At 43.2% G+C, this 118,923-nt stretch overlaps 3 protein-coding genes, 1 long non-coding RNA gene and 1 other non-coding gene across 11 annotated transcripts in view; 3 read left to right on the plus strand and 2 right to left on the minus strand.

Annotated features, from left to right (window-relative positions):
* The window catches only part of Map2k1 (mitogen-activated protein kinase kinase 1), a 66,468-nt gene extending 30,542 nt beyond the window's left edge, over positions 1-35,926 (minus strand). Inside the window, exon 1 of one of the 2 annotated variants that reach the window (XM_005075560.4) lies at positions 35,505-35,926. In XM_005075560.4, the coding sequence (XP_005075617.1) occupies positions 35,505-35,584 (80 nt within the window). In that variant the 5' untranslated portion in view covers positions 35,585-35,926. Of the gene's footprint in view, positions 1-24,219; positions 24,249-35,504 lie in introns of those variants that run through there. The other variant, XM_040739429.1, reaches the window with a different exon arrangement.
* Positions 35,927-50,940: 15,014 nt separating this feature from the next.
* Tipin (TIMELESS interacting protein) lies at positions 50,941-71,229 on the plus strand. Of its 4 annotated transcripts, none has more exons than XM_040739682.1 (8): positions 50,941-51,065; positions 54,818-54,947; positions 55,750-55,828; positions 56,053-56,128; positions 58,081-58,203; positions 58,421-58,484; positions 65,519-65,725; positions 69,303-71,229. In XM_040739682.1, the coding sequence occupies exons 2-8, from the start codon at positions 54,818-54,820 to the stop codon at positions 69,488-69,490; spliced, it is 867 nt and encodes a 288-aa protein (XP_040595616.1). In that variant the 5' UTR covers positions 50,941-51,065; the 3' UTR covers positions 69,491-71,229. The 4 variants fall into 4 exon arrangements, with proteins under 4 accessions (XP_040595616.1, XP_040595617.1, XP_040595619.1 ...); XM_040739683.1 differs by having other exon boundaries at positions 50,957-51,065; positions 54,812-54,947; XM_040739685.1 differs by lacking the exon at positions 50,941-51,065 and adding an exon at positions 51,220-51,367.
* On the plus strand, positions 60,304-60,439 carry LOC121137695. Its single transcript, XR_005875006.1, has one exon.
* A 495-nt stretch (positions 71,230-71,724) lies between the features above and the next one.
* On the minus strand, positions 71,725-112,767 carry Dis3l (DIS3 like exosome 3'-5' exoribonuclease). 3 transcript variants are annotated; one of them, XM_005075558.4, is made up of 17 exons: positions 112,296-112,767; positions 110,505-110,658; positions 97,554-97,682; positions 96,142-96,277; positions 92,695-92,871; positions 91,496-91,574; positions 88,866-89,045; positions 85,894-86,063; positions 84,090-84,251; positions 81,170-81,417; positions 80,579-80,671; positions 76,806-77,339; positions 74,644-74,798; positions 74,363-74,541; positions 73,037-73,182; positions 72,152-72,326; positions 71,725-72,069 (listed from the first exon to the last, which is right to left on the minus strand). In XM_005075558.4, the coding sequence occupies exons 1-17, from the start codon at positions 112,432-112,434 to the stop codon at positions 71,761-71,763; spliced, it is 3,165 nt and encodes a 1,054-aa protein (XP_005075615.1). In that variant the 5' UTR covers positions 112,435-112,767; the 3' UTR covers positions 71,725-71,760. The 3 variants fall into 3 exon arrangements, with proteins under 3 accessions (XP_005075615.1, XP_012972907.1, XP_012972908.1); XM_013117453.3 differs by lacking the exon at positions 112,296-112,767 and adding an exon at positions 111,607-111,626; XM_013117454.3 differs by lacking the exon at positions 112,296-112,767 and adding an exon at positions 111,545-111,561.
* On the plus strand, positions 111,680-112,978 carry LOC121137472. The gene is made up of 2 exons (XR_005874705.1): positions 111,680-111,967; positions 112,054-112,978. It is a non-coding gene; the product is annotated as an uncharacterized LOC121137472 (long non-coding RNA).
* The last annotated feature ends 5,945 nt before the right edge of the window (positions 112,979-118,923 follow it).

Below are 118,923 nucleotides of genomic sequence, written 5' to 3' on the forward strand. Positions count from 1 at the left end.
CAGAGATCCTCCGGCTTCCACTTCCCACCTCACTGCAGAAGCACGGGGATCACACGCGTGCACTAAAGAACCAGCTTCATGTAGGTTCTGGGGTTCAGTCTTTGAGCTTATGTGGTAAACACTGAGCCATCTAGTCTGCCCCTCACTTATTCTTTAAAGCAAGGTAAGCCCCCTGAGAAAGGATGTGAAACAGAATACGAAATACCCCTATGATTTCCAAGTCCTGATTCTGTGAGAGAAGGTGAAAATGTAGACACATGAATAACAAGTCCAGTCTACAATTTCAGACTTTCCCATTTCCCCAGTTACTGCTCATCTAATATAACAGTAAATTTGGCCTTACTGAGTATTTTATCAGCTTTTACCTGGTCTTTAAAGAAAGACAAACAGAAAAGCACTTTGTTTGCAGCTGCATTTAATCAGCCCATCTGATGGAAACACCTAAGCTACCATGCCACCAACTGTAAAATGGGCTTGGGAACCTGCTATCTTGCAGAAATCAAGTAGGCATGGCAGGAAGTAGTTACTAGCCTAGCATGTGGCGTGCCATGGACACAGTCTTTCTTTCTTCCTTCCTTCCTTTCAAAGATTTATCTATTTATTATGTATATAGTATTCTGCCTACATGTCAGGAGAGGGCCCCAAATTTCATTATAGACATTATAGATGGTTGTGAGCCACGATGTGGTTGCTGGGAGCTGAACTCACGATCTCTGGAAGAGCAGTCAGTGCTCTTAACCTCTAAGGCATCTGTCTCTCCAGCCCATCACAGTGTTTCTGACAGAGCACTAAAGAACATTCAGTGAAACTTCTTGGTTAATCTTGTGAGTTGGTAAAGAGATCATCCACTGTGTTTCATCTGATTTCATTCCGCAGTCTAAACAGATGACATACATGACAATTCAGGATTCTTACACATCAGAATGCTGTTTTCCCAGGTATGTCAGTCAAGGTAGAAACACAATCCTCCACTCTTCCTTCATACCCTCTCCAGAGGCCAAGAAGACAGGGAGACAAGAGACTTCGAGGTTCAAGCATATAGGCTGATTCAACATATACATGGGGCCAGAGAAGCCATAAGAGGACGTCACTGGCTCTCCTCACATAGTAACTCTGGGGAGAGGATGATGCCATAGTCTAAACTGTGTACACCCTTCCATATTCATACATGGATGTGTATGGAACAGGCTGTTCAAAAGTAATTAAGACTAAAAGAGGGGATAAGGGTAGGCTACTAGTCAGATAGGCTCAGTGGCCTTCTAAGAAGAGGAAGAAAAGCCCTCTTGCACAGTACACACAGTGAAAGGTCACACAAGCACAAAAAGAGAAGGCTGTTCTCAAACCAGGAAGAGGACCTTCCCTAGAACCCTACTGTGTTGACACCCTTATCTTGGACATCCACCTCAACAATTATGATAAAATAAATGTCCATTTAAGCCACCCAACAGCCTTTTGTTAAGGTAGGTGAGGAGCCCGAAGCACCTGGTCAATATTCTCATCCTGCTACTATATTTAGTTAAGTTTCACAGTGCCCTAGTTCCTGGGTTGTAAAACCGGGAGCACACATAAGAGGTTAGGCGTATGCCTTTAATCCCAGCACTCCAGAGGCAGAGGCAGGCTGATCTCTGTGAGTTTGAGGCTAGTCTGGTCTACAGAGCTAGTTCCAGGACAGCCTCCAAAACAATACAGAGAAACCCTGTCTTGAAAAAACAAAAAACAAACAAACAAAAAAACAACAACAAAAAAGAGGTTGGGGTTCGCATAGTCTTTGGTTTCCCCTCTCAATTCACTCCACTAAAAGGTCCACTGGTGGCCACATTTAGAAACACATATCAGATACAGAAAGAACCTTCCTCCAAACTTAGGTGACATTACAGCTGCCTAAAACACTCTCATGGGGTGTGGAGGGGCACACATATAGAATGCAGAATCTGAAAGCTGTTGTCAAAGATAAACAGGCTAGCCTGGAGGAAGGTGGCTGAGAGAAAAACACACTCTTCCTAGCACTGCACTATGTGCTTTACACCTATGAAATCATTTGCCAACACCCCTACCACTAGAACAGACAAGCAAACTCAAAAACAGGCAGGTGGAGTAAATGGACCGAGGCCACACAGCTATAAATGAGCAGCACAGCCAGGACTCAGCCCAGGAAGAGAGAATTAACCTTAACATGAAACCTACTCCAAAAGTTCCATACTTCAAAGGAGGCAACTTCCATCCCAGGCCTCAATGGCATCCGAGGACAACACCCACACACAAGGCCCTATGTCTCAGATACAAGTGCATCCTCCTGCACAACAACCTGCTAACGTCCCACAGGAGCAGAGCAACTCTCCTCTGAACTAGTTCATGCCAGTAGAAAGGCATGCTGACTCATCACTTGCCTAGCTCTGCAGAACAAACTACAGTAACTGTTTGTGATGGCAGATACCTATAATCTCAGCACTCACGAGACAGATGCAGAAGGATTGCCACAGTCCCAGGGTAGCCTGGACTACACAGTGACAAAAAAATGGAAGAGAACTTGAGAGATGGCTCAGCACTTGGCACAAAAGCCTGGTGACCTAAATTCTATTCCCAGAATGGATTTAAAGGGGAGGAGAGACTGGAGAAGAGGAACAGAGTAGGTACAAGATAAATTGGTGGCGCACGCCTTTAATCCCAGCACTTGGGAGGCAGAAGCAGGCAGATCTCTGTGAGTTCGAGGCCAGCCTGGTCTACAAGAGCTAGTTCCAGGACAGCCTTCAAAGCCACAGAGAAACCCTGTCTCGAAAAAAACAAAAAAAAAAAAAAAAAAAAAAAAAAGATAAGCTAGCACCTTCTAGAAAAAAAAAAAAAAACAGGTCTTTGGGTTCCTCCCTTCCTTACCTCCATACTGGGGTTTAATTCCTCCTTCATCAGCTAAGGAACCAGTTGCTGATTTGTGCTTTCCAAAGTTCCCACTAGACCCTAGGGTTGTCAGCTATGATGGTCAGGAATGTTGGCTCCCTGGGGGTAGGTGGGTAAATAAGTGTTAAATTAACGCTCCACTAGCATTGATTAACAAACAGTGGATCTCTGGAAAAACCACCTAACCTTGCCAGGTCTCAGATGTCTCTTCTACGTACTATAACAGTTTCGTGCATACCTTCACTAAGGTAAACAGCACATTCATGAGAAGTCCTAAAATTCTAACCCACTTCTAAATAATGGTAAGACAGTGGATACAAGAAAGCGGAAGTAGGAGGAGAAGCCAAGGCAGCAACAGCAGGATCTGAAATCACTACCTTCCCTTTCAGAATTCTTAAAGTCCTTCAATATTTTTAAGTCTTTCCTAAGAATGAAAGGCAAACCAGCGGACCTGATCCTGGCAGCAACACAGCTCATACTGCTCAGTGGAAAGAAAGCAATCAATAAGGGGCTGTTAAGCAGGGTCGCGTCTTCTTGCACAGAGAAGTCGGTCCACAAGCCTTGTTTCTCCCTCTCAAGGAAAATGCTTCAAGCAAAGGAAATGAGAAGAGGTCCTCACTCCTGACTCACATCACAAACCCACAAAGCTCAGAGGACAGACCTGTCTCCTTTGCAATCATTATTTTTAGCTATAACTGATTTTAAGCAAAAATGACACTGGAAATTTAAAAGCAAAACTAGAGCCCCAACAGCTAGTCTCTCTATCTCTGTCTGTCTGTCTGTCTGTCTGTCTGTCTCTCACACACACACACACACACACACACACACACACACACACACACACACACACACACACACACAGAGTCCTCCCTCTCTCCTCTCTCCAGGGACCAGCTGTGATCCACTCAAACCCACTCAATTTCAGCAAAACAACACAGTGAAATGTGAATTCTGCACCATGGTTGTCTAACAGTAAACACAAGTTCACGAGATACAAGAAGATTACGGGTTTGAAATGGCAATGCACAGAAAAACAAGGGTTGTCACTTGAATTTGGAAACATCAAAGAAGCACAATGAAAGGCTGATCCTCTGAACAAAGAACAGCTCTTCTCTCTACCCCCAACCTGATGAGCATAATTATAATTGTAGGCCACACTGGGGTCTTTCATTTGTGGATCAACAGTTTAAATTAAGTTGCAAAGGAGAATCCTTAAAGACCACCAACTAGATTCAATCCTCATTTTACAGAACAGGAAACTGAGACCCAGAGGGGACAAGGTGGCAGGTCTCCCAACACCCAGAACTCTTTTCTTCTTTTTAAAGCCCCCACCCACCCAAGACAAGGTCTTACTTGTAGCCCTGGCTGTGCTGGAACTCACTATAGACCAGGCTGGCCTCCAATTCAGAGATCTGCCTGCCCCCACCTCCCTAGTGCTGGGATTAAAGTTGTGTGCCACTACACCCAGCTTATTTTAGGTATTTTTTGAGACAGAATCTCAGGTAGCTCAAGTTGGTCCTGAATTCATGACATAGCCAAGGCTGGCCTTGAATTTCTGATCATCCTGTCTATACCTCCCAAGCATGACCACATCAAGCACACAACTTCATACTTCCCTCTGATAGCTATTAAACTTGGAAGCTGTTCTAAGGATTAAGTAATGTGGGGTTATACATGGTCTAGACTAAAGAACTGGGGTCCTCAAGCTCCAGGCACAAACCATAGTTGCATGCCAGCACAACCAGCCTGATGAGGATAGGTGGCAGGCTCTGTCTTTGCCAAGAAAGTGCACTAAAGAGAGGGCAAAGGACAACAACCACTCATGGTGCTGGAGGGAAGGTAAGAGTACCCATACGGGGCATCGGACCAGAGAACCCAGGGAGCTGTCTAATTTCCCCTGGCCTATGGTATGAAATGCTATTGCTTTAGGAAGCAGGGAAGGAGAAGAAGGGAAAGGAAGAGAGAGACAGAGACAGACCTAGACAGAGAGATCCCCGTCTGCAAGCTCCATCATTATTTTTAAGATCATGGGCAAATCGCCTTTCTGGTTCTCAGTTTTCACACCCATACAGAAAAGGATATGGAGAGGAAGAAAATAGGGAAGGGAAAGCTATTTGCCTGTCTCTGAGCTCCAAGTGAGTCAATATGATAGCAAGCAAAGGATGTGCAGAATAAGGCTGAGGTTCCCTAGCTGAGGGGCTGAAGAGCTCCACTGAGACAAGAAACAAGAAAACAAAAAGAAACAGCACCATCAGTCTCCAAGCAGTCAAACCACAGATGTCTGGGCTGCAGGTTAGTAGGGAAAAGAGCAGTTAAGGCAGAAAAGGATCATGACGGTCTATGAGGGAAAATGAATATATCTGAGTAAGCACTGGGAGGAAATAGGATTAATGAAACCAGTAATAGTGGAACATAACATTAAAATTCCCTTGTTTATATTTTTATATAACAAATAAATAATCTAGGGGAAATTTATGATTTATTTAGACAACAGACATTTTTACTCATGCATTGAGTCATGTGAACATTAGGGGAAACCTTGCTTCAAAGGCTTTTTTCAGGGACACTGGAGAGGTAGCTCAGCAGTTAAGAGCCATCTGTAACTCCAGCTCCAGGGGAGCCAATGCCCTTTTCTGAACTTTTGTGCCCCCCAAAAAAGTTCAACTATTTTATTTTGTGTGTATGAATGTCTTGCCTGAATGTACACATGTGCACCAAGACTATTTCCCTACTGCTCACAGAAGGGTTAGGTCAGAGAAGGTTTCACTCAACCAAGATCTGCTGGTCTTGTAGGGATAAGATATTTGAGTTGAACTAAGGAATTGGACTAAGTAGATAAACAGAATTTAGATAACAAAAAGAATGGGAAGCCAGGTGTGGTGCCTCTCACTATAATCCTAGGAGGCAAAGGTCAAGGATTGTCAAGAATTTAAGGCCAGTGTAGGCTACTGAATAAAACCCTATCTCAGGAAGAAAAATACAAGGGGGGAGGGGAGAAAGGACAGTTACTAGTGTAAATTATTCTGCAGAAAATGATAAAGAAAAGAATGAAAGCAATGGGGGGGGGCAGAGTGCAACATGCCTTTTCCTAGCCAGCACTAAGCAAACAGAAGCTCTGTGAACTTAAGGTCAGCTGGGCTAACACAGCAGGCGGGCCAGGGATACAAAGTGAGACCTTGTTTAAAAGAAAAGAGCTGGGTGGTGGCGGCACACACCTTTTTTTTTTTTTGGTTTTTTGAGACAGGGTTTCTCTGTATTGTTTTGGAAGCCTCTCACAGGCGGATCTCTGTGAGTTCGAGGCAAGCCTGGTCTACAGAGTGAGTTCCAGGACAGTGTCCAAAGCCATTGAGAAACCCTGCCTCGGAAAAAAAAAAATGAAGAAGAAGAAGAAGAAGAAGAAGAAGAAGAAGAAGGAGAGAAAAAAAGTTGTAAGTGCTGGGAAAATATTGCTTAAAAGAAAAAAAATATCCATAGGGCAGTGGTGACACATGCCTTTAATTTGGGAGGCAGATACAGGCAGAACTCTGAATTTGAAGCCAGTCTGGTCCACAGAGAAAGTTCAAAGGGGAAAAAAAGAAAGAAAAAATATCAGGGTTATACAGATGTTTATCTTCCACTGAAATCTGGTATTTTTCAAGCCAATAAACAAACATTTACAAAAGCCAAGAAAACAGACTTAATTAAAAAGAAGTAACAAAGAGTCATATTCCTATTCTCTTAAACAAAGATGACAAAAATTTACCCTGGGAATCCAGCAGGATTCTTCAATCACACAAATTACCTCCCACAACATGTTTTTGCAGACAGTAACACTAAGACATACACACACACACACACGCACGCACGCACGCACGCACGCACGCACGCACGCACGCACGCACACACCCTGGAGTGATGGAACCACCCACTCCCATACATAGGCTGATACCGAATAATGAACAATATTCTGAATCAGAGGGTGGTGTCATGCTATTGCTTGAATACAGTAACAGTCCAGAGTTCCTTCTCTTAGTGGACAAAATACCAATGAAATAATTCCTAAAGAATCAATCTTCTACAGAAGTACAGAAAGGAATTAAAAGTTTTGGAGGAGATCAAAAGATGGAGAGCAAAAGAGACATAATAATCTGATAAAAAGTAAAATTTAGATGCAGGGATGAGCCTCTCAAATACTAGGGTATGGCATTCCTATTATTCATTTAAGACCAGGAACAATTATGTTACACTGTAGGATCTGGAACACCAAAATTTGACTTTTTCTACAAACTATGATGAAGTGCACCTGTCTTTCAGACAAAACCGCCCTTGACTCATCCCTGACACCAGGTATTTCCCTACTAGTGTCTATTTCCAGAGGCAAAGGGATACGGGTCCTGGTAAGATGTGAGGAGATACTCCCAGGCTAACACACCCTGAAGGGTACAAGGGAAGAGGAAGACCTCTGCTGAGACAAGGTTCACTGGCAGTAAAAACAGTGTTAGCCATAAAGGTTCAAAACTAGTACTTTGGAATAGAAGGGTAGTTACAAGGGCCCCAGAGTGCTAAAAGGGAAGAGGGGACTAAGGGCAACCCAGATGGAAAATATAATAAATAAGTCATCTTCCTCAGAGAAGTACATGAGTCTGGCTCTGTGGGAAGGTAGGGCTGGCTGTTTCTGAAGAACAAGCTGACTGATGATAGCCTTAGAAATACTCATTTCTTGTTCTTAAGAATCCTTAGAAACTCCCCCAAGCAAGCCAGGCAGAGATGGTGGTTCATGTGCCTCTAATCCCTATACTGGGGAGCTGGAAGCAGGATGATTAGGAGTTCAAGTCTAGCCATGACTACATAGCAAGTTTGAGGCCAGTATAGGCTACAGGAGCCCTTGTCTCAAAAAAGAAAGAAAAACACCTTGTGCTTGGTGAAGTAAGAGTGCAAACTCTTGAGGTTTAGTTTCCCCCCCCCCCCACTGGGCAGTGGTGGTGCATGCCTTTAATCCTAGCACTGGGAGGCAGAGGCAGGCAGATCTCTGAATTCATGGCCAGTCTGCTCTACAGAGTGAGTTCCAGGATAGCCAAGTCTACACAGATAAACCAAAAGTGTGTGTGTACATACATGCCTGTGCTCATTTTTTTACTTGTATATTTGCCTGTGCACCACATACATGCAGTGTCCACAGGGGCCAGCAGAGGGCACCAGGTCCCCTTGAACTACAATTAGAGAGATGTTATGAGTAGCCATGTGGATGCTGGGAATCAAGCAGCCAGAGCTCTTAACTGCTAATTGTGCAGGCCCCGTTTTGTTTTGTTTTGGTTTGGTTTGATTTGGTTTTTGGAGGGGCGGGGGCAAACAGACAAGGTTTTGCTATGTAGCCCATGTCTGCATACAATTCATGCAATGCAGCACCACTTCTGGCTCACATAGCTCTTCAATGAGGGAGAAGATGAAAATGTAATGTAACCACAGCCGGGCGTTGGTGGCGCACGCCTTTAATCCCAGCACTCGGGAGGCAGAGGCAGGCGGATCTCTGTGAGTTCGAGGCCAGCCTGGTCTACAAAGTGAGCTCCAGGACAGCCTCCAAAGCCACAGAGAAACCCTGTCTCGAAAATCCAAAAAAAAAAATGTAACCACAATCCAGAAGCAGGCAGTCAAGTTCCCAAGGATAAAAGGTCAGAGCTCAGAAGCAGACTGAGGAGACAAAAGAAACACATCAGGTACAACATGTCTCTAGGGAGAGGATGTAGCTGACTTGATAGAGTGCTTGCCTGGCTCACATGAAGTCCTAGGTTTGATCCACATACACAGTTCAAGTCCAGCTTGGAATATGAGAGACTGTCTTTAAAAAAAAAATAAGGGGGCGGGACACAGGACAAATAGCTCAGTATTTAAGAGCACTTACTGATCTTCTGAAGGACTGAGTTTGGTTCCCAGCACCCACATCAGGTAGCTTACATCTGCTTCTAACTCTAACACCCTCTTCTAGCCTTTATGAACACCTGCCCTTTGTTGCATACCTTCACAAACACAGACAGACAGACAGACAGACAGACAGACACACACACACACACACACACAGAGCCAAAATTAAATAACACTAAAGGGTTATGTCCAATTGTGGTCCACTTTGAGACATCTTCCGTTCTCTAGATTTACATTCTCCCTTACACACAGGAGCATGTTTGCTAGTAGAGTCCCAAGTCTCACCCCCAAGAACAAATTGCCTCTCTGAAACAGTCTCACCCAGGTCTCTCTACCAGGACCAGCAGTCAAAAGTTGATTGCTTAGACATTGAACTTCTTCAACTAAGGGTGGAAAACTACTAGTCAGGCCTCCAAGTTAACAGCAACCAGTCTGACAAAGTCAAAACCCACCTAGAATAAGTGACAGCTAAGACACAGAAAAACTTAATTACTAAAATCACACTGGCAACCTGGGCATGGTAACATATGCCTCTAACGTCAGCACTTGAATAGGCAGAAGTAGACAGCCAACCTGTTGAATAGTGAGTTCCAGGACAGCCAGGGCTATGTAGAGAGAACCTGTCTCAAAAAAAAGATAATTAAAAAAGAAAGAAAAATCAAAATGGCAAAGAAAAGGAAACAAAAACAAACAAATGAAAAAGCTTTTAGCTGGGCTCAGAGTTAACACATGTAAAATCCTGACTTCAACATTCACATTTAAGATAACAACTGGTACTGCTTGCTTCTATCTTCTGAAAAGAAGTGGAAGGTGGGGAAAGTAGTCTCAGTGCTAACTATCCCAAGCATAGAAGAGGCGGTGGCAGCAAGTGTCTGCAGTCTAAGGCCCTGCTCTGCTCCTGGGCCTTGCAACAGGTGGAGCAGGTCTAGCAGCACATCGAGGTGGAACTAGAAAAGAGAGTTATTTCACAGAATGAAATGGAAGTTTTCTCTGGGGAGAAGCTGAGAAGCAGCCAGAAAGGAAGAAAAGGATGTACCAAGCAAAAAACAAAAAGCCACTTACGTCCACAGACACCTAGATTTTAATTTGTCTTTACTGCTGCAGTAGAGAGCATCCTCCCCATCCTAGACCTTTAGTGCACAGGCAGTCTCATTCTTGTTTGAGGGAAACTAAACAAGGAGACCAAATTACATAATGCTTCAAGATACAGCAGAAACAAAAAACAGAAAAGTCCTATGAAGGGAAAAGGGAGTCCCATAGCATAAGCAACTGTGAGAGTGGAGACTTGTCAACTGCTGATACAGAAGAGAACATGGGACAGGGAGTGTGGGTGGGCCTCTAGTAACCCCCTTCTATACCTACAGAAATGCAAGGGCCAAACAGGTTTCTTATGAAGCATGCACAGCAGACTGGAGAGAAGGGGCAGGGGAAGACCCTGCAATCCCTGCCCTCCCAAGTCAATCATCAGTGTTCAATGCATGTGTAAGAGATAGGGAGACAGGCAGAGAGATAAACAACAGATAAGCAGGCAGCTAGGGAAAAGCATTTCTATGTCAGTCAAACATGGAAAAAGATACTAACAACTCTATCTCATAAGATGGCTCAAAATGCAGAAAGTGAGGCGGGCATAGAGGGCCACTGCAGCATAGAGACAATACCCCCAAATTCCATGAAGAATGGAAAGTGAAGATCAGAAATGGTTTCTTCTTCTCCTCCTCCTCCTCTTGTTCTTTTTTTTTTTTTTTTTCTCCTTGGTTTTTTGAGACAAGGTTTATCTGCTTAGCCTTGGCTGTTCTCGAACTCACAGAGCTCTGCCTGCCTCTATCTCCTGGATTAAAGGCGTGCACTGCTGCCACCACTAGCTGGCTTAAGAGATACAAGAAGTGAAAAGTGATTCAGTCAAAGAACAATGCATCCAGAGAGTTGGGAATGGAGGTGAGCTAGGCCATGAAGGACACAACACACCATGGTAAGGATCTGGAGAAGGTGAGACTGTACGCTTCTAGAATTTTACTAGGCATATAAATAATGGGTACCCATTATAAAAAATTCCAATCAGTCCAGAATAAAGTAATGTGTCACCGTCCCTCAGAGAACTACTGTTAAAGTGTTGAGCATATATTCTTCCAGACTCCTTGGGCTGGCTATATTTTTGTCAGCTTAACATAAGCTAGAGTCATCTGAGAAGAGTTAACCTCAACTGTAAAACTGTCTCCCTAAGATCCTTTAAGATCCTCAACTGTAAAACTGTCTCCCTAAGGTCCTTTAAGATCCTCAACTGAAAAACTGACTCCCTAAGATCCTTTAAGATCCTCAACTGTAAAACTGTCTCCCTAAGGTCCTTTAAGATCCTCAACTGTAAAACTGTCTCTCTAAGGTCCTTTAAGGCAGTAGTCCTCAGTCTGTAGGTCATGACCCCTTTGGGGGATGAACAACCCTTTCACAGGGTGTGACTAAAACCATCTGAAAACACAGATATTTACATTATGATTCATAACAGTAACAAAATTACAGTTATGAAGTAACAACAAAGTTGGGGTCACTACAACTTGAGAAACCATATCAACGGGTCAGCTTTAGGAAGGTTGAAAACCACTGCTGTAAGGCATTTTCTTGACTAGTGATCCATGTAGGGAGGGCCCAGCCTACTGTGTGCATTACCATTCCTGAGCTGGGTTCCATAAGAAAGCAGGCTGAGTAAGTTACAAGGAGCAAGCCAGTACTAGCAGCACTCCTCCATGGTTTCTGTATCAGGTTCCACCTCCAGGTTCCTGCTCTGAGTTCCCTTAGTGATAAACTATTCATTACCTAGAGAGTAAGCAAAAAAAAAAAAAAAAAAAAAAAAAATTCCCCCAAAGTTGATTTGGCCATGATGTTTCATCACAGAAGTAGAAACTATAACTAAGAAACTCCTAAGGACATTTCTACTGAGTTTCTTTTCTTATTTTCCAGATAGGATCCCCTACAACCCAAGCTGCCCTCAAATTTCTGATTTATGCAAAAAACCATGGACTCTTTTATTGTTGTTGACAGTAATAGTCTATTTTCTTCCCTCAAAAGACCAACTGCAACCAAATGAAGTGAATATAACCTCATTCTTTTGTATATATAACAAAAACAATCTTTGAAGTGGATCACTGGCCCTTTCTAACTCCCAGTCCCATCAGCTTGCATCTCTTACCAGACAGCACCCTCTTACATCTGCAGTTAGGCTCACCACACTCAACCACAACACGATCTTCTCTGTAGTTTTAGTCTTTTTCCAGAAAGCAGGCTTTGTCTGCCCACCATAGCCACACTGCTTCCTGTCAAAATGTTGCTCTCCCTGGATACACAGAGAGCCCCTCCCTGCTCTTCCGGTACTGTGTCACTGTGGGGCAGGTATTTGCCACCTTTCCTGCAGAAAGTCTAGTGAGTTTTAAGAACATTTACTATGTTTTAGGGAACCTATCAGCACAGAAAGGACCTTGGACTCTTTGATCCTCTGGCATCCACGTACCTACCAGGTGCTGGAATTGGAGATGTGTACCACTACACCTGGCAATATGTTTTACACATATGGGATTATAATATACACTTTACTCTTCAATAGCAAATTGCTTATTTTTTATTCTGTTTTGCTTGAAATACAGTCTCACTCTATAACATAGGCTGGCATGGAACTTACTTTGTAACCCATGCTGTCCTCAAACTCAGGGCAATCCTTCTACCTCAGACTCCAGAGTGCTGGTACAAGAGCAAATTCTGAGGTAAGAAAAGAGAGTTGAGTTTTGAATTGGGGGCCAAGGCTCTTATAGGAAGCAGCATGGAGCTTGCAGAGCAGGAGACTTAGAGACGAACGGAAAGCAAAGAGCACAGTACCCAGGGACAATGAAGATGATGTGGGACAGAATGAAGTCAGTTAACACAATTGTGTGACCACAGGAAAGAAGAGTAACAGTGACACTAGATTTCAGGCAAATGAGGAAGAGAAAGCTTTGTGGTAGGGGGTTGTATAATGAACAACCCAGCTGGACTTTGTCCTCCATGGGAGGCAGCCTGTAAACCCATACAATTCCTGAGTAATAGGTGTGTCTGTTCTTCATGTATGTCCTAATGATTTATGCTGAGGTGACTCACGCTGAATCCCTAGAGAGCCTACTGAAGAAGTAACAAAGGAGAAGGGTTGTCCATAGCAAAGGAAAAAGGCCAAGCAGGCAACTAGTGAACTGGGCTTTGAAGTAAGAGTTATCAGCAAAACTGGCAGAGAATGTCTGGTAAGCAAACTTTTTTGCAGGTGTCCCAGGTATTACTCTTTGTGTCTCTTCTTTTGGCTGATCTTGATTATTATCCTTTTGATGTAATAAAATTGTAATTTGAATAGCAATCAGTACTTTTCAGCAATCTATAATTATTCTATGAAATTCTGGAACCTGAGAAGGTAATGAGAGCACTGAATTTGTAGAACTTGGGAACTCCCAAGCTTCCAGGCGATGTCTAAAATAAAAGCAGTCTTAAAGACTATGCCCTTAACCAGTCAAGTATAGCCTAAATTTGTATAGTTATTGCCCAAAGTTACCATGGGACAAGAGTATTCTGATCTACTATTGTAGCCATCTAAGATCTGCAGGCTTACAATTCAGAGTGACACACTGTGTGCCTAACAAAGTAGGCCAGGAATTTGTAACAAAGCCCTGAGGCAAAGAATGAAAGAGGAAGGCAAATAAGGTAAAGATCAACTCTGCCAGCAGCTGGGTATCGGACCTGGAACAAGTGTTCTCTGGCGGTAAGCAGAAGGACAACCTTGCCCTGTGGCATGGGAACCGCTATGAGCATGTACAGAGAATAGGAAGGGGTGTGTTCTGAGGGAATACTTAGGTAAATGCATTGGAGAGGTGATTTTGCAGAAGGTGGACCTCATCTAACTTCTTGAATTCTAAAATCACAACCAATGTAGATTCTCAGAAGCAATAAAGACAGATCAATAGGGAGGAGAGAATGCAGTAATTGAGATTACAAAGCAAAAGATAATAGTCCACTGCATATTAAACTTGAGATACTAGCTGTGGGAAAAATAAACTCCAAAATCAGTACAACTTGCATTCTCAGGACCTTGGTCACTTTGGGTCAAAATTTTACATGGTCTGCTTAGCATCAAAGAACCACATTCTTGAAGCAGAGATGACAAGACCTGTCCTCTGAGCTCTTCCTCTTTACTTCCCCTCCCACTTCCTTTTCTTCCAAAGGAGAAGGGCTTCATTTACCCACTGCTTTGCCACATCCTGCCTCTCCACTACTTCCTGGGAGACGCCTGGCTATTCTGAGAGGACCATTAACTCTTTCAGGCCCTATAAAATTTTAACCATCATGAGAAAATATAAATAAGAGGTGAGAAAAACATTCTAAGCAATGTAATTATTTAAGTTAATGTTTTGTTTTTGAGACAGGGTCTTGCTATGTAGCCCAGGCTGTTCTGGAACTCTCAACCCCCTGCCTCAGCTTCCTGAGTGCTGGGATTATAAAACTGTGTCCCACCAAATCTGGTAAGAGGAAGACTTTTAATCAAGAAGTCTTGCTGGGTGATGGTGGCACACTCCTTTAATCCCAGCACTCAGGAGGCAGAGGCAGGTGGATCTCTCTGAGTTTGAGGCCAGCCTGGTCTACAGAGGTAATTCCAGAACAGCTAGGGCTATTACACAGAGAAACCCTGTGTGTGTGTGTTGGGGGGGGGGGGTGTCCTAGATCTGGGCATGGTAATTTATCTGTATTTCAAACACTCATGGAGCTGAAGCAGGATTGGCAGAATAAGCTCAAGGCCAGCCTGGGCTAAGTAGCTGCCAAGAATACAGTGAAACTCTATCAATAATAATTAACAATAATAATTAAAAATTTAAAAACAATAACAACAAAGCACCAAAACAAACTTTTAAGATGTCAAGAGAAAATAGAAGGAAATTAATTCACTCGGGGCTGTGGCCTCTAATAATGAACAAAGACTGCCCTTATTCATTTTTAACTAAATAGATCATAAAGCTTTCCCTATCTTACAGCAGAAGTGAAGGGCAGGCAGTGGGCCAGAACAGAAACCAGGAGTCCTGCTCTCAGAGAAACCAGGAGCCCTGGATCTCAATTCAGGTCTTCACCAGTCCCAAACCAAGTAAGTACTCAAGTCTCTTTGGCCTCGATCTCTTCAAGACCATACAAGGGAAGGAAGCCAAACCATTATTAGTATTTCCACCTCTAACATTTTAAAAGCAGATGTCTACAATCAAGGGAGAAGGAATTAAAGGTGTTAATGAGAAAAAAATGATTAATATAACTCTGGATCTAAAAATTGCCTGGCTCAGGGAGTTAAACCTTATCAGTCTCAATTTATTAAAGGGTAGGAGGCTTGGTGGGTGGGAACCACAGCTACCTACAGTGAAATTAAGCTGTTCCCAAATGAACACTGCTGAGGTGTGATCTACCCAGAATGTTAAGCAACTTACCAGCAGCATGAAATCACATTACCAAAACTGTGTTGTTGCAAAAACTTAACTTTCCCTCAACTGTGATTTGCAAAGAGGGTGCAGAGCTGAGAATACTGTGTCTGTGGCCATCTGTCCTATCCTAGTCCCCAGAGAGGCGTGAGGGGGAGTGTGAAAAGCCACCAGGTGCCATGTAAATTCAGCCACCAATGTCACATATCCATCATGAGCTCAGCATTTGCAGGTTGCTAGGGATAAGCAGGAAGCCTGGCCTTCTAAAAAGGCTTACCAATCCATTCAAGCCTTTCAAGCCTTCCTTGACCCTCACTTTATGCCAGGCATAGCACTGAGGATATGCCACAAAATAGTGTAGATGCCACCACCAGTACATTCTTGCCAAATGTCTCCCCCTCTAGGCTAGGAAGGAGCTGTCTGCTAAAGAGCAGCAAAGAGAACTATGTATGGGTCCTCTCAATGGCCTGTATGATATGCACAAGTCCTGCAACAAAAAACTGCTTCCCCGCCGGGCGGTGGTGGTGCACACCTTTAATCCCAGCATTCGGGAAACAGAAGCAGGCGGATCTCTGTGAGTTCGAGGCCGGGCTGGACCGATAGCCTCCAAAACAATACAGAGAAACCCTGTCTCGTAAAAACCAAAAAAAAAAAAAAAAAAAAAAAACTGCTTCCCCATCTATCAAGTAGAGTCTACAGCCCTATCTTTACTTCATCTCAAGTCTTGTTCAGTCATCAGCACAACTTCTAAATCAGATCCCAGGTGCTTCAGTTGACTCTGAAAAGTCCCCAAAGGCCCAAGTGTGAAAGGTGTAGCCTTCACCCTGTGGTACTACTGGGACGTGATGGGGGCAGCCCATAGGTAGAAGGCCATATCATGGGAGGTACCCACAAAGGAACCTGTCAAACCCCATTCTCTTCCTTTTCTCCTTTGATTTTTGATAATAAAGGAAGCAATTTTACTCTGCCATGTGCTGCCATCACTATGTGCTGCCTCACCAAGGCCCAAAACAACAGCAGCAATCAACGGACTCAACATTGTAGCCTCCCTCCTCTGTCCCTTTTCCCTTTCTCTATTGTTGTGGGAGGAGGGGACCAGGTCTTATTATATAGCACAGGCTGACCTCAACCCCTCAATTCTTCGGCCTCCACCTTCTGATTATCCAGTCTTCTTTTCTCTTTATGAATTCTGTTATAGTGAAGGAAGTTGACACATACAACAGGGAATGTGTTACTCATTGAAGGCAAAAAAGACAGGGCTGCCATAGCTCAGCAGATAAAGGTGCTTGTTGCCAAGCCTGACCATGAATTCCATCCCTGGAAACCATAGAGTGGAAGGAAAGAACAAATTCCTGTAGGTTGCCTTCTAACCTATATACACACTGAGGATCGCATGCATTTGTACATAAATAAATGAACATAGTGAATGTGCACAGGTGGTGCTCTTAATGGCTGGCTGCAGCTGAAGGCATATCCTGTCAGAACCCCAAGGACAGGCCAGTACAGATGATGCCTGAATACTAACAGACTAGTCTATGTATCATGCTATAGATCAGTCAAGGCTACTTAGTGAGTTTTTAGGGGGTGATGAGCCAGAACCAGTGACATGGCTCAATGGTTAAAACCACCTGTCATGCAAGCATAACAACCTGAGTTCCATCCTCAGAACCCACAAAAGGTTGGATGCAATAGCTCGTATGCATAATCTTAGCACTCCTACTGTGAGATGGGAGGCAGAAACATGAGACTCTCCCAGAAGTTCATAGGCCAGCTAGCCTGGAGTATATAGAATAGACTCCCAAAAGCTGTCCACTGCCCCCCAATGCAAATTGTGACATACAAGCCCACATTCACAAACACATCATACACACAATTTGTTTTTAATAAAAAAAAAGAAGAGAATCATCCAGTCTAGACTTCCCCAAGCCAGCGCCAACTGTATGGACTGAAGTGGGATGGGTATGCACAGAGTAGATGATCAGCAAAACAAAGGTCTGGCATGGATTTACCAAAAGATGACCTACAGTTTATTCTGACATGGATCTGGGTTTCAGCCCTCACTGAGGGTGTCAAAGGAGCCAGAGTCCTTTGAGAAAGATGTTTAGATGAACCTTACGCTGATTCCCAACATCTAGCTTCAGTCCCTGAGTTATCATCTCCCAGTTCACAAAGGTCAGTGACTGCCCTTCCTCACTGTGCCTCCCCACCCAGGTGGATACATTCATGCAAAGCCCAGGAAATCCTCCTTAAACTGTGAGAAAAAAAGCTGAGCTTCCTGGTGGTGCTGGTCAGGCAGACAGCCAGTCAGCAAGGCCAGGAGCAATCTATATTAGGATGCACTATGCAGTTGTTTCCTAGGCACCTTTTGAAGACTCCTGTTTCACTCAAAATAATTCTTTTGCTTCCTGCACATCACAAAAAAATTCCAAGTATGTCCAGTGTTGTCTCTATTCTGAGTCTGTGTGGCTAAAAAACAGGTGAAGAGTTCCAGCACTGGAGGCTCTCTGGAAAGTGGGAATTCTCTCTCAGCTCACCTGAAGGAGAGAATAAGGCCCCTGGGCTGAGTCTGGCATGCCCATTACCATCAGTCCTGTTAATCACAGAATGCTGCTGACACCAGAATCTAAGAATCCTTTCTGTTGAAAAAATTGTTTTAACACCCATTTTACAGATGCAGAAACTGACTCAAAGATGTGAAAACACATACCTAAAACCACAAGGATAGTTAGTAAGAAGCAGATCCCAACTCACACTTAAGTTGGCTGGAACCTTCCTACTGTGCAGCACCAGCAGAGGCTGTGCCACTCAGAACACAGATTCAGAACTTCTTTTACCCTTCTTTCTCTGTCAAAAGATAGGACTACAAAAGGATATCTCTAAGGCTCCTTCTGAGAATAAAATGTAATCTATTCACTTGGAACTTAAAAGTATGTTAAATGGTGACCCATCTGATCTACACCCTTAGAGACAAAGTCATGAATGTCACCACCACTCTCCAGAGAAACAGCCTGGGTGCAGGATGGTCAAGTGTTGAGTTAACAGCTATACCAGGGAGGAGCACCAAGCACACACCTCACACACAGCACCACCACTCCAAAGGCCTGAAGACTGAAAAAGCTGAAGACTTTTAGACTTCTCTGACAAAATGGCTAGTCTGGATTCACGTGAACCACAGAAGCGAAGGTTTGTTCTGAATCCTCCTAGAATGCTAGACTTTGCACTGAACAGCCTGCACCCACACAAGTGCCACCAAGCAAAAAATGTCATCCTCCTCAGACCATCTCAAAGTTGGACCTGCTGACCAAACTCTCAGTCTATCTCATCTTTCTAGAAATTAGACAGACCAGACTTCTCAAAACAATGGCTCTCTGGATACTCCACTCTCTAACCACATGATCTAGCCAGATGCCAGAGCTCCTAGAGATTCCTTCCAGCTGTTCCCACCATCACTAAAGTCCTTTCTCTTCCTGTCTTTGTATTCCAGGAAGACACTGTTGTGGATACTCTACATCATTCCAATGTCTCCACTTTAATCAGGGTATACTCGTGCATAAGACTTTAACACTTAAGAAGAAACTCAAAATGTTAATTTCTCAGTTTCCAAAGGGCAATTTTCTAAACCCTGAGTCTGTTAATTACACTGACATTCTAAAAATATTATCTCAGTACAATGCCTCCTTTTTACTCCCACATGCCCATCCCCCAATGCACACACATATATTTCATTCAGACTACCATTTAGACACTGGAGAGTATAATTTAAATGTCTTTAATACCTTGACTAGAGGGACATTTATACATGATTCTTCAACTTACTTTAGAGCTATGATCTAAAAAGAAGCCTTTACTGAATTCAAAGACCAAATAGGCAAATAAATAGATGGCACATACTGACAACAAAATTCAGATAAGAATTTAAAATTCATTCACTTTGTCCATAATATCTGCATTTTAAAAACTTGTGAGACAGGATCTCACTAAGTAGCCTTGACTGACCTATAGCATGATACATAGACTAGTCTGTTAGTATTCAGGCATCTGTACTGGCCTGTCCTTGGGGTTCTGACAGGATACTCCTTCAGCTGCAGCCAGCCATTAAGAGCACCACCTGTGCACATTCACTATGTTCCCCTTAAAAGGGCCCTGCCCACCACCCATCCTTTTCTCTCTTTCTTTCTTTCCCTCTCAGTCTGTCTGTTCCTCTTTCTCTCTCCCTCTCTCCTGCTGCTCCTGTCTCCAGAGGCTGGTCTCCCCCTTCCCTTTTCCCTTTTTATGACCCCTTTCCCTAATAAAAAACCCCTCTGCTTGAACCCTGTCGCATGAGCCACTTTTCTTAAGCTACAATACAAGCAGCATTGACATCCACTAGCCTCTGTCTGCCGAGTGCTGAGATGTAAAGCATGCACCACCACAGCCAGCCCCATTTTTCAGTTTTTATCTGAACTCCTTTTAGGGTCAGCCATGGTGACACATGCCTTTGGTCCTAGCACCCAGGAGAAAGGGGCAGACCAATCAGAGTTTCATAGTGAGTCCCTGTCTCAATAAATAAATAAGTAAATAAACTCCTTTTAATCCATCTTGCAAGCCTGTATCTGGTATATTAGATGTGTACCTAATATCAGTTCAATGTGCATTAAGTATCTTAATCTTTAATAAATTAGAAGGTCACTTAATTTTGGAGCTAGGTGTGGTGGTACATGCCCATAATCCCAGCACTTGGTAGGCTGAGGCAGGAGATTAAAAGAAAAACAAAATTCATTGTAATTTTGGTCATAATCTAAATCTATCTGATCTACACAAATGCCATGTATATCGACAAGTAACACGCAGCTGCTAGTATTTGAAACAGAGAAACCTCTGTCATTTGAACTGTTTGGAAGCTGGTCTTGTTTGGAAGACAGATGGTTAGCAGCTGCAAGTTCAATTACAAAGTGCCTGGAAGGAAGGCCGAGAAGGAAGCAGAGGGATCCAAGTGCCACTTCATATATTAAGCATGGAATTCCTTTCCAACAAACATCTTTCATTTCCTTGGGGGAAGCCAACCCGGATATGCCCTTTGAACTTGTGAGAAAAGCTTCTGAAGAAAGAATCTAATTATACATAGACTAAGTGAAGCTAGAGACATAGAAAAGTCACTCCTTTTAAACATCTCCATTCTATGATTTGTGTTTTAAGAGAAAATGGAGGGCATGGGAGACTCCACTGTGCACCCAGTGTGTTGGTTGAATATGTTGTTTCCTTTTCATCCCTCGGTCTGTCCTTTGCAAAATAAAGGGCAAAAATTAACTAAATTAAACTGACTGGCTTCTAGACCAGCACTCACAGACATTATGTAATGCTGGAAATGGTCTACATGTATGCTACCCAAAAGAGTCTTCATAGTGGCCATTAAGCCGTTTAAAGGTGACTAGTATAGCTGAGAAACTGGTATCTAAACTGTACTGGATTTTAGTTAAGTTAGATATAAATAGCTATATGTGGGTAATATCTAGTTTTGAATAGTACAGCTCTACAAAATCCTCCTGGGTTTTACACAGTGAGGTGAGCGATGATGTTAGACTAATGCAGACCTAAGTTCTAAACCTAGACTCACCATTTACCAGAAATTACTCGGTTTCCCTGAGCTCCACATCCCCTCCTGGTATAAGAAACCCTGATGACTGTCCTTGTAGGATACCACTAACTAGAGACCAGAGGTCCTCAGTGAGTGCCAGCTGTTTCTCCAGTTCCCCTTTAGCCTTTGGACTCCATCCTACCAGCTTTCCTGCATACATCCATTTTTATTACCTTGCAGACTGAAAGCTCAGGTTCTCACACACAGCCCTGTCTATCAGGAAAGCAACCAGCCCAAAAGTTATCCCAGGCTCACAGCTGTAGGCAAGCTTCTGGTAATGTTAAGGCTTGGTACCTCCGGAACCACTGACTTCCGCTCACCCTCTGTCCCCTTTGCTTCATTTGGTCAGCAGCAATTTACACTCCTCCTGTGACTGCTTATCAAGCTGAAACATGATTCAGTGCAACCAAAACACCTGTTGCTTGTTTCTATACTTTCCTAACTAACTCCCCTTGCCTTTCCCTAATAGGGATGGTATGGCATTTTTATATGGAAAGCCTTAGGACTGTTTCTAAAAAATTACCTCACTCAGAAATAAGAATGCAACAAATTGCATTTATGGCTAACCCAGGAATAACTTAGTAATTGCTAATTTAGTTAATTTTGTCTCTTAGGCAAAAGAGACTGTTGTAGAAGTATGTTCCAGTATAAGAATAATAAAAGCCAGGCAGTGGTGATGCATGTCTTTAATCCCAGCACTCAGAGGCAGATGCAAGTGATCTCTGAGTTTGAGACCAGCCTGGTCTACAGAGTGAGTTCCATGACAGCCAGGGCTACACAGAGAAACCCTGTCTCAAATAAAACGACAAAAAGAATAATACAAGTGCCAAGGTCTCCATATTAATATAATGTGGTACGAAGCTTAGGTCAGGTATCCATTGGTCTTTCCTAAAACTGAGGCACCAGCCATCCTTGTGGAGACATGCTTTCCTTGGCTTCAATGACTAAGTTTTTATTTTTATTCCATTTATGTGTGTGTCTGTGAGTAAACATGTGCCACTGAGCAAAGTATAGATAGAGTCAGCTCTCAACTTCCACCAAGTGGATCCCAGGGTCATTCAGCAAGGCAGGTGGCCTGAATTGCTAAAACATCTTGGCAGTCTTCAATGACCAAAGCTTATTAGTAACTAAAATAAGCACATAAAATTTTCTGCAATACTAGTAATTATTGGAATGTTAAGTGGCTCTACTCTTCCTGTCTCCCTACACACCACAAAGCCCAATGGGGGAAGCAGGGATGAAAGATAGGTTGGCACTGCGGTAGGAGTTTTGGTGTGGATTTGAATAAGCCATTACACAAAATGTTTACAGTTAGCTAAGAATTCCTGTTAACTTTCTGAAGTCTCATCTGACAAGGGCATTCTCTGAGGGGCTGTTTACCAGAGGGAAGTACAAAAGCAAAGAGGACAGATAACTTAAACTCTGAACTCAATGCAATGAAGGTCTTTCATTTTATTTTGTTTTGTTTATTTTTGTGGTTCTGGGTATCAAATCTAGTAACTCCCATGATCTACTTTTCAAGCTAACTTGGATATATCAACCATAACTCAATTAGAAAGGAAACATAATCACTCTGGATTCACACAAAACTACAAGGGCAACAATGACAGGCTAGTTAGCTAGGCCGTCCCTAAAACTCCCCAGATTTTAAGATTTCACCTAACTCTGGTGTCTAGGTAGATGATTCACTTTATTTCTAAAAAGGGAATGTATCTAAGAGTATCTGAGATACTGAAATTTTCTTGTGAACAGTTACACTCAGTAAGTCAATTTCAGAAAGGTATTCATTTCAAGGGGACCACTGCTTCTACAACTGACATCATAACCCTAAAAACAGGCTCTTCTACTACTAGGGATGGACTAATTCCCCTGTCCTCCATGTCTGTCCTTCCTTCCTTCCTTCCTTCCTTCCTTCCTTCCTTCCTTCCTTCTTTTCTTAAGACAGAGTCCCACAATTCCAGGCTCTGGCTAGCCTAGAACTTTTAGGTAGACTAGGCTGGCTTTGAACTCACAGAGAACTGAGATTAAAGACATGGACTACCATGCCCAGCTCTCCCATTTTTTTATGCTTTATTCCTTTAACCACCTAAGAGAGTAGAATATACAGGGGGCACTTTTTGAAAGATTCAAATGATTACTTGAAAACACTTTTAAAAGAAATTTAGATAAAGTTACCAAATATCAGAACTGGGGAAACTCAGCAACTTTTCATGCTATTGTCTGAAATCATCCTATATCCACAAGATGGGATAAAAGTCCAACTGTCTCCTGCTCCAGCAGTTGGAGGATAACAAGTTCCTTCTCCTCCTTGTTGAAAATCACCTAGAGTGTGAAAAGCGGCAAGGCCCCACCCACCTCTAACAGCCCACAGAACTAATGTGTCCATTCAGTAGAGTCTCTGAAATCATCACTCATGATATTCAGTGTTCCTGAGACTCAAGAGCTGCCCCTGACTCTGCAACCAAGACTGTTGATGGGAAAGCTATATCTTGCAGACGAAGACAACAAATCCAGAAATGAACATACAGTCAATGAAGTGTAATAGACTATGAACACTTCATTCAAATCAAACAAACTATAGCTGATGAAAAGCACAAATTTTAAAATGTTCAATTATAATAGCATCAAATATTAACTCAGGACATGGAACATTATTCCAAAGAAAATGATCAGACCAGAAAAAGAAAGCCAGGAACCCAAGAACACCTAATAAGATACTCATTGAAAATGCTTGAGTTTTCTTTAACCCCATCAACTTAAAAAGAAAAGACTACCCAAACTACTTAAGAGTTGGTTTAAAAATATTTATAAGTAATACATTAAAATATCATAAAAACCAAGTAAGACTGAAAATAAGCAGATGAATAAATAATATTTAATAAAGCCAAACTAGACCATGTGGTAGAAGAAAAATTAACTTCAGCTGATACCTCTCTCCAATACACTAATCAATCCCACATGGGACAAAGGGAGAGCAAAACAGCTAAAAGGAAGCCACGCACTCCAGTTAGTTTGGAGAGGAAGCAAATGTCTAATACTAACGAAAAGTAGTCTATCCCATACACATGGCATACTTGTAAATTATTTTTCTTAATAATAAGCATATTTGGGACAGTGTAAGAATCATATAACTTATAAATTTAAAATCAAAGCACAAGCTAGGAATTGTGTGGCTCATGCCTGCCATCCCAGCAGGCTAGGTAAGGTGATCTACTCCTGGAGGCTAGTCTATACAAGATTCTGTCGATTTCAAAAGAAAAAACAAATGGGGGAGGGAATCAAGCACATTTTAGAAAGGGGGGTTCACATGTGACTTATCCAAATGTTTAGCTAGTAAACAACACGACCCCAACCTACCTCTCCAGCTTCATCTCCTGTAACCAGCTGAGATGACTGTTTCAGAGCTGACAGCTTATTCCCTCCAGACACATCTCAAGCTTCCCTCTGGCGTGAACCACTCGTCCAGCACTTCCTGCCACGCCCCTCCTCCATCCCCATGGAAATCCTAGCTATCCTTCAAGATCCAGTTCAAATGTCATCACCTCTCATCTCCCGGATGGAGATTTGGTCTCCCTCCCCAGGAGGGGTGCTACACGGCTCTCGTTGTAACTGTTCTTTGGGGGTACTTTTCTTACTCTGCAGCCATTTTTTTTTTCCTTCACTACAGTCACCTCCTCCCTTTCCATATAACATCTAAAGATCCTTAGAGGCAGAGATTCTCTTACCCATTTCTGAGTCACCTATGGACAGCCAGCTCCCAGCACAGAACATTCAGTAAGACCTCAATAAATACTAAACTAACATGAAAAACAGAAAATAATTCTATTTCAAAAATATGGAGAATAACTAAAGGAAGGCAACTGGCTTTTTAAAGTAGCCCTTACACTGCCTGTGACTGTCAGGAAACTATTTAAGAAAGAAAAAAAACTACCCCAAAAAATTCCCAAGTCTCAGGGGCTGGAGAGATGGCTCAGAGGTTAAGAGAACTGACTGCTCTTCCAAAGGTCCTAAGTTCAATTCCCAGCAACCACATGGTGGCTCACAACCATCTGTAATGAGACCCTCTTCTGGTCAGCAGACATACATGTAGAACTCTGTATACATAATAAATGAATTTTTGAAAAAAAAAATTCCCAAGTCTCAAAGAAACAAATTGGTTCAAGCGTGTGTGTGTGTGTGTGTGTGTGTGTGTGTGTGTGTGTGTGTGTGTGTGTCTGTCTGTCTGTCTGTCTGTCTGTCTGTCTGTCTGTCTCTGTGTGTCTATGTCTGTGTGTTTTCAAGACAGGGTTTCTCTGTATTGCTTTGGATCCTGGATCCTGTCCTGGAACTCGCTCTGTAGCCCAGGCTGGCTTTGAACTCATGAGGCTCCATCTGTCTCTGCTTCCCAAGTGCTGAGTGCTGAAACTAAAGGCATGTGCCACCAACACCTGGCTCAAGCTATTTTTGTAGTAACAAAAGTAGCAGGATTTGATGCCTGTGATTTCTAGGGTTTGGTGGTGGTGGTGGTGGTTTTTTTTTTTGGGGGGGGGCTGGTTTTTGAGACAGGGTTTCTCTGTGTAACAGCTCTGGCTGTCCTGGAACTCACTCTGTAGACCAGGCTGGCCTTGAACTCAGAGATCAGCCTGTCTCTGCTTCTGGGATTACAATTGTACACCACCATGCCCAGCATGATTTGGTAAATTTATATAAAAGAAAAATAAAATGTATTGGTTCGAAGACATTTACAAAAGTACGTTAAATAATAAAACCCTGAAAATCATGGCTGTGCTGCATAGATTTATGTCAATTTGACATAAGCTAAAGTCATCTGAGAGGCGAGAACCTTAATCAAGAAAATGCCTCCATGATCAGGCTGTAGGCAAATTATAAGAGCATTTTCGTGCATGCGTGTTCTTTTTTGGTTTGTTTTGGTTTTTGGTTTTTTGAGACATCGTTTCTCTTTGGAGCCTGTCCTGGAGCTTGCTCTGTAGACCAGGCTGGCTTCAAACTCAAAGAGATCCGCCTGCCTTTGCACCATCCATGCCTGGCAAGGTTTTTGTTTTTTTAAGTTCTGTGTAGCTCTGGCTGTCCTGGAACTCACTCTATAGACCAGGATGGCTTCGAACTCAGAATCTGCCTGCCTCTGCCAAGTGATTAAAGATATGCTAACACCAACTACCACAGGGCATTTTCTTAATTAGTGATTGATGGGGGAGGACCCAACCTATTATGGGTGGGGTCATTGCTGGGCTGGTAGTCCTGGGCTCTATAAGAAAGCAGGTTGGGCAAGCCATGGAGAGGAAGCCAGTGAGAGTAAGAAGCACTCCTCCATGGCACCTTCATCAGCTCCTGTCCCAGATTCCTGCCCTGTATGAGTTGCTGTCCTGACTTCCTTCAGTGATTGGACTAAGGATATAGAAGCAAAATAAACCTTTTCCTCCCCAAATTGCTTTTGGTCATGGTTTTCATCACAGCAATAGCAACCCTAAATTAAGACAACGGCACACATCTTCCATCACTGTACTATGGAAGCAGAAGTAGTTGGATCCCTGTGAGTTTGAGGACAGCCTGGTCTACAGACTGAGTTCCAGGTCACTCAGGGCTATATATCAAGACCCTTTCTCAAAAAACAACCACAAAAAGAGAGAGGAAGAAAGAAAGAACCTGGAAATCACCTAAATGACCAAGGAAGTCACATTTGCATAGAAAGCCAAACTTTATCACATCTACTCTTCAGTCAACTAAAGTGGCAAGTGTAATGAGAATGTCCATGTGTAAAAGCAGGGCAGTCATCAACTATTTCAACCAATTAAACCAGACATGCAGACACACACCTATAATCCCAGCTCTTGGGAGTAGGAGACAAAGGATTCTAAGTTTGAGATCACCTTTAACCACATGATTTGACCCTGTTTCAAAGCAAAAGATCTAAAAAACACTGTCTTGGGGAAGCAAAATGGCAGACTGATGACCTGAGTTCAATCCCTGGGCTCCACAAGGTAGAATAAGAGAACCCACTCTGATAAGTTGTCCTTTGGCCTTGTGCGCGCGCACACACACACACACCACAGAGAGACAGACAGAAACAGAGACAGACACACACAGAGAAAGAATAAATAATAAACAAAATTGTTAAAATAAAAATTCACAGAATAAGTATAAGTGGAGAATCTGATGGGTGCAGGTTCTTTCTTTCTTTCTTTCTTTTCAGACAGGTTCTTTAAAGAGTGCTTACATCAAGATTTCTAGACTATCCTGAAAAGTCAACTATATAGAGAAGAGAAAAAGCCACTGCCCTTGTCCAGGCTTTGTTCAGCTCTCCATCCCCTACTTAATCCGACTCCTCTCTGACATCAAAGCAGGATGCCTCTGACAAAGACAGGGAGAAATCTGAGGCAGGATCAACATTTTCAGATTTGGCCCTTTACCAGGCAGGACTCAGAACACCTGCTCTTTTAAAAAAGAACTCCATTCATCCAGGCAGGAGTTAACTCAGCAAACAGGTATATCAGCCTCCAAACAGTTCTCTTGGGATCTGGGATAAGGAGACTAGGACATCTGACTCTTTCTGGGCAGCAAGGACATGGTGGGTCCTCCCGAGCGAAATTCCAGATTTCCCTGAGTCTTCCAATAGGAGCTGTGATCAACTTTGCTGACAATACAGGTGCCAAAAATTTGTATATCATCTCTATAAAGGGCATCAAGGGATGACTGAACAGACTTTCCTGCTGCTGGTGTGGGTGACATGGTGATGGCCACAGTCAAGAAAGACAAACCAGAACTAAGGAAAAAGGTCCATCCAGCAGTGGTAATTTGACAATGAAAGTCATATAGAAGATGGGCCGGGCGTTAGTAGCGCACACCTTTAATCCCAGCACTCGGGAGGCAGAGGCAGGCGGATCTCTGTGAGTTCAGAGGCCAGCCTGGTCTACAGAGTGAGTTCCAGGACAGTCTCCAAAACAATACAGAGAAACCCTGTCTCGGAAAAAAAAAAGAAAAGAAAAGATGGGGTGTTTATTTTGAAGACAATGCAGGGGTCATAGTAAACAATAAAGGCATGTGCAGACTTGTGGCCCAGGACTGCATCCAATGCAGGCAGCATTGCATGATTCTCCAGTATATTTGTAAAATATACTGAAGAAGAGGAAGAGGAAGAAGAAGAAGAAGAAGAAGAAGAAGAAGAAGAAGAAGAAGAAGAAGAAGAAGAAGAAGAAGAAGAAGAAGACCAAAAAAATAAATAAGTACAGCTCAAGCTGTGCAGTGGTGGCAATCATCTTCAATCCCAGCATCTAGGGAGGCAGAGGCAAGTGGATCTCTTGAGCTCAAGGCCAGCCTAGTATACAAAGTAAATTCCAGGACAGCCAGGTCTACATACACAGAGAAACCCTATCTTGAAAAACAAAAACCAATTAAAAATAAATAAATAAATACAACTCAACGAGAGGAAACCATGCCTGGTACTGGAAATTTAGCAAACTTCCCAGGGCTAGTGAAGTCATGGATCTTGAAGGACCTACAACTGCTTTACTAAGACACCATAATCCCTAACAACAATGTAAATACTGTCCTTATACCCTCAGAAAAGTGTAGTCCTCAACCTTCATCAAGAAAACAACTCTTTGCAACAGAAAGAATATTATAGAAAACCACAACCAATCAAAATGCAAAATTGTGGAACCCAGTCTCAACGGATATAACTAAAATACACACACCTAAAGTTCAGGAAACATTGTGGAAGAGGGAGCAAAAAGATATTAAGAGCCAGATGACCAGAGAGTTTGCTGTGGTATCCTAGTAATGTCAGAAACTATACCCCTAAAGTCTTGCCAATATGACTAAACATGAGCTGAACAAGAACACCAATGCACGTGCTAAAAAAAGTGGATGCAGGCAAAGCCCATGAGGCCTCAACCCTCCACAAAAAACAACAGGCACCAGGCGGTGGTGGCACATGTCTTTAATCCCAGCACTCAGGAGGCAGAGGTAGGTGGATCTCTGTGAATTCCAGGCCAGCCTGGTGTACAGAGCAAGTTCCAGGACAGCCTCCAAAGTTACACAGAGAAACCCTGTCTCCAAAAACTACAACTAAGGAATGCTAAGAGAGGGAAAAAATAGTTTTCTCCAGGGAAAAGCACACCAATTGGTTATCCAATAATCCAATACCATTGGGGGGGGGGGTGTAAAACAACAGGTAACAAAAAAAAGAGACCACGAAACATATGGGAGGTTTTGGAAGGAGGAAAGGGAAAGGAAAATGATGTAATTATACTAATTATAATTATATTAATTGCAAAAAGAAAACAGTTTTTCCAAGACAGGGTTTCTCTATGTAACATCCTTGGCTATCCTGAAACTAGTTTTGTAGACCAGGCTGGCCTCAAACTCACAGAAATCCACTTGCCTCTGCCTCCTAAGTATTAAAAGCATACTACCTGGCCCAAGGAAAAAGAATTTTTTAAAAAATGCTGGGTCAGATGGTAGCAGTGCACAGCTTTTTTTTTTTTTTTTTCTTTTTCTTTTTTTGGTTTTTCGAGACATGGTTTCTCTGTGGCTTTGGAGGCTGTCCTGGAACTAGCTCTTGTAGACCAGGCTGGCCTCGAACTCACAGAGATCCGCCTGCCTCTGCCTCCCAAGTGCTGGGATTAAAGGCGTGTGCCACCAACGCCCGGCCAGCAGTGCACAGAGTTCTTCTCAGGCCTACCTCATTGTCTTCTCATTTGTGGGTTTTCTGGGTTTAGTTTCTCAAAATGCAAGATTCACCATGTTTGACCCAGACTTCAAGATGCTGACAGAATCAAACCACCCACACTAAGGAAAGGTGTCAAGGAGTTTGAAGGGCTCTAGTAGGTCCCAGCACAGGAACCATGGATCTGCCCTTCCCCCATTCCCTTTGCCTTGCTAAACTGTTACATTACATTCCTGAAGCAGCCACCCGGTCTATTCCCTTATTTGGCCACTTCTTCCTCCTGAGGTTAACCACCAAGGTTCGCTACCAAAATATTGAAGTCCAGCAATGAAAAGTCCCCTTTTTGGCTACCCTAGTTATCATGCCAAAATAAAATTTAATACCTCATCCTAACAGGGTGTCCCCGCCCTCCGTTATTAACTGCCATTTGCCTAGAGTCTCATCTGTGTCCTCTCTTTCCAAAGGCAGTCCTTTGTCCCTCCTGGGCAAATATCCCTTTTTCCTTCTCCCTTGTCCTTGTCTCCTGTCTTTGTCTCTTACTCTCTGCCCTTTGTCCCTATAGGGCAAATAAGAGAACTTATGCTGAAAATTTGGACTTGGTGTGTTCTAGTCCTTTCAGAGTTTGTGGACGTGAATGTTTGTTCTTTTTCCTTTGCAACAGATCTCACTTGAAATCCTAAACTCATTCTTCTACCCTCACAGTGGCTGAGAACTGAGCATACAGCACTAAAGCAAGTTTGGTCTTCTCAACTCCAATGACAGCACACTACTTCAAGAGTATTGCCAACCCAGAGGCCCACAGAGGTGTTTCCCTATTAGGTAAAGGGGGGGTAAGGATGTAAATAAAAAACTGTATGAAGGCTGGGTAGTGGTGGGTTTTTCTGGGTAACCTTGGCTGTTTTGGAACTCACTCTGTAGACCAAGCTGACCTCAAACTCAGAAATTCCCCTGCCTCTGGCCCCTAAATACTGAGATTAAAGATGTGCACCACCATGCCTGGCATACATTTTCACCTTATTTACAAAACTAGATGCCCACGTTTTAAATAGTTCTTTCCTTTCATACTCAACTCCATAACTGCCTTTGGAAATATAGGCTTCTCAGGCCCACCAGTAATTTAATGCAATGTGGTGACCAGGACACATTTTGAATGGCTGCCTCCAGACTGAGAATGTCCATCACAGTACTTCAGGTGACTGCAATTGTAAAAGAGGTGCAGTTACCAACCATGGTGACATGGATATATACATTGTGACTTTTGACCTGTTTTTTAATGACTATGGTTTGCCTACTCATAACTGCTATATCTTAGAACTCATCTCTAGATCGAGTCTTCCTTGTAAAAATATGTTGTTTGACTACTTTATTGTGTAAAGTAGCCTATGAAATACTCCTGCACTTCGTAGTTTCCCTCAAATAAACTCTCATTTTAGATGTAAAAAAGTAATAAATAAAGTACAATAGAAAATATTAAAGAAAATAAAGGCTGGATATGATGGCACACACTCTTAATACTAACATTGAGAAGTGAGAAGCAGGCAGATCTCTGTCAGTTTAAGGCCAGCCTGGTCTACATCTTGAGTTCCAGAACAGCCAATGCTGCATAGTGAGACCCTGTCTCAAAAAAAAGTTTAGAAAAACATTGTATAAATATATTATAAATCTTGCTGGGAGTTGGTGGCACACACTTTTAATCCCAGCACTCAGGAGGCAGAGTTCAAGACCAGCCTGGTCTACAAAAGCTAGTTCCAGGACAGCCTCCAAAGCCACAGAGAAGCACTGTCTCGAAAAACCAAAAAATATATATATATATATATGTATATATATATGAAATCTTACTGACCTGTTGATTCATTCACCAATTGTGTATCTATGATGCCCTAGGTAGGTATTATTCTAGTTTCTGCTTACAAAGTGTTCAATCAGAAACAGAAATCCTAGTTCTTAATTTTTAAGGCATAAAGGATTCTCAAATTCCTGGTTTTAAAAAATTATAGTTGGGTGTGGTAGTCTACACCTTTGATTCCAGCACTTAGGAGGCCAGCCTGGTCGGCAAAGTGAGTTCCAGGAGAGTCAAGGCTACACAAAGAAACCCTGTCTCAAACAAACAAACAAAATTGTAAAATGGGAACTGTATCCTTTTTTTTTTGAGACAGGGTTTCTCTGTGTAGCCCTGGCTAGACCTCAAACTCACCAAGATCCACCTGTCTCTGCCTCCTGAGTGCTTGGATTAAAGGCAGGCACCACCACTGCCTGGTTTGGAACAGTATCTTAATGTATATACAGGACCCTGAGTTCAATCCCTAGTACAAAAACAAAACAAAACCAAAAAACCACAAAGAAAGTCTCATTAATAGATGATGAGACATGGGGAAGGGACATACTTTAAGGAGTCTGTGAGGACCAGGATTTTTAAGCTAATGTAACAACTGCTTCTTCCCTAGTAAGGAAAAGAAAAAGGATAGAGATTAATCACAAAGGAAACAGCATGTACAAAAAGCCAGGGAGGAGTACAGCCCATCTCTGGAGGAAGCAAGAGAGGGCAGGAGAAAGAAGCCACAGGAAATGTGGTTAGAGAAGGGAGGGGTAGGGGCACAGGCAGGGATAGAGGCACAGGCAGGCAGCTCACTCCAAGTTCCTCAGCCCAGCATGAGGAATTAGGACTTTAACTGCAATGGAATCAAGTGGGGAAAAAACAAAGCAATGACACAACCTTATTTCTAATTTATTTCATTATAATACTTAGGAGTCTAGCAATATACTCGGATTTTTTTTTCTTTTTTTGTTTTTACGAGACAGGGTTTCTCTGTATTGTTTTGGAGGCTATGGTCCAGCCCAGCCTTGAACTCACAGAGATCCGCCTGCCTCTGCCTCCCTATACTTGGATATTTTAAGAAAGATATTTCTACAATTTTTTCCCAGGGACCCTAAAACTTTCATAAACTGCTGGGCCCATATAACTAGTGTCTTCCTTGAATCCTTGAATGAGTAAGCACTATGTTAACAGCAACCTTGACAGATTGACACCAAGAATTCATTCACCCATCAATGAGCATTCTCTTCTTCCTCTTCCTTACTTCACATTGTCTTGTTTGAAATCTGCCATGGTGTAAGCACAAAGATCAGAAGCCCAAGAGGTCTCTCTGCTGACAGCCCAAGACAGAAGAGGCTTTGCTTGAGAAACACACCCAGGATGAGATGTGAAGTTGTGTGCATCTCATCTGTCTGTGTCCCACCCCCCCACCTCAAGCCCCAATTAGTGCTAGGAAACAAGGGGGAACAGTCCCTGTTTGTCTCCAGCAGCCTACACAGAAACGTATCCTATTGTCACCCAGCAGTGAGTCATGGAGGTGGATGCAGATTGCATAGAAAACAAGGTTAAAGGGCTGTTTGTCAAGAGGCACCTGAACACACCCATCCACTACCATCAATGGACAAGCCCCACCAGCCTACTCAGCAACCAATAAAAGCATCAGAGGTGGACAGTTTGGGAAGCTTCATTTAATCACAACTACTGTAAGTTGGTTCTGTTAGTAGAACTACTTGTCATTTTAAAAAAAAAAAAAAAAAGCCTAGGCTCAAAGAGCATGGGACTTGTCCAGGCTCACAAACTGCAAGTAACAGAGCCAAGCTTCAAATCCAGCCTGATCCAGCAGCACACAACCTTTGAAGCTAACTACTGTTTAGAACCTCCCAACCCCATCCAATTTTTCCTGCCATCAACTCAGAGATAGTTTCTTCTTATATTTCAGATTCTACTTCTTAAAGGAAAAAAAAACAAAAAAACAAAACACCAGGCTGTGGTAGGTAGCACATGCAAAACTACCAGCACTTGGGGGCAAGGGGCAGATGGACCTCTGCGACTTCAAGGCCAGCATGGTCTACATAGTGAGTTCTAGGACAGCCAGAGCTACACAGTGAGACCCTGTCTCAAATAAAACAAAATTTAATTTAAAAAAAAAAAAGACTATTGGCAGGGCAGAAGTGGTGCACACCGTTAGTCCTCCAAAGCCACAGAGAAATCCTGTCTTGAAAAACCAAAAATTTTTGGAGGTTTCCTGGAACTAGCTCTTGTAGACGAGGCTGGTCTTGAACTCACAAAGAGCCGCCTGCCTCTACCTCTCAATGCTGGGATTAAAAGCATTCGCCACCACTGCCAGCCCCCCCAAAAATTTTTTATGAGTTATTTCTCTGACACTCAGTTCTTTTCATGAAACCTCTCTTCCCTTTCCAAGAGTACAGCCACAATGTCAAAATTAACAAGAGAATGAATGACAACAGGTATTTCCACTTTCAAACCCAAAGACATGAAGGAAGATAAAGTCCTAACCTTTGACAAGAATCCACAGTGAACAAAACTTATCCTCAGGGCTGGAGAGATGGCTCAGCAGTTTAAAAAAATTACAATCTCTTACTGTTTTTGCAGGGAATAAGGGACAGGGTGGACAGGGGACCTGAGTTCAGTTCCCAGCACCCATGGCTCATAACTACCTCTAACTGGTCCAGGTAATCGGATGCCTCTGGCCTCCAAGAGCACCTTCCAGTCATGCACACATATCAACAGACAGACACACATACACATAATTAAAAATAAAATAGTTAAAAAAAAAACAAGCTGTGCTAACCTAACATAGCAGCAACTGCCTGTAATTCCAGTACTCAGAAAGGTAAGTCAGGAGAATTTCAAATTCTTTACCAGCCTGGGTTACATATATAGACCCTGCCCATCCCACTCCACCCTCTCACAAAAACATCTGTCTTGAACATCTGCCTTGTACATAGTTACTGAAGAAATACCTTGCCGCGAAAGGGGATGTAGGGACTCGCTGTTTTAAAAGAGTAAAACGCTGTACATACAAACCGTACAAATGCTTGTAATGCTGCTCAAAGACATGGTACAAGTCAATGGTCAAGAACTACTGCCATGGGTTGAGGAGGACCTAAAGAGATGTGCTTTTAGCAGGTCTTAATAACCCAGCTAAGCTACACAAGTCCATTACCAGCCCTGCCATCACTGTAGAGATAAATGAAAGTCACCGTACCAACAGGTCCCGTGTTATAAAAGCTCAGGGAAAGAGGGGAGTTACAATAATCTCCAAAGGGCAGAATGCCCGAAGCTACTTTCATTTTGTCAGATACCTCAAGTTTCCTGCCCTCGGGTAAAGACGAAGAATTCATCATTTCTAGTTATTTCTTCATCTAGTCTGAGTGTCTCTCCCACAGATGGTACCCAACAGGTGGGTTCAGAAACCCCCCCCCAAAAAATAGCCTTATGAAATAAACTGTCTGTAAGCAACACTGGCCTCTGCAGATACGAAGCACCTTTGGTTTGGTTTCCAAGATCATCGTTCTTAGTCTCAGGTCAATTTCCGGCTCGCAGTTAACTAAGCCTAAGCCAGGAGAAAAACTGGTGAGGGAATAGACTGTTGGATGAGCGGTCAGATGAGGAGAGACTCTTCCCTAGAGAAAGGCAGATCCAAGAAGGCCACGGACAAAGAATCCCAATGTGAGGCAGGTAAAAGCCACGGGGAAGTCTGTGCACACACGCCCCCGCTGGCCAGGCGATCAAGCGGCCACAAGGCCCCACAGGTGTCAAGCACCAAGAGTAATGGGGCTCACCCATCCCAAGTCCACACTCAGACCCCGAGGAGGTCTCAAAGGCGCAAAGGCGACCTCAATTTGCTCTGCGTCCCGTAACAGGCCAGAATCCCAGAGGATGCCCTTTAGCAATAGCTGGGGAGACCATTTAGGTTTCGTTTTTCTTGGGCTAAGATTGATATCGGCGGCCAGGGGCGACAGACAGGGATGGGAAAGGGGGGAATCGGGACTCGCAGGGCGCACGGCCGGTGTGAATCAAGCACGCAATCAGTGCTTAGTCACCGATAGCCCGGCGGCCAGAGTTCCTCGCCCCCCGCCAACCGTACGTGACGGAACCGAGCCTAGTGGTGGCGGCCTCCCGACCACTCCCGATACTCACTCGGCCGAGCTGGTCCCGTTAACCGCCGAGCCATCGGGGGTCGGGTTCAGCTGGATGGGCGTCGGCTTCTTCTTGGGCATCTTGCAGCGGGGAAACAGCCTGCAGCAGCAACTAAGCGGGGAGCGCGCGGCCGCTACTCGCTTCCTCCCTCGGCTCTGCTCTGAGTCGGGACGGCTCTGTCAGCGGCGCGCTGGTGGGACCCTCCGCCCTAGCCACGCGGGGAACCAGCTGCGCGCGCTCGGCGGCCCGGGACTCTTTCGACTCAGAGCACGCGTTCTTTGGGCTCCGGCGGCCCCGCTGAGCACTCCCCGCAGCCCGGCTGTAGCACTAGCCCAAGGAAAAGCGCGGCCACAGCCAAAACCGCACTCCAAGCCGCCGTGCATAGACGTCCCAGTGAGGGACTGGAGGGCGAGGGAGGGGCGGGGAAATAGACAAGCCCCGCCCCAACGGGCTGCAGCGCTTCCCTCACGCCCGCCTGACTCCGCCCCCGTCTCTTCGCCGAGAGCCAATGGGAACTACCCTCAGCGGCAGATGACGCGGAAATACGTCACGGGGACGCGGCGCGCTGGGCTGGGGGCGGGGTGAGAAAAAAACTTCCGGGCGCCCTCTGCTGACCAGAAGTGCCCAAGTGGATGCCAAAGGAGATTCTTGCACGTAGGTCATCTTGCCTCTGCCTGGTGCTGCTTGGCCGCTTTACTACTCCTCTCCTCCCTTAGGCTGGGTCATTTTGACCCAGATAAAAGTACAACATAAATAAAAAAGGACCCCTTTTCGTTTCCTAAGGCCAGACGGAATAGAGTAACAGGAAACTAAATTTATCAAGAGCCAGGCGTATATGCTTTTAATCCCAACATAAGACCCAGAGGTAAACTGATGTCTGTGGGTCCAGCCCAGTTTGCTTTACATAGCAAGTTCAAGGGCAACCAGGGATACATGATGAGGCCATGTCTCAAAATAAAACTTTCAAGAGACTCCTTAAACCAAACTGGCATGATTTTCTATTTTAATGCTACTAAAATGGTGTACAGAGCTAAGAACTCTATGCTGGTGAGGTGGTAAATGTTGCAGCCTATTTTGGGAGCAAGTTGAAGTATAATTAGTGGGTCAGCTGTCCTATATGTCATCAATCTCATATCTTTTTTTTTAATGTTGTTTTCCAACCCTTAAAAACTCCTTCAAACCGGCAATGGTGGTGCACGCCTTTAATCTCCAGCACTTGGGAGACAGAGGCAAGTGGATCTCTGTGAGTTCGAGGCCAGCCTGGTCTCCAGGACAAGTTCCAAAGCAATATAGAGAAACCCTGTCTCGAAAAACCAAACAAAAAAACCTCCTTCAAGTAGCCTGAACAGATGCTGCAAAAGTAGAGAATGTTTGCTGCTCTTGCAGGACCTGAGCTCCGTTTCCCATATTCGCGTTTGGAACGTTCACAACCACCTATATCTCCAGCTCTAGGGGATCCAATGCCTCTGGTATCTGAGGGTACTTGCACTCATGTGTATATACCTGCCTGCACACATACAAACATCAGTAAAAATAAAATCCGGCCAGTCATGGTGACACACACCTTTAATCCCAGCACTTGGAAGGGAGGCAAAGGCAGGCAGATCTCTGAGTGTGAGACCAGCTTCGACTACAAAGTGAATTCCAGCACAGCCACGGCTATACAAAGAAACCCTGTATTGAAAAACAAAAATGATGATGACAAAACAAGATGAATCTTTAAAAAAAATTCAGCTCCAAAACAATACAGAGAAACCCTGTCTCGTAAAAACCAAAAAAAAAAAAAAAATCAGCACCACATAAGCAGTTATGGTGGGGCATGCACTCACCAAGTAGATGCAGGAGGATCAGAAAGCTATCTTCAACTACCAACAAGTTCCAGACCTAACCTAGGCCACATGAGACACTGTCTATGCTGCCCACCCCCCAAAAGTCCCTGGGTTTAGTCTTACAAACTTCCCATTTAAGCTGCCAGCACCAAAATAGACAAGTATTATTTTTCTATCATTCTATGACACCTGTTAGAGAATAAGATGTGAATTGATAAAATAGTTCAACAGTTCAATATCTTTTCACAATGAGCCTGGGCAGTGTAGACCTAGTGCTCATAGACTCATCATAGACCTTTTTGTCAAGAACAAAAAGAGATTGAGTATTCAGAAAACACGCAGTCTCAGAGGCTAGAGACATGACTCGGTGGTTAGGAGGACTTGTGGCTCTTGTTGAGAGCCCAGGTTCATTCCCAGCATGATGGTTCACAGCTGTCCAATGCTACAGGTCCAGGAGAGCCAACATTGTCTGCTGACCTCCAAAAGCACCATATATACATGCAGACAAAACACACAGACATGCAAAAGTAAACACGTCTCTAAAAATGAACATTCGAACTTCCTCTTTTTAAACTACTCAGTCTTAAAGACACTAGGTGTGAGAAGAACAAATAAGAATCATCTGCACTGTGTGGTCTGGAGACAGGTGTTAGGTGTTGTTAACCCAGCAGGTTAGAAAGCTGAGGGGCAAAGACTTACTTCCAGGCAGGTGTGGGGGCCTTGTGTTTCAGGGCTACAGTTGGAGCCAGCCCACTTGCCCGGAGAGAGTGATCCTAGTCCCAGCTATCTTCCTTCCTCATTGGCCAGAAAGTGTTCTATCCATCAACCAATAAGAGAAACATATATACAAAAGGGCATCTCCCATCAGGCAGGGATTTTCTAATAGCCAAAAAGCTCAAAGTCTAGACAACAAGACATCCAGGTGGGGAAGGTCTAGCAATTTTGATGGAATGTTGTTTATCTACAGCACGATTGATACCTAGAATATTAATTGCTACTTCTGTAATAAATGACAAAGGTTCTCAGCAAACATATGGGAGGAGCTTGAGGCAACTGGTCACGGCATCCACAGTCTGGAAGCACAGAGAGATAGAAATCATTTTCAGCACTTTCTCCTTTTTATTTCGTAATGGATCTTAGCCCACGGAATAATGTCACCCACATTGAATGTGCATGTTCCCACTTGGATGAACCCAAGCTAGAGACTCCTTCACAAACACACTGTCTCCTAGACAGTTCTAGAGCCTGTTAAGTTCACCATATGGATCATCCCAAGTATGGCTGCTGGTGTCTCATTATGGGAGAATGAAGATACAAATGGAAGACTTAAGAAGATTGTCTGTGCTAATGGAATTCAAGGGTATCAGTTAGTTCAATTTTTCTTTTTCTTTATTTTTTAAGTAAACCTTGTATTTGAAAGTTACAACACAAAACCGGGCAGTGGTGGCACTTGCCTTTAATCCCAGCACTCGTACTCGGGAGGCAGAGTGGAGCTCTGTGAGTTTGAGGCCAGCCTGGTCCACAGAGTGAGTTCCAGGACAACCTCCAAAGCAATACAGAGAAATCCTGTCTTGGGAAAAAATAATTTATTAATTTGTATCTTACATACATTGGCATTTTGCCTGCATATATCTCTGTATGAGGGTGTGGGTTCCCCTGAAACAGGAGTTAAACAGTTGTGAGCTGCCACGTGGATACTGGGAACTGAACCCATGTCCTCTGCAATAGTAGCCAGTGCTCTTAACCATTAAGCCATCTATCTAGCCCTGATACCTGCCTGAATAGATACTGTCATCCCTGTAAAATGCTTATGGAATCATAGTGATCCCCCTTTTCCATAGTGGGATTCATCCCCCAAACCCAGCAATTATTGTGCACAATTCTCTCTTGTACTGGCAAACTGGATAACCTTCTCCCACACCATGGGGCCCTGGTATGAAAGCATTCACAGTCAAGGAAACTTTTGTTCTCACAGTCAAATCCACATAACTTAGGAGCTAGCTTCCTAACTATGGACATCCCACAAGGAGAGGAGCCTTGCAAATAGACCACAGTCACATTCTCAAAAGACAGGCGCTGAGCAGGAGATAGGGACTGTCTGCTCACAGTGACAAGCAGGACTGGGTAGCACTGATTCCTCTTAACAGCTGACTCAAGAGAGTGCAGCCTACTGGCCCCTGCTGTGCCTTAACAATCAATATTCTGTACTCACCTCCACCTCAATTCCACTGATACAAGGTCTTAATCTAGGAAACTGTTGGTGCCTTTACTCCTAAAATTCAGGAAAAAGCAACGGACCCCTTAGCCAGCCCCAGAAAACAGAGTCCCTTCTCACCAGGGTGACAGTGATACCAACACACCTCAACAACTTTGCCCCTCAGCTGGGCTGGAAGCTGCAACCTCGGGATCTCACACAGACTTTCCCTTGGCTCTAGTCTAGTGCTGGGAGAATTTGTTAGCATTTGTTAAAAATGTTAATACAGATTAAGGGCCCATTTTTCTTCCACAGCTTATGCAAGTTGCCATGGCTACCATAATGTATTGTGTTTCAAGCTACTTATAATGCTGTGTTTCAAGCTACCTGGAAAGTGAAAGCAAAATCCAATACATACAGTGTTTCTTCCTTTTATTTACATTTGTTAATTATAAACTTCTAGTGTTTCTTCCTTGTTTTAAATTTATCAATTATAGACTTCTAGTTTAACTTACAGCATAAGTGTACTTTTATGTACCAACACCCCTTCTCCCTTCTTAGGGATCATACGCCCCTTACTCCGTTTAACCCTTCCCTTACCTCTTAAATTTTCCCCAGACACTTCACAAGTCACATCTCCTCTGAGACCTGAGACACCTGCTTTTCTCAAGATCTTAACTGCCTTCCTGGCTCGGAGAGATACACATACCTGGTATCCTTGCTATTGCCAGAGAATTGCTAATTGTAACTGCATTTGGAATATAAACTGGAAGCCTTGTTGGATGAGGGAGTCCCTTTTTTTGAAGACTAAAGGCCATGAGAGGAATGTGTGAACCAGTTTAGTTCTCTTCATCCTCAGAACTTTTTAGCTAAGCCCTATCAACTTGCTGTAAGCCCCTGGCCTGGACCCTGAGAGGCCATCAAGGCTGGAACTCGGAGGTCCTCTTTAATAGAAGCCATTATGTCGCCGGGCGTTGGTGGCGCACGCCTTTAATCCCAGCACTCGGGAGGCAGAGGCAGGTGTATCTCTGTGAGTTCGAGACCAGCCTGGACTACCAAGTGAGTTCCAGGACAGCCTCCAAAGCCACAGAGAAACCCTGTCTCGAAAAACCAAAAAAAAAAATAAATAAATAAATAAGAAGAAGCCATTATGTCCTTTACATAAAACATATGTCATTTTTAAAGCTGGGCAGTGGTAGCACATGCCTTTAATCCCAGCACTCCGGGAGACAGACACAGGTGGAGCTCTGTGAGTTCAGAGTTGAGCCTAGTCTACAGAGAGAGTTCCAGGACAGGCTCCAAAGCTACACAGAGAAACCCTGTCTGAAAAAATTAAAAATAAAAATAATAATTTTTAGTATTGTTGTGCCCAAATTCTGAACCCCAAAATTACCAAGAGACCCATTCTGATACAAAAGCAAAGAGTCTTTTATTGTTTAACAAGTTGACTGTTTTAACTTGGGACCCTCGTCCATTCATCACTGGGGGGTAGAGAATGGCCTGGGGAAACTGTGAGGTGGGGAATTTATTGGGGTGTGTGTTGTTCTTTGCCTGAACCTTTCAGTGTGCAAGAGGAGTGTCTAGGGGTATGCAACAGTATCAGGATTGGGGCACTTCCGGCCTAGATGACCTGTCCTGTGTTGATTGGTTAACTGGTTGCTATAGCCCATAGGCCCTCCCAGGGCAGTTGCTAAGCTTTGCAAGTCACTGTTACACCACTTTACCATAAAGCATGTCCAGCTCACCAGCTAACTTCTGATTGGTTTCTTGCCACATGGAGGGTATCTGACCTAGTGACTAGGGCAGTTCCTGCAAAGTCAGAAGGCTGGAAACTCAGCAACATGTGCTGAGTCAGAGGCTACATCTTGCTGGGTCTTTTCTACAGCCTGTCATGCATCCCAAAGCAGGGGGCTGGGTGAGGGTCTCATCCCTTCAGTGTCAAAGTAAAATCATAAATGATAAATGTACTGCTTGGCTTAGTGACACATGCCTTCAATCCCAGCATCTGAGAGGTGATGGGGGATGTCTTTCTGTATATATGTTTCCTCTTATTGGTTGATGAATAAAATACTGATTGGACAGTAGTCAGGCAGGGAGTATAGGCGGGGCTAACAGTTGAGGAGAAGCCTGGGGAGAGGACACAGTAGCCAAGGAAGGAGTAACAGGTCCGGACCCTTTTCTAGTAAGATAAGAAATACTTAGATTAATAAAATGGGTTAATAATTAAGAGAGAGCTAGCTACATAGTTAGAGTATATGTGATGATTCAAGAAATACAAGGACAACCACTGGTGAGTATGTTTCATGACCTGAGGAATACCTTTAATTCAGACCTCTATGTCTGAAGTCCAGTGTCAAAACCAGAGAAAGGAGCTAGGCGGTGGTGGCATACACCTTTAATTCCAGCAGTTAGGCGGCAGAGGCAGGCAGATCTCTGAGTTTGAGACCAGCCTGGTCTACAAGAGCTAGTTCCAGGACAGCCTCCAAAGCCACAGAGAAACCCTGTCTTGAAAAACCAAAGGAAACCAAAACAACAAAAAAACAAAAAACAAAAAAACCAGAGAAAGGAAAACAGTAATATGTTCTATGTCTGTTACATGTTTTCATGAAAACAGCCTTGTGTAATGCTGTCTGAAAATATTTGCAAAAAATCCGTATTTGAGAGCTCAGTACCTGGGAGAACTTGCAGTTCTGCCTTTCAGTGACACTTAATGTCCCTGGACCTCAGCTAATTCACCTACCACATGAGAATTATTCTAGCTACTACAGCAGGTGAGTGTCTTAAATGCAACTATGAAGGAACTGTCTAACACACAGGAGTGGGTTTTATTCAAGTAAACAATCTGCTGGGAGAAGAAGCATTTACAGGGAGAAGTCACTTACATGAGAAACTGATAACCCACAAGTTCCAGCTCCAAGGATCAACTCCCAGCTGCTCTCTGTGACCCAAGGGGAACCGAGAGAGAGAGAGAGAGAGAGAGAGAGAGAGAGAGAGAGAGAGAGAGAGAGAGAGAGAGAGAGAGAGAGAGAGAGCACAAGAGTGAGAGCAAGCCTGTCCTGGACCTCAGACAGAATCCCACCTGCTCTTGTACACACTTGTGACCATGCCCAAATGGGTGTAGGCATGGTCAGCTCCACAGGTGAGGATGGCTAGATCTCTCACTACATTTCCCTCTATATCTAACTCTGGCTTTTCATTATCAAGACCAACTAAGAACTCCATTTACAACTGTTTACCTAAAATGTTTAAAATTGAGCTCCTGCCGATCAGTGTTGTTACACATATTAATCCCAGTACAGATGTCTTTAATCCCAGATAGAGCCAAGTGAGTTTCTGTGAGTTCGAAGTCAACCTGGTCTACATAGTGTCTTCCAGGGCAGCATGTGGTACACATACACACATGCATGTTATTAAATTAAATGTTAATTATATTAATGAAGTGAAATTATAAATATTAATAATATAAACATGAATTAAAATTTTAAATTAGTTTCATTGTTGGGGATCCCCCCTCTGGTTTCACTCCTCCATTCCAAACACTGCCCAACAGTTCGGCTGGAAAACCAGCCTCACTCCTCCCATTCCAGACCCTGCACCTTCGAAAGCCTGCCGAGGGTCAGCTCCTTGCCTCCAGCTACTGAAGACAGTACCTATAGGGTATTTAAGACCCAGCCTCTAGACCTGCCACATGATTTTTCTCCTGTTTTCTTTCCCCAGAGAATCACCTGGTAAATACTTTGCTCGGATTAAACCTGTTTGTATTAATTCAGCCTGGTCTGATTTATTGCATTGGTGGAGGAACCCACTACCAGTGATTTCAAAAATATCACATATCATGTACATGATGCAGATAAGTCAATTTAGGGATTAGCTTAATCGAAATACTCAGATGTGTGCAAATATGCCATCTCCTGCAGGGTTTGGCTTTGGAAACCTGACTGGGTCAACACTGAAATGAAGAATTCACAGATACTGAAAAAACAACAGACACACATGCAGGAAGGCTGGGTCAGGTGGGCTCTGCTCCCTCTGATGGAGGGCACCTACTACCCAACCTGGAAAGTCAGCACGTCTGCATTTCCTATGTATGCAGAATGAGGTTAGGTAGTATCCATGGGAGATCCTGTAGGGGAGCAGCGACAGGCTATAAACATCAGGGAGAAGGAAACTGTTCTGCCATTTTCTGAACGCTGCTTTTACCAAAAGGTCAATTGTTCCTCAACCTTTGTTTGTTTGTTTGGTTTTGGTTTTTCCAGACAGAGTTTCTCTGTGTAGCTTTGTAGACTAGGCTGGCCTCAAACTCAGAGATCCACCTGCCTCTGCCTCCTAGAGTGCTGGCTGGGGCTAAAGGTGTGTGCCACCACCGCCTGGCTGTTCCTCAGTTTTTACTAGAGAAGGCTTTGCTATTTCTTTGAGCCTTCCCCAGGGAAAGCCTTGTGGTTCCATGGGCGTGAGGCATTGTGCCCTGTTAACTATACAAGTTCACTCAGGACTCCATCTGGTCCCCACACAGATCTATGAGCAACAAAGATCCTTGTTTCAGCATTACTTACAACACACACACACACACACACACACACACACACATGACCTTTGCCCTCTTGAGAGAATTTGATGACAGTGATAACTGCTGGAAAGAAAGACTTGCTGAATAAGAAATTGCTTTGCCATATATATATATGTATTATATATATATGTATGTGATTGTTTTGTCTAGCTGTATATACTACTTTATTTTGCTTTCTTCAAAAACATTGACAGCTGGGGAGATGGCTCAATCCGTAAGGTACTTGCTGAACAAGAATGAGAACCTAAGTCTGGATCTCCAGTACACATGCAAAAAAAATTTCTGTTGCATGTTGTGGGATATCTGTGTGTGGTGCCCTGAGTCCAGACCCTCAAAGAATACCAAGAGACCAGATCTGATGCAAAAGCAAAGACTTTTTTATTTTTTATTATTCCAGCATCCTGGGGTCAACCACCCTACACAAAGGCAAGATGGGGATAACCCCCAAGAAGAGGTGGGAGCTTCTTTTAAACCTGACTGAGGCCAGTGTCCAAGGAAGTTAGGTCAATTTAGATACGATTGGCTTAAGCAAGTGGATCTCTATGAGTTCCAGGACAGCCAGGGCTACACAGAGAAGTCCTGTTTTATTTATTTATTTTTATTTTTTTGAGGGGGGCTCGAGACAGGATTCTCTGTGGCTTTGGAGGCTGTCCTGGAACTAGCTCTTACAGACCAGGCTGGTCCCAAACTCACAGAGATCCGCCTGCCTCTGCCTCCTAAGTGCTGGGATTAAAGGTGTATGCCACCACTGCCTGACATTGTGGTCTTTTTGAAACCCTGTCTTGAAAAACAAACAAAAAAAGAAAGAAAAGAAAAGCCACATGTCAAGTCAAATACATTTTTATTGTACATTTCCATTTATATAATATTCTTAATTTTAAAAAAGATTTCTTGAAAAATCTTTCTTATTGTGTGGGGTAGTTGGGAGACAGGAAGCCAAAATAAGTCCTCAAATTCTGTCTTACTTACTTTTCCATTGCAGTTATAAGATACCATGACCAAGGCAACTTATGAAAGAGTTTAGTTTCAGAAGGTTAGTTAACTAGCTGACATCATCATGGTGGGGCTTATGGGGAGTAAGGCACCAGACAGGCAGTTGTTGAGCACTTACGTCTTGATCCATACACATGAGGCTGAGAAAATTAAATGGGAATGGTGTGGACTTTTTGAAACCTCAAAGCCCACCCCAAGTGACACATCTTCTCCAACAAGAAGACCACATACCCAAACGGATCCACCCAACTGTGGACCAAGCATTCAAATATATGAACCTATGGAGGCCATTCTACTTCAAACCAGTATAGATTCCCCTGGACCTGGAGTTACAGATATATGTAAGCAGTCAAATTAGATGCTGAGAACTGAATGATAGTCCTCTGTAACAGCAGCAAGTGCTCTTAACTATCAAGGCATTTTTCTAACTCATACATAACATTCTAGAAAATGCCAGGTGGTGGTGGCCCACACCTTTATTCCCAGCACTTGGGAGGCAGAGGCAGGCGGATCTCTGTGAGTTCGAGGCCAACCTGGTTTACAAAGCAAGTTCCAGGACAACCAGGACTGTTGCATAGAGAAAACCTGCCTAAAAAAAAAAACTACAACTGAAATGAGAAAAAGGCAGATGAGAGAAGGATTCCCAAGGATACAGGAGGACACTGTTTAGCAGTGTATATTAAGGTTCTTTAGAGGAACATAACTGATAGGATGAAAAAATATATGGGATTTACTAGAGCGACATATAGGCTGTGGTCCAACAATGGCTGTCTCCAGCTCTCAGGAGGCAGAGGCAGGCAGATCTCTGTGAGTTCTAGGTTAGCCTGGTGTACAGAGTGAGACCTTCAAAGAAAACAGAACCCCTCAACCATTCCCATTGAATCAAATTCTATTTGGTTACTGGAGAGAACATTTTAATTGCCTTAGTAGATGGCAGTCCCGTTAGAGAGAGAAGTGTTCCCAATAGGAAGAACACTGTATTCTCACTAGTGCTTGATGAAGCTCACCCACTTACATTCCTCTCACTCCCATCCTGGGCGTGTCAGCTGGCTCTGAGCTTAAGAAAGTCAAGGAAAATGATTTATGCAACAGAGGAGATGGAAAGGAGAGAAAATTAGGCAAAATGGTATGGATATGAAAGTTTTGTCAGGTATCTAGAACCTCTTCCCCAGGAGCAACACAAGGTGTTTGCATCTATTGATTTATTATTGTAACTGAATGAAAACTCCAAGTTCAAGTTCTGAGGCCTAGATGATGGTGAGAACCTCTTTCACTGAATTTGTAGGGTCCTCAGGGGAGTCCTCAGAATCCACATTGGGTGTCAGTGATGGGGGCTTGGGTCAATTGCATCTGACCTACAAGGAGAATGGAAACTCCTTTTATATCCTAGGCTTCTGCACCACCCTTCAGTGGTACAGCCTCTAACAGCATAACCATAAACTCTCCACCCTTTGCCTACAACAATCCTAGAAACAAACCTGAGGCCCCACTAGATGTCAAATTCACTTAAATTTCTCCCCTCACTCAGTCTTCTCTGGTTCTGAGCCCCCCATTCACTCCATAGCCATGAACAAGCAATCATTTTTGACAAATACCTCAATTTTCTTTTACCTTTCTCTTTCCACTGCATTTACCCGACAGAACTTCAGCCCTGGTGTGAGTTTGTGAGTTGGTCATCTTCTCAGCCCCTAACTTTTGCTCACAAACCAAGATGCCTACATCTAAGCTATCAGAGGGGACTGCCCCACTTTCCCATCAAAGGCCATCCCCTCCATCTGGGACCTTGATCCCATTCCTTCTTGTCTTTTCGGGTCTTTGCTCCTTAAGTTAACATAAATATTACATACATACACAAGGTCAGTGGCTGTGCTGTACATAATTGCACAACTAGAAACCTTCCACACATCCATCAATAAAAGGGATGTTAAATAAATAGTGGTATAATGTACAATTATGAAAGTTTTCTGTGGAATACTCCTTTATACTGTATGAATATGTGTTGCTGTGAGTGGTTTAATAGAGAAGCTGACTGGGCAATAGCTGGATAGGATAAGGTTAGGCGGGGAGCCAAGCTAAGGACTCTGGGAAGAAGAAGTGGGAGTCAGAGGAGTCACCAGCCAGACACAGGAAACAGGAGGCACAAGAAGAAAGGGAGGCAATGCCTCGTGGCAGAATGCAGATTAATATAAATGGCTTAATTTAACTTGTAAGACTTAGTTACTAGGGGCTGGAGACATGGCTCAGAGGTTAAGAGCACTAGCTGGTCTTCCAGAGGTCCTGAGTTCAATTCCCAGCAACCACATAATAGTTCACAACCATCTAAAATGAGAGCTGGTGCCCTCTTCTGGCTTGCAGGTAAAATAATAAAAAATAAGTCTTAAAAAGCCTGAACAAGCCGGGCGTTGGTGGCGCATGCCTTTAATCCCAGCACTAGGGAGGCAGAGGCAGGTGGATCTCTATGAGTTTGAGGCCAGCCTGGTCTACAGAGCGAGTTCCAGGACAGCCTCCAAAACAATTCAGAGAAACCCTGACTCGAAAAACCAAAAAAAAAAAAAAAAAAAAAAAAAAAGCCTGAACAAGCCTCCTGAACTTTTGGCCGAGCATTTATATTTTGGTTGTGAGGCTAGCCTTTAACTGCTAAGCCATCTCTCCAGCCCTTATAATTATTATAATTATTATAAACCTCTTTTTGGTTATTGGGGATCAGGCTGATGGTGGCTCACAACCATCTGTAGTGAGATCTGGTGCCCTCTTCTGGCTTACAGGGATACATGCAGACGGAACACTGTATACATAATAAGTCTTAGAAAATTAAAAAATAAAAAGATTGATTTATTAGTTAATTGTATTTGTGTGCATTGTATGTGCTCATTGTGGTCCACCTGTGGAGATCAAAGAATAAATTTTCTGGAGCATGTTCTCTCCTTTCACTTGGGATTGAACTCAGTCAGCCTTGGTGGCAAGAGCTTTCATCTAAGGGATTGCTCCAGTCCTAATTATGTGGGTTTTTGTTTGCTCTTTTTTTTTTTTTTGGTTTTTATGAGACAGGGTTTCTCTGTATTGTTTTGGAGGCTATCGGCCCAGCCCGGCCTCGAACTCACATAGACCCGCCTGCCTCTGCCTCCCGAGTGCTGGGATTAAAGGCGTGCGCCGCCACCGCCTGGCCTTGTTTGCTCTTTTTTAGACAAGGTTTCCTGGCTGTCCTGGAACTTACTCTGTAAACTAGGTTGGCCATGAACTCACAGAGATCCGCCTGCCTCTGCCTCCCAAGTGCTGGGATTAGAGGCATGCACCACCATCCCTGGCTATGTGTACAACTTCTTTTTTTTTTTTTTTTGGTTTTTCGAGACAGGGTTTCTCTGTGGCTTTGGAGGCTGTCCTGGAACTAGCTCTTGTAGACCAGGCTGGCCTCGAACTCACAGAAATCCGCCTGCCTCTGCCTCCCAAGTGCTGGGATTAAAGGCGTGCGCCACCAACGCCCGGCTATGTGTATGACTTCTATCTGTAAGTTAAGTGCACTGGTGTGTGCAGTGTCCCCAGAGGTCAGAAGAGGGCAGCAGAGCCCCTGGACCTGGAGTTTCAGGTGGTTGTGAGTAACCACGTGGCTTTTAGCAATAGAACCTGCATTTTCTGCAAGTGGTGAACCAATCTGCCTTCATTTTAGGCTAAAACCCACCTCATATTAAAGACAAATTAGTCTCATTCCTGTTTATGATTAAATCTCTGTTTCTCAAGAATTGGGCACTGCCCCTCCTGTAACCTTAGCTACAAATGGTTCTATACTACCTATTCCAAGAACCTGCAACCATGTCTTTTTTTCAAAAAGTTGTGATAGCCATCTTGCAAGACTACCTTGTTATCAACTAGCTTGCAGCCATATCTTTGCTTCAGAAAGTTGAACTTGCTGTGCTTCTGTTCTGCTCCTGTAACCCCAACTAGTTTGTCCACCAACGTCCCATTTGGAAACCCCCTACCCCTGAGCTATAAAACCTTTTTTTCCCACACATCCAAAGTTGATCTTTGGAACTCTATTAGGTGTAGATGAGTAAAAAAGCTTGCTTTAATTAATTTAGCCCATGATGATTTTCTCCTTGAATTTTTGGGATTAACACAAGAGCATCAAATACTGTTAATCTCTCTAGCACCATCCAGCTCTGCTATTGTTTTGAATGTGGATGTGGGGGTACAGAGTCAGGAGGTTAGCATTTTTTTTAACATCTCACTTTTTAAAAGACATCTTTTATTTGCATGGCTTTTTGCATGTAAACCATCAGAGTTCTTGGTGCTCTGTGTAAGCATTCCGACGGATCGGATGGGACAGGTATTCTGGCACTCGGGAATCACAGAATACTGAGTGTTACACAGCTCAGATGGGAAGGTATCCTGGAGCTCGGGAGCCAAGGACTACCACAAGCCACAGTAAGCGTAGCAGCTTACAGCCCTGCCTTAGGGAAATGCTTCCTCAGTGTATCAGCTCTGCTCTAGCAGGAGAGGGTTTCCCAGCTGGGGATGTTTTCCCAGTGCAGCAGTTTTGCTCTGGCAGGAGAGGGCCTCTGGGTGAACTTGCTACAGTTCAGCCTTGGAAGAGCCGAGTGCAACAACTCTGCTCTGCCAGGGGATGGTTTCCCAGCAAAAGTGTTACAGCCCTGTTTGCTCTGTTCTGCCCAGGGTCGTCTCTGCTCTGCCGGAAAAGAAGGTCTTCACCAAAAGCTCATTGAAGGGTTTTATTGGGAGGGAAGAATCCAGGAGAGTTGCTGCTATGGCAGAAGGCAGCTGGGTATCAGGAACAGCCACAAACTGAACAGACAGAGGGTTTATATAAGGATTCTTGGGGGGGGGTGTTTCCAGGGTGGGGATTGGCCAGATTTCAATCTCCTGCTCAGGGATTGGCTAGTTTTCTGCACAAGGCTAGGGTCAGATTTGGCTCGAGTTTTCAGGGCCAAAGTGTGTTTCTTTCTTTCTTTCTTTCTTTCTTTTTTTTTGGTTTTTCGAGACAGGGTTTCTCTGTGGCTTTGGAGGCTGTCCTGGAACTCGCTTGGTAGTCCAGGCTGGTCTCGAACTCACAGAGATCCGCCTGCCTCTGCCTCCCGAGTGCTGGGATTAAAGGTGTGCGCCACCAACGCCCGGCCAAAGTGTGTTTCTTTCTCTGGTCCTTTTTAGACTTTTGGCTCTAGTTTTAGGGCCAGGGTGTATTTCTTTCACTGGCTCTGATTCCAGGGACAAAGTGTATTTCTTTGGCACTGGTTTCAGGGTCAGGGTCCATTTCTTTGGTTTTTGTTGCAAGGCCAAAGTGTGTTTCTTTGGCTGGCTCCTTTTCCCTATAATCTGATGGCCAGAGGAGGGCCTCAGATACCCTGGTATTATACAAGGTTATGAGCCACTAAGTCGGTGCTGGAAACCAAACTTGAGTCCTCTGCATGAGCAACAAGTGTTTTTAATGGTTAAGCCATCTCTCTAGCACCTTTATCTTTTTTGTTGTTTGTTTTTTGAGGGGGAGTTTCTTTCTTTTTCTTTTTTTTTTCTTTTTTTCTTTTTGGTTTTTACAAGACAGGGTTTCTCTGTATTGTTTTGGAGGCTATCGGTCCAGCCCAGCCTCGAACTCACAGAGATCCGCCTGCCTCTGCTCTGGCTGTCCTGGAACTTGCTTTGTAGACCCGCCGGCGCCTCTGCCTCCCGAGTGCTGGGGTTCCAGGTGTAGGCTCTCAGACCCGGCTTCCACCAGAGTCCTATTTCAAAACCTAACGGCTTGCATAGAAAGTAGGGAACTCTGAGCTTCAGGCTAGTAAGATGCTGCGGATGGGGAAGCAGGCTTTCGAGCGCCAGTGGGCGGGCTCCGGCGAATCGGGACCTTAGGCCCCGCCCAGGCCACTTCGCGTATCGTCGGCGCCAAACTTCCCGTCTCTTCTCGTCGGAGGGAGTTCCTGAATCTCGCGAGAGGTGCTGTTGGCGCGCTCCGCAGTGGCCGCTGTCTGTGTGAGGTGAGGCCCGTTTCGGTGAGGGAGTCTCTGGAAGAAGCAGCAGCACTGGAAGTTGGGCGCGGGGGCTGCGGGAACTGGGGTCGTCAGAGCTAGGCTGCAAGGCGGCTGAGGAGGGCCAGACGGAGCGGGCGGGAGGCGTCCGGGCGGGAGGGTGTCGGGCCGCCCCAGGGGCGGCGTCTTCTCCGCACGCACAGACCCTTGGCGCCAAGCGTCGTCGGGACGGAGAATGTGGGGTGAATGAAGGATGTGGGGTGAATGAAGGATGGCACCTAGGCTGAGTCAGGGTGCTGGGCTCCTTTAAGGTGAGGCGCGTCTCCGTGACAACTGGGACACTTGTACGTTTGTAACAGGTGTGGGAAGGAATTGCCACTCGGATGTTGAATTTGTTAGCCATACTTCTCTGGGAGTTTGAGGACCGGGAGGGAAATAGAGACTTCCGCGTCTAAAAGATGTTGTCAAGGGAGAAAGGAGCTTAGTGAACAACTGATTCTTTAAGTACATTAAAAGAAACCAGTCTACTGATAAAGGCCCCACCGCGTGCTTTACTGGTTATTTGCTGCTAATTGTAGCTTTAAACTACAATTTTCAAACTCCCGAATGGAACTACATGTACTCACCAGATGCTTGGAGGTTTGGGGCGCTTCTCTGGGCTAGAACCCAGGCTGAGAGCTACAGTAGGCACACCTACAGTCTTCAGCCCTAAGCAGTGCCATGAAACTTGTCCTTTTTTTTTTTTTCTTCCCCCAGACAGGGTTTCTCCAGCTTTGGAGCCTGGCCTGGCCTTGAACCCAGCGAGCGATCCGACTGCCTCTGTCTCCTTAGTGCTGGGATTAAAGGTGTCTGCCACCACTGCCTGGCTGTTGTAACTTGTCTTTTTGGTTCTCCAAACCTGTGGTTCATAAAACTTACTCAAAGAATTGGCCGCTTATTATCAGAGTTAGTACTTTGCTTTTATGGTCATAGATTTAGAATTGGGGGCCAGCTAGGTGGCTCTGCAGATAAGGATAGTGCTTGGGGAACAAGACTTGATCCCCAGATCTCATGTAAAAGATGGAAAGAACTGACTCCACAGGGTTGTCCAATTGCCCATTTACACACACACACCCAATAATTAGTAAAAATAATATAAAGGTCTGTACTTGACCCAGCTGAAGATACCGTTGAATTTCAGAGCCTCTTGATCTGTCTGAGGACTGGGATTACAAGCCCATGCACCACCCCACATACACCTAGTGTGTGGGGTACTGGGAATTGAATCCGGGGCTTTGTGAATGCTAGCCAAGCCCTCTACCAGCTGGGTTACATCTGCATTCTGTGTTGTATGTGTGTATAGACAAGAACTCTGTTGCCCAGATTGGCTTTCTGGGCTCCCACTTCAGACTCATAAATGTTGGGATTACAGTGCATATCACCGTTACTGTCTTGGATTTTTTTTTTTGTTTTGTTATGTTTTTACGAGACAGGGTTTCTCTGTATTGTTTCAGAGGCTATCGGTCCAGCCCGGCCTCGAACTCACAGAGACAGGAGTCAGAGACAGGTGGATCTCTGTTCAAGGCTGGAATGCTCTACAGAGTGAGTTCCAGGACAGCCAGGGCTACACAGAGAAGCCCTGTCTTGAAAAAACCAAAACAAACCTAAAACAAAATACCATTATTATTACTATTTATTTTTATTATTATTATTATTATTATTATTATTATTTTGAGCCAGGGTGTCTCTGTAGCTTTGGAACCTGTCCTGGGACTCACTCTGTAGACCAGGTTGGCCTTGAACTCAAAGATCTGCCTGCCTCTGCCTCCCAAGGGCTTCAACTAAAGGTGTGTGCTGCTGCCACTGCCACCTGGTAACATCCAGGTTACAGCAGAGATGGTTCTTTCAAGGAATTTAAAAAGAGAGTATGAGAGAGATGGCATGAAATGAAGCTGGCATGGGATAAATTTTATTTTTAATATTTTCGAGACAGGGTTTCTCTGTGGCTTTGGTAAATTTTATTTTATGTGTTTTTTTTTGAGATGGTTTCTCTGTGTAGCCCTGGAGCTGGCTGAATCTGTAGACCAGGGTGGCCTCAAACTCTAGAGATCCACCTGCTTCTGACTTATTTTTTTAAATTTATTTTTGTTTCATGAGCATTCAGTTTTATCTGTGTGTATGGACTGTGTGAAGGTGTTGGATCCCTTGAAGTTGGAGTTACAAGCAGTTATAAGCTATCATGTGGGTGCTGGGAATTGTACCTGGGTCCTCTGAGAGAGCAGCCAGTGCTTCTAACTGCTGAGCCATCTCTCCAGCCCCTTAATCTTTTTTAAAAGTGTCTCTTGGTCTAGGCCAGCCTTGAACTTGTTATATAGCCAAGGCTGACCTTGGGTTCCTGATTCTCTTTTTTTTTTTTTTAATTTTATTTTCCAGTTTAAATTTAGATAAGAATCAAGGTTGCTTCACATTCAGTTCCAGGTCCCTCTCCCATTCCCTCCCTTCCTCCCGTGCCCTCCCTTCCCCCCTCCTGATTCTCTTTTAAGTGCTGGAATTACAGGTGCCACCATTGGTAACAAAAATTATTTTTGCAATTGAATGTTTTTTCTTTTTTTGAGACAGTGTCTCTCTAGCCCTAGCTGTCCTGAACTTGCTATGTAGATCACATTGACCTCAACTCAGAGGTCTGCCTGCCTCTTTCCTGAATGCTTCGCTTGACCCGTGTACCAGCTCCATTGCATTTCTTTTTTTTTTTTTTTTTTTTTTTGGTTTTTCGAGACAGGGTTTCCCTGTGGCTTTGGAGGCTGTCCTGGAACTCGCTTGGTAGTCCAGGCTGGTCTCGAACTCACAGAGATCCGCCTGCCTCTGCCTCCCGAGTGCTGGGATTAAAGGAGTGCGCCACCAACGCCCGGCCTGCATTTCTTTTTTTTTCTTTTTCTTTTTTTTTTTTTTTTGAGATAGGGCTTCTGTGTGTAGCCCTGGCTGTCCTGGAACTTGCACTGTAGACAAGGCTGGCCTTAAATGCAGAGATCTACCTGCCTCTGCCTCCTGAGTGCTGGTATTAAAGGAATGTGCTGCCACCACCTGGCTGAAGGAAAAATATTGAAAGAATATTTCAGAAACTAAATGAACAGGATATATTGAGAACAGGGAGAAAGTGTCAAAGATAACTTTTAAGTCTTTTACTTGAACAGCTTGATGGGTGTCACTGAATTGAGGACATTTAGTTATTTAGTTTTGTATATGATGAACTAATAAATGTCCTTGAGACACTTGAGAGTTGCAAAATGGATAACAGGGATCTGCAGTCCCAAATTGTGGTCTAGGTTGGAAGAATAAAAATTCATAACCTGGGGACTAGAGCAATGTCTTAGTGGTTAAGAGCACTGGCTGATCTTCCAGAGGACCTGGGTTTGATTCCCATCTACTTGGCAGCTCAAAACTGTAACTTGAATTCCATGGTCTGATGTCTTCTGGTCTCCACAGGCACTGAATACATGTGTGATGCACAGACATATAGGCAGGCAAAACACCCATGTATATCAATATTAAAGAAAACATTCAGTTATTTAGTGGTAGGGTCTACACTACACCTTGGTTCTGATTAGTGGTTTTCCTCTATACTTCTATCTTCTCTACTTTTTATCTTGGGTGAAATGAAATGTAGTTTAAATGAGTAAAACATGACTGAAACATGGCTTTCAGTGTGGATGGAACTAGATTGTGTGATAGGAAGAGTTTTGGATGAATAAAAATAACTTGGTTTTTTTCTTCTGGAGGAAAAGATGTTAGAGCAAGAAGAGAATGGCTTGTTTGAAATACCAGATTATGAATATGTAGAAGATGAAACTTTTCCTCCATTCCCACCTCCAGCTTCTCCTGAGAGAGATCCTGCAGAAGTGGAACCTGATGAAGGTCTGTATTGAGAATTTCACAGGTATCCCTTTGATGTGGTTTTTTTGTTTGTTTTTTTGAGACAGGATTTCTTCATATAGTCCTGGCTATCCTGGAACTCTCTGTAGACCAGGCTGGCTTCAAACTGAGAGATCTGCTTGCCTCTGTCTCCCGAGTCCTGGGATTAAAGCGGTGCACTACCACCAACCCGGCAGTTTGAGACAGGGTTTCTCTGTAACTTTGGAGGTTGTCCTGGAATTCTCTCTGTAGACCAGGCTGGCCTCGAACTCACAGAGATCTGTCTGCCTCTGCCTCCCAAGAGCCTGGATTAAAGGTGTGCACCAACAATGCCTGGCCCCAGTTTGTTGTTTTAAGACAAGATTTCACAGTATATTCCAGGCTAACCTTGCTCTCACAATCATGCTCTAGCAGATTAAGTTAGAATGATACATTTTTTTTTTGAGACAGGGTTTTTCTGTGGCTTTGGAGGCTGTCCTGGAACTCGCTTGGTAGTCCAGGCTGGTCTCGAACTCACAGAGATCCGCCTGCCTCTGCCTCCCGAGTGCTGGGATTAAAGGCGTGCGGCACCAACGCCCGGCTAGAATGATACATTTTATAAAGCTTGAATTTCTAAAAATTACTGTATTTATTCATTTGTGTGTATGTGTGTATGGAGGTCACAGGACAACTTTCAGGTTGTCCACCATGTGGGTATGGGGTTTGAACATAGTCAGGCTTGGTGGCTAGTGCCATCACCCACTGATGCATCTTGAGGGCCCAGGGTTTACAGTTTTAAACACTAAGTTTTGATCTTTTTCTCTAGAATCAGGGAGAGGAGCACCAGTTCCTGTACCACCAAAGAGAACAGTTAAAAGGAATCTACCCAAGCTAGATGCTACTAGGTATGGGTAGTTACTCTCGTACACTTACAGTTTTCCACGCAGTGTTTTTCTTTTACTGTTACAAGCTTTGGTTGAATGATTTGGAAATCATATAGTTCTGTAAGCATTTTCCCCTTTGTAAATATTTTATTTTTTTCTAATTCATGAGGAAGTTATTTTTTCTCATGGTGTTGTTTTTGACATGGCTAATAAACCTAAAATTCAAAATATTATTTCTTTCACAGATTAACCTCTGAGAGAGGGCTTCCAGCCTTAAGGCATGTGTTTGATAAGATAAAATTCAAGGGGAAAGGTCATGAGGTAAGAAACATTTGATCGATCTTTGTTAGTACTGGGCATTGGATCCAGGACAAGTGTTTGAACACCTGCTAAATAGTACTACTAGAATATATTCAATCCTGGTTTTTATTTTAAGACTTTTTTATATATTCATTTTAATTTTTTTTGATACAAGAGTATCACTATCTAGCCCTGGCTAGCTATGGTGATTTGAATAAGAATGCCACCCTGTCATATATGTAAAAGCTTAGTCACTGGGGAGTGGCACTGTTTGAAAGGATCAGAAGATTGGGAGATGTGCCCTTGCTGTCACTGGGGTTGGGCTTTGATGTTTTGAAAGCCTATGCCATGCCCAATCCTGCTCTCTGCCTATGGATCAAGATGTAGCTCTCAGCTACTGCTCTAGTGCCTTCCTGCATGCCACCATGCTCCTTGCCATGATGAAATAGACTGAGCCTTTGAACCTGTGAGACCCCTCTTACAGGTGTTGGTGGCACACGCCTTTAATGCCAGCACTGGGGAGTCAGAGGCAGGCAGATCTCTTGAGTTCAAGACCAACTTGGTCTACAGAGTGAGTGTCAGGATAGGCTCCAAAGCTACACAGAGAAACCCTGTCTCAAAAAACCAAAAAAAAAAAGTTATTTATTATGTACACAGTGTTCTGTCTGTATGCCTGAAGAGCACGCCAGATCTTATTACAGGTGGTTATGAGCCACCATGTGGTTGCTGGTAATTGAACTCAGGACTTCTGGAAACCAGTGCTCTTAACTGCTGAGCCATCTCTCCTGCTTCTTAAATACCTTTTTTTTTTTTTTTTTTAAAATAAAGAGTAACCTTGGTCATGGTGTTTCTTCATAGCTGATTTAAAGGATGCTAAACTGGCCTTTGGTGGGGGGTGAGACACAGGAGGCAGAGACAGAGAGGTTGATTCTCTGTGTAGTCCTGGCTGTCCTGGCACTTGCTGTATAGACCAGACTGGCTTCAAACTCAGAGATCTACCTGCCTCTGCCTCCCCAGTGCTGGTATCTGGTATCAAAGGTCTGTGCCACCATGCCTGGCAGCTTTGTTTTAATTTCGTATTGCTGTTTCCCCTCAGTGGGTGTGACTGTGGGTGTGCATGTGTGTGGTGTTGCCAGAGGTCAGTTTCAGGTTTGCTTCCTCAGGCTTTATCCAGTGAGCCTTAGTGTCAGCTTATCTTTGTTTCTTCAGCACTAAGATTGAATGGGTCTGCCACTGTCTCAGAGTTTCTCTTGCTGTGATGAAACACCATAACCAAAAACAAGTTGGGGAGGAAATTGCTTATTTGTCTTTTACTTCCATATTATTCATCGTTGGAGGAAGTCAGGTCAGGAACTCATGGGGCAGGAACCTGGAGGCAGGAGCTGAAGCAGAGGCCATCGAGGAATGCTGCTTACTGGCTTGCTCTTCATGACTTGCTCAGCTTTCTTTCTTACAGAACCCAGGACCTCTTGCTCAGGGGTGGTATCTCCCACAATGGGCTGGGCCCTCTCACTGGCCTGTCTATTGTCTGATTGATTGAGGCATTTTCTGAGTTGAGGCTCCTTCCTCTCCAGTGACACTAGCTTGTGTCAATTTGACATAAGAAGCCAGTACAGCCACTGTACCTGGATTTTTTTTTTTTTATGTAGGACTAAGGATTGAATGCTGGTTCTCAGGCTTATTCTGCAGGCATGTAACCAACTGGACTGTCCTCCCAGCCTTGTACTACTGTATTTCCCTCTAATTTCTAAAACTTTGTCTAAAACAAAATCTGTATTCAGTGCTCTTACTTAATGCTTTCTGAGATTGTGGTCTTCCAAGCCCTTAGAATTTTCTGCTTCTTTCTAGAAGTTTCTTAGCCTTATAAATGTGACAGCAGTGACTTTGGCATTGCCTTTAAATGCTAAAATCTGCTAACAGGGTCAGCTGTGAGATTGAGTATTCTGTTCAGCATTTTTATTTTTATGTGTCAGGCTGAAGACTTGAAAACGCTAATCAGACACATGGAGCACTGGGCACATAGGCTATTCCCCAAACTGCAATTTGAAGATTTTATTGACAGAGTTGAAAACCTAGGAAATAAAAAGGAGGTTCAGGTAAGTGTGATTATCGTGGCATGTCATTCACAATGCTAAGTAGTACAAAGATGAATTTAGTTGAGGCTGAACTGCTATTAGGGAGTCTTTTGAACTCTTGTCTTGTTAGACAGGAAAATTAATAGTCATTATTTGAAGAACAATTCTTTCAGATATGAGTAAATGATTGTTTCCTCCCTAACTTATTGATAAAATGGAAAAAATGTCTCTTTTTCAGACCTGTTTAAAACGAATTCGACTTGATCTCCCTATTATACATGAAGATTTTGTTAGCAATAATGGTAATTACAACTTTATTTTCTTTATCACAGCATTTATAAATGGCTCTAGCTGGAGCAGGAGATATTATATATACAACTGAGGTCTTAACCCACGTTTATGTAACTACAGTATAGTTAATAGTTGTACCGTGAGTTTAGTCTAGTTTTTGGTAAATCTTGAATGCACTTAAGTATGCCTGTAATGAGCTACTATTTATTCATATGGGTATAGATTGCAGAGGACAACCTTCACCCATGTCAATCCCAGGGATTGTACTCAGGTTGTCAGACTTGACAGCAAGGGCCTTTATCCACTGATACATCTCCTTAGCCCAGTAATAGTTACATTTGATACTTGTTTCTTTTTTATTAGCTTTAGCATACAAAAGAATGAGTTTCAGCCAGGTATGGTGGTAGATGCCTTTAATCTCAGCACTTAGGAGTCAGAGGCATCGTTGTGAGTTGAATACCAGCCTAGACTACATAGTTCCACAACAGCCAAAACTACTTAGACTCTGCCTCACTTCCCGCCCCCCAAAAGAATGTGCTTCACTATGAGATTTTCACGTGTATGTCATTGTACTTTGTTCAAGTCCATGTTACCTTTCCTTGACTCCTTCCCTTTTGAACTTTATTTCCTAAAGATTGTAGACTGGCAGGGTGGTACACATGCCTTTAATTCTAGCACTCAGGAAGTAAGACAGGTAGTTCTGAGTTTGAGGCCTAGTCTGCATAAGGAGGAGCTCCAAGGACAGCCAGGGCTACATACTGAGAAATTATCTCAGATACATAAATAATCAGAAAAGATACAATTGTAGTATTGTTAGACATGAATAGAAAATATTTATAAAATAGGGACATTTTAAACATTTATGTTGTATTTGTGCTCATGTGTCATGGCTTGTGTGTGATTAGGACTTCTGGAGTTGGTTTTTCCATCATGTAGGTTCTAGCAATTAAAGGTTGTGAAGGTTGTTTTGAGAACCTGCTGACTTTATTGATCTCTTACAGTCCTTGCTAGTGCAAATACACACTAGAGTGTTCATATGCATATAAACCATTACAAAAACTGTCTCTGGGACAGGGAAAATAATTTGTTGGTAGAAATTTCCATTTCATTCAATGTGTGGACTCTTTTTTTTTTTTTTTTTTTTTTTGGTTTTTGAGACAGGGTTTCTCTGTGGCTTTGGAGGCTGTCCTGGAACTTGCTTTGTAGACCAGGCTGGTCTGGAACTCACAGAGATCCGCCTGCCTCTGCCTCCTGAGTGCTGGGATTAAAGGCATGTGCCACCACCACCCGGCCTCAATGTGTAGACTCTTGAACTATGAGTGGTAACACATTTCTGTAATCCCAGCATTTAGAAGGTAGAAGTAGGAGATGTAATTGGGCGTTTCACTCCTGTCCACCTGTTCCCAAATACCCAAAGACCTTGTAGCTGATTCTCAAATAGTTGACTTGGGGGCTTAATATAAATTACAAATGCTCTGCCGATAGCTCAGGCTTGTTGCTAGCTAAGTCTTAATCTTTAAGTTAACCCATATTCCTTACTTACACTCTGCCACGTGGAGGTACCTTTATTAGTATGTTCCTCTCCTGCTCCTTCTGACTCTGCCCTTCTTTCCACCATTTTCAGTTTGGCTTTCCCACCTAATTATCCGGTTCAGCTATTGGCCAGTCAGCTTGTTAATTAAACCAATCAAACCAATATAGTCACACAGTGTACAGAAGGATTAAAGTTCAAAGCCAGCCTTGACTACATAGTGAGTATACAAGATCCTGTTTCAAAAACAAAAATCCTAGAGAACAGATCCATGGCTATAGGACTTTAGGAAGACTTACGTGACTGTTCCTGGTATTGATTGCATTTGTTAGTTGTACAGTGCAACCATAGACAGTCACATACATCAAAACAGTTGGTTCCTGCCGACAGAGTCTGTATAGTTATCAGATTTTCTGTGCGATGGCTCCATACATAAATACTTTTAAAACTTTTTTGTGGGGTGGGGGAAGTGGGGTGCGGTGTGGGGGTGCAGCTCGAGTTTCAAGACAGGGTTTCTCTGTGAGACCAGGCTGACCTTGAATTCAAGAGATCTACCTGCCTGTGCCTCCTGAGTGCTGGGATTAAAGGTGTGCACCACCCCACCCTACTTAAAACTTTTTTAAAAGTGTAGTTTTAATTATGTGTGCATCTGTATGTGTGAATGCTTTTTTTTTTTTTTTTTTTTTTGGTTTTTCGAGACAGGGTTTCTCTGTGGCTTTGGAGTCTGTCCTGGAATTCACTTTGTAGACCAGGCTGGCCTCGAACTCACAGAGATCCACCTGCCTCTGCCTCCCGAGTGCTGGGATTAAAGGCGTGCACCACCAACGCCCGGCTTGTGTGAATGCTTTTGATGCTCCTCTATTTGATGAAAATCCTTTGCTATGTCTTAGTTTGATGTTAGATTATTGCTTTTTTTTTTTCCCCTTCGACACAGGGTTTCTCTGTGGCTTTGGAGGCTGTCCTGGAACTAGCTCTTGTAGACCAGGCTAGCCTGGAACTCACAGAGATCAACCTGTTTATGCCTCCCTAGTGCTGGGATTAAAGGTGTGCGCTACCACCCAGATGCACTGCATTTCTTTTCTAATTAGTAATATATAGACTCCACATAAAATCTTATGGATTAAATCAGTGGTTCTCAACCTTCTTAATGCTGTGACCCTTTAATACAGTTCCTCATATTGTGGTGACCCCTAGCCATGAAATTATTTTTGTTGTTACTTCAATTGTAACTAATTCTGCTGTTACGAATCTTAATGTAAATATCTGAATATAGGATATTTGATATGTGACCCCTGTGAAAGGGTCATTCAACTGCCAAAGGGGTTTTGACCAACAGGATGAAAACCAATGTTTTAATAGTCTAGAATTTAAAATTTTTTGGAATGGTGGTATTTATTAATGGCACACAATGGCATATGTCAAAAGAATTACTGTGGCACTAAATTCCAGAAACTATACTCCGGGGTTAGTTGATTTATTTAGCAGCACTTTTTTGAGCTGTCTACTATTGTACTGAATGTTCAAAGATAAAAGATGAATAAAATTAAGCCTCCCAGTTTATACATTTGAGTTAGACAAATAATATTGTCAGTAGTTTGATGGGTCTTGTAATTAAACATAAGAGTAGAGCCCAGAGTGAGGCACAGAGGACAATAGTTATATTAACTGGGGAAGTTTCATACTTTTTTTTTTTTTGAGGCAGGTTTCTCTGTGTGGCCTTGGTTGTTGGTTGTCCTGGAATTCATTCTGTAGACCAGGCTGGGTTCCACCAGCCTCCGCCTCCTAAGTGTTAGGATTAAAGGAGTGTGCCACCACTGCCTGGCCACAAGTTTTTTTTTTTTTTTTTCTTAAGCAGTAGAGGTCAGTCAAAAGGTGGTTTGGAGTAGAGGTATCCACTTGTACATAGGCATAAATTAACATGAATCATTCAGAAAATTGTAAGCATGTTGACATGTAAAATACATAGGAGAGACCTAAATCTGAAATCCTTATATTTTTCTTTCGTCTTTTTGCTTGCTTGTTTGTAAACCTGAGTGCTAGGATTCCAGGCATCCATGTATGTTGAACAAAAAGAACCTAAATTGTTAAAGTTAAGTGGTGTCTGAGCTGGAGAGATAGCTCAGTGGTAAAGTGCTTGGTTTGTAAGCATGAAGACTTGAGTTTGGATCCCCAGCACCCATGTAAAAGCCAGGTGTAGTAGCATGATGTATAGTTCAAGTGCTAGGAGGTAGAGACAAGAAGGACCTGGGGCTTTCTGGGCAGCCAATCTAACTCAGTTATTGAACTCCAGGTTCATTGACAGACCTTGTCTGAGAAGATACAGTGGAAATGAAACAGGAAGACACCTGATGCTGACCTTGCCTCCACATAAACATGCATATATATACCACATTCACACACACAGAATGTTTGAGTATTTGATTAATTCATCTTAGCTAATGCATGTACTTTTATCTTGTTATAAAATTAACATTTTGTTTTTCTTTTAAAGATTTATATATTATGTATACAGTGCTCTGTCTGCATGCATGCCTGCAGGCCAGATGAGAGCATCTCTGTATAGACGGTTGTGAGCCGCCATGTGGGTGCTGGGATTTGAACCCTGGTCCTCTGGAAGAGCAGCCAGTGCTCTTAACCGCTGAGCCATCTCTCCATCCCCCTAACTTGTTTTGCTTTTATCAAAAACATATTATTGTACAACTTTAAAGTAAGCAGAGTGTGATTGAGTAATCCTCCTAAAAGTCTGGTGTTGGGGCTGGTGCTGGTGCTGGTGAGATGGTTCAGCAGGTAAAAGCACTTGCTACCAATCCTCACAACCAGAATTCAACCCCTGGAACTCATGTGATGGAAGGAGAGAATAAACTCCTATAGAGTTTTCCTCTAACCTCCATAGCATGGCATTCATGTGCACATAAAATACACCCTCACCTGTGCATGATAAATAGATCTAGTTTAGAAAGTTTTGAGCTAATATACTTATTTGAAAATAGTACCAGATTAATGTTTCAAATTTTGGTTTTACACAGAGAGATCTACACATCCAAATAGAAATTAGAATCACATGAACTGTGTCTTTTATTTGTTTTTTGGGGTTTTGTTTTTGTTTTTTTGAGACAGGGTCTCTGTGTAGCTCTGTGCTGGAACTTGCTCTGTAGACCAGGCTGGCCTCGAACTCACAGATCTGCCTGCCTCTGCTTCCTCAGTGCTAGGATTAAAGGTGTGTGCCACCACCATCTGGCCTTAATGAGTCTTTTATTCCTCCCTCTTTTCATTCCTTACGACTGAGTATTAATTAAGCCAGGGCCTTCTACATGGCAAGCAATCCTATACTATTGAGTTACTCTCTCTTTGCCCCTCTTTGTTCATTTCTTTTTCTTGAGATAGTCTTCTATAGATTGGACTGACCTGGAAATCATTGTGTAGCCTAGACTGGCCTCAAGCTTTTGGTAATTCTCCATGCGCAGCCTCCCAGTTGTTAGAATTTAGGTGTGAGCCACCACACCAAACTTCTACCCCCTTTTTGTTTTTTTAGCCCTTCTTGAAACAAACAAAAAAGGAGTTGGGGTAGGAGCCTTGAGAGATGGTTCAGTGGTTAAGAAGCACTTACTGGCTTTTCTTCCAGGGGACCTGGGTTTGGACCCAGCACCCATGTGACAGCTCATCTATAACTAATTTCAGTGTCAGGAGATCAGATGACCTTTTCTAGCCTCCTTGGGCACCAGGCACACACATTGTATAGGTAAAATACCCATAAACTTAAAAATGTAAATAAAAAATTGTGTGTGTGTACGTGCCATAGGGGTCTATGTTAGGTATCTTCTGTCATTCTCTACAATAGTATTTTAGGCTTGGTTTATTTGTATTTGCCCACATGTATGTATGTGCATAATGTGAATGTGTGAATACCTGGTATCTTTGGAAGTTAGGAGATACGGAGAGTTTTGAGCCACTGTGTGGATGCTGGGAACTGAACCTCTGTAAGAAAAACAAGTGTTCTTAACCACTGAGCCATCTCCCCAGCCTCTCTACATTATTTTTTTTAAAAGGGTCTCTCACCATTTTCCTTCCACCTCTGTGTTATAGTGCTGGGGACCTGAAATAATGCTTGTACCCATCTATCCACCTTCCAGCCCTAGCCCTTTATTTTTTGAAATCCATTCATAAATGATGGAAATTTTATTACTGCTGATATTTTTCTTTATTATTTTTCTTTTTTTTTTTTTTTTTTTTTTTTTGGTTTTTTCGAGACAGGGTTTCTCTGTGGCTTTGGAGACTGTCCTGGAACTAGCTCTTGTAGACCAGGCTGGTCTCGAACTCACCGAGATCCGCCTGCCTCTGCCTCCCGAGTGCTGGGACTCAAGGCATGAGCCACCACCGCCTGGCTATTATTTTTCTATAATTATATTTCTGTAATATAATATGTTAAAATATATATATTTTTGGTTTTTTTTTTTGAGGTAGGATTTCTCTGGCTGTACTGGATCTTGCTCTGTAGGTCAGGCTGGCCTTGAACTCACTGAGATCCACCTGCCTCTGCCTCCCAAGTACTGGGATTAAAGACGTGCCCCACTACTGCCCTGCTGTAATTAAATTTTTTATTTATCTACTTTGTATGTGTGAATATCATGTACCTTTATTTGCTAAGCCATCTCACTGGGCCTCTATCCTTTCTTTACTTGATTGTTTTTCTCCAAAGGAAATCGGCTATTAGATTTTTTTTTTTTTTTTTCGAGACAGGGTTTCTGTATTGTTTTGGAGCCTGTCCTGGAACTCACTCAGTAGACCAGGCTGGTCTCAAATTCACAGAGATCTGCCTGCCTCTGCCTCCCGAGTGCTGGGATTAAAGATGTGAGCCACCAACGCCCGGCTGTTTTTGTTTTTCAAAAGAAGTTTTCACTGTGTAGTTATTGCTGTCCTAGAACCTAGAACCCGCTTTGTAGACCAGGCTGGCCTTGAACTTACAGAGGTCCCCTTGCTTCTTTATTGTCAGTCAAGTCAGTCTTCTGTCTTAAAATTAAATCAACTTATTTCATTAAAAGTAAAAGTTGAAGCTAGTACTAGAGATCAAACTGAGGGCCTTTTGCATGCTATTCCAATCAAGCTACCTCCCCAGACTCCTTTTACGTATTTAATATGTCCATTTGATGTAACTTCCAGCTCACCATAAGAGTGATTTGCAAGCCAGGCATTGGTGGCGCACACCTTTAATCCCAGCACTTGGGAGGCAGAGGCAGGCGGATCTCTGTGAGTTCGAGGCTGGGCTGGACCGACAGCCTCCAAAACAATACAGAGAAACCCTGTCTTGTAAAAACCAAAAAAAAAAAAAAGAGTGATTTGTAAACATATCTTGTATTTATTTGAATCAGCCATACTGGCCACATTCTCATACCTTACATATTGTTTCTTCAGGTCAGGCCACTTGCCACTTTAAAACTTCTTTGACTGAATGCTGTGTAAGTTCTTTCTCCAGCTACTGTAATGTACAGTTGTATTAATTTTTATTTTCTCCCACAGATGAAGCTGAAGAAACTAATACCCTTGATGCAACTGCTGCTGGATTTGATCCTTTTTTGACAAGCTCATCTGACAGCAGGAAGTTGGCGTCTGAATCAAGTAGAAGCCTAACAGAAGAACAGCAACAGAGAATTGAGAGAAATAAACAGCTGGCCTTGGAAAGAAGGCAGGCAAAGCTACTGAGTAATAGCCAGTCCCTAGAAAATGGTAAATTTTATGCTGGTTTTTATGAGCTACCATGTAATATCAAGGGCATGTAGGAAATTTTAATGTCTTTACTATCTCTTGAAATAAAATACCTCTAGGAATAGAAAAGTGATGTTAAGTTTATGTATATTTTAGAGAGTGTGTCAGTGTATGTGTGTTTGCTATTTGAAATCTGTAGAGTGTCAAATCCTTCAGTAATATATTCTTCTCTGACTTCTTAAAGCACTTTACATGTATTTTTAGGATCATACTTAGGAAAATTATTATTGTGGAATCAATATATTTTAGCTTTTGGGATTGAACTCAGCACTTTGCATATGCTAGTCAGGTACTATATATACTACTGAGCTAGATCCACACACACATACTCTCTCTCCATTTATTCATTTGTTCATTCATTCGTTTATTCATTTGTTTGTTTTGAGGCAGGATTTTAAACTAATTCTGTAACCTAGTCAGGGCTTGAACTTGCTTTTATCCTTTCTCAGCCTTGTAAAGCTCAGACTATATAGGTTTGCACCACTGCTCCAGCTTGTGATACTTTATAATACAGCGTCTTCTGTACTAACTCAGGCTTAGCAGTAATTTTCTGTGATATAAATAGGGAACTAAAATGCCTTTTTAGGGAATGGCAGACACTGGAGATTGAAACAGGCTCTTACACAAGCTAGGTAAGCTCTCTTTCAAGGAACTGAATCTTCAATCCTTCCTTAAATTTTAATTTTGAGTTTGTCTTATTTATACAAGTAACTTCCCACTTACCCACTTAATGATCTTCTGCCTCAGCCTCCTAAGGTGATGGGAATGCAGTTGTGTGCTATGCACTTGGCTACTGAAATGCTTTCTAATACATTGTTCCATTTTTGTGATTTATACTTTTTATAGTTTGTCACCCACTTTAAAAATTGCCTTAAGTTTCCCAGTTTTCTGTTTTTTCTTTTTTAATAAACAAACCCTTGTGTTGAGGGCTGACTTTCAGTAGATAGTGAGGGAGCTGCTCTGGTACATATAAAACCCCAACCCAGAAGCAGGTCATCTTAACTTGCATTCAATATGATGGGGGAGAGGGCGGCCCCCTTTCCGTATCTCTGGAGAAATGGCTCTCTGCAACCAGGTCCAAAGCACAGCTGGTGGATGGGGAGCCAGCTATCAGGGGCCCCATTTTTATTTTTTAACTTATTCATTTTGGTTTTTTTGAGACAAGGTTTCTCTGTGTAGCCTGGCTGTCCTGGAACTCACTCTGTAGACCAGGTTGGCCTCGAACTCATATGCCTCTGCCTCCCAAGTGCTGGGATTAAAGGTGTGCACTGCCATAGTAAGCAGTCTGCACAGTTTTTGTTCCTTTTTCCTTCAGAGGTCAGAAGAGGGCATTTGATCCCCTGGAACTAGATTGAATGATGGCTGTTAAGCCACCATGTGGTGTGGGATTAGAACCTGGGTCCTCTGCAAGAGCAGCAAGTACATTTTACTGCTTAACCATCTCTCTAGCCACAAAACTCAATTAAAAAAAATTATTAGTTTACTGTTTTATATGTATGAGTGTCTTGCCTAAAGATAACATCTGTGTACCACATGTGTGTCTGGTGCCCATGAAAGCCAGAAAAAGGTGTCAGATCTCCTGGGACTGGATTACAGATGGTTGTAGGTGTTCTCTCTAGCTCCTCTCAAAACTGTATTTTAAAAGAATTATACTACCTTGTATGAAATTATTGAGAATTAATTTTAAAAATAATTTAATGTTTAGTGGCATGCACCAGCACTTACTAGACTGAAACAGAGAGATTAAGTGAGGGTGTCCTGAGCTACATAGTTCTGGGCTAGCCTGAGTTACAAAGGAAAGACCTTGTCACTAAACAAAAGTTGGGAATGTATCTGTAATTGTTTCCTTTTGAGTAGAAAAAAAAATAAGAATTACAGCAAATGAGGTTGGAGAAATGGCTCAGCAGTTAAAATAAGCACTTGCTACTCCTGTAGAGGACCTGTGTTTGGTTGTGAGCACCTACATCGTGTGGTTCACAATAGCTTATAACTGAAGGTTTTTTCGAGACAGGGTTTCTCTGTGGCTTTGGAGGCTGTCCTGGAACTCCCTTGGTAGTCCAGGCTGGTCTCGAACTTACAGAGATCCACCTGCCTCTGCCTCCCGAGTGCTGGGATTAAAGGCGTGCGCCAACAACGCCTGGCCCTTTATAACTGAAGTTTTAAGGTATCCAGTGCTCTCTTCTGGCCTTCTTGGGCACCCACACACTTGTGTGTGTACACATACATGTACATATAAATATAATAAAAACCTACAGAAAAGAATTGTAAGTAAATACCATGTTGTAAAATGTTTCTTCCAATATAACAATTCTCAAGCAAATGTTGTAATCTAGTCTTGATTTTCAGTCAGGATAAATATCATTATATCATTTTTATCTTTTTTATCTTTTTTTTTTTTTTTTTTTTTTTTTTTTTGGTTTTTGAGACAGGGTTTCTCTGTGGCTTTGGAGGCTGTCCTGGAACTACCTCTTATAGACCAGGCTAATCTGGAACTCACAGAGATCCGCCTGCCTCTGCCTCTTGAGTGCTGGGATTAAAGGCATGCACCACCACCGCCCGGCCTCATTTTTATCTTAACAAAAGATTTATTAGTATGTGAGAAATCATGAAGGGATGGAGAAATGACTCATTGGTTAGGAGTACTTGCTGCAGTTCCAGAATACCAGAATTAGCTTCTCAGCACCCATGTTGGGTGGCTTATGACTGTTTGTAACTGTAGTTCCAGATTTGATAACTCTAACCTCAAGGGGCTCATGTACTCTCGTTTACATACCTACACATAATGAAAAATAATAACAAATATTATTTGTAGCATCTCAAAGTATGCTTGCTTGACACTAGGGATCTAATACTCATTTTCTGTTTGTTATATAACTTAAAGTTTGTTTCTCCCCCAGACAGGATTCTAAGTGCTGAATAGGCATGTGCCATCATCCTTGGCTTAAATTATCTTTACCATAGATCACTTTGACATAAAACTTAATTGCGTCTGTGTTGACATTGTGTTTGTGTGTGCACATATGCATGCTCCTGCATGTGCCACAGCATACAAGTCGGAGGACAACTTGAGAGTCTGTTCTCTCTTTCCACTATTGGGTTAATCAGAAGTGACAGCAAAGCATCTTTTCCAACAGAGTCATCTTGCCTGCCCTATATCTGATTTCTTTGGATCACTTTCTAATTTCCATTTTGAATGAGAAGTTACATTTGAGTAAAATTGAAGATTTGAATGTAGGACTTGAATGTATCATTTAGGACCCTCTTTTGTGTGGGAGTGCCAGGATTTAATCCAGGGCCTCATGTTGCTAATCTATATTCATTCTATAATTGGGTGATCTACATCCACTTTCCTGGGACCCTTGGCATTTTAAGTGTGTTTTATGCATGTGTGAAAAACTGGTTTATATTTAGACTTTAGTAATCATAACAAGGGGATTATAGATTTGTTTCTACCAAGTAAGCTTTTGGAGAGATTTGTATTTATCCAGATTGAGTCAGTTGCTTATAATTGGTAATAATGATGTGATTCCTTTCTCAGATGTGTCAGTGAATACATCTTGGGCACAGACAGTAGAAGAGAGCGGTACTGGTGAGGATCAAGAAGAATCAAGCGGATTAAACACAGACACTGTAGATGCCCCACACGATGTTCCTTCTGCCGGTACAAATGAAGAAGAACAGTTCAAAGCAGAGGAAAAACAGCTGGACCATACTAACAGAGACTAATCCAGAAATGTTCCAAGTAGCCAGATTCCTACAACAGAATCCTGCAAATTTGGGGTTATTTGTAGATCTTTCTACTTTGTATAAGTCTGAGTCCTAAGACTTCATATGGATTCCTGCTTAAAATGCAATGTGTCTCCTACTAGCTATTTTAATACATCTATTTATTATTTTTGGTGTTCTGTATAAATTCAGCTTTATAAGCTGTTTGCAGTTTGCACTGAATTCTTTCACTAAATTGGGTAAAGTTTTAAAATGTAAATATGCACTGACTATTAAAGTCTGTTTTTATAAAGAAATGTATTTTGCAAACAACTCTCAGGATTTTCGTTTCTCACCATGGTTTGGTTATATAATTTAAACTTTTGCTAAAATGGTTGAGGGTTTTGACTACAGTTTTGTTGAGACCCACTCTCATTACATCATCCTGACTGACCTGAAATTTGTGGTGAACCTCCTTGCTTTTGCCTTCAAGTGCCAGGACTACGATATGTGTGTGTGTCATCTCCAGTACTGGTTTTGAAACAGGGTCTTACTGTAACCTCATCTGGTCTGAAAACTCACTGGGATCTGCTTGTATTTGCCATGTGTGCTAGCTAGAACTAAAAGTGTGTGCCACAAAACCCAGCTTGTCTGTATTTTGAAGAGTTGCTTTAATGTTTAAAAGATCACATACAAGGTTGGTAATGCCTCTCCATTAATGATGGTAAGTGAGTTCAGAGATGTTTATAGGTTGAGAATGTGCTAGAAGGCTTGTGTAGGGCCTGTAAGATAATGGGTATGAAACTTCAGCATCTCCAGAAAACAGAATGGCCCTCCATGTTTCTATTCATTGGAGAGAAACTTGGAGAATATTGTGAGGGTCAGTGTACAGCAAGGGGTCACATGAAACAGTTGTCAGTTGGTAGAGGGGATTCTGAGTATTGGGAAGCATGTGTGTAATGCCAGAAATACAGGAAATAAAGATTTGGAATGATGAGGAGGAGGCTAGAGGTGATGGGGCCAGATGAAGAGAACCTGACTGGAGTTTAGTTGCTTTATGAGCCTGGTAGAGGGACTAACTCCAGCTGAGAAACACCAAGTTGAGAAGTTTATGGTCTGGTTCCTAGCAGCAAATACCCACTAGAATTGGGGGAAAGACTGAAGATGGAGGAGATAACATTTAGTGACAAAGGCAGTCGTTCTAAAGAAAAAAAGTCTCTTGCCTCTTCCTAAGGGGAAGGGTTATGGTGCTACAGTGGGCTGACATCAAGTAAGTTGGTAGTAACAAAGATGGTTTGGAAAGCCAGGAAGTTGGGCACAGACTGTGGGTTGTGGGCTTATGGGAACTATCTCAGTGATTGGCCAGGGAAAAATGAATCAAGAGGACAGGCTCACTGTTTAGGCAGGGAACAACTAGAAGACGGAGGCTGGTCTCAGCATACCCCTGATACCAGGAAGGCTATAGCAGGCTTCCAGGCACACTCGCTGTCTAGATCAGAGAAGGGCCGGTGGGAGAAGTATTACTTTTCCAGTGGTGAATTTGGGAACACTTCTCCAAGGCTTGACCATTGGAGGTACACAATAGAATTTGAGGGTGGGAAAGGAGTTTGAGGCAAGATTTACACCACCCTTTCCGTGCCCTGTGTCCAGCTGAAGAACAATACGGACAGAACTATTTTACCTGAAATGGCTAAATGACACCAGAGGGGACTGTGATCTAAATATGTCTGTAAAAACTACAAAATAAACATTTGAAAGGATCAATTTGAGCCAAGTGTGGTGGCACATATATTTAATCCCAGTAGTCCAGTGGCAGAGGCAGGAGGATCTCAGTGATCAGCTTCATCTGCACAGTCTAGGCTAGCCAAGACTACAAAGTGAGACCCTGTCTCAAAAAACTAAAAAGAAACTAGCAACCTGCCTTTTACAGCCCCATCACTGTCTACTAAACTGCTGAAAAGCCAATTTCTAGTAGTCAAGAGTAGTGGTGCATGCCTTTAATCCCAGCATTTGAGAGGCAGAGACAGATGGATCTCTGAGTTCAAGACCACACTGGTCTAGACCAACCATAGCTATATTATGAGACCCTGTCTTGAGGAAAAAAAAAAACCACACAAAACAACAAAAAAGCCAGTTTACATAGGGAGTTAATTCTACTTCAATGAGGTATGAGCACAAATATGTGGAGTACCCACTTAATCTCCTTTAGCTAGAACATAAAGTGACGACATTTAAGTTTGAAAAGACAGTGTGACTCCTAAGACAAAGTTCTTTATTGAAGTAGAAGTATTTCACATTACATAACTGTCTGAAACATCCAGAAGAGCAAGGTCCCTTATCTCCTCCAGAAGTGTGTATAGACTTCTTCCTTTTGTTTGGCAGAATTCTTGATACTCCTCCTGAAGCACCTTGCCTTTGACTTCTTGGGCAAGCTGAGCTTCTTCCACAGATCGGGTTACTTCTTTCACTAACTCACTTCTCAGCAAGAGGGAACTCTGGTGGCACAGTTCTGGGTTTGGTGTCATATATGGTTTGTTGCTTATTATTTCAAGCCTGATTGTATCAGAATGGCAACGCAAGGCCTGGACAGATATTTTTACCTAGCACAGAGAAATACATGTTATGAAATCATGTACCTTTTGTCCTCACTTTGGAAACAACATTGAATGTACACAGACTTACTGTTACATGGTCAAACAGATGAAATGTAACAGACTGTCCTCCAGCTGTGGTAGAGGTGATCTTGTTCTGAGATCGTTGCAGGGATCCCGGCTTCCATTCTGAGCTGCCTTCTGGGTCACATGATATCACTAAGCCATCTTTATTCTTCAGATAAGCAGCACCTTTAATCCCAAACCTAAATCATCACCAGGGTAAAACCGAGATAATGTATTAGTATGCAGATCTTCTATGCTTAGCCACTCTTCCTGTGGTTCACCTCCAAAAACATTTTTTACAGAAGCAGATAAGAAACAATGCTTTGCCGACTAAGATCCTAAGACTGATATAGATATGTTTACATATGCACTCCCAATTGCTCCTGTTATTTCATGACTATATTACACTGTGTACATACAGTAATTTTATGAATAGTGTATATATGTACCATTGCATATGCTAACATAGAGAGTTTGAAAAAAATCTCATTCTGTAGCCATGGCTGGCCTAGAGCTTGCTTTGAAGACCAGTCTGGCCTCGAACTCGGAGATCTGCTTATGTCTGCCTCTTGAGTATTGGCATTAAAGGCATGTCCCACCATGCCAAGCTTATATTCTTTTTTAGAGATAAGGTCTTATATAGTGTAAGCTGGCATTAAAATCATTCTGTAGCTACGGATGGATGACCTTGAACTTGTGATCTTGCTTTACAGGCATGTCACCATACCTGGTTTTATGCTATGCTGGGATCAAACCCAGGACTTCATATGTGTTAGGCAAATACTCCACCTTTGAGCTACATACCCCCAGTCTAAATAATATTTTAGTAAGTTATATATATCATTTGTGTTCAACACTGATATAGTTTAACTGTGATTTCTCATTAACCACTGCATGAGAAGTAACATACCTTGGTATAAATACAAGCACACCATTTGTTCTAATTGAATAAATCACTCCATCGGCCATGCAGCGCTCCTCTGTTTCCGGGTCTCTGTCTTTAAAGTACATGCACTGGAAGAGCTCAGTGGACTGCTTCTGAGAATGCTGGGCTGCCTGTAAGAAGCACAACCCCGAGCATGACAACAGAGTTCCCTGATGTCCAGGAAGAAACCCCAGACTCATTCAACAGTGTGGTGGTGCAAGCCTGTAATCCCAGTACTTGGGAGACTGAGAAAGGAGGATTGGCCATCCAGAGTAAGTTGTTGTTTCAACTAAACCAAAGAAGAGACAGAGCAATCCCTTCTCAAAAAAGAAAAACAAGAAAAAATAGATCAAGCAGGAGTGAGATGTGAAGGGAAGGCTCACTGGGTAAAAGCTCTTTCTGTGCAAACCTTATCATACTAGTTCAATCCCTAGAACCCATGTAAAGCCAGATATGGTGGCGCATATCTGTAATCCCAGCATTCCTATCACTGATGAAAGGCAGAAACAGGAGAATTGGCCAGAAGCTCACAGCTGTACTCGCCAGCAATCCTGGAGTGCACAGTGTAGCAGTGTGCATGCACACACACTAAGACTGATGAGATGCTCAGTGGCTAAAGGCACTTATAACTGCCAAACCTGACAGCCTGAGTCTATCTCTGGGATGAAGATGGCAGAAAGAGATTACCAACGCCCACAAATTGTCCTTTGACTTTTACTTGAATGTATAGATACATACACACAATAAACAAATAAATAAATAGAATTTAAAAGTTTTTAAAGATACAAAAAATTAATCCAGGTGGTGGTGGTGCTGGCAGCAGCAGCAGCACACGCCTTTAATCCTAGTACTCAAGAGGCAGAGGCAGGTGGATCTCTGAGTGAGTTCCAGGACAGCCTGGACCTCATAGAAAAACCCATCTCACCACTCCCTCCCAAAATTCTAGACAATGGTAACTTTTTTGGGGGAGGGAGCGGGGTCTTATTACTGTGTAGCCCTGGCTGTCCTGGAACTCACTATGTAGGCCAGGATGACTTCAAACTCACTGCCTGCCTGTGCCTCCCAAGTGCTGGAACTAAAAGCATCTGCCATCCTGCTCCCACTTTCTTCCTCCCTCTCTCCCCCCTCTCCCCCCCCCTCTCTCTCTCTCAAAAACAAACAAACAAACAAGTATTCCCCAAATCATGTTATCTCAGAACACTAGTAAATGTACTAAGAGCACCGGTTACAATAATAATGGTATCTCATTCTCTTAAGATTAAAGCTGATACCCTCTTGTGAGACAGGCAGGAGGTTGAAATTCCTTCTTACTCGGTTTCTGTTGTTGATATGTCTGCATAACTCCTCAAGATCTTTGTTGCTGAACAAACTTTCTTTCATTTCCATCTTCTTGTCTTTTGAAATGGCTGCCATTAACAGTCGGTGTACAACAATATCTGAATATCTTCTTATCGGAGAAGTAAAGTGAGTATATTTATCTAATGCAAGACCTTCAAAATGAAACCAAAGCATCAGAATGTAGAACAGACAAGAGCACTTTTGAAAAGATTTGCTCAAGGTTAAACCATATGTAAGACAATTCTGTCAGTCACCGTAATGATGGAACTCTTCCTCTGCACAGGATCCGGTGGAGAAGTAGAGTGCATTGGACATGGCCTGAGTGGCCATGGAGCGCAGCAGCTTGTTCACCATAGGGTCGCTGGGGTCATTTGCACTATCCAGAGAGTCAGCCAGGGTTTTATTGGACCTAACAAGGAACAGAGAAGCACTGATGGGTCTCCAAAGGCAATTTATGTGTAACACTTTCCACCTCTTGATTTAAATATCTTCATCTACCAGCAGTTAAATTTATTTTAGCCACAAGTTTCTTTTCAATACAGAAATTTAGTTTGCTTTTAAGGCTTAAAGAAAGACTACTGGGTGTTGGTGGCGCATGCCTTTAATCCCAGCACTCAGGAGGCAGAAGCAGGCAGATGTCTGTGAGTTTGAGGCCAGCATGGTCTGCAAAAAACCAAAATAAAATTATTTATTTTCATATATATATGTGTGTATGTTTCCATGCATTCATATGGTGCAGTAGCCCACTAAAGTCAGGAGGTGGCATTGGATCTTCTAGAACTGGAGTCAGAGGCAGTTGAGAGCTGCTATGTGGGTGCTGGGAATCAAGCCTGGATTCTCTGCAAGAACAATCAAGTCATTTTGCTCTTATGTGCTCAACCATCTCTCCAGCTCCCAGAATTCATATTTCTTAAGCAGTAATGTCCCATTAATACAAGGCTTTAAATCAATGTTGACTGAAATAGGTAGTCAGGTTCTTGTGGAATTACATTCTTTTTTTTTTTTTTTTTGGCAGGGAGGGGTATCGAGACAGTGTTTCTCTGTGTAGTCCTGGAACTCTTCACTCTGTAGACAGGCTAGCCTTCAACTGAGAGATCCCTCTGCCTCTGCCTCCCTTGTACTAGAATCAAAGGTGTGTACCCCCTCCCCCACAGTGGAGTTACATTCATAATACACTCAACCGTAAGCATCCTATACAGGCCAAAGAATGGGCTTTTTGTTTTTTTTTTTTTAAAGATTTATTTATTTATTATGTATACAGTGCTCTGCCTGCATGTATTCCTGTAGGTCAGAAGAGGGCACCAGATCTCATTACAGATGGTTGTGAGCCACCATGTGGTTGCTGGGAATCGAACTCAGGACCTCTGGAAGAGCAGCGAGTGTTCTTAACCTCTGAGCCATCTCTCCAGCCCGGGCTTTTTGTTTTTTATTTATCAAGAACTATTTAGTCAGAGGGAAGTTTTAAAAACAAGGCAGCAGGGATGGTGGCACACTCCTGTACTTCATGAACTCCAGAGCTAAGCAGGAAAACATGGTGAAAACCTGCCTCAAAAAAAGCAGACAGACCTAAACTTGAAGTAAACCTACGTTACTTTTCTTTTTTAAAGAGAAAAAGAGATTTATTTACTCTAAAGCAAAATTTAAACTCTTAGGAACATATTGGTATATTAAAAATAAAACCAAGGGGGCTGGAGAGATGGCTCAGAGGTTAAGAGCACTGCTTACTCTTCCAGAGGTCCTGAGTTCAATTCCCAGCAACCACATGGTGGCTTACAACCATCTATATTGAGATCTGGTGCCTTCTTCTGGCGAGATGACATATGTGTAGGCAGAACACTGTGTACATAATAAATCTTTAAAAAAAAAAACAACCAGGAATGTAGCCGAACTCTGAGCAGCTAGCTATGGGGGAAGGTAGAAAACAGAGGTGAGACCAGTGAAGGCTTGGGGATATGGCCCGGAGAGGAGCTTCTGAGCAGAAAGGCTTGGATAAAAACCCTGACCAACAGGTAAATGATGAGCAAGTTACTAGCTCCATTAGACAAAGCTCCCATCATGAATCATAAGGCCCCCACCTCAACATTCTAAGGACTGTGATCCAAAAGACTGATGGTCGGTGTGCTGTATGCAGGTGACTCAACCAATGTCCCAGACTCTGTTGCTTGAAGACAGAAAGCCCCCTCCCCAGTCCATTTTGTTAAACTGATAAAAGGTATTTTAGTTAGGACCTTGTGCCTGGCAACTACATAGTTTTTAAATCTTCTTTAAGTAGTCCAGGCTGACCTCAAACTGCTGATGTGGCCGCCTCAGGCTCCAATGTATCACTGTCTGGCTACATGCCATATTTGAGGAACCATAAGATAAACAGAAGCACAGTACTCTCTGCCATTCCTCTGTCCCCTCAAAAGAGGGTTACCTTGTGTCTATGAAGAAGCCTTTTGCTTTAGCACATTCTCGGAGCTCTGAGAAAAACTCCTGATGTGGAGGAGGGTGTTGGCGCAGCAAAGCCTGGTGGGGGAAACTTTCCCAGATCTTCTTGGCCACCCAGTGGTTGGCTAGGATCATGCATTCGGCCACTGTCTCATGAACCTCCAGGGGCTGCTTGGGGATGAGGTCATGAATGTTCTTCTTGTCATCCAGCTGGACTCGAACCTCTACACCTTCCAGTTCCAGGGCACCGCAACGGTCTCTTTTTGCTCGGATGTGGCGAGCTATGTCAGTCAGCTTTCCAATTGCCCATACTAACTCATCCAGTTTGGCCTGTCGGCTCTGTTCCTCCAAGGCTTTGAATTCTGGAATGTCATCAGCAATGCTGAAGTTTCCATCTAGTAGCTCTTGGGCTGCCTCGTAGAACAGTTTGTAAGCTGATCGGATAATGGTTCTGCCATACCACACCTTCTTAATTTCATAAGAGGTCTTATCTAATTCCCACATGACGCTCACTGCATACCTATAAAACCAGGGACATCATCAACAGCATTATTACATTCTATTTAAAAAGTTATACATTTTATTTATCTTGTGTATGCTTATGTATATGGGTGCACATGTGAGCACCATGACACATGTGTGGAGGTCAGGGGATAACTCATGAGAGTCAGTCCTCTCTTTTCACTATGTCAGTCCTGACTAGTTCCAAAGGTGTCCTTACCCACTGAGCCATCTCATTGAACTTTCATTTTTTTTTAAAGATTATTATTGGTGTTTTATCTGCAAATATGTCTGCACTAGACTTGTGTCTGATGCCCAAAAAGGCCAGAAGAGGGCGTCAGATTCCCTGGAACTGGAATTATAGACAGTTGTGAACTGTCATGCACATGCTGGGAATCAAACCTGGGTTGTTGGAGTTGTCTGGAAGAGTGACCAATGCTCTTAGTCATTTCCTCAGCCTCTTCCATTCTATTTTACAAGCAAGCAGAACTTGATCTTGAATCTAATTAGAAAGAAATGACCTTGCTACAAACTTTTGGTGCGTTTTTTTTTAAACGAATTACTCTATCACACACACACACACACACACACACACACACACACACACACACACACACTAACATTAAAAACAAAGTCAGGAGGGCCTAGGCCCTGCTCTGAACGAAATGACAGACTCTGGATATCCCCCATGGAGGGCCTCACTCTCCCTGGGGAACAGAGTGGGAATTGGGTGTGGGTCTGGGGAGGTTGGTGGGAGGGCATGGGAGGAGGGGAGGGAGAGGGACCTGGGATTGACATGTGAAGCAACCTTGTTTCTAATTTAAATAAAAAAAAAGTCAGATTTGGGGGTGGTGATGGTGCATGCCTTTAATCCCAGCATACAGGAGGTAGAGGCAGGTGGATCTCTGAGTCTGAGGCCAACCTGGCTTACATAGTGAGTTCTAGGTCAGCCAAGGATGCATAGTGAGATCCTGTGTAAATAACAAAGTCATACTGGGTTCTGCTAAACTTAACTATGAAATGAGTTCACACACAATATGTAAAACCTTAGAGTTCTCCATTTTGATTAGAATGGCTTGACACTGATTGAGTTAAGTCTGTTTAGTGACCCAGGAAATTAAAGGAAATCCTTTAAATCCTACAAGATGACAGGGAGCTTGGTATCAATCTTTTTTATTTTTAGAGAAGGTTTTTATTTTTTTAAGATTTATTTATTATATATACAGTGTTCTGCCTGCATATATCCCTGCACACCAGAAGAGGGCACCAGATCTCATTACAGATGGTTTTGAGCCACCATGTAGTTGCTGGGAATTGAACTCAAGTCCTCTGGAAGAGCAGCCAGTGCTCTTAACCTCTGAGCCATCTCTCTAGCCCCTTGGTATCAATCTTGATGAAACATAGGCTAATTAGCAAAAAGCTCATTTAGCAAAGAACTATTCTTTACCGAAGCATTTTATTTAAAAAATGTATATATTTATAACATATACAAAGGGGCTATTTTCCCAATATGTAAAGAGTTTTTAGGAATCAATAATAAATCACAAACCCAAATGAAAATGAATAAGGAATATGAAGTAGTTCACAGGAAAGAATACATAAATATCCTTTAACCAAAAAAAGGTTTACCTTCACACATAGTAGAAAAATATAAATTAAAATTGATACTACTTATCTAACAAACTGACTTAGGTGAAAGGATACAGCATAGTGTATGGGTCAGGATGTGGGAAAACGAGCTCTTACATCCATTGCTGTGGAAACAGATTGCTGTAATGTCTGTGGAGGACAATTTGATTGTGTAGATCTAAACACAAATGCATGCACCTTGGCATAAGTTCTGTTTCTAGGAATTTCTCCTTCAGATATATTTAAGTACCTAGAGAGAGTACTAGTGATAGTAAGATGTCTCATGTCTCAATGTTAAGAACACTGCATCTTCCAGAGGGCCTGGGTTCAGTCCCCAGAACCCACATGGTGGCTCACAACTGTGTGTAACTTCAGTTTCAGGGGATTTGATGTCCTCTTCTAGCTTCAGCAAGCACTATAGACATATATGGTGCACATAAATATATGCAAGCATAACACTAAAGACACAAATAAAATAATCTTTCTTAAAAAAAGTATTGAAGGGTTATGGATGTAGCTCAGTTGCTAGAGTGCTTTACTTAGCTTGTATAAAGTTCTAGGCTGGATCACCAACACTGCAAAAACCAGGCATGTTGGTTAAATGCTCAGGTGGAGGCAGGAGAATCAGAAGGTCATTCTTGGCTTGTATTTGACAACAGGATGCCTGACATCTTGTCTCAAAAAATAAAATAAAATAAAAATTTAAGTGCTGAATAGCATATGTGCATAAATTATATATAAACAGCACACACACATATGCATTCTCTTAGTTTCTCTGTGTAACTGTGGAGCCTGTCCCGGAACTTGATTTGTAGATCAAACTCACAAAAATCTGCCTGCATCTGCCTCCTGAGTGCTGGGATTAAAGGTGTGAACCACCATCGCCTGGCATATATTTGTTAGAAACAGAAGCACTCTGCTCAGGAAGGACAGCACTCCTAGAATGGGAATCTGCTCTTTATATCTATGGTATGCTAGTATTTTTTTTATAAAAAATAAAAATTACGGGGTGCTGGAGAGATGGCTCAGAGGTCACTGGCTAATCCAATTCCCAGCAACCACATTGTGGTTCATAACCATCTACAATAAGATCTGGTGCCCTATTCTGGTGTTTGGGCATACATGCAGGCAGAACACCATATATATAATAAATAAATAAATCTTAAAAAATAAAAATAATTACACATCCATACTATGTGTATTAAATATAGAAAAGTATTCCTGAAATCAGTACCTGAGGAGGAAATAATAGGGCCTTTATTCCATCTTTGGGAAGTTACTAATTTTAGACTATCTGATTATGCATTCACTGGTAAAACACAAACTCCCTAAGCTCAAGTGCCTTCTAAAGAACAGCATCTGTTACATAGTGTAGCGCATTCTCCTCAGCCTGTGCCTGCTTCAGAAAGCTAACATCGGGAGAACAGAAGGAAAGGAGGGGGCTGGAACAATAAAGTTCCCTGAAACCATATGAGGAGGGGAAGAAGTAAGCGGGGAGCAGAGGGAGGGGCCAGGAAAGCGGCTGGTAGGGGTGGGGATGGTAGGGAGTGGCAGGGAGAGCACACTGAAAGGCCTCGGAAGAAACGGAGCAGGAGGAGGGACAGCTCTGAAGGTGAAAGTTAGACTCACCTGTCAACGCCTCCCAGGAGGGAGCAGAGATCCGCGCTGAGGATGGAGGGCAGCATGTCAAAGCGGCGATCCGCTAGGTAGTAAGTGGTGGCCCTGGAATGACACGTGTGGGTAACTGACCTTCAGCAGCCAGCAGAACTGCTGACAGTGTGGGTTGCGGGAGGTAAACAGCCAAGACCAGGGTTAGATTCCCCTGGGCTCCTCTCCCACCGAGTGGAGCGCTGCCTAATTAAATAGCTCCCGTGTGCCCACTTGAGCAAGTCACACTGCTTTGGCTGAGTGTTTCTTCCACTGATGTAGAGAGTAAAAGTGACATGAATCTTGGTTGTATGAGAAAAATGGGAGCATAATGATCTAGCATCTGTACAGAATACCATATTACATGTGAAAATCCACTCATTTTTTAAGAGAAAACGATGGGTAAAAGGTTAAGAAAGGACACAAATTCATCAAGGTACTACTTTCCTGAAGTGGGAGACTTCAGGAAAATCCAGAAGAGATTTTCAGAACTGCCCAAACAAGAGATCTTGACCCCCTGAAAACAGCACAGATATAAACCCGCATAACACTGCTGACATCCAATAGGGTTACCTTGTTCTAGCTTCGATGTCAATGTAAGAGTTGGGGGCCACAAAGTGTGTGACGTCGGCGATATGGACCCCGAGCTCCAGGTTGCCATTATTCAAGGTTCTGACTGAGAGAGTGTCATCCACATCTTCACAACCCTTGGGGTCGATGCTGAACACAAGGTGGGTGTTCCTCAGGTCCTTCCGCTCTCTCTCTTCTTTGGGACTCACCTTCCAAGGGTTTTCCGGTGTGTTCACTGGCATCTCACACATCTGTACCAGAGAACAAGTAGTCAGAAATCCATGTATTATAAGGTCCTCTAAAGACTCACTCTTTTGAGAGGGGCTGGAGACATGGCTTAGTGGTTAAGAGCACTGGCTACTCCTCTAGAAGACCTAGGTTCAATTCTCAGCACCCACCTGAAACTCACAACTGTCTGTAACCCTAATCTCCAGGGTTCTGATGTCCTCAGGTATTCATGAAGACCCTTGTCTACCTTGTGACGGAGTCATTGTTCACAGGTCTGCAGTGCTCCAACTAAGTTAGACTGGCTGCCATCAAACCTAAGGATCTCCTTCTGTTTTCTTTCCCAGAACTAAGATTGTTACAAGCATGTATTACCATGCCTAGCTTGTTATGGGGGTTCTGGGTTGGAACTCAGATTCTCATGACTGCATAAGCACTTTACTGACTAGGTATTTTTCCAGCCTTATTTGCCCTCTTTTAATTAATAACTGTTCATCAGGTGCTTCACAAGTGTCAGCACTGGGCTGGGCTCTGGGAAGTCAAGAGTCCTCAAGAAAGACAGTATTGAAGACCTCACGGTCTGTTGGAAATGTCCTGTTACTTCTGGCAGTGTCGTTAGTTATGGGGCTAGAACAAGTACAAATAGGTGACGTTGATGTGCCAATGTGTCCCGTTTTCTCAGGAGCCCTGTGTTTGAATATAGTTGAGCTTTTAATTCAAGTCAAGCCCTGAACAGAAAAAAATATCTACATGCCCCCCCTCCAAATAAAAGCTTATTCCTCAAAGATAATTTAAACAAGATCAATCTGGGGCATTTTCCCCTCTATGATTATCTGTTTAAGTCATCAATTTGCAGTTAAGTAGGCTAAAGGAGAGAGAATTCTAGTCTTGTGAAGTCTAATTCAAACTTCATTTTATCCTAACATTTTCACTAAGAGGTGCCTAGTGAGTGAACAAATAATTTCCAAAAACTAATGTTAAACATAAAAATTTAATCATGCAAAATAGTCTAAATTTAACAATGTAAAATAGTTGAAATATTTTCTTACTGTAGCCCCTGTTATGTCAGAAGCTATAATGGAAACATGCACACATCCCCTGTGGATGGTAATTCACACTGGAGCAATGTTTTTCTGGAAAACTATCTGCCAATATATAACAAACCTATTTAAAATTTTTATGCCCTTGACTTGGTAATTTAACTTTAAGGATTACATTCCAAGGAGATGACCAAAAAGAATAAAAAAGGCAACACTGATTTAAAAAAATGTTTCAAGTGATATTTCTTTCCCTAATACTGAAAAATTAAACACTACCAATGTTCAACAATTGAGGAATGTTTAAGTAAAGTAGGGTAAATTAATTTCAGTAATTTGTCTCAACTACTAAAAATAAGTAGGCTATGTCAGTATATATAGAAACAATTTTAAATGAAGAAGGCAGAATAGAATATGTGTGCACAATGGATACAGTCATGAGAGAATAATAAAGGAGATTTCTGAGATTGTGAAAGACCATAAATTGATGGAATCACTGGTAGTTTATGTTCATTGGACTTTTGTGTTAAGGTTTCAAAAACCGTTTCATAATGAGTCTGATTTTTTGATCCATTCATCTCTGGGGGGAGTGGAGGGGGTGGAGCTTGTCTGGGTCTGTGAAAAAGAGATGTAGGGTGGGTGTGGTGGTGCACACCTTTAGACCCAGCACTCTGCAGGCAGAGGCAGGCGGGTCTCTGTGAGTCCCAGCCCAGCTATGGCTACATAGCATGACCTTGTCTCAAAAAACAAAAACAAAAACAGAAAACCAGGAGGAGGACGAGAAGGAGAAGGGGGAGAAGGAGGAGGAGAGAAGCAGAGGAGGGGGTGATAGTGGTTGCATAGGGTTGGGGATGGACACTGACTATAAGACTCTGACAATCATTTTAAGCACAAAATTTTAGAAAAATAGAAAAAAGAAAAATACAGCAGTTTGAGAGCAGTGAGGCTGTAGGAAATTCTGTCTGTACTTGGAGTTGACCTTAGTTTGGCCCAAGTACAGAATTGGGAGGGGTGAGGTTTTGTTTCTAATTTTCTGTGGCTTTATATGGTTAGTTGTTAGATAGCATGAAGGTTTTTTTTTTTTTTTTCAGGGATGGGAGATGGCTTAGTGAATAAAGGACTTACCACACAAACCTGAGGACTCAAGTTTGGAACCCTAGCTCCCAGGTAAGAAGCTGGGAGCATCAAGCACACCTGTAATCCTTGTGCTGAGGAGGTGGAGCCAGGAAGATCTCTGGGGCTTCATGGCCCCCAGCTCACTGATTTAGTGAGTTCCACATTCAGTGAGAGAGTCTGTCTTAAAAAATGAGGTGGAAGGACAGGAGACATAGCTCAGCAGTTAAGAGCATCTGCTGCTTTTCTAGAGGACCCGAGTTTGATTCCCAGCACCCAAGTCGGCTTATAACAGCCAGCTCCAGGGATCCAATATCCTGTTCTGGCTACCCATGTGGACACACACACATACATAAATAAAAATAAAATAAGGAAGATGCTAGACGTTGACCTTTGGCCTCCATATTGCAAGCACAATTAAATTTACACACACACACACACACACACAAACACACACAGGTTTTTTTTTTTTTCTCTTCATGTTGAAACAGCAACAAAAGCAGAAAGAAATGTACGTCACTGGAACAAAGATCTCCGAGAAATCTGACCTGGGCTTCGGAGAAGGGGACAACAGATATACTGTTCTCTACCAGGATGGTTGCAATCTCCCCTTCCAGATCACCGATTCTCCCTAAAACACGCACAAAGTGTCCATTAGGATACACTGATGTCGTCTCCCAGGAATCAATTCGTACAACCACTCTGAAGTCCTATAGGAGGGGAAAAAAGAATACAATGTGAACCAAAGCTAGAGTTCAGTGGCTCAAATTGAAGCAACAAAACTAACCAGACAAACAGTACAGAATACCAAAGACAGACCAATTTGCAAACAGTGGCTTGTTGGGGCTTATTTTGCTTTCTGGTTTTTCTTGCCACTCCTTTGAATGGCCAGATGGCATGCAAACACTTTGCCAATGCTTTGAAGGGAGACACTGCCTCCTTCAAACAATTGGGATGGAAATTTGTTTAAAAAAATCAATTGTAATACATTTTATTTAACACTTGAAACACAAGGGGTACAACCCAATAATGTAGGGTCCTAATTAAGTTTTAAAACAATAGTCTTGGGAATTGGAGGGATGGCTCAGTGGTTAGGAGAGGACTTGTAACCACTGCAGCTCTCAGTCCCCTATAACTGCAGGGCCAGAAGACCTGACACCCGCTTCTGGCTAGTGTGGGCACTTGCATTCATGTGTACACACCTACATACGTAATTACAAATAAAATAAGTCTTAACAAATCAATAAAACAACAGCCTCAATTTCTAATGTGGGAATTACTTTCTAATTTCTTTTTAGTTTTAAGACACTCCTTAGACGGGCGTTGGTGGCTCATGTATTTAATGCCAGCACTGAGGAGGCAGAGGCAGGCAGATCTCTGTGAGTTCGGGGCCAGCTTGATCTACAGAGTGAGTTCCAGGACAGGCTCCAAAACAATACAGAGAAACCCTGTCTTGAAAAACCAAAGGAAAAAAAAAAAGATGCTCCTTGGCAGGAAAGATGGTATCAGCCAGTGTAAGCTGAACCTCTCCACTGCCCAGAAACTCCAGACACCCTGGAAATAAAGTGCAATAGTTCTAGCTGGCCTGAGCATCTGCAGAAAGTTTCCAGAGGCAAAGGTATAATGACCAGGTAAGGGCTGGGAACATTCTACTTTAGTCTCATTTACAAATTAGACTAGTTACAAAACAAACATTAGACAAATTAAGTCAAGAATTGTCTCCACAGCCGGGCGGTGGTGGCGCATGCCTTTAATCCCAGCACTCGGGAGGCAGGCGGATCTCTGTGAGATCCAGGCCGAGCTGGACCGACAGCCTCCAAAACAATACAGAGAAACCCTGTCTTGTAAAAACAAAAAAAAACAAAAAAAAACCAAAAAAAAGGAATTGCCTCCACTCTCTGCCCCAACTAAAAGTTAGTATCTGCCTTTATTATCTGAGCCTTCTCTCTGGCACTCTAGTCCTTTATGGATAATCAATCCATGAAGTCGTACTATATCATCCCTGTAGGACACTTGGATCATATTTCTGTATCTTTCCCTGGAAGGAAGCTTGTTAGTGTTGGCAAAGTGAATGTATTGAAAGTTTCGGGGTTGGACAGCAGAATAATGTATGTTCACTCAGCTTGTCCTACACAGCTCTTTCTAGGACAATTTCTTTCTGGCATTCATTTATTAACCATGGACTACTTAAAGGATGGTTCTTATATATTTAGAATGTTTAAAAACAGTATCTCAGAGTCCCAGATACTGTCAATAATTTATTTCCTCTTATTCAAAGGAATTAACAATGCTTCCTGGTGTTGCTCAAAAGCCAGCAAAGACAGAGGCAGAGCACCATTGCCGCAGAAGTACCTGGAGGGCCTCTGCCTGCTGAGTGCTGATGCGGATTTTGGGGATTCTGTAATCCCAGGGCGTGACTAGGATCTTCTGGGCATTTTTGCCCTGAGACTGGACCTCTTCTTTGGATGGAAATGTCACCACATAATCTCGCCAGTTCTTTTGAAGGATGCCCACCACTCGACCTTCAGGAAGACAAAACATAACAAAGCACTGACTGGTTAGTTATCTCCTCTCTGGGCTGTGAGAGTGCAGCAGCAAGAAAAGTGCTGCCCTGGTTCTCATGGTCATCCCCACAGCCTAGATGCTTTTGAAGACCCGCCTACTTAGCACTTTAAATGTGAAGTTTTAAAAAAGATAACTTTAGAAATTGTTAGCTGGGTGTAGCAGTTCACACCTTTAATCCCAGCACTAGGGAGGCAAAAGCAGGAGGAGGCAGAACCTGTGAGTTCCAGGACAGCCAAGGCTACATAGAGAGACCCTGTCTCAAGCAAAACAACAACAGAAAACATTGTCAGCACTTCATTTTTCTGCACAGTCCAATATGACATTCAGAATCGGTCCCATCTTCTCTTCTGCCATTACCTTCTCAATCTCAGGATTTGGTGCCTTGGGCAAAGGCATGGTTTTCACTTCTGACTTATTTATTCACTGTTCATTTTTTTTTAAGTAAGTGTCTTACCATGTAAATCTGGCTATTTTGGAACTCATTATGTCAATCAGACTGGTTTCAAACTCCACAGAGATCTGCCTGCTTCTGCTTCCCAAATTCTAGCTAAAGGTGTGTGCCACCATGCCCACCTCTGTCAATGTTTTCTTGAGACAAGGTATAGCTATATAGCCCTGGTTTGCCTAGAAATCAAGGTAATCCCTTGCCTGTCTCCTTAGTGCTAAGACAGAAATATGATCACTAGGTCTGGCCTTGTCTCACACTTGTGTTTATGAGACAGGGTCTCTATGTAGCCCAGGATGTCCTGGAACTCCCTAGGTAGATAAGGCTGGCCTCAAACTCAGATCCACCTGCCTCTGTCTCCTGATACTGGGATTGAAGGTGTGCACCTCCACGACTGGCTTTTCTCTTGTCTTTAACCCTTGACCTCTGCTATGTACTTCCGCAGTCACCTGTGTTCTCGGAACAACTCTACTAACTTGGTCCAGTGGACACAGCAAAGAGAATACACATCCTAAGTCTGATACGTAGCACTGAAGCCAGGAAAAGGTAATCACAGTAGCTACAAGTACTCTTTTCCACAATTTTTTCTTTTCTTTTCTTTTTTGGTTTTTATGAGACAGGGTTTCTCTGTATTGTTTTGGAGGCTGTCGGTCCAGCCCGGCCTTGAACTCACAGAGATCAGCCTGCCTCTACCTCCCTAGTGCTGGGATTAAAGGCGTGCACCACCACCGCCCCACAATTTTTTCTTGTGTGTGCACACGAGTGTGTGTGTGTGTATTCAGATGTCATTCTTTGGGAACTAATAACCTGGATTTTTTTCCCTTAGAGACAGGGTTTCTTTGTGTAACACTCCTGGCTGTCCTGGAACTCACTTTGTAGAGCAGGCTGGCCTGGAATTCACAGAGATCCGCCCGCCTCTGCCCAGCCATAATCTGAATTTTTGAGACGAAGTCTCTCATTGGCTTGAAGCCCTTCTTTAGGCTAAGCTGAAGCCCACAGAGCAGCACACCCATGAGTTGGTCCTGAGCTACGACAATGAGTACAAGGGAGTGATCTGCATTTGGGCAGGAGGGCCTGGGAAGTTGGATGCGAGCAGATACAGAGGAGTGGGAGAGCAGAGTCAGACTTCAAGCAAGTGAGACCCTGTGAAAGGCAAGGAGAGAGAACGTGGAGAAATATCATCACAAATTGAGGCAGAGAAAAGAGACAATAGATGGAAACCACACAATGCCCAGAGGGGCTTTTTGTTTCTTTGGGTACTGAAGAAGTTAGAGAAAACCTGCAAGGGCCAGAATGGTGGCGTCCTAGTGATATGGAGACAGGAGGATCAAGGACAGGAGACAGGAGACAGGAAGACTGAGGTCAGCCTGAGCTACATCAGACTGTCTCAAAAGAAGTAAAGCAAGTTGAGCGGTGGTGGCCCACACCTTTAATCCCAGTACTCAGGAGGCAGAGACAGGCAGATCTCTGTGAGTTCCAGACCAGCCCTGGTCTACAAGAGCTAGTTCCAGGACAGCCTCCAAAGCCATAGAGAAACCATGTCTCGAAAAACAAAACAAAAATAAAATAAAAACAAGAGCAATGAAATTAGACTGTAGAGAGAGGAAGCTGATAATGTAGAGACCATGACTTATTTTCCTAACAGCAATGCTTCGTATTCTTACAAATCACTAGGAGAGGAGATTGTAAGATGTTCTCATCACACATACACATGAAGGATGAGGTGGCTAGAGAGATGACTCAGTGAATAAAAGCACTGCCACACAAATATGAGGAGCTGAGTTTGAATCCCCAGAACTCATGAAAAGCCAGGTAGCCTTTCTTCTTCAACAGGCAGAAGCAGGACCAACACCAGAGGCTGTTCCTGACTTTTACATGCATGCCACAGCATTCAAACCAGCAGCATTCATGAGCATGAACACACAGGCACATCATATGTATACAAAGGGGCTGGAGAGATGGCTCAGTGGTTTAAGAGCACTGGCTGCTCTTCCAGAGGATCTGGGTTTAATTCCCAGTACCCTGGTGCCTCACAACCATCTTTATTTAAATTCGAGGACATCCAATACCTTATTCTAGGGTACCAGACAATCACAGACGTACGTGCACAGGCAAAACACTCCTACACAGAAAAGTAAATAAAAGATTACTTTCTAAAAAGATGGTATTGAGGTAATACATATGTTAATTAGTTGAATTTAGCTGTTCAATAATGTATACCTATATCAAAACATCACAGTATACCCGATGAACACACACAGTATTTATACAACAAACAAAGTCAGGGCAGGATTGCACTTCCTGGTGAGCTCACCTGTGGGCATGGGCTCACTTGGGGACTCGCCTGCGGCCTTGTCCTCACTGTCGTTCTCACACAGGGCAGCGGTTCTTCCTTTCCACTCATTTTTGGGGAGCAGCTCCACCACCACCACATCTCCATGGATGGAGCGGTTCCGAGCCTTCGTACCATGGATGAGGATGTCACTGAGCAAGCCTGCGTGCATGCAGCACAGGGAAGCTGGGAGTTAATGGCTGCACAACAGGAGGCATTTCAGATGGACTGTATCTCAGATCTAATAGCACACTGCTGATACTCTCTCTCCTTCTGGGGGCTGGAGAGATGGCTCAGTGGTGAAGTGCTCATCACACAAGCATGAGGATCTGAATTCGAATCTCTAGCAGCCATGTAAAATGCCAAGTGTGGTGGTGCATATCTGCATCCATGCACTCAGTGGGCTGGAGACAGGAGGAGCTTGGGAGCTCACTGGCCAGTCTGCCTAGTCAAAGGAGTAAGATTCATATTCAGTGAGAGATTCTGTCTCAAAAAGTAAAATGGAGGAGGCTGGGAAGATGGCTCAGCCTGCCTTGTAAGCATGACAATCTGAGTCCTGAATCCCAGCACTTAGGAACACACACCCACCCATCCACCCACCAAACAAACAAACAAAAGTAGAGAACTATGATTAACATGTGAAGCATGCATGTTTCTAATTTAAATAAAAACATATATTGAGAAAAAAAAAGTAGAGAGTATCTCCTACACAGGGAGATACTCAACATCAACCTCTGGCCTCCATAAGTGCGTACAATGGTCCTCCTATATACCCATGCAAACACTTCTCTCTGTCTGTCTCTCTCTCATGTGTAATCTTCAATATCAACTTATGAAATCAACTAAAACATAAGCAGTGGGATACTCCTGTGAGGGATTTCCTTGATCAGATTATTTGAAGCAGGAAGACCCATCCTAAATGTGGTGGCACCTTCTGGTGGGAACACAGTTAATAGGACACGGATTTGGTTTTGCCTGCTACCTTCATCCTTGATGGCTAGTTCAACTGTCCTGCTGTTGCAGAATCTTTCACTGGTATTAGAACTAACTTATTCAGGCTTCCAATGTAGACAGAAGGACAACAGGTCTCCAGGAACCCTCTAGGCCTTCAGTACCACATCAGGACTGCTGAGACAACCAGCTGGTGGGTGGAGCAGCTACTGGGTCCGCAGGCTCTCCAGTGTGAGTCAGATATTGCTGAGTTATCTGGACCATGTGTGTAAGTCAATCTAATAGATCCCTTTTTAAAGTACATATCCATTCTATTAGTTCTGTTCCTTTAGAGCACATGCACCAACGCACACATGCACACACACTCCAAAAAATATTCTTCCTTTCAAAGGGGAAGTCAAACAGCTTCTTTCTTCTTCTCTTTCTTTCTGTATAGACCAGGTTGGCCTCAGACTTGTAGCTCTGCGGTTATAGGTGCCACCAGGCTTGGCTTAAATGTCTTGTGTTCTTCAGGCTGGGGTAAACTAAGTCTACTCCTGTGCCACTCTGGATGATGTGCTTATGCAAGGCCCCTTCTTCAGTTTCTTTAGGAAGTCATTGCATTTGTTGACAGTCTCACACAGGCACATGATGACCACTCTTCAACCCTTTGCCTGCTGCTTTGCTTCCTCATTCCATCGCCTTTCAGAGAAGGCATTGCTCTCCTGCATGCAGCTGTGAGCCTACACTGGAATTATGCTCAATTCTTTCAAGGCCCTGCATAGCCAAAGGAGTGGTGGGTATGCAGATTAACTACACACACAGGATGCAAACCTGAAGACGGGCTGTTGAAAAAAGCCCTGGGAGCCACTATTATTCAGCCTCCTTCAACCCTGTCACTTATTTTCACCATCAAGGTTTCTTCTTATTTTTTGTCATTCTTTATTTCCCCCAATCTGTCTGAAATGTGACCACAGAGGCAGAATAGAGGAATGCTTACATCACAGCCTGGGCTGCAAGCTCAGCTGCACAGGTTAGCACTGGGACCTTAGGGAGGATGCTCCCTTCGCCTGTATGGCAGTTTAAACATTGCAACAAACCAGAAATCAGGACTGAGGCTGCCTAGGAGGGATAATTTAAAATCCACAGCACAGTAAGATCGTAACTATAGTGGATGACAACTCTGTGTGAAAACAGGGGATCTGGAATGTTTGAGGTGATGGCTGTGCAGCAGCACCTGTATCTGTGGATATGTACAGTGTTACATGTTCATTAAGTTATCTTAATTTTGTTATTTTTTTAAGACAGAGCCTCTTTCTGTTCTCTCTGACTGCCCTGGAACTCCTTCTGTAGATTAGGCTTGCTTTGAACTCACTGAGACCCTGCCTCTGCATTCTAGGTGCTGAGATAAAAGGTGTGCACCATCATTCCCAGCTTAATTTAAAAAAAAAGAATTAAAAAAATAAAAGTCAGAAATGACACACAAATAGCATAAGTAAGGCTCTAGGTTCAATTCCTAGTACTAATACCCCACCCTCCCAAAAAAACTGTAAGACAAAAATAAACCTAAGGGGAAAATCCCTAGAATCTACAGGGTTGCATGGCAATTCAACTTGCTTTCTTTACAATAGACTGTCAGAACTAAAAAAGCAGCATGGAAATGTGTGTGGTTGGTACCGAACCTGAGTCCTTACTGCTGGCTCCTTGGAGGCGAACAAAAGCTTCTATCTGAGCTCTGTGCTTGTTGACGTTCAGAATTCCCTAAAATCATAAGTAAAAATCAATGTGAACAAAGTTCTTTCTTGACCCAGTTTTTAAAAAAGTTATAAAAATATCTTTGTAAGCAGATATTGTAAGCAGACTGTGATCCCTGTCTTCTTCACCACTCTTTTTTTTTTTTTTTTTTTTTACAAAACAGGGTTTCTCTGTATTGTTTGGAGGCTGTCAGTCCAGCCCGGCCTCGAACTCATAGAGATCCGCCTGCCTCTGCCTCCTGAGTGCTGGGATTAAAGGCATGCGCCACCACCGTCTGGCCTTCACCACTGTTTTTTTTTAAGAGAATACACTGTTAGCTTGAACTACTCTACAGCTACAGCAAGGACATGGCACACTTATTACACTACTGCAGGACTTCAGCATGGCACACTCAAGTTTTGGTCACCATGAGAGACTTCTGAGTTGCCTGTTAGAAATGCAAAAGTTCATGCTGGGCATGGTGGTACACACCTTTGATCCCAGCACTTGGGAGGCAGAGGTAGATCGATCTCTGTGAGTTTGAGGCCAGTCTGGTCTACAAAGAGAGTTCCAGCACAATTATACAGAGAAACCTTGTTTGGGTGGGGTGGGGTGGGTGTGTACAAAATCCTCAGCAGAGTGGTTTTGAATCTTGACTGGTGGATACACAAGACTGTACAGAGCCACATGGGAAAAGAGGAAATGAATGTGGATAAAACCATCAAGGCTGAGGAGTTACTGTATCCAAGTCCTTCCCCAAACCCTCACAGCCCCTGGGTTCTGGATCCTGCAGAATCACAAAGAGGCCCTCCCTAGAGGGGCAGGAAAGGGGCAAAGGATAAAGGGAGATAAATTCACAGATGTGATGATGGTGCGGCCACCTCCATGCCCTCTTGTAAAAATGTATTTCTTTCCTAGTGACAGAAGGCTACCCCTATACTTGTGTAACACTTGGGCAGTTTAGAACTAGGTTGTTAAGGACTATGGAAAAATGGCTTCCAAATGGCCTTGAACTGGGCAGTTTTGCTTACTCAAGCCCATCCTGTGGGCAGGCATTGAACTCAGAGTCCTGGAGTGGAAGGCAAGCTGAGAAGAGAAAAAAATACAGTGGTTGTTACTGATACCTACTCTTCATTGCCACTCTCACCTGGATGTAGCGTCCAGATTTGATGCCTGCCTCTAGTACTTCCAAGGGAAGGTGTTCCGGATACTCCTTCCCATGGGTTTCCTGACTTTCATTCTCCCTTTCCCGGCGAGACTGCAGGATTGAGTCACAGAGCTCATGGGCAGCCTTTAAATCTGGCCAGAAGTTGTCCAAGTAATTCTGTATTTAGTAAAAGCACAGAGAAACATGTTGATTCTTCATTTTAAACTACTACAAAACCAAGAGGGCTAAGTGGGTAAGAACATTTGCATGAAGACCTGATTTCAAATCCCAGCACCCACATGGAAAGTGTGGCTTGTCTACAGACATGCCTGAAGGCGTGAGGACTTGGATACAGGGAGGATTGCTGGGGTTTGTTGGCCAAAGGATAGCTTCAGGGTCAGTAAAGAAATTATCAGTCTGGCAGTGGTGGTGCATGCCTTTAATCCCAGCATTACGGAAGCAGAGGCAGGTGCATCTCAGTGAATTTGAGGCCAGCCTGGTCTACAGGGTGAGTTCCAGGACAGTCAGGGCTATACAGGGAAACCCTGTCTTGGAAAACAAAACCAAAGAAAGGAAGGAAGGAAAGAAGGAAGGAAGGAAGGAAGGAAAGAAGGAAGGAAGGAAGGAAGGAAGGAAGGAAGGAAGGAAGGAAGGAAGGAAGAAGTTTTCCTAAAGGAATAAGGTAGAGAGCAATAAAGACATGTGGTGTCCTCTGGTCTCCATGTGTGTACTTGCACATACAGTAAACACACACACACACACACACACACACACACACCAATTTTTTTCTATGTATCTTGCTTCTGAACATGATACTGTACAAGGGACAGATAGGAAAATCTTCTATTGTGTATTCTTACCTTCTTACATGTGATTCAACTCAATTTAGGGCTAAGATACATTCTCTTCTCTCAAAGTATAAAGGAAAGAAAACATCCTTATGTGGAAATCATCATTTCTCCTGTTAATTTCAATCCTGCTTGGACAGCTTCCCTTTTCCCTTCTTCCTCTTAAAAGTTCTATCCACACCAACGTCAGCATGGTGACCTGTGCTCGTGTGTCACTTAACACCACATCTAGTCAGGAAACAACCTCTTCATGAAGAATTTATCATCTTGGTTCCTCACATCTAACGTCAAGGCCCCAAAGAAAATTCTGTGTTTCCCTCTCACCTGAACTTGACAGCTTCTCTCTTTTTCTGCTATCATTCACCTCTATAGGCCTTGGGTCACACAGTTTGCTCAAGAACCGCTCTACAAAAGAAAATTGTCCTATACTACTGGACTAAAAAGAAAAGTAATTTTCAAAAAAGTAGAAAAATGTAATTTTAGTCAACTGTCCTCTGCAGGAACAAGACATGATGTATTGCAACAGAAAAAACAAGTGACACTACCATTAATATCTAGCGTCCCTGGAATTCTCTGGCACTCCAGAACACATTTTTATAGCACAGTCAAGAAAATTCTATTGGCAAATCTTTAGCAATACATGCACATTGGAACCCTTATAGAATCTACAATTCAAAATCGAGCTGGACGCTCTATAAACTGACAGGGATAATGGAGGCTGCATCTTGATTTTTACAACAGAAAATGAAATCAGCCAATAGATTTGATTGGCCAACTGGACAGTCAGAAGAGGTCTGCCATCTATGGAGAGATTAACAGTCAGCCTGATCTCTCAAAAGGTACTTAAGAGCTAGGAAAAAGGTGTTGCTATGACAGCTTGAAGCAACTGACACTGATGAAACGACCTGGCTGTGACCCAACAGTCTTCATGTAAATAATGACACATCTCAACTCCAAGTGCCCATACTCTTCCTCATGTACAATCCCTCTGGGGAAAAGTGAGGGGTTGCTGACATACAAGGGGATAGGCATGTGGCTCAGTTAGGAGAATTCTTGCCTAGACTGTGTGAAGCCCTGGGTTTGATCTCTAGCATCACATAAACTGAGTGGTGGAGCCCACTTGTAATCCTAGCATTTGGAAGTCTCCACTTCCCATGGGAAAGAAGTTCAGGTCATCTTTACCTACACAGGAAGTTTGAGGTCTGTCTGGTGTACAGAGACCTTGGAGGTGGAGCAGATTATATATATAGCATACATACATATAACATATATTATATATTCTCTCCCCATATATATTTTCAATCCCCAGTACTAACACACACACACACACACACATACACACACACACACACACACACACACACACACACACGAGAGAGAGAGAGAGAGAGAGAGAGAGAGAGAGAGAGAGAGAGAGAGACAGATAGAGACAGACAGACAGACAGTCAAACACAGAAAAAGAGAGCGAGGCAAAAGAAAGAAAAAGTTTTTTTGTTTTTTGGCTTTTTGTTTGTTTGTTTTTTGAGACAGGGTTTCTCTGTGCACTCTTGGCTGTCCTGGAAGTCACTCCATAGACCAAGATGACCCCGAATTCATAGAGATCTGCCTGCCTCTGCCTCCCACTTTGCATGGTGAGGCCCTGGGTTCAATCCCCAATACACACACACACACACACACACACACACACACACACACACACACAGGAAACATATAACACAAACACACCATAATACACATACCATACAAGTAACATTTAACACAAACACAGTTTATGGGTAACAGAGGCTTACCAGGCTACTCTTGACTTCTCTGTACCATACAGTTTCAGGAGTCAGCCTGAATTTGCCAAAGTCAAGGCCACCTGGCCACCAATAATGCTATGGCCCATCTTTTTTTTTTTAAGATTTATTTATTTCGTGGGTATGAGTGTTTTGCTTATCTGTATGTATATGTACCACATGCATGTCTGGTGCTTGAGTAAGTCAGAAGAGGTCAGACAATTGTCAACTGCCATGTGGGTGCTGGGAACTGAATCCAAGTCCTTCATGAGAGCAACAAATGCTCCAAACCGCTAAGCCATCTCTCTAGCTCCCAACATGGACCATACTAATGTCTTCCTTCTATTTCTCTTTTCTGTTTTCTTTTTAAATGAGACAGGTTCTCACTTTGTAGCCCAAGCTGGACTCAAATTTTCAGTGAGCTTCTGCCTCAGAATTGGCCATCCCATCTCAGTATTGGAATTACAGCTATGAAGTCTACTGTCTCTTATCTGTGTTTGTTGCCTTTTAAAGGATCTAGAATGTGGCCTTACAGGTACTGTTAAGAACTTATCGTGTATTTAGGCAGTGGTGGCGCATGTCTTTAATCCCAGCACTCAAGAAGCAGAGGCAGGTGAATCTTTTGAGTTTGAGGCCAGATTGATTTACAGAGTGAGTTCAATGACAGTGGGGCTACACAGTCAAACCCTGTCTTGAAAAATCAAAACAGCAACAACAAAAACCAAAACCAACAACAACAACAACAAGAAAACCACCCCCCAAAAAAGAACTGAGTGTGTGTGGGGGGGAAGACACACATGTGTGTCTGCCACTGGAAATACCTTGAAAGAAATTACAAACACGCCTTCTGTTTCACTTCCATACTGCAGAATGGCCTCTTCATCTTCTGTCACCATAACGATGGGCATCCTGTCCCCGCAGTGGTGATAGTACCAAACAGCTGAGTTATATATGCTCCTGGAACAGCAAAGGGTAGTAAGTATCCCAGGCACAAACACAGCTGCTGGTCAGAATGTCACACTTAGTTCCTATCTGTCATCCTGTGTCCATACAGTTAATCATCCACCCATCCATCCATCCATCATCCATCTATCCATCATCCATCCATCCATCCATCCATCCATCCATCCATCCATCCATCCATCCATCCATTTTTTTGTTCTTTGTTCACACAACAAATACTTTCTGGGTATCTACTCTAGATAACTGGGAACTGGGCCTCTGTGGGAGACAAAAGGAATCAGAAAGCACCTCCCATCTCTTCTTCCTAGATGTTCAGTTCCCATAGCAACTATTTTCAGTTCCTGCTTTTGTTTAGAAACCCGGACTCTGTCACTTTGTAACACTTTCTAATCCGAGGCTGAGCTACAGGGCACATGGGAAACGACTAGCAACCCTATGAAAGATGAAGAACAGTTCTCAGTGAAGAGAAAAGCCAGCTGCGAGCAGTTGAAGCTGGTAAGCCAATAAGATATGAAAGGAAACCACATGATACACCTGGAATCTTCCCCGGAAGAGCTCAAGTCTAGGTCTGGAGAACTAGGTTCAGCACTGTAGTGTATTCCCAGAGAAGTGCCCAAATTTGGAAGGTTCATTTCTGCATGTGTCTGCATCCTCCTCGGTAGGGCTGTGGGCAGTTCCGTTCCACTCCAAGGAATCTTGGATTTAACACTTCAGGGGGAATTACCTAAGGTTCCTGGGCTCCTGCATTTGGGCCACTTTGGGACTCTCCAGGGTCCCAGCAGGACTGACTGAGCTTCCTTTTCCTCCCCACATTCGACTCATACCCCCATCTTACTGCCATCACTTCCACTCTTGCTGTAGGAAATCACTATTTGCAAACACCCCACACCCAAGTGCTTGCTTCACACTGTACTTTTGGGCAGACCTCAATTAAGTCACTGCATTTTCTAGAACAGTTTCCATTTAGTGAGACTGGCCCAGGACATTAAATTGAGCAAGTCATCTTTTTATCTCAAGGCATCAAAGTTAAGCCTTCTACAGCCCTGGTAGGACGTTCCAGGCCTTGGGTCTAGGCGATCTCAGTCTGGGCACCATCATCTCCTCAATCCCAGTTTTAACAATGTAACAATTACGTATTCAGGTGACACATCTAAAACACTGACACTTCAGGGTTTACCACAGTCCTAGTATAGTATGGAGAAATTCCAAAGAGCCACATATGAGAAAATAGGAGAGGTCCCAATGAAGAGTGTTGTGAATTGATATGTACCTGGTCTGCCACTTCTCCATGGCCTCCCCCTTTTCCCGGGGGAGGTAACAGTGCTGCTGGAACTCATTAGCAAAGAGAACGCAGTCATGGCGAGCATCCTTCAGGAGGTTTCGCAGTTTGTTATACTGTCTGTAACACAGGGAACAGAATAAATCTAACATAGCAGGTACTCATCTCCTGCCAACTCCTGCCAAGGATCAAAACAGATGAGGCATTTCAGAGGGAGAGATGTATTGTTTAAAGCACAAGAAATGTTGCAGCACTCGGAAGACTGAGGCAGAGGGATCATGAGTTCGAGTTTGGGAGACTCAGTGAGAAGCCTGTCTCAAGAGTCAAAATAAGGGCTGGGAAGATGGCTCAGCAGGTAAAAGTTCTTGCCACACAAATATGAGGACCTCAGTTCAAATTTCCCAGAACCCAAATAAAGCTAGGTGAGAGCATCTGTCATCCCAGTGCTTATAGTGGGGGTTGGAAACAGGAAAAGCTCCAAAAATTGGCTTGGCGTGTGCAGTGTTGAACAAGAGCTTCTGTCTGAAACAGTAAAAGACAGAAGTCATATCCGAGGTTGTTCTCTAGCCTTCACTTACATTGTGGCATGTATGTGTGCACCTGTACACACACACAAAAACACAAAGGGAGGAAATAAACTAACTCACCTCTGAGAGGCATTTATTTGTATTGACTTCTCTGTGTGCTCAGTGTTAGTGGTTTTGCCTGTTAGTTGCCTGCACTTGGGGAAGGCCTCATTAATTAGTCTGCAGATTAATTAGACTCCTTCTCCTGCTTTCCCTCAGAGATGCCTGGCTATTTTACTATGTAGTTACATTATCTGCCCTCTTACAGCCACAGCACAGAGACTAGTAAAGCTCTGCTCCTTTTCTTCGTTCCACTTTGTTGGCAAACCTTTTTCTGTTTTTTTTTGAGACAGGGTTTCTCTGTGTAGCATTGGAACCTCTCCTGGCACTCGCTCTGTAGACCAGGCCGGCCTCAAACTCACAGACATCCACCTGCCCCTACTTCTTAATGCTGGGATTTTTAAGCATGAATCCATTTCCCTTTAGCTGGCAGGCCTAGAAAAGGTCATGTAAACTATACAAGTTTAAGGGTTTATTTGTGAATTGTATCTATGTAGCCTCCATGATCTCATGAAGAAGAGACAGACCCAGCAGTCAGACAGTTAACAGAAAGTATAAGTTTTCCTGCTCGGGATAGCCCTCTAGCACTGTGAGCCAGAACCACACCCAAACAGCAAGCCTACCATGGGTCAGCTTCTATGAAAGAGTTTTTCAAGAGCCCATCATCAAGAATTACAGAAACATTTAGGCAGTTATTTTAAAAGGATTAATTGGTCTGTTGGTTTTGCAGTGCTGGGATCCAACCCAAGGCCTTGCACTCTGGTTATTTGTGGACAAATGATCACTCTGGCTAACCTCCTTCCCTCAGGAAGTGTTTGTTACCCTCCTGGGCCAGGCCTTTGGTTGCACTGAATGTCCTCGGAGGCACCATCTAGACAGGTCAGGGCCCCACTTACAGAAGTCTGACTACAGCAAGCAAAACAGTTATTCTGACAAGAAAAAAAAATCAAAACCAGAATTGCAAGCCTACTTCTGGGTTCATGTCCAAAAGACAGAACCAGGGGCTTGTTGATGCAGCTCAGTGGTGCAGAGCTTACCTAACACACATGAGGCCCTGGGAAATACCGACCCCGGCTGAATAAATAAGTACACAAATAAATAAAACTGCAAAACCCAACCAAACAAAAAATGGAATTCAGATAGATATCTGGGCACCTGTGTTCACAGTGGTACCTTTTTCAACAGCAAAAGGGTGTTGTAAATGACAAGGAATAAATGATCCAATGTCAATATTCCTTGGCCTTCAAAAGGAGGATTCTGACGCATGCTGTCACATGGATGAACCTGGACACAGGGCAAGTGAAGTAAGCCAGTCACAAAAGGACAAACACTGTGGCTCTGGCTGTGTAAGGCACCTAGAGTAGAGAGATACATGGAGGCAGAAAGCAGACTTGCTACTAGCGGTTGTGGTCAAGAGAAGAGCTGGCATTTAAGCAGTACAGACTTTCAATTCAGGGAGATGAAAAATCCTAGAGCTTACAGTTGTGGGTAGCTGCACAACGGTGCCAACGGACATAGTGCCACTAAACCATACGCTTAGTAATTATGAAAATGTCAAATTTTTTTGTTTTATTTTTCATTTTTTTTCTTGAGACAGGGTTTCTCTGTATTGTTGTTTTGGAAGCTGTCCTGGAACTCGCTCTGTAGACCAGGCTGGCCTCAAACTCACAGAGATCCACCTACCTCTGCCTCCCGAGTGCTGGGATTAAAGGCGTGCGCCACCACTGCTGGTAATTTTTATTTTCTTTAAGACAGGTTTTCAACTGGGCATGGTAGCACATGCCTTTAATTTCGGCACTTGGGAGGCAAAGGCAGGTGGATGTCTGTGAGGCAGAGGCCAGCCTAGTCTACATACTGAGTTTCAGGACAGCTAGGGCTATACAGAGAGACCCTGCCTCAAAACAAACAAACAGACAGAGTCTCATATAGCCCAGGTTCATGTCAAACACCATGTAATGATTTTCCTACCTCCACCTACCTGGTTTATGTGGTGCTGAGGACCAAATCCAAAGCTTCATCTATGATAAGGTTACAGCCCTAGCCTCTAAAAATCTTGAATTTTATGTATATATGTTTCATGAAAAATTTAAAAAAGAATTATGCTACTTTGCAAAAAAAGACAGAATCACGTACTCCAGTGGAATACATGGGTGAAAGGACAGGACTGGCGTGGCTTCCTGGTGCAGGCCTGAGACCTGAAGCATGTTTGAGAGGAAGCCAGACAAACAGCTCAAAGGGGATGAAAGGGGACAGAGCACTCAACATGGCCGACATGTGCTGCATTCTGTCCTCAGTACTCAGCCCATAGCAGGGCCAGAAGGAGCATAGGCACAGCATTTGTGTCAACAGCTCAGGATATGGGGTACAAACTGCCACCCTCAGAATCCAGGTACTCTTCTGCCAGCTCTACACATACCACCTTTACTTATTTATTGTCTTTTTGAGACAGGGTCTCCCTATGTAAACCAGGTCGGCCTTGAACTCACAGACACCAATCTGTCCCTGCCTCACAAGTGCTGGGATTAAAGGCCATTTCACCACATCTGGCATCACTTTCATTTTAATCTGCATTTAATATTGTCGTGTGTGTATGATGTATGTGGGGGCATGTGCATGCCACAAAGCCCATGTGGACGGCAGAGGACAGCTCTGTGAAGTTGGTTCTCTCTGTCCACCTTAGGAGGGTTCTGTGTGCTTCCGTCTGTCAGCCGGATAAGGGAAATGGACAAATGGCACAAGAATACTGATGGGGAAGACGGGGGTTCAGCAGTGAATCATTCTGAGTGTGACAGTCAGGGCTTCTTGGAGATGTGGAGGCTTGTCGTTATAATTTAGCAGTGCACGTACACAATACAGTCATAATTCCTGTTAGCAGGCTTTGCAGTGTTTATGCTAGAGCCAGCAGACAGAAGCCTTTGTGAAGTCAGCACAGAGATGTTTCAGAGCACCGTGGACAAATGTCACGGAGTGATAGCAGTGATTCAGACAGTCAAGATCTTCAATCTTAACATTACAGTCTTAGGCTGGACTTGGTAGAACACAGCTTTGATTCTAGGACTTGGGAAGGAGAGGTAGGAAGATCAGATGTTCAAGGTCATTCTCTACTATAAGGAATTTGAGTCAGCCTGGGCTACATGAGACTCTCTCAGAACAAACTTTCAGTCTTACCAAATGACTTTTTCACAGGGGTTGCATATCAGATATCCTGCATATCAGGAATTTACATTATGACTCCTAATAGTGGCAAAATTACAGTTATAAAGTATCAACAAAAATAATTTTATGGTTGGGGGGGTCACTACAACATGAGGACCTGTATCTTGGTCACAGCACCAGGAAGGTTGAGAACTGCTTCCCAATATTTTATCACTCTGAAGATGAGTTGTTGTTTTACTTTGCCTGTCTAAGGTTCCTGATTGATTTAATAAAGAGGTGAATGGCCAATGGCAGGAGAGAATAGGTGGGACTTCTGGGCAGAGAGAGAAATTAAAGGTTAGAATCTGGAGGGGTGGGGCTGGGGAGATGGCTCAGAGGTTAGGACTATTGGCTGCTCTTCCAGAGGTCCCCAGTTCAATTCCCAACAACCATATGGTGGCTCACAACCATCTGCAATGAGATCTGGTGCCCTCTTCTGGCATGCAGGCATACATGCAGGCAGAACACTGTATATGTAATAAATAAAATTTGAAAAAAAAAAAAAAAGAATCTGGAGTGGCAGGAGATGCCAGCAAGACCCGGAGGAAGTCTGATGTACAGGAGAGAGGTAAAAAGCCACATGGCAGAAAGTAAGTTAATAGAAACAGGTTAAAGAGCTAGTGGGACAAACCTAAGCTTGCTTTTATAATTAATAAGTCTCCATGTCATTATCTGGGGATCCCAAAAAAGAAAGTCCAGTAAGAAAGACCTGCTATAGAGAACCAGTGCTCTAAGGGCTAGCAAAGGGAAAAGCTGGGGAAGGAAACTCAGTAGGCCTTTCTTTGCTAGGGTCTCCTAGACCTACTTTCAGGTGTCCTGTTCATTTGCTTATTTGTTTTTGAGACAAGGTTTCTTTGTGAAACAGTCCTGGCTGTCCTGGAACTCACTCTGTAGACCAGGCTGGCCTTAAACTTACTGAGATCTGCCTGCCTCTGCCTCCTGAGTGCTGGGATTAATGGTGTGCGCCACCAGCGCCTGGCTCAATAAATGAATATTTATAAAAAACTTTATCTATATATAATTCATAAACAGCAATTCATTTTTCCTTAAAAAATGTATAATCTGATAGTTTTTAGTATACTCATAGTTAAGCAATTATCACCACTCTCTAATTCTAGATCATTTCATTGCTCTAAATAGAAACCTGTGTCCATTAAGCAGTCATTCCCCACTACCATTGGCTCCAGCCTCTGGCAGCCATGGAGCAATTTTCTATTTTTACCTATTCAGGACATCTTATATAAATGAAATTATATGACCTTTTTTTTTTTTTTTTTTTTTTTTTTTTGGTTTTTCAAGACAGTGTTTCTCTGTGTAGCCTTGACAGTCTTGGAACCCACTCTATAGACCAGGCTGGTCTGGAATTCACATTGATCTGCCTGCCTCTGCCTCCCGAGTGCTGTGATTAAAGGCCTGTGTCACCATTGCACAGCATGACTGCTGACCATGCCTGTTTGGGTGTGGTCAGTGCTACGGGTACTTAGATCTCTCCCTACACTAATTGATTTAGTGTATGTGTCTGTGTGCGAGCCTGTGCATGGCATAGCACAAGTGTGGAGGTCAGAAAACAACCTGTAGGAATCTGTTCTTTCCTTCTACCATGTAGGTTCCAGGGAAAGAATCTTGGTGAAAAGTGCCTGTAACAAGCTTTCTCAAATGTAGTTGGACTTTCTTTTGTGGGACTGCCAGCTCCCCAATAACCACATGGAGACAATATTAATTATAAAAGGTTGGCATTAGCTCAGGCTTTTTTCCAACTAGATTTGTAACTTAAATTAATCTGTTTCTATGAATCTATATTCTGCCATGTGACTCGATTACCTTTGTTCTATACTGTATATCCAGCTTCTACAGAGTCTCTGGAGAAATCATGCATCTAGATTCCTCCTCCCAGTTTCTCTCTTTCTACCCAGAAGTCTCGCATATTCTTTCCTGCCTAGCTATTGATCATTTAGCTCTTTATTAAGCCAATCGGAAGGCACCTTAGACAGAGACAAATCTTTACAGTGTAAACAAATATTCTTCAACAAGTGCTTGAGCCATTTTTCTGGCTCCAACACTAAATTTTATGTGTGTGTGTGTGTATGTGTGTATGTGTGTGTGTGTGTATGTGTGTGTGTGTATGTGTGTGTGTGTGTGTATAGCTGGCTTCTTTCGTTTAGTACAATGTTTTCAAGGTTCATCCAAGTGGTAACATGTTCAGTCATTTCTATAACTGAATAATATTCTATTTTATGGATATACTACGTTTTGTTAAACATTACCAATTGAAGGCCAATTGGGTTGCTATTACTGTCTAGCTATAATAAATTAAGCTGCAGTACTTAAAATAGTTAAAATGACTTGCTATGTAGAACTGATAACCTCAACATAATCCCTGGATCCCACAATGGATCCCAAAAGCTGTCCTCTGACCTCCAGTCACACACACGGTACACACATTTTACACACACACACACACACAAATAATAAAAATTTAAAAGTAAATGAACCTACTATGAGTATCTGTGGTGTTTTCAGTCTCAACAAAGATGTACTTCCAGTTCCCATGGTTAAATACATAGGAAATGTTAATGATTCCTATCTACTGAACAGGTCCTGGGACACCCATTTCCACCCATGTCAAAGCTGCCAGTGTCCTTACTGTAGTTTAGGGATGGTTTGAATGTGCTCTTTAGTGGTTCATGCATTGAACCCCCTGTGAGATATTCACAGGGTAGAAAGTCAATCAATTCCCTTGTATAGAGGTGATTCTGGGAAGTGGTTAGGATTCAAATGTCATTAGGTAGAGTTTCAGGATTGAAATGCTGGTGGCTTTATACAAAGGAGAAAAGTAACCTATATCACATGTTTTGTAATAGTAATGCAAAACAGGCTATTATAACATGTCATCTGTATTACAGCTATAGCTAGCCTCCAGCCTTCTTTCCTTCAGGACTCCTTTCAACCAAATCAGGCAATCTTTTAAGACTGGAACCTGATGTCAAGCCACCCTGAATAAAGCCCTTCTTTGACAGTCCCAAAGCCATGAGACCTTCTATCTGACCAAGTGTCCATTCAGTTCCTCGAGTATGTTATATCTCCTCCTCATGGATGCTTGACCAGAAGTTTCCTTTGCCTGGAAAGGTCTCCCTTGCCTGGTCTCCTCCTCCTTGTCCTTGAGAGCTCAGTATAGGCAGCTCACTCAGGAAATCCCTTCCTTGCTCCCTGGCTGGCTGGAGCTCTGCTACAGCCTGTCCTGGTACTTCAGAACATCCACCACAGGCGTGGCTCTGCCTCCGTTTGTGAGATTACCTGGGCTTGACTGTCCTGTCCCAGAACTGAATCTACTTTTGTTAACTGCTGTATTCTCAGTCCTAGCAGTCTCTGGATGAATACATGGGTGAGCACAAGCACATCTGAATGCATGAGTGTGTGGAGAGCCTCACAGAGTCATCAAGTGCCCCTTCATTAAATAAGCATTTGAGGATTGCTAGGTGACAGATGTGTTATTATCCCGAACAGCCAAAGACCTGACACCATTCAACTGTTCCATAATCTATTTATGAGAACAGAAATTCTCTACACTGGTATTCCTGAGATCAAAATATCATCACACAACAGGATTACAGGTCATGTCTCTCTGTTGTTAAATTCAACTCCGGCAATGTCGTTTCAATAAAATGATTCCATCTATCACATTACCTTAGAGCCAGACCCCTGTGTATTCATGCTCCATTCCTGAAGGAATACATTTACAGATAGAAAACATCTATAAATAAAAGATTTGACTGTATGGGGTATGGATGCTTCCCCTGTCTTTGTTCCTCACATACTGCAGTATAACACTAGTTTACTAACACAGCACTTGGGCTGTGTTACATGTTTTAGTAACCTGGAGATGATTTCGAGCCTACAGGAGGATGAGTGAAGGTTACATGCAAACACCAGGCTATTGAAAACAATTTTTATTCTACTTATCTTTTGGAGGAGAATGGGCATGTCATAGTGTATGTATGACCTTCCACCATGTGGACACTATGGATGAACTAAGGTCATCAGGCTTGGTGCCCAGATCCTTCACATGCTGAGCTACCTTGTTGATCTAATGTCTTATTTATTTATTTATTTATTTAAAAAATTAGATTTTAGCTGGAGAGATGTCTCAGCGGTTAACAGCACTGGATGCTCTTCCAGAGGACCCAGGTTCAATTCCCAGCACTCACATGGCAGCCCACAGCTGTCTGTAACTCCTATTCCAGGGAATCTGATGCCTTAATATAGGCATACCTGCAGGCAAAACACCAATGCACAAAAAGCAAAAATAAATAAATCATTAAAAAATTAGACTTATGGGGCTGGAGAAATGGCTCAGAGGTTAAAAGTACTGACTGCTCTTCCAGGGGTCCTAAGTTCAATTCCCAGCAACCACATGGTGGCTCACAGCCATCTACAATTCAATCTGGTGCCCTCTTCTGGCATGTAGGCAGAACAGTGTATATGTGATAAATAAATAACCCTTTAAAAAATTAGACTTACTCATTTTATGTGTGACTGTTTTTTGCCTGAATGTATGCATGCATACATTAGGATGCTTAGTGCCCACAGAGGTCAGAAGAGGGAGGGCATTGGATCTTCTGGAACTGGAGTTTTAGAAGGTTGTGAACCACCCTGTAGTTAAGGGGATCAGACCTGGGTCCTCTTCAAGAGCAACAAATGTGTTAACTGCAGAGGCATCTCTCCAACTCTCCAAAGCCATTTTCTATCTAGAACGTGAACAGCTGCAGATTTTAGTAGCTCTGGGGTCTATACTGGCTTCAAGCTTTCTGTATAACCCAGACTGAACTAGAACTCCTAATCCTTCTGCCTCTACTTTACATGCGTCTGCCACCATGCCTGACTACTGGGTATCCAGGAGAACATTTTCTGCTAGAAACAGGGCTGAAAGAAATCAGAGAAACATCACCCTTTACAATTGCCACAAACAACATAAAATACCTTGGGGTAACGCTAACCAAACAAGTGAAAGACCTGTATCGCAAGAACTTTGAATCTTTAAAGAAAGAAATTAAAGAAGCCCTCAGAAAATGGAAAGATCTCCCATGCTCTTGGATAGGTAGGATCAATGTAGTAAAAATGGCAATCCTGCCAAAAGCAATCTACAGATTCAATGCAATCCCCATTAAAATCCCAGCACAATTCTTCACAGACCTTGAAAGAATAATAATCAATTTTGTATGGAAAAACAAAGGACCCAGGATAGCCAAAACAACCCTGTTCAACAAGGCAATGTCCGGAGGCATCACCATCCCTGACCTCAAGCTCTATTATAGAGCTATAGTCCTGAAAACAGCTTGGTATTGGCACAAAAATAGACAGGTAGACCAATGGAATCAAATTGAAAACCCAGATATTAACCCACACACGTATGAACATCTGATCTTTGACAAAGAAGCTAAAAATATACAATGGAATAAAGAAAGCATCTTCAACAAATGGTGTTGGCATAACTGGAGGCTGGCATGTAGAAGAATGCTGATCCATGCTTATCGCCATGCACAAAACTTAAGTCCAAATGGATCAAAGACCTCAACATAATCCAGCCACACTGAACCTCTTAGAAGAGAAAGTGGGTGGTACCCTTGAACGAATTGGTACAGGAGACAGCTTCCTGAACATAACACCACTAGCACAGACAGTGAGATCAACAATTAATAAATGGGACCTCCTGAAACTGAGAAGCTTCTGTAACGCAAAGGACACAGTCAGCAAGACAAAAAGGCAGCCCACAGAATGGGAAAAAATATTCACTAATCCCACATCTGACAGAGGGTTGATCTCCAAAATTTACAAAGAACTCAAGAAGCAAGTCTCCAAAACATCAAAGGACCCAATTAAAAAGTGGGCTGCAGAACTAAATAGAGAGTTTTCAATAGAGGAGTCTAAAATGGCTGAGAGGCACTTGAGAAAGGGCTCAACATCCTTAGCCATCCAGGAAATGCAAATCAAAACAACTCTGAGATACCATCTCCTGTCAGAATGGCTAAAATCAAAAACACCAATGACAATTTATGCTGGAGAGGATGTGGTGAAAGGGGGACACTCCTCCATTGCTAGTGGGAGTGGCAACTGGTTCAGCCACTTGGAAATCAGTATGGAGATTCCTCAAAAAAATGGGAATAAACCTACCACAAGACCCAGCAACTCCACTCTTAGGCATATATCCAAAAGATGCCCATTCATACAACAAAGATGTCTGTTCCACTATGTTCATAGCAGCATTATTTGTAATAGCCAGAACTTGGAAGCAACCTAGATGTCCCTCAACCAAAGAGTGGATAGAGAAAATGTGGTACATTTACACAATGGAGTACTATTCAGCAGAAAAAAACAATGGAATCTTGAGATTCGCAGGCAAATGGATGACACTAGAAGAAACCATCCTGAGTGAGGTAACCCAGTCACAAAAAGAGAAACATGGCATGTACTCTCTCATATATGGATTTTAGACATAGATCTGGGGAGTGCCAGCCTACAATCCCATGGCCAAAGAGTCTGGGAAACAGAAACTGCATTTAGTGGCTGATCGAAGAAGAGGCAGACTCCCTCGGTTAAGTACTGAGCTGAACTCAAGAAAGCCAGTAACAGAGAGGGAGGACTGATAACCAAAGGGATTAAGACTGGGCTGGTTTAACCCCCAGAAACAGCTGACCTGACAAAGGTTAACTCTTGAATCCCAGGCATCATCCTGGGAATCCAGCATGGGACTGATCAAGACCCCCCTGAATGTGAGTGTCAGTGAGGAGGCCTAGGTAATCTATTGAGCCTTGGGCAGCAGATCAGTACCCATCCCGGGACTTTGGACTCCCATCCAACAATGTGAGGTGCACTCTCACCCTGAACTCTTGAGGAAGGGTCTAGGCCCTGCCCTGGATGAAATGACAGACTATGGACACCACCATGGAGGGCCTCACCCTCCCTGGGGAAATGAGGGGATAATGGAGGGGGTTGGGGGGGAGGGCACGGGAGGAGGGGAGGGAAAGGGAGAGGGACCTGGAACTGACTTGTGAAGCAACCTTGTTTCTTATCTAAATTTAAACTGAAAAATAAATAAATAAAAAAACCAAAAAACAAACAAAACAAAACGAAACAGGGCTGATACTGTAACATTTGCATGTATGGTAGTTTAAATGTAGTAATGTAATCTCATAGGGAGTGATACTGTTAGGAGGTGTGGCTTTGTTGGAATGGGTATGGCCTTGTTGGAGGACATGTGTCACTGTGGGACAGGCTTTGAGGTTTCCTATGCTCAGGATACCGCCCAGTGTCTCGGTCAACTTCCTGTTGCCTGTGAGATGTAGGACTCTCATCTATGTCTGCCTGTACACTGCTATGCTCCCCACCATGATGAAAATGGACTGAATCTCTGAACCGAAAGTGAGCCATCCCAATTAACTGTTTTCATTTACAAGAGTTGCCATAGTTGGGGCTGGAGAGATGGTTAAGAACACTAGTTGTTCTTTCAGAGGACCTCAGTTCAATTCCCAGAAACCACAAGATGGCTCACAACCATCTGTAATGAGATCTGGTGCCATCTTCTGGTCTGCAGGGATACATACAGAGAGAACACTGTATACACAATAAATAAATAAATAAATAAATAAATAAATAAATAAATGCTAAAAAAAAAAAGAGTTGCTGTGGTCATGGTGTCTCTCCACAGCAATAAAAACCCTAACTAAGGCAGAGTGACTTGCATCCCAGCACTTGGTTTATCTGTTAAAGTCACCATCAGTAGGAGCTGACAAAGTGCTTATCTAATGAAAAACACGGGGTATAGCTGGGTCTACTTTCCAACTCCTCACCTTTTGCTTTCTCATACAGAGTACTAGCACACAGGGTAAGTAAGGCTCAGCAAAACCCAATAGCAGCAGCTCTTCATCAACCCAACTATGGAAACAGTCAATAGCAGCAGGTCTTCATCAGCCTAACTACGGAAACAGTCAGGAGAAAGGACATTTAAATTCCAACTCCTTGCTTTCGGTTGTCTCAAGAATTGGTTTTCAAAACAATCCTAATATTAAAAACATTTTAGAAAACAGAAGTTGAAGAGGCTTGCAGTGTGTGAACGAACCGAATGATAACAACAAATTGATTTTAGTAGAAGAAATTGAAATACGACACCTGCAGCAGTGTTTAAACCTGGATGTGTGCAAACATCTATATCTCTGTGGCTGAATAAAATCAACTTCAAGCTCATTTTAAAATACTCAATTTGAAAAAAAAAACCCAGGCAATTCCAGCTAAGGCATATTTTTCTGAACTGAGCATGAGGACAATTTATCATTTTCATATACAAATAAAGAAAACTTTATCGTTTACTACCAAAGTCTGAAGAAACCAGAACATCTTAAAAATAGAATAAATACAGTTTTCTCTTGTTAAATAACTTGGGGTATTATTTAACATGCTATCTCATAGTTTTAAGTTCAGATCATAAAAGTTTCCAATTGTTAAATGAAGCAAAACTGTATTTTAGGATATTTGGACAGAAAGGGGCAACTTTTCTTTCATTTAGGCACAAGGCAAATATTTTAAACTGGTTCAATTAAGAATGTTTTGTTCAGCAAATACAATTACTATGGCTGATAGTTACAGGATAATCTAAAAATAAGAATGAGCTACATTTTTAATTTCACGGAATAAATCACTGTAAGTACAATTTGCATCCACAATAAAGGAAGATAAGATTTAAAAGTTCTTTTACTGAGAAAAGAATGCTCCTGAAACAATGTATCCAACAATAAGAAGATTAAATAATATACATTAGCAAAAATAAGAAGAAACAATTGTGCTGCTTATAAAAATGTAAACCAGAAGCCAATTCACCATAGAATCTTAAATACCAGCATCCCAGGGACACTGCAGTTTATTGATCTATAGTCAGATCTTTTGGCCAGGTGTTGAAGTGCACATATAAAATGTTACTGCATTCCTTACCAGCAAAGAGAATACCAAATTAGTTTCAAAAATCCTTTCTGACAAAATAATGAATTCCTCTTCCTCCCCTCTAACAAAGGACCTTGCTAAAGGGAGTGGGGGAACCTTCACAATAAATAAATAAATAAAGCAAACCAGATACCTCCGGCCTCTCTGATGCTGCACAGCTTGACAAGCCGTTTGCATGAAAATAATTCCCTTCAACTCAGGAAACTCGAGGACCTCAAGGTAATCCTGGACAACTTTCCAGTCTGGGATCACATAATGAGTCACTTCAGCAGACAAGAGCTTCCCATCTGAAACATAATTCAGAGCGGAAGCGATTAGGCAACATTTTCAAACCTGGTTTATGACTATTTCAATGTCACAGTGCCCCGGGTGTGCAAAATAACTTCTCATCTTAATTTCACCTTGAAGTTTTTAAAAGACAAGACAAATCTACTTTGGTAGAGGCTCCAAGTCCAGAGTAGATTCACAGCCACCTTCTCTCTCTCTTTTGAAGTTGTGATTAATGCAAGCCCGACATGGTTTATACTATTGCCAGTACTGCGGGAGAGGGTGACTGGTATTTTAAGTGTACTCGGCAGAAAGCTAAGTTTCTATTAACTCATCACTGACATGCATGAACATTCTGATGAATATTTACATATCCATTATATACCTCCATCTACATAGACACACATAGGTAACTGCACGGGTAATACATGTGTGTATTAGCTACTTGTATGTACCTAAAAATTCCAAAGTTACTCTGAAGCTTCTCGACATGGCTGGCTACAAGGCTCTAAGACAGTGATTCTCAACCTTCGTGGGTCATGGCTCTGGGGATGATCGCATATCAGATATTTACATTACGATTTGTAACAGTAGCAAGATTACAGTTATTAAGTAGCAACAAAATAATTTTATGGTTGGGGGTCAGCACAACATGAGTAACTGTATTAAAGTGTTGCAGCATTAGGAAGATTGAGAACCACTGCTCCTAAGGGTTGAAGAGAATGTACTAGAAAGAATGGGCAGTGTAGTCAGCTGTTTCGTCAAGCTGTGTCCTTAATCCTATATTCTGAAAAGACCACCCATGCTCATCTCCCACTAGGGCTAACATACAGCAACCCTACAGCCTAAAAAAAGGGGGGGGGGGGGGAATCTGGTCCCCAGCAGTCCCCAACCCGAGTCTCCTACAATGAAGAAACTGTCGTGCTGGAGGGTCTGCATTCTGGCAGGAGCAGAGCAGGCCAAGTCACCTGCCCAGCAGTGCGCTCAGCAATCAGACCGGAGCTGCCTCTTTCGAGCGAGCTGGCCTTGCCTATCTCACCGCCTCCGAGCTGTGGGCGGAAAGAGGGAGGCGCCATAGGCCTTTAAGGTAGCCTTTAAGGTCCCTAGGAAAACCGAAGCACCCTGAGCCTCTGAGCCGAGGGAACGCCAGGCTCGTTTCGGCGCCCCCCCCCCCATTTGACGCCGCCACTGCTGTAGATGAGTCCCGCGAGGGGCGCCCCCGAAGCAGCAGGAGGGCGTCGCCTGCTTCCCACCCGCAGGAGGGACTACACGACACGCAGAGGACGCTCCGGGCCGCCTCCCGGGCTGCCCTGGTTCCGCCAAGCCCAGGTTGTGTTTGCTCGCTCTGGCTCCGCCCTTGACGCCAGGCCAAATCTGCCCTCGTTACTCAGACCCCGGCTCTCCTCTCTCCGTAGGTCCCGGCTCCCTTCACTAGTGCTCGGTCACCATCATGACGCCAGGCCCGGGCTCTTTTTTGCTCCTTGGGCCTCGGCCTCCTCTTTCCTTCGGCCCCAGCTCGCCTCTCTCCTCGGGTCCGGCTCCCTTCGCTCGTGCCCGGCAGCCCTCGCTACGTCAGGCCCAGGCCTCCTCCTCTCCTCGGGCCCCGGCCTCCCTCGCTCCTCGGGCCCCGGCCTCCCCGGTCCCTCCCGGCCCTGACCGTTGAGGCAGGCGGCGGGCTGCGGGCAGAGCGGGCTGTTGCAGGGCACGCTAGGCCGCAGGTAGTGCTCGCGAACGATCCGCAGCGTCCGGCCCTGGAAAGTCCTCAGCAGCAGCACCTTCTCCCGCTTCTGTAACATGCTGGTGCCTTCGCCCGGCACGGCGGCCGGGAAGCGGCGGGCGGCAGCGGGAGGCGAGGCCGAGGCTTGGGGCCCGCCCCTCGGGCCCGGTCGGGCCGGCAGCGGCAAGAGCGGTCCCGGCACCGGGAACGACCTCTCTGGGCCTGAGGGTCTGCCTGGCCCAGCCCAGCCTGCGCCTAGATTCCTCTGTAAGCCTTAGTTGCCCCTGAGCCGGGAAGAGTGTATATAAACTGTTGACCCCCAAGGACCAACGGGCATGACGGTAGGGTGTGATAGCTGGTCTAAAAGTCCCGAGTGAAATGGTTATTTTACTTTGTTTCTACCCACAGGCCCGTGTGGGAAGGGCTGCCATATTAACGGGTAATAACTAGAGTTTTCTTGTCCTTGCTTTTGCAGTAACTAAAATAATCAAAAGGCTCAGCAAAGCTGGTAACCCTGCTGGCCAAACATGTTTTCCCCTTCAAAATGTGCTTATTTTAAATTTTAATACAGGCAAACATTCAAACACTACAGATAAAATAAAAGCCAGTCCTTCTGGGGTAAACACTCTACAACTTTTATAGCGTTGACAGCCTCTGGCATAGAAATTCTTAAAACTGCTATTGACGCGATCATTAAGTACTATGCTTGTAGCTCTTGACAAAAAGGACAGTATCTTGGACGACCACACACCCTTGCTTCTCCAAGCACTCAGCCCACTGAAGCTATGGTTAGCAGCTTCACACACAAGAGTCTCATTTAGTTTCCACAAATCAAAGGAGTGGGCGTTTGTTTGTATCCCCATTTTGCAGGCTGTGTGAGGCTGCATTAGGGAGCTTAAGTGGCCAAGGATACCTAGTTATTAAGTGACAGAACTAATGTTAAGCTAGAAACTGGTCAACTCCAAGTTTTTTTTTTTTTTTTTTTTTTGGTTTTTTTTTCAAGGCAGGGTTTCTCTGTATTGTTTTGGAGCCTGTCCTGGAACTCTCTTGGTAGACCAGGCTGGTCTCGAACTCACAGGAATTCACCTGCCTCTGCCTCCCGAGTGCTGGGATTAAAGGCATGCGCCACCAACGCCAGGCCCAAAGCAAGTTCTTAAGTACCATCTATTCACAGGTGAGAAAGCCACAGGGCCTGCACCTAAGGAATTTACTGCTTGGCAAGCTCTGGTTAAGCTGACTGGCCCAGCTGGCTGGAAACACAGGGCTCTAACAATGTTGCTGAATTAAACCAAGTCTAGCCTCTCATTTCACCCTAAGGGATTGCATAAAGAGTCATGATTCCCTCCTCATTGTTCCTCCTTGTCAAGTTATAGTGAAACTCAAGGTGAACTTGCACAAATGGGAAACCAGTATAGAGCTGGTACACAGGCAAGGAGGGTCCCAAAAGCTATCCTCAACCATTATATATGTAATATATGTGGATATTATATGAAAATGTATCCTCTAACATGGGAGTTAGTTCCAGAGTGCCCAGAGGACAGTGAGTAGCTAAAATTGTTCCCGATATAAAAATGCTTTTGACAATTGTCTACAAGTCCCTCTGCAGTTCCCTTTCTATCTTTTTAAAGTCTCTGATTCTATGGGACTAGAGGAATGACTTTGATTAGGCCCTAATCTGCCCTTAATATCTCTCTTCAGCACTTTGTGGCTTGAAATTGTCTGCAAAAGAACGACCCTTTAAGGAATAGAGCATATCTAGGGTTCTACCGAGAGTTGATTTTTATCAGTATTTAAAATAAGATTGGGGATATAGCTTAGATGGTAGAGCTCTTGCCTAGCAAGCACTAAGTTCTATCCTATGCACCAAAAACAAAAAACAAAAAACAAAAAAGCCAACTAGGTGGGGTAGCACACAGGCCTACAATCCCATCGCTTGAGAGTAGAAACCATAGGATCAAAAATTCAAGGTTCAGTTGGAGGGATGGCTCAGTGGTTAACAGCACTGGCTGTCCTTTCAGAGGACCCTGTTTCAAGTCCCAGCACCCACATGGCAGCTCACAACTGTCTGTAACTCCAGTTCCAGGGCATCAGCAGGAAGTGTGTTCTTCAAGGTCTGAAGGCAGGCACCAAGAACCAGTTAAACCAGCAACTTACCAGAATGAGCCCTTAGCCCTAAATGAGTCAATCCATTCCATCACCAGCTTCACCCTAGTTATTTGGGACAGCTTTAGCCCAGCTCACCGTCTATCCTTTGCTTGGGCGTTCTAACTCTTTTGGCATAAACCCCTCCATAAGCCATTAAGCCAAGTGAACCACTGCACACTTGGAATCCATACTTAGCATGCTTCAGTATGTGATCCCTTATGGTAGATAGGATGAATTGCCTTTGCCAAATTCTTTTGGTTTTACGAGACAGGGTTTCTCTGTATTGTTTTGGAGGCTGTCCTGGAACTCGCTCTGTAGACCAGGCTGGCCTTGAACTCACAGAGATCCACCTGCCTCTGCCTCCTGAGTGCTGGGATTAAAGGTGTGTGCCACCACCACCCGGCATCTTTGCCAGATTCTTATCCACACTGATGATCCATGGTGTCTTGCCTCACAAATGGATGGATAGTGGCCGTATGTCTGGGTTTCATTTGGCGGAATATAATAGCACCATTTCCTGGAATGGCTCATAATACTCCCTCACCCAACTCCCCACCTACATGTTTTCCCTAATAGTTGCACTAGCTAGATGCCAAAGCCCAGAAATTGGCAAACCAGCATTAAAGATGGCAGAGCCCCTGTCTACTTTGGTTCCTGAAAGACTGTAGAGCAGAGCTTGACCTCCCCCTTCCCAGTGGACTCTTGGACAGGAGAAGTAAACCCTTTCCAGGTCTGAGCACACGAGAACCCCAGCACTTGGCAGGCAGGGGAAGGAAAAGCAAGCTCAAGAGTTCACGGCAAACTGTCGTGACCAAAGTACACTCCCAGTTAAGAGATTAAGAGGGCTGGAGATGTGGCTTAGTTGTTAGAGTACACCAAGAAACTTGTCTAATACTTGCAAGATGGTGTTTAAAATAGACAAATAAGCTGGGTGGTGGTGCCCTGGTGCATGGCTTCCATCTTCCTCTGTCTGAGCACAAGTGTGCCTACACTTTGGACCAGTCACAGCACCCACAAGCCTTCTTACACATGCACCTTGGGGATGTAAAACCCAGTGTTTAGTGATTCATAATCAAAACCTCATCCAAGGTTAGCCTTGGGAGGGAGTAGGCAACTCTGCCGCGGACTGAGAGGCCCAGAATGGTAGATGTACAAAGAAATTCCAGAAGATGAGCTCATTACAGAAGCAAGCTTTGGAATATTCTGTGTCTATTTACTTATTGATTTATTTATTTTGACTATAGTACAACATGCTTACTGCAACACAGTCAAACAATGCAGCAGGATGCCAAGTAAGGACGCATACATTTTGTTCTCATCTGCAGTCTTCTCTCAAGCAGTACACTACTGTTGATTGCTTCTCAGCCACTTGGCTTATATCAAGCGTGTACTGTTGATAGCTTGTATGGATCCCAAGAGTTAAAGATAACCCAAAGTTTGCAACTCTGAGGGGCTGGGCAACCTGTGTTGTACCAGTTAATCACAGCGGAGGATTCTTGGCTTGTAACTGGAAGCCATGAAATGTTCTAAGTGCCTTCTCTTCTCTCTCTTCCTTTTCCTGTCTTCTTTCTTCCCTTTCTGTTGCTCTGATAAAATACTCTGAGGGGGCTGGTGACATTGCTTAGTGGTAAGGGAACCTGCTGCCAAGCCTGAGTACCCAGGTTTGATTTCCAGTACCCATAGAGAGCAAACTCTTGTAGGTTGTCCCTGACTTCACATGTGTGCTGTGGCACACACACACAGTGGCATGTGCATGCACACAAAAGGAGTAAAATGCAATAAAATACTCCCAACAGAAGTATCTTAATGGAGAAAGGGTTATCTTGGTCCACAGTTCCAGGAAGCCGTCCACCCTGGCAGGGAAGCAGGGTGGTGGGAGAGTGAGGCAGCTGGTCACCTTGTGTGCACAGCTGGGAATCAGAGTGATGAATGCTGGTGCTCTCTCTGTTCCTGCCCTCCTTTTTATCCACTCCAGCATCCTGGCCCAGGTAACGGTGCTGCCCACAGTGCGGGAGTCTTTTCACCTCAGCCAGTCTAACTGAGGTAACCCTCTCAGACAGTCCCACAGGCTGCTTTCCCTGTAACTCTAGAGCTCATCAAATTGACAGCTGAGGTGTATACGTGTTCTGTCTGCATGTATGCCTGTAGGGCAGAAGAGGGCACCAGATCTTGACAGATGGTTGTGAGCCACTGTGTGGTTGTTGGAATTGAACTCAGGACCTATGGAAGAGCATCCAGGGCTGTTAACCTCTGAGCCATCTCTTCAGCCCAGCCGTTGTATTTCACCTTCGTGTCTTTTCCGCTTTTTTCCTTTCTTCTTTCTTTTTGGGGGGCAGGGAAGCAGGGAGCAAGGCTGTCTCCATAGTTCAGTCCCCCTGGTTGAGCTTCCAGGTGTGCACTGTCATGCCCAGTGTTTTACTTGCTGGATTCTCACACTTAGTTCTAAAAGCACCATCTTGACTACACTACTGTTTGCAAATACATTTTCCAGGGAAAGAAATGGGGCAGGAAGGAGTGAATCAACCACCCAGGCCACAGACCAAGTGAGTGGCAAAGTCTGCTTTGAACCTAAGCAGGCTGGCTGCAGAGTGCCCATAGCAACGGCCCAGCTGTCCAGCCTTCTACTTTGCAAACATGGAGAGCTGTAGGGTGGGGGCCCATTCCGTATGGCAGGCCACAAGGAGCTTAGTGACAGGGTTACAGAATTGGAGACAGTGCCACTCAGATGTTGATCTAACTTCTGGAGCCTTAGCAATCTCATAAAATTATAAAAATATGCCCAGCTGCACAGATAGTGCTGAGTCCTGATGCTAATGAATCAATGGTTCTAATAGGTCATGTGGATGTGTACAATTACTCCATTGCCTAAAGAGTCAATGGCTTTCACTTGTACCCCATGGCAGTGGGGTGCAAATGGCTGTTGTGACAACTTTGTTACTTTTTTTTTTTTTGGTTTCTTTTCTTTTGAGACAGGATTTCTCTGTGCAACAGTTCTAGCTGTCCTGGAACTCAATTTGTAGATCAGGCTGGCCTTCAACTCACTCATCCACCTGCCTCTCCTCACAAGTCCTGAGACTAAAGATATGTGCAATCCCTGCCTGACTCCACTTTGTTACTTGTATTAGGGAAAATTTCATTTCCTATATGTTGGAGGTTAATATTGATCTTTGATTTGGCATTCAAAACATTTAAGGAACCCCAATAACCTGCTTTGCAATGATTATTTTGAGATGTTCTGCTAACTTGCTCTAATGATTTTACACTCAGGTCTGTCTCAGCCCTATTTTTACTGTATTGGTAACCTGATAACTCTGGTGTTCTACCACTAGGAGGTGCTGTTTCATTGATTTTTTTTTCCCATTTTCAAATTAAGTGCTTTACCTAGTCCCTTCCATGGGACTATCTGATAGTGAAAACCTTCACCTTTCACATACCACTGTTAAAATGTATCCAATTATCGGAGACAAAAAGAAACAAACAAACAGGTTAGTATTTTAACAACACTTCTATTCAAGGAGCTCGGAGGTCCAACATTAATTAGAAGCTAAGCTTCATTGATTAACACAGCAAAAGAAAAGAAAATCCTGAGTCTTGAGGCAGAGTAGAAGAAAATTCACCTGGCTTGCCAATTATAATTCAAAAATAGAAACATTGCAGTTGTGGTTTAATTTTTTTGATTGATTTTCTTTGATGAGATTAAGTTTTCACCCATCTTGTCGGAATGTTTCAGCAGGTCACAATAGATAATTATTTCACGGTGTAAATTCATCACAGATTTTTCCTATTCTATTTTGTTACTGCATACGTCTGAGCTGGAGTGAACAAATCTGATCTTACATCCTGTGTCAATAATCTAAGAGTTCTGAAATCAATAGAAATACAACAAGGTTTATAGAGAAACAAGGAAAAGGAAACAAGGAATACTGAATCTCCAGGTTTGGGATAAATTAAAGATAGAAACTTCTACTATTTTCATTGTTTAATAAGCAAACTAAAAGGCACATAAAGGACACTTTTATATCAGGCTATAAAGCAAGAGAATACAGGTTGAAACTTAAAATTGTAGCTATTCTTTGTTGGTGGTGTCTTTTACTCTCTGGTTCTTTGCCTGCCACCCAGCCACCAAATAAATACACACTTGGAGTTGCATTCTTACGAATGCCAGGCTTTTGCTTGGCTAGTTTCTAGCCAGCTTTTATTAACTAATCTCCTCTGTCTTTTGCCTCTGGGCTTTTACCTTTCTCTATTTTATATACCTTTCTTTCCTTCTTACTCCATGTCTGGCCTTGTGAGTGTGGCTGGTCCCCAGCGTTCTCCTTTCCTTGTTATCTTGTGCCTCCTCCTCTTTCGTTTCCTTTTTCTCCGTCTATTTATTCTCTGTTTGCCGGCCCTGCCTATCCTCTCTCCTGCCTCACAATTAGCC

The sequence above is a fragment of the Mesocricetus auratus genome, unplaced genomic scaffold, assembly GCF_017639785.1.
Source record: "Mesocricetus auratus isolate SY011 unplaced genomic scaffold, BCM_Maur_2.0 Super-Scaffold_100691, whole genome shotgun sequence".
Taxonomy (NCBI): Eukaryota; Metazoa; Chordata; class Mammalia; order Rodentia; family Cricetidae; genus Mesocricetus; species Mesocricetus auratus.

Excerpts from the sequence above, each read along its gene's own strand:
- Dis3l (XM_005075558.4), bottom strand. The coding sequence starts at position 112,434 with ATGTTACAGAAGCGGGAGAAGGTGCTGCTGCTGAGGACTTTCCAGGGC. Across the intron at positions 89,046-91,495 it reads AGCCAGCAGTAAGGACTCAG|GCTTGCTCAGTGACATCCTC; the intron begins GTTCGGTACCAA and ends GCATGCACGCAG. Across the intron at positions 73,183-74,362 it reads ATATCAACAACAGAAACCGA|GCAGCCCAGCATTCTCAGAA; the intron begins GTAAGAAGGAAT and ends TGCTTCTTACAG.
- Tipin (XM_040739682.1), top strand. The coding sequence starts at position 54,818 with ATGTTAGAGCAAGAAGAGAATGGCTTGTTTGAAATACCAGATTATGAA. Across the intron at positions 56,129-58,080 it reads TCAAGGGGAAAGGTCATGAG|GCTGAAGACTTGAAAACGCT; the intron begins GTAAGAAACATT and ends TTTATGTGTCAG. Across the intron at positions 58,485-65,518 it reads AGATTTTGTTAGCAATAATG|ATGAAGCTGAAGAAACTAAT; the intron begins GTAATTACAACT and ends TTTCTCCCACAG.